Here is a 144179-nt window from a genome sequence, read left to right as displayed (position 1 = left end):
GTTTCTTTTGGGGTCAAAAAAGATTATTTTCGACAGCTTACGACAGTTTTTATTTAAAAAGCAGACGTTTTATGATCATAACATTTTTGTTATGTTTATGTATATTTAACGTACATAGTTTTAATGAACATTTCTTTATTTTCATGTCCTATATTATTTTTGGAATAGGGAACATATATCTTACCATTCGGCAACTGAGAAAGTAGTTTCAAAATGAACTATAATTGCTTTTTACATCTAAACCTGAATAAAGATTTTTTATTCATTTTTCATAGGCATATTTCTTACTTTTAGATAACTTTAGCTTTTTTACCTTCAAATAAAAAAACTGAGCTGATGAAAGATTTCAAGTATACCTGAGTATGTCGTGCAGTGACTGCAACTTTTTTAAATGAACGATGTCGTTCAAATGAACGAGTTGAAAGAACGGATCAAAAGAATGAACGATCCTCTGATGAACGGATCATTAAAAAGTGCGACATTGCCCACCTCTATACTTCTACTAATTAAATTTTGAATGGAACTTTTTCGCTACAGGGCGTTATTTTGTTTACTATCTGATACATTATATGGAACTAAACTTCTAAGTTTGTTTTTCTGCGATGTTTCTTGCTGTTTAGGACTCATTGTTAATTGCACTGTTGTTGCACTGGATATAAATTTCGTAAATTATTTATCTCCTTCCGAAATGTCCCGAACAGCTCTTTACGTGAATCTAGATAATCCTGTTGTAGACTACTAAATACATAGGTGATCAGATTGTTGAGGAAGTTAAAGTTGGTGGGTGCTTGCAACATAGCTCATGTGAGCCAATCTGTTTCCAAAAGCACTTCATCAGAGGAAAAGCAGCGAAGATCGTTTAACCCCTTTTCCGACAATAAATAGGCATGAGTTCCTCAGTAAGTGCTGTACCACTCCAAGTAAAACCATGTAAACAACCTGCTTGCTTTCTTCAACCATTTAAAGACGTTTCGTCTCGAAGTTGATGTCAAATAACCTCCTACCCAATTGTAGCGAAATAATGCGCAAAAATATATATATATATATATATATATATATATATATATATATATATATATATATATATATATATATATATATATATATATATATATATATATAAACTGCTGCTGATTAGAATCATTTGTCTTCAAGGACAAATCTGGGTTTAAATCTTGGCAGCGATGATGACCGCACCTGCCGTATGCAACGCAACATTCCGCACACTTACCGTTACGATTCCACAGTTTTTGCATAAGATACATGCTTATACCTAGCAGAGATTCAAAGATATATTACCAATCAATCGTATATAAGTAATGTTTGTCTCTTTGCAAACAGCTGTCATAAGCATTTTCCCCCCTGAAACTATGTCTTGAATGTTTTGATGATACATCTGCTTATGTGTGCGCTATTAATTACTAAAGGGATACATTTGGAATAGAATCATCTAGGCTGGCAATTTGGCTATCAGAAACGACTGAGGATATAAAAAAAGTTGTTTCAAGACATGCAGGTAGATAAGTTACATTACTACATGCGAAAGATATACAGGGGGTCGAAATTAAACTAACTTTACTCAGTGACTCATAATTCCGGTTCTACTGGACGGACCTGAATCTAACTATATGTCTTGCAGATAATGCAGACGAAATTTTTGAAAAACAATAAGAATTGAAACTTTGCCACCAGGTGGCACTTTACATAAAAAGAAAAAAAAACAAAGAATAAAGAAATATTTTAATAATTTACACACTTATGTACTTTATGTGCACACCTTGGCGGTCAAGACTTAGCTGAAAGCGTACCACCGCATTGTTAACGGCCTTAAACAACATATCAATGGGAATGAAAAAAAAGACATGGCGTCCAAAGAGTAGCTAATGTTATTTCTCTTCCAAAGCAATACCTATAGTTCAAAGAAATCATTCACCAGTCGTGAACATGTTTCTGGAAAAGAAGGTAAGCACATTAATCGTAACATTTTTTTCCACAATAAGTGTAATGCTTCGGCAGCACTTTCTGAGGATAAATTGACTGTTAAGTATTACTGTGACGGAGCAATCGCTCACACTACGATACGAGTAAAGACGGTGATCCAAGCCAACTTTCTGGATGAACGTTTTATCTCGTGTACTTCTCCTTTTGCCTCTCCAGCAAGGTCACCAGCTGTAACCTTTGTGACGTTTTGTTGTTCGGGTTCTCTTAAACGGTGTTTGTCAAGAAGGTGCAACAAGGAAAGGGAATTGAGAGCTATAATCATACGCCATGTTTTTTTTTTTTTTTTTTTGGCTCATCCCTACTAATATGGTTGCGTGAGGCCGTTGGCATTGTGGTGATAAGCATTCAAAATATTGTTGACCGTCAAGGTGTCCCCACGGAGATCATAAAAGTTTAAATAAATAAAGTATTTCATTATTATTTGATTTTTTAACTGTTATATTTTCTTTCCCCGTCATGAAAGTGCCACCTGGTGGCGACATTTTAAATTATGTAATTTTTGCAAAAATCTTTTCTACGTGATCTGTATAACACATATTTGAAGTTTCATTTTGATCCTTTGAGTAAATTTGGAACTATATGCCTCTAATTACAGTAAATTTAACTTTAAAACCCTGTATATAGCACCAAAACTGACTTGTATGATTGAAACTATTGATTCTAATGTTGGCATTAAATATGCTCTCAATGGGTTAATTTATCAGCAATAGCTCATTGTTTTCGCCTCAAATTCAAATACTTTGAGAATATTAGCATATTAAGCAATAGTGCAATAGTTCATAAATGTCGGGTCATCTTTTCTAGTTGTGGTTTTTTCGATGGCAGTTGGGTAAAAAAAAAATATATTTTTTGATTTTTTTTTAATAAACACATTATCTTATTTATTTTTTTTTTTCAAACTTAACATCATAGTCAAATGCATTTTTTATTTTACTTTTCATCAGTAACTGTATTTTATTTTCAATTTTTGAACTGATATAGAATACTATACATATTTTTCTAGTTTGTCATGCTAGTACAACACAAATATACACATGAATCTTGAAACATCGAAACACATTAGGACATGCTAATGGTAGTAAGACAATAAACAATGTGTTTCACTAATTTCAAAGAATAAAGCTGAGGATAAATAAATGATAATTAAAATGTATTTTGTATGATCGTCAATGTTCCTTTCAGACTGAATATTCCTCTCACTTTCATGTCCTATATATAAAATATTCAAATGACCGCGAAGAAAAAAACATACACAACATTATAAAAGTAAATAAATAAAAAAGCGGGATATTTTGCATATTTGTATAGTCACTGCCGAAATTCTCATTTCATAGCAACAGACTTGAAAATGTGTTGAATACTTTAATTAATTTCTAGTAAATCATGTACAGCAAATCAATATAAAATACTTAGCAGTTAGATATTTTTTAACTCTAGACCTGTATTTATGTTAGATTAAACTTAGAAAATAAATTTAAAAAAAAAAAAAAAAACTTGTGAGCAATTGAGTGAAATATTTTCCAACAAAATAATCTGAAGTGAACATTAGTTTTAATCGATATTAATTTAGTTATATGCATTTTAAAAATGGGGTCAACGATTTATTACACGTACAGATTGAAAAAAATATATATATATAGAACTAGGACCACTGAAACTTTTTCGAGTTATTGCTTTCTCTTGAACCTATCAATAACAGGCAATTCATCCATTTAGCATTTTCTTACTTTTAATAATGTAAAAAGCACCAGGATTTTCTCAGCTAGAAGTCAGTTTTAAGACATTTTTAGGTGGAAAAAACACTCGTATTTTCCATTAATCATTGAGTATTTAAATAATTATGTACCCTAGTGTGTAGTATACCCTTATCACTAAAATCATCCAAGGTTACACCTAATTGTCTCAATCTCAGCCATTATTCCTCAAGCTCATACCTCTAAAGAAAAAATATTTATTTAATCAAAAATAATTCATTATAAACCACTTTGATTACTAAAAATCTGATTGAACCAATTAAAGTTTCTTAGGACATCAAATCAATCTGAAAATCTTAACGAGAATTTTTAAATGTTTATCAGTTACGTTTTTTCCCATTCTAAACCCATATTTTCGTTATGATAAACTTAATGAATAAAAATTCTTATGTCTGCAGAATTTGAAGTGAACCACTAGTTTAAATCCATATTAATTTAATTGCATACATTCTCAAAATTTGCCCAATGATTTGTTACCCACAACATTACGCGAGTAGAAAAAATGAAGCACTTAACCACTAAATCTTCGACGAGTTATTTCTTTCTACTTCAAGGCATCAATCGCATACAATTCACCAATTTAGCATTTCTCTGCACTTGATAATTTACCAAACACCAGGATTTTCTAATCTAGAAGTCAGCTTCAAACCACTTTGCAGACAGAAAAAAAAAACTCGCGTTTTCCATTAATTAACGAACATTTAAATATGATGTACTCTCATCACTGAAATCATCCATGGTAACACCTAACTGTCTCGATCTCTGCCATTATTCTTCTAGCTTGTACCTTACAAAAAAACGAAGCAATCGAAAAATCTTAATCAGCAACGGCATCATAAAGGAGTAAACTCAAGGAAGAAAAGCGTCTGGTTAACCAGCGCTGGGCCTCAATTATGATTTCCCATTAATTACATCATTAAATACCCTCTCTCAACAAGAGCCTTCTGAGTTGTTAGGTCCCTCCACTTAAAGCGAGCTGTTTTGGGAGAAAATAAGAGAGACCACACGTTCTAGTAGCATTAATTTTCGAGGGCTAAGGCTATTATTCCATTATGTAGCGTTAATTGATCAAAACGAGCCTTAAACGCTGAGAATGGGGGAAAATGTGATAGCTTATAATTATTCTTTAGGGTACATTCTTTATTATGTGAAACCTATTGCAACTTCCGTCTGAACCGTTTAAAAGACAATACTGTTGTCTTCTGTAAGGGAAGAATTAAAATGAACGCGTTTGATGCTATTCAGTATTTTTGTGGGTTGTCAATTAAGACGCATTTCTTTAGGATTTAATAGAAAATTATCTCAAATATTTTGAATAAATGTCCAATTTTAAAGCACTTGAAGCTTTCTTCTTTCTCGTTTTTATACTATATTTTTGTGTAATTAAAAAAAGAAGAAGACATCTTTAATGGCGATAATCAAAATTGTGCAATGCAAGGTAAGCAAAAATAAATGCGTGTTTTTTTTTGGGGGGGGGGGGATTTACGTTCTTTTGACAATTGAATTAGTATTTGTGATGTAGACAAGAGGTAACTAAATCTTACCGCCTCACATGAATTAATCTGTTTATGTGTGCTATAATTACGTATTTGATAGTTAAAAATTTTGTTTGCTCTTAAGAGCTTATTTTATTTGTGTGTTTAAGATGAATGGAAATTGGCAAATATCATGACGACTGGAAAAAGCAATTATTATTCCACTAATTCTTGAAACTCATTTTGTTTACGCTTAATCTGACTCACAAAATACATTCATAAATAGGGCTAAAAAAAATTTTCTTCAGTTAACTTAGAAAATGAAACTCGGTACACTAAAAGAAGATGTGGGAGTGGATATTGGCTTTTTTTCCCAATATACTTTATATGTTCGCAAATAAAAAATAAACACACGGTATAACGTTGGATATCGAAACACGATGATAAATTTAAATTGTTGCATACATTTAAGAATAATTAACATATATATTCAATTAAGAAATTCAAAATTAGAAAAAAAAACTTATTTTTATTAATTTTTTTATTTTAATCAAATTATATTCCAAGATTTACTTTAGCAGTCATAAATCTCATTTTTGAAAGCAAAAACTAGTTATTTCAAATCGAAATATAAACTTATTAAAATCTTCGTCACAAAATCTCTGATCAGATAATAATTCAGATGTTTGGAAATATTGAGTTTGCCTCAATACAAAAGCATGCAACAAAGTAAAAAAAACATTTTTTACTTCACTGTGATATCTAAACTTCGATTGTCATACATTAGTTTTAGCAATGAACCGCAGATGAATGAGAATAATAAATGCAATTATTTGATTAATATTGTTAAAATACAATGTTCGGGAAATTATCACATTCTCAGAAACCTAAAAGAGCAATAAATAATCCAAAGGCATTTTTTTTTTTTTTGAGTGAGATCGATTTTTATAACATGCAACACAAAATTAATGCTTATTCAAAAAAAAAAAAAAAATCACAAAAGGTATACATCAAGCTTGTGAACAGTTGAACAAAGAAGGGCAATCAAAATAGCTACGCTTGAAAAAAAAAACCCTTAAGAGTAAAGCGAAAAGCACTTTAAAAAAAAATCGATTTTTTACTGTGCTGTCCACCAGTGGCGCGCAATTTCAGCCAAATAAAAAAAAGAGGCAAAAAAAAAGTCTCATTTACTGAGCGGCATTGAAACTTAATTTTATGAAGATGAAGGGAAGAAATGTGGATTACAAAACAGTTTAAGGTCCCTTTTCTCAGATATTTGAGCAGAGGTTTTTTTTGCCTTGTTTTTTATGGAAATCGCTGTAAAGAGCTGTGAATTTGAAATGTAATTTTCTTGCTCTTCAGTCTTGAGAAAAAAAAATGCATTCAATTGCCTCACGTCAACGAAGTATTCGGCAATGAAAAGAAAATATTTCTTTAATGTATTGAAACCTTGTCGATGTTTTCTTTTATTTAGCCTGTGATAAATTAACAGCTGCAAGGGCTTAAGTGGCAATCATTCTCACTATGTTGAGTAAGATAGTATGGAATCTTTGATAAAAATTCGGACATTGCTGTTTCTTTTACGGTTACTAAAGCATTGAAAAAAAAATATTAATATAATTAAAAAATATTTTCAGTTGCTTAAGTTATAAAAAGTTTGTATTTATTTGTATTTAAAAAGTCTTACTGCCTAACTAGTGAAAGTTGCTAAACTTTACTACAATCAGTCAATTTGTTTAAACTAGAGAAAATTGCCTAGTGGCCAATACAAATAGCGAATTAATATTATGTATATATTAAATAAAATATTTAAATTTCAAAAATATGTGTGAATTCCGAAAACGTGTATTTTGTAGATTGTGCATATTGTATTCATCAATAATTTTGATTTTGCAGCATTCAATATCTATTACATTTTCCTTTCTCATTTTTTTTTCATACATTTTCACTCATTTTCGAGGCTTTTTTAAACTTTTTTATATTTCTTAAAAATATTTTTTGACATGCATAGTAATATTTCATAACTCACCAGTTTGACTGTTTTATGCCATGACATTATTCCATTTCACGACAAGTTTCCAAAAGATAAAAATAAATAAATAAACAAAGGTGAGAGAAAGAATTATTTTTGTGATAGCTTGTATCATAAATCGTTTCATTAAATAGAACTGATGGGCGACTGTGCAGAAAAATGTGTTAGACATAAAACCAGTTTTCAGAATTACTGACCCTATCATGACTACAGAGAGAACATCAGTGAGTAAAATCATAGGTGCCCACCTGGGGGGGGGGGGCATAGCGCAGACTCTGCCATTTTGAGATGTTTAGGGGGAGTTGTTTTAATGTGTATTTCTCTCTTTTTTGGGGGGGGAGGCACTCGCTTTGGGGGGGGGGTCGGGATATTTGGGGAGGGCGCTCTTGTTCTTAGTAAAACTTCTCCCCTGGTAAAACTGAAACATTTATGTTATCTGTTGCTGACTTTACTCAAATAAAGAATCTTAAAAATTTGATAAAGATTTAGTTTCTTTATCAGCGTCAAAAATTTTTAGTACTGATGAAATACGAAGGTTAACATTTATTTTCTTACGAAGGAACTACAAGAAGTCATTTGAACTGTAGTCATTAACCTTAGTTGAGCCACTATGGAAGGATCTGGTACGAATGAAACGCAGATTGTCATAAAATCTGAGTTATTATGTTGATAAAGCAAAAACAACGTTTGCGTACACAAGCTAAAATTAAATCATAAAATTGAATAGCTAATTAATGTCTAAGCCATTCTTTTAAGATGATGAGACTATTTTATCCACTCTTTTATTATAAGTAAACAAAATTTAAAGGATAAAGTACTCTTTACGATCAACCTTAAGAGAAAAAGCAAACAGGCTCTGAATGTAGGGTAAACAATTTCTTAATCCCATCATTTAATGAATAATTACAAGTTTATGAGCACAAACGAGATAACGTGCAGTTTTTGAAGAAAGACATTATGTGGAAAATAGTTGTAATGAATTCTGAGAAGGAATTAGTAGCATTTTGGTTTATTGTGCTCCGCAGTTTTCTCAGAACGCATTTCATTCATTGGAACGGGTTTTATTTTTAATTCGTGTGACAATTTGAAGATTTTCAAGTAAGTATCATATGCCAATAGGGGTATTTTGCAAGAATACAGCATTTGATACATTTCGAAATCTATTTGTCTTGTAAATGATCTCACTGATTAAGTTTATTTTTACTCTTAATGACACTGAGACGTGTAGACGTGTATCTTCGGTGTTGCTGTTATAAATTTATACTGTAATATTTTTAGATATTTTAGATAAATATAATGTCAATTTTGTATGGGAATCCCTGTAAAACACTGGCATTTTTACGGTAATGTTAAACTGTTTCTACTATTAGGTATAAAATTGTTTTAAAAATATAAATACGCATTTATATGACTTATACTTTAGAGGTATTTTAATTTTAATGATTCGTTACGCTGTTGCATAGAATCACGGGAATCAGATAAGGATTTGTAATTAATTGTATTGTTCTAGTCAACTTCTGATATACATTGTTAATACTTCCCTACTATGACAAAAGGTTTCCTTTATTTAGTCTGAAAGTTTAGCAGAAATGTGTGTGTAGAACCAGGGATGCCCACCTAGGGAGGGGGGAGGTCATATCGCAGACTGCGCCATTGAAAGTGTTAGGGGGTTGTTTTGAGGGGTATTTTTCTCTTTTTTCAGGGGCTCTTGCTTTTGGGGTGGGCTTCGTGAATTTAGGGGGTGCGCCCTTGCTCTTAGGGGGTGGGCACCCCTGGAAAAACAAATGGGTAATAGCTGTTTTTTTTTTCAGAACCAAAAATCGGAAACATAGTAATATGCTTTTATCTAACAATATTTTGTTGGTATTTAGGAGGCATTATCATCAGAAACATATCTTTTTGCTTTGCTACGTTTTATCGATCATCAGGCAAGAAATGTGTTTAATATGAGACCATAAGTTATTTTTAAAATAAAAAAAATCTTTGGATAATCATGAAACATATACTTTCCAGTTTAGTAGCATATAACGCATAAAAATAAATTGAGAGAAATAAAACCAACTACTAAAAACTTGCTAGTCAACTCGCCAAAATGGGCAAAACACTAAAAACCAGGTTGTGTGCGCAACCGTTTACGTAACCGACACAAATTGGTGGAAAGTGAAATCCTTCCTCGTCACAAATTAAGGAAAAAAAATCTGATAGTTCTTGCTTCGTTTTATTTATTTATTTTTATACGTTATAATTTATTATTATTATTTTCTAATCCTTGTCAGAAATCTTTATCAATTTTTCAAAATGCTGAAATTTGCATAAAATAATATCGATAAAGTCATACTTTTCATAAGATCATATTTTTAATTAGTAGTGGAAAGGGGGGTGACGTGTGAACATTTTTTTTTCATATCTTAGTTTCTCAAAAAATATTATAAATGTTTTGGATAAAGTGCCCCCTGATAGTCTTTTCTTTGTGCACTAATTTTTTTTCAGATTTTTTAAAGTAAATATTTCCTTAGTTTTCGGAATTTTTAAAAAATATCTTCAATTGCTCATATGTGCCCTTACGGGGGGGGGGGGGACAAATATGAACAAGATTGATAAATGTAGGAACAGCATCATATTTCAACGAAAAACTCGTTATATCAACCATATACGTTTATACAAATTTACATCGAAGGATTTGTAACCTATACTGTGTCAGTTTAAATTGTATAGTAGTTGTAAATTGGAAAATATTTTTCGAAACTGTATAGCCCGGTTCACTGTCAAATTTTAAAGTTTCGTAGCACGTTCTAATTACTGGATCGACAAGGCTAAAAAAACTCATAAGACTAAACAATACAAAGAATATCTTATTATGTAAAGTTTATTCTTGTTATATAGTGCGGTTAAGCTTCATATATATATATATATATATATGAAGCTTAACCGCACACACACACACACATATATATATATATATATATATATATATATATATATATATATATATATATATATATATATATATATATATATATATATATATATATATATATATATATGTGTGTGTGTGTGATGATGATGATGAATATTAAAATTATTATTATTTTAAACTTCAGCTAAAGGAAAATATTGTCTTTTTTTCTTGTCGTACAACACTAAAGTCCACTAAGTCCAATACACACACAGTAACACAATAGTAGCACTAAGTCCAATTATTTAGAAACAAAAAAATAAAAAATTAAAAAATAATAAAATAGATAAATAAGTAACAATATAATAATAATTAGTAATAAATTTACAAACTTAATGTAGCAAAACAATAATTATAAATTTTTACACCGATTTTTAACACTTGAAAGAACACTACACTAATATTTATATTAAGAAGAGGATATAGGAACTGTTCAAACGCGCCCCCACATGTTGTGTTTACAAGTGCCCAGTCATCTACCTTAGAACGAATTTTTAAAAATAAAGAATTCTTAATTTAATTAAATTTAAATAGTATCATAAATTTACTTGATCATTCATATAATGGTTTTCAATAATTAAGTTTTGCTTATTAGCTAGTTTAAAATATGTTTTCACTTGAAGAAGACAGTGATAAATTTACATACAAGACCTGCTAAAACGAAAAAGTTGTCACCACAAAAACATAAGCTGGTTCATTGCTCTAAAAGTTTGGTCAAGAAGTGGGATTGGTACTGTCATTACTTAAGAATTGTTCGAGATTTTTTGCTTAACGTTATCCTAGTAAAACATACCATGTTCACATGTGCCCCTTGCTTACATGTTCCCCCCTTTCCCCTACTTTAAGAAAAATAAATTTAAAAAAAAACCCCAAAAGTTAAATAAAGTTATGGGCACCTTTAATTTTCTTCTTCATAAAAACTACTTTCTATACTAAGAAAAATGATTGGATAAACTCACAAGTCAGATGGTAAGATTATTACAATTTTTATTGTTATCGTAATAAACACTTATATGATCAGTTGATCAATTACATGGGATGATTGAATCGTCAAGAATTATAAGAGTTAACTAAATTAAGAGTTCATTTTTTCAAGAAAACTTTAAAAAATAATACTGTAAGAGAGTCGTCAGAGTTGTCAGAGTCAGAGTTGTCGTCAAGAATTATAAGAGTTAACTAAATTAAGAGTTCATTTTTTCAAGAAAACTTTAAAAAATAATACTGTAAAATCACTTTATTATGTAACTTTTAAAATTAAAAATGAAGTTTTAAAAGATTTTAATTACTTTTATCTCTTATTAAATGCGTTAATTTATGTAAATAATAAAAAAAAATAATGCAAACGAGGAAAAATAATATTTAAATGCTTTAAACGAATTCATTTTCCACCAATATTATCAGATTTTAAAACACTGATCAACTTTCGCTTTCTCCTTATCGATGTTCCCACTTAATTTACCACTTTCATAAAAAGTAAAAGCTGTAGTCCAAAATTACTGTTATCCTTATACCGATACAGAAAGTAATTCTTGAAGGAGAAAAGAAACTAAAGAGAAAAACCATGATTATCATACTGAACACCTTAAGGTGTAAATTATACCCATCACAAATATTTAAACTACTCGGGTGTCGAAATTACACACTTCGGGACAGGAAAAACGCCTTTGGAAAAGCAAATTATATTCTTTTGCTTCCTTGAAGGTTAAGTGTTTCGGTCTTTCGTTGGCATGTTTGCTTTAATGACCGGTGACCTCTCAATCAATAAAGTAATTATAAGTGAGGAATAAGTTACTGTTTGCAGCAGTTGTATGTCTTACAAATTAGTTACATATAAGTTGCGATCATAGTAGGAGCTGTGTTAAAGTGATTTGGAGAGAAAGTTTGGAAACAATCATTAAAAACGTTTCGAAATTTTTCCTGGCATTTCCTTTTAGTAACTTGGATTAAGATGGCTTTTATTAGTGATTTGTAGAGAACGATTGAAAAAAAAAACCAATTAAAACGTTTTATAAACTTGTCTTGGTAGCTCATTTTAGTTACTTGGATTAAGGTGGTAAGTCTTAGGGGATGTTCATAAATGATATACTTTTTTCCTACAAATTTGACCTCCTCCCCCTGAGTGACACACGCACACAGTGTCATACATCAAAGTGTCACATGGCATGCTGTTTCACAAAAGCATATTTTTTATTTAGAAAATTTGTCACTTTTCTTGTTACCCTCTTCTTCCTCATTGTCACACAGTGTCACGATTTCCCAACCCCCCCTTCCCCCTTCAAAGCGTGACATCATTTTGTAAACGGCCCCTTGGCGCGGATTCAGTCGACAAATAGTGAAACCTGTCTAAGTTAACCATCAGGTATTCAACTTGGATAGAGATTGGTTTATATGATATGGGACTATAATCCTGTACCTGAAAAGAGCGGTCAGCTTAGACAGGTAGTCATCTTTGCAGATTTCACTATGCATGCTTAGACATGTTATTAATGTGATAAATAAGCAGGTTAAAAGTTATCAGGTTTTATGCTGTTAATAACCTGGTTAAAAAAATATTGGTTTTGCGTGGCTCTGGTTAGTTGACCTGTGACTACAGTGACACAGACCTTGTCTGTGACCTTGACAAGGTTTATCTGCTTTTGGGTGGTAAACACTTTGTAAACATTAGGTGGAAAACATTGTCTAGAAGTTTAATATTTTAGCTTCGCAAAATTATCACAAGAACTAGTTTCAAAGGATGAGCTATTATTCACTACATGGCATTATTTTTAAACTAGTATTTATCAAGTCTTTTAAGAAAAAATATTTTATGCTAAATCCAATACATGTAAATTCACTTGTAAAACTATCTTGTTTTTATAAGCAATGCTTTTATTCCAATAGATTTAAATGAACGTATGTTCTAGTAAAAGAAGGGCCATTACTGTAAACCGTACGTACGTTGAATGCAAGTTAAAGCACAGCCTAAGCACATCTGAAAAGCAGCAAAAATAATCCTTAAACCAACAAAAATAAAATACCTTGACCAATCATGCTGTGGCGTTTAAAGGAAAGAAATGGACTCGAAATATTATATTATATATATTTATATATTTTTGTTATTGCAACTTATTTTTTTTTTTTTTTTTTGTTTTTTGACTTAGTTAGATAGGTTGAGGTTGCTAACATTCATCACATTGCTTATTTTACCTTTTACATGTGAATTTATAAAGAAAAATATTTCTGATATTGTCATTCCTCTTTTTCCTTTATAACAGAGTGAGTTTTTTAGTTGATCCGAAAAAAAAATCATGCTCTCAGTAATGAAAAAAAATTGAAAAGCTTTTTGTCTTAACAAGAGAAATATTAGCTTCAAAATACAAGTTATCAATATTTTAAATATTATCCTTTACGCAATAACTTCATCACCGGCTGAAATCTTTTCTTAAATTCATTGACATTTATTTTCCAAAAATATAAATATGACTAAAATTCAAAAAACGTACAGCTCCGTGTTTAAAAAAGTGACATGTATTTTATTTTATTCTTAAATGTATTTTCACGAAAGCACTTTGAAAACAAAATATCAAAACTAATGTCTCTTTTTTCTTTTAAATTGTGAGGATAATAAAGAAATTGCATCCATTATTTCAATGTATCATTTTCAGTAGATTTGCATGAAAATGTAATGTTAAACATCATAAAAATGCAAATTATGATTCATCATTAAATAAAAGCACAGATGATTTGTTAAATATCACTTGAAATGTGACTATGACAGCTACGATGGAGCGAAAATTGTGGACACGATTTTTTTTTTTTTTTTTTAAAGGAAAAAAAATTCTTAAAACTAACATTTTAATGCAAATTTAGCAATTTCAGCCTCTTTGAAATGATCTTTGTAGCTTTACTTGAAGTAGAGTTAAATTTCTGAATTATTTATTCTGAAAGCGAAAAGAAAAGAATTATTCAGCAACAATTATGCTTTTTTTTCATTTTATGCAGTTTTTATGCAAATGCAGACAGCGAACTATTTTCTTCATTTCTTTTCTTACGTTTTTATTTCTTCTGAAACTGAGAAAGTAATTCTGCTATCTCAAATGCGCAAACCCTTTAAAAACTCGTACTCGGAATTATGCTAATTTAAAAAGTGGGTGATACAAAAAAGACGTATTCTTCTTTCTTTCAAAAAACGCTTTTAAAAAAATTTAACTCATTTTTATGTGTCTCTTTTAGATTTTTTGTTCGAAATAATTTTCTAAATTTTAAAATTCTTAATTCTAAAGAAAAATGCATTATATTTCAAATAGAGAAATTAAAAATGAGTGAAACCAAATTTTCATTAAACATTAAAAATGTTAGCATTTTCCTCCTTCAAAAGTTTTTCTTGTTGCAACCATGCAAGATTTATTGTTTATAAAAATGATAGCGTTATTACTTCACAAACACGTTTTGTGAAAAAGTTTGTGAAAAAGTTGTGTTTGAGGAGCATATTCGCCATCAAGATATGAATGAAACATAAACATTCAAACGTTGAAAACCATTTAGGAAAGTAATACTACCTATTGCATTAGCATATTTAAATTATAATTTTTGCAAGCTATTAGTTACATGAGTGATTTAAGCTTAGAATTATTAACATTATTACTTTCTTCTATTTAAATGTGTTTACGGAGTATGGATATGGAACAGGCAGAGAGAAAAATTTATCCACATATAACCTTTAATAGTATTATTTCGCTACGTTGTATGTATGCGTAAACTGAAATGTTATATAAACTCAGTGGCGCAACAGCCAATTGGGCTAAGGCCTACTATGCCCATCTCCGTTTTCGTGATCGAGGGCTCTGGGTTCAAAAACAGATATTTCTTACGCGAGGGAGTTTGATTTTTGAAAAAAAAAAAAAAAAAAAACAAGAAAGCTAAGGTGATAATGAAATACAATAGTTTTTTTTTAAATATAAAAAACTTCTTACAAGTGATAAAAGGGTTAGAGTTTTATTTCATAGTTTGAATAGTATCATGAATGGTATCACTGTTTTCATTGCATCGAGCCTTGCACCTAAGACTCAAATTTTAAAACACGTTATCGCTTAGAGAACTCCCTTTTTATTTCATTTATTTATTTATTATGTTTGTACGGGTAAAACATACAAAAAGTTACTTTAAAGTTATTTTTTAAAAGACAAACTTCCGTCATGAAAAAAAAATATACATAACCCACCTTTAAAACAGCCTACATTCGTATCTAATATTTTTCTCCTAAACTTTCCATGGCAAGCTTTAGGATTATAAACTGCACTTTCTTTCCTACTAATACATATGATTGAACTGTAAAGCGATAGATTAAAACTTCGTTTCTCGTATTCCAAACAGACTTTTTTTCCTTAAAAAGAGACAGTCTAAGTCTAACAGTCTGATATGTTTAGATTAAAAAAAAAAAATATGTTTATTAACCAAGAATACGATTTAGTTTGGAAACAAGTTCTAAAATTAACTTTCATAACGCGTAAAATTGCATAAACTATTGCTGCCGTTTGCACGTAAACGGCAGTATCTACAGAAATGAGTTTTCGAGGCATCTGAAGAAACTCGTTTTTGGACTCAATAGGGAAATATTGGAATTAGACGTTTTATTCGCACTTTTTTTTTCAATGAAAACCAAATACACAAGCTTTTACAATAAAGCTAACGTAAAATAGAAGATAAAAATGAAAGAAAAAAATGAAAAACGAAAAATATATGCAGTTAGAGCCCTTAACTAGCCCACGGTGAACACACATAGTTTCGGAAAACACTACAATCAAATAAATTAAACCTTTTCAGTTTAATTAAATGGCGCCAGTTTAAGTACTCAAACACATTATTCACAATCTCTTTCACTTCAAAATTCTCTATCATAGCAACAACATGCGTTAAATAGACAGTTATTGATTTAAATTGTTCATTTCTAAATGGAAATTAGGAAAACACTCTTTTAAATACTTTATTTCGGTAATTTCAAAATACGCAATTTCATTTCTTAGAAGAGCAGATGTCTTGTTTATCTTCATAATGCCACTTGACTTCAAGTTTAGAAAATTTTTAGTAATCAGCGTGAATTACTCTCAAAATACGTTTGCGTTTAACGATGAATAAATCGATTTAAAAAAAAAAGATGAATTTTCTCTGCGAGTCGGAAGTAATTGAAATCGTTCCTTTAGAGCTAACGTTGAATAAATAAATGTTTCACAACTTTTCAGTATTGAGACACTCCAAAAATTTGGCAACATCCGCAGGCACTTCTTCAAAGTTGTCGGCATTATTAATTGAAGGTGGGATTAAAAACCGCCGAATTTTTCGCGACACTGAATTATTTTAGGAATGAAAATATTTAAGAGTGTGGTTGTATTTTCACGGAGACAATTAAACCGATGTTTTAAGTAAATAATTGATGAGACATCCTTTGAGTATACCGCAAAATCGGTTATTGTTTTTAATAATTAACAAGTCGGATATTTTTGACGATTACGCAAAGGTTAAAGAAAAATCAAGTGGATTATGCATTCCTAAAACTTTTTGAAGAGGTACTTAAAATCAAATAACAATTAAATAAATGATTGAAGGATTACAAATGCTTAACGCAAGTAAAATGTAAAAATAGTTGCTTGTGTGGTTTATTTCTCTTTATTTATTAAAATTATTTCTATAAATAGCATTTAAATGAAACTCTCAAAATGCATAAAATGGACATAACGTATGGTATTAAATGTGATCAGCTTAATTACAACACATAGGCGATACACGCAAATTATGTATGAAGCAATGAGAAGCAAAGGGGTGTAAGTGGACTACTTAAAGTTTCGAGTAAATCGCGTTTAAAGTCCAGATCCTAGGTTCTAAATCATGCTGTACAACAGCACTTACTAGGGCTACTAGTACTATATTTTGCGCCAAGACAGAGGAGAGGTCCACCTACCATTTGTACTGTTTATCTCCATTTTTTAAATTTTGTCTTCTACATCCTTTTTCTTTTCACTGACTCGTACTTAAGATTAAAAGGTAAATTGAAACGCTTTAAAATAAGCCCAATTATATATATATATATATATATATATATATATATATATATATATATATATATATATATATATATATATATATATATATATATATATATATATATATAATAGATTATCGAAAATCCGAGTCTCAAAAGTCCGAGGTTCCGCTTAATTCGTGGTGTCAAAAAGATTGATTTTTTTTCCTCCGTTTTTTTTCATGAAGCAAAATTACATTTTGGAACCACACATATATTTTCGTATATTCCCTTTCGTCTTAAAAGAGAAAGGCAGCAAAAAAATTTAGTAACTATAAGATTCTCTATACAATAGATATTAGAGACATGATCTGATGTGCAAATTACATCAGGTCTTTCGTTATACACCTTTTAAGTAACAAACATTTTTAATAACTAAAGATGATGCCTGTTATCTACAAATTAAAAGCTTTTACTAATTATAAAACTTCTTTAACTGCTTACAGTACAGTAATGAAGAACGATTGCAACGGCTGTGTCGGCAGCCAGCACTCTTCAAAAGACGTGAAATTTTAACTTGACTAGAGCCGAAATAATTTAACGAAAGTAATCGACATGAACTCGGGAGTTGACAAATTGGACTTTTACTCGATCACACGTTTATTAGACATCTCAGACCACGTTTGAAAATTGATTCATCGGTGATTAAAATAGAAATTTTTTCGTCCCTACAATATTTCCTATATTTTGCCCAAAGAATTTGAATATATGTACGCCTTTTTGTCGTTCAAATATAGTGTAAAATTGTAAGTGCTAAGAATTTTCCGGATAGTCCGAGTTTTCAGTAATCCGAGGTGGCGTCAGCCCCAATTACCTTGGATTTTCGAAACTCAACTGTATATATAATGTGTGGGTGTAAAATGATTTTTAGCATTTAAATATATTAGAAGCAATTATGAGAAACATGAATAGAAGGAAAATAAAAACTCACTGATTATAATTTAAAACATTTGTTCATTTTCTTCTATTGGATGGATTTAAATTATTTTTGTTCCAAAACATATTACATTTCTTTAATTATCTTCATAATTACTTAGTTATTTAAAGCATTTTTTGCGAACTTGTGTTTTTTAATCTAATTTATTTTTTCATTTCTCGTTCTTACATTCTAGTAGAATTATTTACGATAAAAAAGAGACAGAACATTTATATTTTTTTTATTGACGTAATGTTTTTAATAGCAGGAAAAAGCTGTACACATTCTTACAGACGTTAAGCAGAAAAACCAAGAGGACGAAAAATAACTCCATTCGCTTTCCGTATTTTTTTCCCCCAACCGAAATCAAAGCATCCGATGAGGTAGATTTTTTTCATTAAACGGGAGGGTTCATATCTCGAACAGCTGGGTCCAATGACCTGTTGACTGTCTGTTCCATCGGTGGCCTGAAGCCCTGTTTGATTCCAGATCGTTAAAGCCTTTTTCTGTACGTAGAAGATTCCTGTTGCGTTGTGATATTTTGGTATCTCAGAAATTGGACGAAAATAATTTCAACAAAATGAAAAAAAAAAGTTGTTTTTGGTCAACGTTTTGAGTTTAAGAAAGATAATGATTATGATTTGGTGTCATGTCAAAGGTTCAAAAGATTCTATTGCTGAAGCTAACGAGTGATAGAACACTTTCATCTCTTCTAAGTTCATCCCACTATCAGTCGATGCTAGAAGATTTAAGAAAATATACACGTATACAAATATTTTTTCTCTCTCAAAAGTTCATATTTATACTGGTGGATGAGGATTGAAATAAAAGGCATTTCATCTTTTGAAAATTGTTTATTAGTTAATATTGGAGGTTGAAAACGTACGCGGTACGGTTGATATATGTACGCATAACAAAGATCATTTTTTCTTTTAAGATTTATAATGATTCGGTGTTAGAAAGAAAAATATTGTGCACGTTTGAAAAAAAAAAAGGCCTTTGACTATAGTAGTATTTCTTTAATTATATTTTCAAACAGCAGGTGATTCGGAAGTAGGACAGCATTTAAAAATTTAGCATCTGAACTGTCTATATCATTCTTAAAGATGAACTGGAAAGATTAGTAAATTAGTCATGCATTACTTTAGTTCTAAGTTTAAAATCTCAAACTTACTATTCAGAATAACTTCAACTTCTTTTTCGCATTGCCAATCATTATTTAAAATTGTATATTTGTAACTTGAATGTAATTTTATTTTTTTTAATTAAGCAATTTAAGTTCCTTATAACCTAAAAATACACATTTTTAGTAACTATTTTCCGAAATGTTTTCACAAGATTTTAAAAATACATCAACTTTTTTTTTTTTACGAACGTTTACTTGCCACTTGAAAAGTTTAATTTATTAGTTTTATTTATTTATTTATTTATTTATTGCGTTATACTGGAAAGTAAATGCAATTTTCTGCTGTAAGAATTTCATTCCAAAATATTATTTTATTAAAAAAAAACTATTTTTAATGTGTTTTTTTGATCGTACACCATGCGTTCCCTCATATTTCATCAAATTTCAAAAGTAAGACGTTATTTTTAAAATTTTTGCACCACTCTCAGAGGAAAATAAACAAAAAAGTCACATTTTTGCAATTATTTAAAAAAACCTAAGAATAACAGGTTTTTTGAATTTCCTTTTGAATGCTTCGCACAAGTCAGCTAATTTTTATCCACACATATTGGTGTTTTTAAGTATCTGGCTGAATTCAACTGTACCTACAAAGTGGTATTACTGCATTAAACTGAAAATGCTTGATGTAATTATAACTCTTCAAAAAGTTTTTGCAACACTTTGAAAAACTTGCTTTTATTTTATTTTATTTTATTTATTTATTTATTTATTTATTTATTTATTTTTTGCGTTTGACGGGTTTTGACATTCCGTTTGGGAATGTTTTCGAAAACAAAAGGAACAAAACCTGAGTTCTCCTTGATGTTTAAGGAACAGAAAACATTTGAGAAGGAGTGTGACATAAGGAGTAATGAATGAATAGTTTACAGAAATATTTCCAGTTCTTCTTTAAGAATGATATAGATAGTTCATACGTCAATTTTTATAATACTGTCCTACATCCGAATCCCTCGCTGTTTGAAAATATAACTAAAGAAATACTATGATCAGGAGATGCTGTTCATTCTGAAGAAACTTTGCTAAATAAAATGCAAAAGTTTGTTTCTTTCAGAAAACAAACAAACAGCAAAAAAGAACTTAAATATAAGTGCTGGTGAAATATTTTGAGATAAATAATTGGACTATAATTTGTGCTACCTTGGTCCAAAAAATGTTTGGTCTTATCTTTTGATCTTGCACTTAATAAATTTTAAAATAAAGATACGTGAAGGCATCTAATATTTGTTTTACTTGCGTATTTTTTTTACTATTTACTTGCATTTTAGAAACGGAAATGCTTGTTAAATGCATTTGTGTTGTCGATCTACTTTATCTATATATATATATATATATATATATATATATATATATATATATATATATATATATATAGAGAGAGAGAGAGAGAGAGAGAGAGAGAGAGAGAGAGATTTCTTTGAAAATTATCACATCAGTGGACAATTTACATAAATATTTTTTTTTATCGAAAAAATATTTCTTATTTTACTGCCACTAGTTAAAGTTCTCATTATAGTTAAACACATTACTCACAGTTTAAAATACATTAGACCAATTGAAACCGCAGTATGATAGCTAATTATCGATTTCCTAATTGTTTTTCTCTCCCTACGCTAAACTCTTTTACAAATATATAATGATGTATTATGTCAGTTCATACAGATTAGAACAATTGTATTCAATACAATGTGACAAATATAAGCAAATATATGTTTTTTATTTATTATTATTATTATTTAATGGCGGCAAAATAATAAAATACATATCGGTAAAACCTCAATGTATAAAACTGTAAAATCTTAAACCTTCAAAAAGTAAAGGAATTCGAAGAACACTTTCCATTAAAAAGAAAACTCTGAAAGCTACCAAAAACACACAATTCATTTCATTACTTCTCTCGTCCCAATTCTCTTCAGTATAAAGAATAGAGAATCGTTTAATTTTCCTTACTTCCCGCAAACAATTCCCTCCCTTTCCCCCTCCACGTGCTTTCAACTTACAAATGTCAAATACAACTGGCGCAATAGAGACCTTGACCTGATACACTGCTTTTACCGCGCTTCCACTCTGTCTTCTATTTACTAATCACGCCTGAAGAGAAAAGGGGAAAAAAAGAAAAAAGTCGCCAACATACTACTCATAAATATTGATATTTATCTTCCGCGTTGTAGCAGCATTCCTCCGGTGCGGAGAAATCAAACAGCCCGACTGATCCAATTATGTCTGCTGAAGACTCTCTCGTTTGAAAAGGAGGATTGAGGACTGCTATTCAAGTTAAGGCACAGGTGTGTGCAGATTACGAAGAGAAGACCTTCTGCAACGAAGGATTTCATTTCATAGCTACATTTTGCGTGATATCTCAAAGAATTTATACCTGGAATTATAATGTGAAAGCAAACTGAAAAATAGCGGTTCTTCATAAAATGATTTCCATTTTTAGAAGCAGTTTCATTAATTGAATCTGAGTGGAAAAGTTTTTCCATAAGCTAGAAATAATATTAAAAATTCTTTGTATGTATATATATATATATATATATATATATATATATATATATATATATATATATATATATATATATATATATATATATATGATTGTTCAGCTCTTGTAAGTCTTCTCTAAGTCTACCAGATTTTCAAATTCTTATTATCATTTTGAAATAATAAACAAACATGACTACAGTTATGTTTTTTCTCACTATATTATCTATAAAGTACAAGTTTATTTTGCAGCTATTTTGCGTGTCTAGGTCCAACATCGCAATGAAGATGACATAATTATTATGTGGAAGAAATTAATTTTTGTTAGCTTCATAAATTTAAAGATCCGCATTTTTTAATGAAATCTCACAATGTTAGAAGTTTTTAAGAAAATGAAGTACACATATTATTTTGTTCAGCCAAAAGATCTTTAATATGTACTACTTTCTTCAAATATTGTTAACTTTGTGCAGTGAACGCTATTTTTGTTTACCAATTTTCAACTGAAAATACAGTTCGGTAGAAGCTCATCAGCAGTTGGTCAGCTGACCTGAAGAAATGGTGAAATTCATACTAAGGAACTCTTCCCAGCTCGCTTCGCTCACCAATCCACGTTCGCCGCCTATATCTGCTTGATCACCAGCCCGTTTTAGGCAGGTTGGTGTACACCGCCTTCGGTTGTGCACTTCAGGGCTTTGCCCCTTACCTCGTCGCATGCTGCGGGCTAGCTAACAAATCAGGTCTTGATGGTGTACCTCGGGGGCTTTTCCACCAGTAATTTGTCAATTTTTCACAGTATTTGGCAACAGTAGAGGCAATTTATCATCAAATTTAGTGACGAAATAGGATAAATGTCTAGGGGATGAGACTCGTAAAGGTCTAAAGGAATGAGACCAAGCTGAATGGCTTCCCCTGAATGCTCCTTTTACAGCGGTACCCCATTGGTTTTGGGGACATTGACAGTCCGGATGAGATATGATTGCAGACAAACACACGATTCGTGATTTTAATAACATGGAAGATAGAGTGTTCGTTAATAAGAGATCCGTAAATATGAGCATCTAGTGTATTACGTAGATTTATAGAGAGACTGCTAAATCAAACAAACACCTCGTTAATTTGAATTGCGAAACACAGTCAACGAGAATATAACTTCATAGGATACATGATCCACTGGAAACAAGTATCAATCTTTGTATAATTAATTTTCATATCTTGAGCCCGTTTGAATAATCGGACACCTGAATTGTAAAGGTTGTGTTAATGAGTTTCCGTTAATACTCTACACTGAGTATGAGCTTTCATGTCAATTGTCCATTTGAAGAAATACAGTGAACATGACCATCGTGTATTCAAACTACTCTTATCCCAACAATTTCATTCATGGGAAAGAAAAAAAAACTAGTTTTGATTCATGATATAAAGTGATCATTCTTAATCAATTTACATGAATTGATCATTCTTATCAATTACCGTTATTTTAAGAAGAGTAAGGTATTTCATGCACTAAATTTCAAATCAAACATCATAACTAAAGTACAAAAGTTCACAGTATTATGAAAGTCCATTTCTAAGTATTACGTATAAAACAGTACATCATTAACAAAGAATTGCCAAAATGTTCAAGCCTTTTATTTACTTATTTTGAAAATAGTGTACTACTTTTATAAATCTTAGAGCTACGCATACAAATTTCAAAATGTTGGTGAGACTATATAAATGTTAAGTAAAAGAGAAATGTTCTAACGTTTTATGACAGAACATTGAGCTAAGCAAGACGAAACGTTTTTCCTAAAAAGCGTTTTAGGAACTGTGCAACAAAAAATACTTATACGTTAGATTGGCGTCAAGAGAAATTAAAGAAAAGGATAAGTTTTTCAATCATCTTAATCATATTCGAAGCCTAACTATAAACTTCAGCTATGAAGAGTACAGTAAAACAACCAGAAAGTAATAAATTCTAGGTAAAATTATAAATACATTTCATAAAACATTCTTGACCAAGCTCTTTATAATTAAATAGGAAAAATTGATTCAGCTTAAACTTAGCATCCATTGAATAATTGATTAACTTTAGTAGATTAATATTTTTAAAAAAAAATTTAATTTAGTCGATTAATATTTAATGCCTTCAAAAATATTGCAGGGAGTCAATGAATGTTATAAAACCAAAAAAAATATAATTTTAAGCCCTACAGGAAATGACAGGTTTGAGTCGCGTTATATAAAAGTAGGCCAAACACATGTCCTGCTACGTCAACGGCACATTCATGTTCAAAAATAGAGCAAGCAGAACGTAGTTCCTGAACGACTTCTATCTGTACATATAATAAAACAAGGTGTTCGTGTTTAGAATCCTGCTCTCTATGAGTTAAGATTATATATTTGTGGACATTTAGATCAGAATTCATTAGAGAAAAAATTAGTCGATCGAAAACTATATTTTCTGGCCACTGGTAGGATCAATCCCATGACCTTTGTGTTATTAGCGCGGCTCTGTTGAGCTAATGGGCCTTCATCTCATTATTCTATACATTAAAAAATTGCGGAATAAAGCAACAAAATAAATTGAAATAATTGTTACTATTTTTTTACTTAATATTTCTTAAGTTATACTGCGATTTACTACGTTAAAATTAATGTCTTGTTTACTGAAATTAACAACAACATTATGTGTAGCTCAGAATCTTACAATAAGTTTCGATTATACGAAACGTGTAGCTGCAAAAAAAGGTATCTCCAATTTTTCCGCAAATGCGTTTATTTCTTTAGTTATTTATTTTCAGTTTTTTCATTGGAATACTTAAGCAGGCCAACAATCTGAGACAGTGATTTTTAAATCAGTGTTCTCGAGAAGAAAATAAGACATGAAAACAATGTTTTACAGTCCATGCGGATTCGAACTAACATTCTTCGCATTATTAGCACGGCGCGCTAACCAACTGAGATTATGGGTCTCTACTTTGAGATGCTATGCATGGAAGCAAAGCGTAATAAAATTTTTGAAACAAATCTTCTAAGAATTTTTTTTTTATTATTATTCATCTGGTGGAGATGATGTTTCCACAGGTTTTTTTTTTTTTTTTTTTTGTGATAAAAATACTTAAGATAAATAATTTATTTAAAAGAAATTAAGCTGAAATCTCTCTGATCAGATTCAGTCCACATTTCTCTAGAATTTAAGGATTAGAACCACGGGTCTGAGTATACGAATGACATTTTACTGAAAAATGTTATTCTTCAAGAAGAAGAAAAAAACACATTTTTATCAAAGATAAATGTAGGAATTAGAGTAAAAAAGAAGTGTAAAAGTATCCAGAAGAAAGTTTTTATCAATTAAATTAAACAAAATAAAAATATCAGTACGTAAAATAAACGATGCCACTTTTGCAGAATGACTTATATGTTTTTTTTTCTTAATGATTATTTCATAAAATATTTTTTATTGAAACTTATTAGTGTTTATGTGCCAAAATGCTAATAAACTAACTTGATATACCTCAACTGCAGCATAATCTTAGACCATTGTAGTACTCATATATTGTTTTTAATACGTTTAATACCTTAACGTAGCTTTTTCCAAAAGCCGAGTGAGTTTTCGGATTCGTGCCATCCAAGCTCAGAGAAATTCAACTCAATTTACAAATAACTAAAAACTGAAAATTGTACTCTAAGCAGTATCTCTGCTACAAAATATGTTTTCAACTAATGATTTTTTTTTTAAATGTATTAATCGATTTCATAATTCATAAGTGAATATAACCAATACAGTTTTCCATTATTTGTTTCTTACGTTTTTATTTACTAACGGGACCTATCCGTCCTGATAAAAAAGCAAACAAATATTTATGTGAAGTCCTACACGGACGTTTAAAGTCCTTGCAAAGTCCTAAACATTTTTCTGTGTTATCACCGTACTTAGTGATGTCTTACAATTTAAATTACGTTTGCCGTCTAAATGAAGTATTTATTATTTCAGTACAGTGGTGGATTGTCTAGTACTTGAAAAAGATTAAAATGGATTTTTTTTTTTTTTCAGTTAAATCAATGCACGTTAACTTTTACTTTATGATGTCATCATTTATTTTTGAGCATTCTTAGAAATTATGTATATTATAGATAACAATACATTGAGCCAAGTAGAGAATTTGAATTTAGGCTTTAACCTATCTACCTATATGTCTTTCGAAGAAAGAAAATTGCTTTCATATGGAATGCTCTTGATTTCTTATTAATAAAATCATTGAAGATTAAATTTTGGTACCAGGAGTTAATTATGGATATTTAAAATTACTATATATCAATTTCAAGAATACCAGACAAGTACTACAAATACGAATTTGAAGAATTCTAAAGAATTCCGTAAAAACAAGGTCACTAAATAGCAGTAGTACGAATTCTTTGACGAGAAAATAAAAAAAAATGAATTCAATCTGGTTTGTTTGTTTTTGAAGCTTTGAAAATAAGGGTTTGAGGAAATGTCACCGAAAGCGGGATTGGGGGATGGTTTCGAAATAGTTTTTAAAAACTCTTTAGACTGAAGAATAAACAGGAAATGATGAAAAAGTTCACTTTCTGTATGTAAGCAAAACAAGAGCCTTCATTTTACGCTTAAACGGAAATGGTGAGTATCACTTCCTGAAGTGCCATGATTTGATTTTCCAAGTATGGTTTTTTTTTTTTTTAAATATCAACTGCATAAGAAAAATAACTCCATAGAAGTTTTCCTTGCCAATAAAAAGTTCACTAAATGGACAAAAAGAAAACAAATGCGAAATTCCAACAGAGCTAAATGAGCTACATTTGCTTGTACCATTATTGTTTTTGACTTATATATAGAAAAAAAATGAGAGAAACTAATAATAAAGTACAGGCATCTACACTGTGCTACTATCTTCTGCTTCTTATTATTTTCTTTACATTCCTTTACTATCGGAATACATTAGTTGTTTTAGAACAAGACAAAATTGTATTGTTGTAGAAATGAATGATATATATTTTTTAAAATAATAGAGAACATATGATTAATAGATCAAAATTGATAAAAATGCAGTAGAAGTCGTTTATAACGAGCTCTGATTTTACAAGAACTTGAGTTTAACGAGGTAATCTGAAATGCTTGGTTGGTAAAATGATACGTCTATGGGAGGATAAATCGCTTTTTACGAGCAAACCCCGGTTATAGCGAGCAATATTTTTGTAATTCTTAAAATTTCTTTCGACATCCATTCCTCCAGCTCAGTTCGTCCTTACCTGTAAAACTTTTTATAACAATCCGAAGTCAATCGAAAGTTATTGATGAGTCATATATTCTACGAAAAAGTGACGACGACCTTTTTTAAAATTTTGTGGAATTCACACGTGGAAGCACCTCTCAAGGTGGACAAAGGACAGACAGAGTCAGGGACTCGTTATTTGAGTTATATTTATAGAGTATCCTCATCAAATTTTATCCTGCGATGTCTAAACATAAACTCACGTTGACGAAAATGTAAAGATTTTACAAGAGTTAGAGGATGGCCAAAAAAGAGGAGTCGGCAAAAAGCATGATTTATCTTCTTTCATTTTTTCAACACTTAAAAAAACAAAGAAAATTATTAACTGTTTTCGATGAAAAGAGAAATGACTGTAAGCGTTTTAAGAAACGTAATAAAGATTATATGATTTCCTGTTATTCTGGCAAGAAAAAAAAAACATATAAAGTAATATTTGGTTTATTTATTATATTTTAACAACTGTTTTTTTGAGAGCACTCGGTTATATCGAGCAAATATTCGGAGTCCCTTAGCGCTAGTTATAAGCAAGTACGACTGTAATATGAGCAACAATGATAAATAATAAGTATGAAAACATTTTTACAGGTACGAAAATGTGGGGCAAAGTAAAACGGTTAAGATGACTGAGTTTTTTCAAAATGAACAAATCGGAAATTTTTTTTTAAAATTACAGAAAGAAAGAACGTTGTATTTTATCATAAAACTTGCGTTGAAACAGTATTTTTTTATTTTTGGCAGTGAATTTGAGTCTTAAAAAAAAAAAAACAAATTTCACTTTTTTTCATGTGGCAAAATGAAAAATATTTTTTTTTTCTAATAAAATATTTTTAATTCGATTATGAAACATATTTTTGATCAAATTATTCAGTAAATAAGAGATTGAATGAATCCATGAAAAGATAATGAAACAATAAACGATGAATTAAATGAATAAATCAGTTCATGTATGAAGAAAAATAAATGAACGAGTAAATGAATGAATGAATATGAACATAAGTGAATGAATGAATAAATAAGTGAATTACCAAATGAAGGAATGGTAAATGAATTAATTAATAAACGAAAACGTAAGTGGTTTAAATTAAATGATTGAGTAAATTCATGAAACAAACTATTTCACTTTGCCTCAACCACTTTGCCCCATATGTACTTGATTAATTGTACAATTTATTTAAAATACAAATAAGCATAATATTAAATTATGCTTATATTTATGCTGCATTGAATATTAGGAGGTCTTAATTAATATTTAAAATGTTAATAACAAGAACGTTATCAATTTATAGTAACAAAAATAATTTTTGACTTACAACAAAATATTACAGTATGAGTATCATTATTTTTCTAATTGCCTGTATTACAAAATACTTAAATCTTTGGCGGTATTTTTTTCCTGACTGGAATAGACTAGATATGGTACTACATAGTTAAAGTAATACCAGATAGCGGGAGCTAAAAGCAGAGTAAATATTTCACCATTTCACTTTGTCCCATGTTCCCCTACTATTTTAGAATTTACATTAAGTTAATTCAAAATGTAATACACAATTCATAATGCAATTCAAAAACAATTCAAAATGTAATACAAAATGTAAAACACAAAGCGTGCTAGGCAAATATAACTATTAGCCTAGCACGCTTTATTCACTTGCCCCCCCCCCCCCCCCCCCCCCTTAAATGAAAAATAATTTTTACTTTGAGAGCATTTGCATCAGAATTACAACCCTTAAGCATTTTTTCGAATGACATTTTGGTGTAATACTTGCTTTTCAACATGCTTCTTAAAATGAAAATCATTTGATATTCTCGATAGCAAAACGTTCAATATTCCTGAACTGCTCAAAAATGCCCCCAATAAGATTAAGTCTCTTATTGAGACGTTAAAAAAAATAAGTTTAAATATTTCAAGTTGAAGTATGAGATTTAGGTGACCAGTCACAGGTCTTTGTTCTAAAATTGTTACTGCTGATACGAATAATTATTCTACATTTTTCAAGATGCAGACAGACTTACTGACATAAGTTTCCCACCTCAGTAGCATACATTTAAATTTTACGCAATCAATCTTTTATTATTATTATTATTATTATTATTATTATTATTATTATTTGTTGATACTTTTTCAGTAAATTATGCATCCTTCCGTTTTTACATTTATTTTTATTTATTTCTTTCACCGTTTGTTACTTACTTAGTGAACGTGGGTAAATAATATTACATTAAGTGTAGGTACTTAAAATCTATAGAGTAAAAAAGACTTGAAGCGTATTGTTTTGCTACTGTATATTCCATGAACAGCTGGCTTACTTCTTTACTAATAATAATGCTGAAAGCCTCTATGTCTGGATATCTGGATGTCTGTTACGCGCATAGCACCTAGACCGTTCGGCCGATTTTCATGAAATTTGGCACAAAATTAGTTCGTCGCAATTTAGCAATTGGGAGGAGCAACTAGAAGCGATTTTTCAAAAATTCGACCTTGTTCATTTTGGGCAAGAAATTCATCATCCATTATTCGTAAATATACAGCCGAACCAAATGACCTTTTAATTTTCTACTACTGGCAAAGCCGTGAGAGTTTATCATAAATAGAACCAACTAAATTACTCCTAGTATTTTGACATTGTCTTACCGTTTAATGCTATCTTTGAATTTTGATCAACTGTGGATTTGATCCACATTTCGTACTTGAGGGGAAGTAGGTTAATAATACAAGGTAAAAACATTCTCTTATTAGCGGTTGTTGTTTTTTCAAAAATGAAAATGTAGATACAATATTTATTTGTATTATTTTTACAGAAATGTAGTTCGATTATAAACCAATAGGTTATTGCAAGTCGACTGTCTTTATCATTATTTTTTTATATTCTTTTCAAGCTAAGCAACCGCCGCAAGACTTTTAGTGCAGAATTTCTGTAGCAACTTGATCAGCTAAAGTGTTGACATATCTTACCATATTAGACTAAAAAATACTTAGAAAATGTAACAAACTTCTGAAAGTGGTTTACAGAGATACTCAAACAACTTCATATTCACTCACTAAAACGTATTGCAACATTTAAAAAAAAAATCATAATTATTTATTTATTTTTCATTTCATTCAAACTCTTAATGGAATTTTTGTGCAATCGTGAAATATACGTATATGAATACAGTTAAATTTACTATATTTGCTATTTAAGGAATACTATTTCCAAGTTTCAGACAAAAATTTTCGCAAACGGAAAAACATCAAAAAAAAAGAAAGAAAAAAAGAAAAAGAAACCTTAATGGATTACTCAATATTGTGTATTATTGTGTATATTGATTTTAATGCATGCACTGTCGCTTACAAATATATATGTTATTATTAACTTTTCATAAAGGAAGAAATATTTTTCTACTACGCTAGAATCCGTGAAATGTAACATTATAACATAGTTCATTTGAAAAAGGTCAAACAATAACGAATAGTGTTTTATTAACTAATTAACTATTCATTTGTTCTGTCTAGTTGAAAAAAAAAATCAAATATTAAAGTATCAAAATACATTTTCGCTAACTTTAATTTCACTTTAAACAAAGTTATTTATCAAAAGGAATTCCTATTCATTAAGTTGCCAGGGTTTGAACCTAGGTTTTCTTTAGTTTGTCAATTGTTGATCTACAGGGAAGAGGATTCTGATAGTATTGTGGCTTAAGACATTTATTAAAAAAAACCGTGCTATACTGCTGAGGCAGAAATAACGGCTGCTTCTGGAATGGCTAGTACTCAACCCCATGGGGGAGGAACAAATGCACGCTACCTTTCTGTTCGAGGGATTCATATATCTTTCCCCCTTTGCAGAAGAGGGATAGGGCGACGGCCCTCCCAACCATAACGTCAATGGACGTTCGTTCGCGAACCTCATTTCTAGGTTTGCTGGACACTCGGTCTCTCCATTTATAGTTAGTTACGATTACAGATCCCTTTATACCGAAGTCTGTAATAGCGAAAATCTCATGTTAGACTTTGGTTATCACAATATAAGTTACGTACGAGCAATATCAACATCCGTAATATAGGTGTAACGAAATTTCGTAACAGTGAAACGATTTTGCTGGTTCTTTGGACTTCTTGAAAAATTGATTTGAATGTAGTGAGCGATTTAAAACATACTGCTTCCGTGGTTCCGTGGAAACCACTAAAGTAGTAATTTCCGTAGTGTCTTATACATAGTAATATATATATAAGTTTATGACAAATTGTAAGAACAATTTAAGAAATGCTTCAATGTAAAAGGACATTTCCATTAAAGGCTATTCTATTTTATAATTAATTTTGCTACATTATATGTATATCACTAGCAACAGAATACAGTTTGTAATTTTGTGAAGCAATTATTCTTAGATCTCGGGATGTTTTCAATACTATCAAAAACAGTTATGGGAGAAGAGAGATTGCGTTATTATTTACTTAAAAATGTTTCATTTTCAAAAAATAAATTTTGCCTTATGATTCACGAATGAAGTTACGAAAAAATAAAAATACCTCATATGGTCCTCAGAAGGTTGCTAAATTTTAAGAAAAGTTGCTTGCAAAAAGACTTTTAGAACTTTCAAAGGAAAATTTTATTATATAATTTCAATATGCCAGGGTTATGCTTCCGTAACTAGTTCCAATAGATGGAAGTTTAAGCTTTTTCAAGGGTAGGACTTTATTTATTATTTTTTTTTTTTAACGTACATATATTTCCGGAAACAGCCAGTTTGCAAAATAAATTTAGAGTCACTAATGTTCACCAAAATAAATAACTTTAAACATGTTATCGCATAACATGAATCTATAATTCAAACCAGTAGCGCAGCCATCCTTCTGGGTGGGGTTTCGGTTCCCATTTATATGTATATTAACTACCGTATTAGGATTGGTAATACGAGTTAAAACCAAGGGTTCTGGAAATTGGTTTTGACTTCAAAACTTCCACCCTGGTTGCATCACTGAATCAAATGAAATATTGTTACAGTGTACTATGGTGCAAATTGCGTGCTTCATGATAAAATGTCATTTTTGAAATGGAAAATATAAATTCATGACCACCTTTCGTGACCAACTATTCACATTAAAGCCTAAAATTGATTCTTAGCTATAGAAACGATAATTTGTGTAACATACGCTTCGAAAATACAAGTTTACAACTTAAACGTTTTATGTGAGAGCTTTTCGCGATATTTTATACCTTAATTGCTATTTCTCGACTATGCTCGTACGTTCAATTTAAAAAAAAAATAATAAAAAAAATCTGCTATTGCAAATAATTCCTTTCTGGCACCTCAATGCCGAAATAACAATTAAGTATTGCATCAACGTTTTTAAAATTCTTGTAGGCAATCAAGGGTGTTATTTTCTCCCATGTATATATTTTTAAAAAATAAATAAATGCTGCCGAAAAGTGGTTAAATCATTACGATACATCCATGTTTTTGGTCAACTATTGCAAAGTTTTTGGTAATCACGATTCGACTGTTTTTGTCAAACATAAATTGATACTTTTGTCGACCTTATTTTTCTGACGAAATGCTTAGTCACTACAAAGATATTTTTGGAGATATATTTCTTAATATTTTAAATGAAATTTTATCTCGCACACCCTGCATCTTTACGAATAAATCATTCTTACTCCGCTTAATAACTTAACTCGAAAAGGTATCAATTGGATACCCAAAGGATATTATAAATAAATGGGTTCACTGACTTTTGAGCTGTCCACAAAATATTCATTTATGAGAAAATAGCTAGAAGTGGATTGATCAGCATTTCTTAAAAAGAAAAATAGTTGCAAACAATCATATTTATATTTTGACAGCATTTCATTAAATTTAGCTGTGTAGAGACAGTTTGACACCACAAAGGTAAGCAGTAAGTTACCACCCCTTAGCTTCAATCAGATGACATTTGCCTCCATCTATGGTTATTCACTATCTAAAACTGATGAGTCCCCAACAAGGACGATTCTGCGTCCTCTCTAGATGTGATAACCGAGTTGTCAGTATATTGCATGTAGCACAAAGGTACTTCTTCATTTCTTAGTTCAAAAAATTCATTGTGGACGAAAAAGAAACGTAAGTAAAGAAAATATGCACAAGTTTAAACATTTCACCATCTTAATTTAAACAGTATTTGATATTGATCTGATATGCGTTAGTTTATCATGCGTAAGAAATGAGTAGATAAAAAAAAATTAAAACAAGATGATTCGTTTTTGTTCGGTTTTACTGTTCATGTAGTAAACATGAATGTCATTTTAGTTGACCATTATACGGGCAACAATGTCGATCAGGCAAAGAGGAACGTTGTGTCCCCCCTCCCTTCTCCGTTTATATATCATATTACATTGGGAGCTAGAATAATTATGGCATTATTTTAATAGTACTTCAGAGTGATGATGGTTGTTTGAAATGTTTTTTTTTTTTTTTTTTTGCAGTCCACCACGTCAAACCAAACTCATTAATCTAGCCCATATTCCTTGGTAAGAATTATTTTTAATGTAACGTTTAAAAATCTAAAGTTTAGTTGTAGAATTTCAATAATATCTATTTTGAACTCGACAAACTATCTTTAGGATCAGCTGGAGTAAAAGGGTGCAATTTGATTATTTTTGTATTAAAAAAGAGAAAGAGACTTTTTTTTCTCTCTCAAAAACGAAAACAATCAGGTATTAAGCATTGGTTTGACTTAGGTTTTCTTCAAGAAAATTCTCAGAGAGGCAACAATAATTTTACTCGTTGTTACAGCCCTCATGTAATTGATGGATATGGGAGAAAATCAACATTTTCTTAGACCTTTAAGTCTTTGTTTTCAGGTATGTCTTTCTAATTAATTCAGTAACGAAATTTCTCGACAGCCCCCCCCCCCTTTTTTTCAATTGAGAAAAATGTAATTTGAGAAAATTTCTTCATGTTTCATAACATGCTTTTAAGTTTTTAAAATTTGAGTGAAATAATTGTAAGATTTGCCCTATGAATGTGGTATCTGTATTTTTCTTTTTTTTCCTATGACTATTTTATTGAAAATTTTCTTTTCTAAAATATTCATATTAACTAAAACTTAATATCTTTAAATGTAACTAAAGCTTAAAGAAAAATTAAGCATTAGCTCAACATATTTATTTATAGCAATCCACGTAAAATATGATAAAATTATATGCAAAAGCGCTACATGTTTCTGATGTACTTAAGGATATATTTTATTTTTTCAGAATTATGTCTTGAACATGCTTGAAAAGGGGAGACAATAAATATGCAGAAGCTAATTCGAAGATTTCTCTAAGAAAAATGGCGGATGGAACATCAGTATTGTAAAATATTAATGATTATTCAGAGCCGTATGAAATAGTGGCATGGATCACAAAAGAAGTGTTTGTTAATAGCTCCTATAAAATAAACTGTCTATCTATGAATGAGCTATACTATACTTTATTACGTATAGTACAAAAACTAACTTCAGAATGTTAATCTACATTTAGCAATGAAGAAGTATTGGATCTTATTGAAAGTAACCCAAACACACCGAGCTAACAGTCAGCTAACGAGACCAGACGATATAAAGGGACAGCTGCGAGATTTAAAAAGAAAAAAATTAAGTACACGAACGCCAGAAAAACATTCAAAAATTTTGTAAAGTCAGTCTCACATGGTTTATTAAATAGGAGGAGGTTGGAAAAAAAACGGATCATCAAACATTGAAGTCACCAACAATTGTAGGCACTATACTTTGAGTGTGATGGAATTGAAGATTATGTAGATCAGTACATTTTATTATTTCGTTTTTATGTCATTTTGATTTTTACAAAAACTAATACATTTATGCTCTGAAATTTGATTTAAAAATAACTATGTTATTCATTTCTTCCTATACTATTGATATGCAGTGGATATTAAAACTACTTTGAATGTGTGTCAAATAAATATATTCCTCAGTTAATTATTCGTTATTTTTTAAAATTATGACATCTTTTGAAATATTGTTTCGAATCTCATTTTCTTTCTTTTTTTTTTCACATACAATTCTTCCATGTTTTAATGTTAATGCATATTAATGCATTTAATTGAAAAGATACTTATGCATTTATTATATGAAAAAAAAAACTTTGTTTTAATACAGCTAAGTAACTTTTTATTGGTATCTATTTTACACGATACACATTAAAAGCACAGTTTAACTAAACCATGGGAGTTGTTTCCGGAAATATATGCTTCATATCATATCATTGTCTTAATTAACCATAATATTGCTCTTTCTACAGTTTTAAAATTGTGTTCTAGACAAAGTCTATGAATGTTAGTAACATTCATAGTCTTTCTACAGTTTTAAAATTGTGTTCTAGACAAAGTCTATGAATGTTAGTAACATAATTTTAAAAATAATCTGTTACTGTGACTATTAAACTGATATAACTGACGATTTCTAAAATGTAATAAACGCATATTACGAAACAGCTGTTGCTAAAAAGTGTTAGTCAGATCACTAGCTAAGGCTATAGAAGATCATATGCTCACATTACTGTCAATGCCAATATTAAATTATCTTATTAAATGAAAATTACAAACACTGCATTAAAAGTATTACTTGGAAATAGTCTCAGAATATTAATAAAGCAAGGTTACTTGCAAATAATCTCGGAAAACTACTTTTAAAAATACATTGCTGAGGCAATCTGACTCGCCTTAAAATTTAATGAATATCAAATAGCGGGGGAAACTTAGTTAAAGTAGATGTACCTTCATATAGAAGTTTCTTCTTTTAAGAAAAAGAATACAAACTTAGGTCAGGTGGAATAAAATGGTCAAAAACCAAGTTGGGTGGATAGTAGTTTGTTCAATAACTTGATTTTTAAATTGTTATTTTAATTAGCATTATTAAAGAGCACATTGCATTACTTTTCAGAGGGAAAAAATTAATTATGACACTTTCACTTCACACTTTTATGACATTTTATTTTCGACCTATATTTATGATCACCGTACCTCATGAACTGGGGTAAAGTGAGTAGTATGTGGGTTTTGTGGTCATAATTGAGAAAAAGATATAGAGCTACAATGTATAAAATTGTCAACAAAGCTTCAACTTGAAATGAAATAAAACACAAATTTCAAATTTATAACTGTCAAAAGAGAGCCTTGTTCTTTGAAATGAATCTCAGTCTTTTGGGCATCTTCATGGATGGTACTTCTCATCTCCATAGAGTGAATCTTAACTCTAAACTTTATTATTAGTACTTTTGTATTTTTTCTGACACTGAAATTGTTTAAAAAAACGAAGACACTTGGAGGCATTTTAACTTATAATTGATCAGTAACACAGGTGCTAACATGGCATTAAATATCAGTCTATTAGTATTATCAATGTAAAGAAAATAAGTACTTGCAAAGAGTCACCGACAAGTAACTAAAACTAGCTCTTGACTAATGTTGAAATACCTTAAACATTATTTAAAAAGAGTTTTGTTTCTAAAGAGAATTCTAATAATCTTGTTTAAAAGTCAAACTGAAAATAAAAAACATAGTTTCTTAGCAAGCTATAAATATTTAATTATCGTCTTTGAAATACTACTCGTCTTAAATTTCTATTTTTGATAAGTTATTCAAAATCTGTTTGAACATTTAATCATTTAAAACTTCAAATTTGAAGTGCGGAAAACATGCTTTTTGACGAAATTGTCAGTACTAAGCCTCGTAAAAGGGTATCTAATTTCAATCTTTACTTCATTTGGTCTCAGCTGCGTTTAAACTTAAGAAATGGTAAACTATTAGCAACATTTATACACTGATGTACAAAATTACTCAATGTATTTGAAGTTTTTGTTTTAATCATAATTTTACTGATTTAAGTTTTACTTTTTGACTTGTTACCTAATTGAATAAGTAGTCCTCCACTCAAAGCAGCTCTTAAATTACACCAAACAATTAGTTTAATTTTAAGCATGTCTAACTTGATATTATTTTATCATTAAGTGCAAAATCGTAGAAATTAAAAACTCAAGTATTAAAAAATAAAAAAAATAAAAAATCTGGATTAGAGTAAAACCTTTGTTTGAATAAGACCATTTAAAGCCATAACATGAATCAATGTTTCCATTAGTGATTGTTTAGTTGTTTTAGTTTTTAAACTTAACAAACAATAAAAATATTAGTCGAAAACAGTGGCGCACACAAGGGAGGGGTCCAGGGGGTCCAGACCCCTCCCATAGGTGTTGTTTTTTTTTCCCGATCGATTGCGATTCTATGTATTTAGTACGTAGATTAATTTCAATCAAAGGTAACAATGATTTCAGTTCTAATAAGTGAAAAAATAAAATCCTATGTTAAAAGATTTTTAAAATAGTTGTACATTTTTCCTATAAGAAGCAGGATTATAATTGAATACACTGTAATAATCATGTTTTTAGTTTTGTAATTACAGATTGAAATGACATTTTCTGAACTTGAATCCTTTTTTTTTAATTATGAGAAAAGTAAAATCGTAAATTATTTTGCCTTCTGTTTTTTTATTTCAGTATATTTCATTAAATAATGCCAACTTTTTTTTATTCAATAGTTCATTTTTTACTGTTTTTCGTTCTTATGAATCGATAGAATCAAGTCAATATGTTTGAAATTGACGGCGTTTTGGGGTATGAGATGAGAATGAGGCTTTCGACCTTGGACCCTCTCCTTGGAAAATTCCTGTGTGCGCCACTGGTCGAAAAATAAAATACTTCTGCATATGAAATTACAAATATCTAGGTTACTTTCCATAAATGGCTTTTATGTCTGAATAATAATAATAATAATAATAATAATAATAATAATAATAAAGGAGAGTGTTGCACCTTGGGATGTTTGTACCTTGGGACACAGCTAATTTCTAAGAATCTATTTTTAGCAGTCATGTATTGTAATCTCTAATATTAACCTTTACCACTAAATGGTGTCATAGCAAAAATCAGCATCAAGTGAGTAAAATTGATGATTTTGTGAGAGAAAGAAAATTTCATGACTCCAAAGTAAATATTTTCTTCAATTTTATTTCGTTTTCTTTTTTCGTATTTGTAAGAATAATCAACTGAATATTATTTTGTTATAAAAGAGAAGTACTTTAAATATTTGGTTATGAGAAAATAATGATATTTCGTCTAGATTGACCATCATTTTGGTTTTTCTTAAGTCACATGGTAATAGTACAACAGGATGTGTCCCAAGGTATAATAGGATGTTGTACCTTGGGGCAGTTTGGAGCTCTTAATTAAAATGGCTGGTAATATTTTGTTTTCAAACTGTCTGAATTTAAAAAAAATAGATTGCATAGAAGTATGTTGGGGTATTTTAATGTGATTTTTATATTTCAAATTTAATTCAAAATATTGACGTTAAAAATTAAAATATGAAAAGTGTCTCACATGGTATAACACTCTCCTCTAATAATAATTTTATCTCGTCTGCAGATATTGTACTTTTCATTTCTTAATATCATGACAAACTATAAAATAAGACATTATACAAAAAAAAAAGAATCAAATTTGTGTTTTCCAAACATAATTTTCAGACATTGAAAGAAAAGAAAAAAAAAATCATTCGAAACAACCAGAGTTGTCGAACTCGTGTCGCAGTCCTTCATATCACATTCAGCATTAAAAACTTTTAGAAGATGCTCTTGTGTTTGACACTGAACTAAAAATACATCTTTGATCTCACTCTTTAATTTTTGAATACCTGTATCCCCCCCCCCATAGGCAAATGGATTCTTTACCATAAGTATTTACCGCATCTTGAAATACCTAAGTAGCAACACAGCATTGGGAAATGTCTGAAGGCTATACATTTGATCATTTAACTTTGTGTACTAGTTAAGACCCAAAATTTCAATTCAATTATAAAATCAGATGATAAAAAAATTTTTCGTTTAGTAATTAATTTAAAAACAATAAAAAAAGAATAAAGCAATAAACCATGGGAAAATGACGTTTGTACAGAAACTAACACTTAGCTTTTTTTTGTTTTATGTCATATTTTATCGTTTAAAATAATTTTAAAGAAAAGTAAATAACAATATGTAATGACAAGATCGATTGTTTTTTATTATTTTTATACCGATAAACGCATTTATTGGAGAAAATCAGAAATGAAAAATTTAATACATAAGAACTTTTATTTTTGATTCATACTTTTATTGTATGTTATTAATTGTGTGAAATAAAGCAACTAACGACCACTAATGGCTATAAACTTCTCTGACTAACTTTTACTGGAATCTAGAATTTTCCATTACTAATTTTTACTTTAGTCTAGGTTACAGGTAAAGATAAAATATTCAAGTTAGATTTTTTTAAAAATTGAATGAGTTGTTTAGTCAAATTTGTGAGCAGTACAGACTTTAGGTCTTTTTTTTTTTTTTTTGAATCTTTTATTCACCTCTTATTTTGAGGAAATAAAACTAAATTGAGTTAAGTTATGAGATTAAAATAAAATTTCAAAAAAAGTTGAGTGCATAATATTGCTCAACAGTCACATCTGCATTATAGATCAAGCTTATATAATTTTGAAAAGTTGATGCATGGTAACTTAACATATGCGATAAAACTGGCTTAAATGTTGATAAGGGAGTCTTTTTTCTTTGGGGGGGGGGGTATTTGAATTTTTTTTCAATTGGAATCAAATTTTATCAAATGAAATCTCAGAGTGAAAGTAACGGTTGTATTTCAGTTTCAACATGGTGCATAAATACAGACATCAGCTTTCTTCAAAGAAAAAAAGAAGCCACCATAAGCATGTTGGAAGCCAAAGCAAAAAACAAACTAAAACAATATTTTTTTTATGTCAACTTAAATTTAAACATATATCAATTTCGTATACAAAGTGCGAGAGAAACTGAAATTATTTAAATATAAGCATCTAAGCATTTAATTAAAAAAAAATATTTTCTTAGTAAGATTATCTAAAGAAATGATGGTTCAATTTTCAATACATTTTCCCCTGGTTTTTAAGCCCAAATTTTGCCAGATTTTAAGCCATATCAATGTTTATAGGTCTCAAAAATTTTGCTTTTCAAAATGTCATTAAGTTACAGACATTTATGATCTATAAAATTCTTATTTTATTATGATCTGTGAAATTCCTTATTTTTACTTTACAGCATATACGTACGCTATTTTACTTCAATTTTACTATGTTTCAATTCAAAGGGCATACGATATTCAGACATTCAATCAATAAATGTTTCTCTGAGAAATGATTAACTGAAATTGTTGCAAAGTTTGTATAATAGGGGCTTACAAAAAAAAATCAAAAGTTTCTTGGCGGGTGATAATATGGTGCATTTTGTCACGTAACTTAAGTGATAAAAGTTTTGGTTTGAATAAAAATATTTTCCGTGGGGAGCCAAGACTTCAAACTTTCATTTCTTAATGAATGTTTCAGCTTTTCTATCTTTAACATAAATAGGTGTTGAAAATATTTTTAATTCCTAGCCATAATGGTAAAAAGAGGTCTTTCCTCATCCCAGAAGAAGTCAAAATTTTGGCCTAACCAAAAGTTTTTCATAGGATGCCGGCCACCTAATGTTTGAACTATTTGGAACTTTTCAGTTTTTTATTCTGTAATGTAAACATGTGCTCAAAATAAATGAACTCTAGCGACAATGCTAAAAGTGACTTCTCATCCAAGAAAAATGTTTTTAATTTTTACCCCGGTCAAAAATGCAAACAATGCTCAAATAATCAAATCAAAAATTTGCTAAAAACTCCATTGCTCAAAATATCATGTAGAATACCTTTGATCCTTATCCTAGAAGGACTTTTTATAACGTCTATCATAAATTGGCCGCCGTTTCCTGCTGTAATAACAAAGTAGTGTGAGGTGAGTGTTCATGAGTGTGTATCGGAGAGGAGAGGGGGGAGGGACTGGCGCAAGTGTGAACTTATTTTGGTAATGGTACTGTTCATGGCCAACTTCAAAGAAATTTTCATTCGAACTCATACTACCTGAAGAATTCCTCTTTTTCAGGAATTGGCATTTCTTCCTGAACTTTAAGGGAAGAATTTTTCTTTCTTCTTTCAACTCAAAAATTATAAATATTACTAGTTTCAAAACAAATGAAATCGCTGGAACTGTTACTGGTAGTCAAATTGGAATTATTTGAATCTCGGGAACCGCTTTAATGGCTTATTTGTTTATTTCACGGAATCAAAACTTAGCGAGAGAGGCTTTAGAAAATTGTGATAAACAAAGTTAATGACTTTCAACGGCTTGAGGGTAATCTGACAGATAATTTAAAAGCATCCGCAGGCAAGAGCTGTGATCAGAAGCATCTGCCTGAAATATTTCTCTCAATATCAGATGGTTTCCATCTTGAATGAGACAGCTTACAAAAGTCTTGAGCAGCTACTTCAGACGCACAAATATCACTCGACACTACCAGACATATTTTAAGAAGATACTTCTGATCACTCCTAGCGTCTGCGAATGCATTTAAGATGTCTGTCACATTACCTTCAAACCGTTGAAAGTCAGTAACAGTTTTTGGCTCACAATTCCCCAAAGTTTTCCCAACGTCACCCAATTAACTCTCTTGCTCCGGAGTTTTTACATCTAAAATGTATAGAGATGTTGCAAAGGTTTATTTCCGTTAAACAGAGAAATAAGCCATTGTTGTGGTTTCCGAGCTTCCTTTTATGACTATCTAAAAATTGCAATTGTATTACTTTTGTTAGTAACACTCCCATCGTATTTAGTTGTTGAAAAGCAATTGAATTATTGTAATAATTGTTGCATATTTTGGTCTTTGAAAATGCTCTAAGATTTAGAGAGTTGCAGAACGAAGTGCCGATTACTGAAAAAGAGGAATTCGCCACGCATTATGAGTAATTTTATTACCTTCTTTAGCAACAGTACCATCACATCCAATTGTTGTATTTCTTGTAATACTTGAAATTTTTGTGTCGAAAAAAAAAAAAGAAAAATGAGGTTTGGAAAAAGAGAGCATGATCGACTCGCTGTAGGGGTTTACGCGATACTTTATGAGTTTGAGTGACAATTGCTCAGACGATGGCGTGTGATTTCAATGCTCATATAGGCTCGCGATGCCAACAGCAATCCCCTCTTATTCAGTTCACACTACTTTTCCGTTACAAATATTAAAACAAAAGGTCAATTCATGATGGGGATTACATAAAATCCGTGAAAAGTATTCTTTATGATATTTTAAACACATGTTTGCATTTTAGAAAAAAAAAGTTGAAAATATCAATAAAAGTCGGAAATTTGGTGCCCAGTGCCCCATTACGTATTTATTTATTTTTGTTTTTTAGTCAGGGTAAAATTTTGAACACTTAACCTTGGATAAGAAAACTTCCCTTTTTAGCATCATCGCTAAAGAGTTTATATATACTGAACACATGTTTATGTGACAAATTAAGAACTCAAAATTTTAGAAGAACTTCAGAACTAGGTGGACTGACAGCGTAGGAAAATAATTTGATAAAGAGATGAAAATTTAAACGCCTCTTAGCTAAGAGGAAGCTTCTTTTTTCCATTCTCGCTAAGAATTTTATATATTTTAAGCGCATATTTATATTTAAAAAAAAATGAAAAATCTGAAAAATTCGATAAAAATCGAAGGTTTGCGGTCCCAATGCCTTATAAAGAAATATTTTTGTCGCATCAAAATTTTAAGCACTTAAATTAGATGAAAAAATGAACATTTTCATAACTATTGCTAAGCAATTTATGACAGTTATAACTTTGTTTAGGTCCACCTTTATGTTCAATCTTTCTAACCGCGTAATCGTTGTGTTAATATAATATTTCACACAAAATCTGACGTTTTCCACTTATCATGCCGGAGTATAACATAAATTTAATAGAAATTCAGATAAGTACTTCTTCAAACAATTTTTTAGGAAAGTATACTGTTATTGTTTATTTTTTTAACCCAGAAAGCAGAAGATATAAAATTATTGTAATGTATATCTACGTTTAATATTATTTACTCCTAGTATTTTACAAATGCCTTTGCACAAAATATTGCGGTTTTTAATTTTTGTATCTACCATCTGTTCTTAACATAAATACTACTAAAACTAGACATTCGAATGACATTAAACCAAAAGGAACATTAAATCAAACGAAAATAAATGATTAATTGATGATCACTTAGTTTTACACGATACGTACCAATCTAATGAGTAATAGAATCTTATGAACATCGAAGAATAACCGAGATTTTTCAAATAATAATACACTTAATTAATTGATAAATACTTATTTATTCTCAAGGTAGCGCCTTCATTATTTAAAAGAAAGAAGAACAATCGATCTAAGTTGATAATGTATCATATTTTAAATATTGTGTTGGCAAAACAAAAAGAATTTAGATGAATGTTTTGACACAATTTATATTATCCAGACCTATCTACATAAATTGCAAACAGTTGTTAGTAACAACATGTTTTTGCAAAGTTTTAGCATTGAAAAACGGAAATTATTGTTGACATAAAAATTTACAATTTCAATAAACGTAACACACTCGTACAAACATTTTGCCTATTTACTTCTTGCCAACAACACTTAGATGGACAGAAAATTAAAAAAAAAAAAAAAAACACATTGGTTAGACTTTATAATAAATTAAGTGATGAAATACATAATTGCGAATGAATACTTTTTACTTTTTCCTCTCTACTACAATAATGTACTTTTTTTTTTCTTTTTTGTGCAATTATTTTACTGCCAAAAATCAAATCAGTTGATTTTTTTTTTTTTTCCAAATTATTTACTATCAGCTTTCAGTTGGTATATTTAGAACCTATTTTAAAAGATTCGAAACCTAATATCTAAGCGATTATCATCTATTTATTTTCGTATTTGTGTTATTAGACTCGATTTTAGAAATTGTACAACGATAGAACTCATATTTTTGAATACCCTTTTCTGTTCTTTAAAAAAACTGAAAATTATAGGATGTAAAAAAATGAACTTATCAAACAAACTATTGTTAATAATCAGAAAGATAAGATTGGCATCAAGACTTTTTCCTAAGTCGTAGGATAATAACTTTCATAACTAAAATCGTTTCAGTGCTTCTAAGTTTTTTTTTTCGTGCATAAATCGTACATTAGTTGTTTCTTATACACCTTTATCATAAAAACATACATAATCACATGATGCAACATATAATCATCAAACAGTTATGTTGTGAAGTATAGAGCTCTGAACCCTGATGGATATATCTGATTCGTAAAATTGTACAATGCCGTTAATTTAATTTAAATAAATTATAAAGTTAATATTTTAGTAGTAGGATATAATGGAATAATCAGGGACACATATCGAACAAAATAAATTACATCGAACCTAAAAATTTATCCAACTTTGATTGTAAATTTCTGCGTAAATATGCTGGCTTTCTCCTCATTATGTAGTACATTTTCAATATTCTAATTTATTTTGGCGTGAGTATTTTTTCAGAAAATTTACAGGAAAGATCGCTATAAATTTCGAGAAAGTGAAATCCATACATTTCAAAAGCAAGAAAATATTCTTCAGTTCATGTCCCGCCGTTTTCGCAAACTAATTAACAAACATAATACCGTTGCAAACGCGCTTGAGGAGACAAACCAAAAGCGAAACTGAAGTCATCGCATAAAATTTCCCGAAAGACTAAAAAGAGATGCCAGGAGAAGATAAACAAGCAGTGATACCCAAACGCATCACGAATTTTTCCGCACGCCAAGAAAGCGAGCGACGTAATTCCAGCGCGTATTTGGCGATCAATTTTTTTACCCGCTAGAAGAAGCGGCTAGAAGTACGCCGCGGAAGATTTCTTGCTCGCCTACGCTATCCCCGGTAGAAGTACGAAGAGCCAGTTCTTGCCTGCTTTGGCGGGAAGGCTGGGTGGCAGCCCTGCGGTGAGACTGCCAGTTCTTATCCCCCGCCCTTCAGGGGAAGCTACGTCATCATTAGCCGCTCTACCCAGAGAAACACCCAGCACGTGGGGTCAGAGAACCAATCAGGGGTGGGAGCCGCTTCATGACGCACTGTCTCCTTCCCCCATATATGGACAGCTGACGACAACAATCACCCCCCCTCCCATAAACCCTTTGATGCCCCTATCCCGGGGTGAGATGCGTTCTTTAGCGGCATAAGAGCCACGACTTGGGATTGTTTAAGACGTGCTTTCTTAGCTATCCCTGGTAAGTTGGCGGCACACTTGTCTTTTTGCCAATGTGTTACTAGGATTTGTTTTTTCTGTTTGTATTTTTATTAATGTCAGCATTACTTGAATTGTTTTTGAAATAATTTTTGCCATGTAGATATTTTTTAAGGAGTTACATACCCCTATTTTAAAATTGTCTCACAGTGGTAATATATTATATTTTGCACAAAAATTTCCTCATCAATATTTTTTCTCCCATCGCTGTGCCGCCTTGGCGCAGCGAAGTGCTCAAAGGGTTAAACTGCAGTGCCGAAAGGGTTGAAGATATGAATTGTTGCACGCCAAAATAAAGCTTCGCGTCGAAGTGCCGATTCTGCACGATTGAAGCGCGAAATTTAATTTGTTTGTTTGGAAAACTTGAGCTTGGCATCGTTTTTTAAAGCAGCAGCCAAAATAACTAAAGAGAATAATTCAAAGTGTCGAGATCTCGTTTCCGGAGAAACAAATACCTTTTTAAGTGGTCATTTTTTTTAAATTGTGAAAATTGCATTAAATTGCACTTGTGCCGCACGCGACTGCATCACTGCAGTCTTGAGAAGTTTCTTACAAAACCGACGAAAGATGTCGTCACTAGCGTGTGTGCTATGAGGTATCGATTTCGCTTTTTCAGCCAGCTACACACGCGCGCGCGGAGGAATACACGAAACTCGCGTGACAAAAAAAACCCCTCGGTCGAAAATTCGCCAGAAAGCCTTCTGTTTTCTTCGAGATGAGTGAAATGAGGCTGCTGCGCCGGATTTGATGGAACGCGGCCGGCCTTGTCGACATTCAGGTGTGTTTTGCCGCCAAGTTTTGATTATCCCGGCCGGTCTGCACTTCAAGTTGTTTGTTGTTCTTGGGTCATGATGTGTTGATTACACTGTAATAGGGTCACTGTGAATAATAAGTTTGGTGTTATGTAAGAACTTATTTGTTTGATGGTCCACTGGGTGGTAAATTGACCCACGACGAATGTTTGAATTGCGTAATATTAAAGAGATGATTGTTCCTGGGGATGAATTATTTTGCTTTCAAAAGGTTGTTAATTTTTATTCAATTGAAATTTATTACCTTTAAATTCATTTAAATGCACTTTCTTCATTAAATTTTAAATCTGTCCTTATTTGAAAATTATTTTCAATTCCACTGAATTTCTTTTAAATACACTTTGAAAATATTTTTGTGTCTTAATATGATTTCTGTTAGGAATATCGATTTATATTTTCTTACAATCAAAACTTTATTTTTTATTTCCTCTTTATTTTTGTTTAAAAAAGAATATGTTTTTATATTGCTTTAATGTACTTCGTATTTTTCTTTTCTCTGGCAAAAGCGATGAACTTTATTACTGATTCATTATTTTAAGTTTACTAGTCTAATTGGTTTAATTTATCTAGTTTTTCATTCTTAAAAATTATTTTTAATTCCCGTTGTTTTCAGAATTTAAAATTTTTTATTATGTGTTTGTTTTTTTTAGCCCCACTTAATTTTCTTTCACTGCATGATAAGTTACATAAAAAACTTTTGTTTTTCTCAAACCGATCCGTTCTAGTGTAAAAGACTTCATATAAAATTTTGATTTCTAATCCAGTGTGTTCTTTTTTTTTCTCGAAAGATTTGCGCAATTACACTTTCTTATTCTTATCATTTTTTAAATAGTAAGAAATATTTCATTGTAACTTAAGGAATCCTATTAATTATGGCTCTCTGTTCGTTTTCCAGCTTAATTTTGATATAATTTTTGTAATACAAATAAAAATTCTCTTGACAATACACAGCTATTACATATACAACTTATATTCAAAATATAACATTTATCAAAATTTAATAAATATATAATTAGTATGTTGAACACATTTTGAATTATAACATTATTCAAAACTGCAACTAATTTATAATTATTATTTTCAGTTACATGCAAATCAGGATAATGTAGACAGCTACTGCTTTCTAGCGTGCAAAACTGCTACAATGACGGTGCGGTGGATATGTTTTACATATTGACAACCATAGTGTGCTGACATTATCACAGTAAGTTAACATTTTATCCCAAGCATGTGTCGTTGACATTTTTATCGTTGCATGTTTCCCAGCATGTTAAGTAGCTGCTGATTTTGATGTTCTGTGCTTCCGTGACTGAATAATTTCTCCTGTGAAGAATAAACAACTTAATCCTGTGACAGTTCCCTTTAAAAAGGAAACTCGATTAAAATGTGCTAATGTATTACTTAATTTTTGACAAACACGCATTAAAATCAAGAGAATTAATTTTTAAATGCAAGACTTAATTTTTGCGTTTAATAATTTTAAAGAAATATTTAATTGGTAGTGAAAACAACTGTAAGGCCTTCTCAAAAAATATATGAAGGAGTCTTTAAAAAACTTGGCTGAAATTTAGCTCCTCTTTTTAAGGGTCCCCAAAGGTCCCTCTGCATATATATGCCCTGTGTAAATATATATTTATTATGTTTCAAAATACGCAACTTCCATATCCAACATTAAGTATAACAAGATAATGAAAACCCTTAGCTGAGTTGCAAAATATGTTTTCATTTATTTAAATTATGTATGCAAAAGAAATTATTGCTAACACATGCAGTATTGTTCGGGTTACTACGTTGACAAAACTATCGCATTATGTTAATTATAAGATTGATTTCAACAACTATTATCGGTTATAAAGCTTTACTGTAGCGCCTGCAGAAAATAAATTCTAATATTTGAAAGTTATTAAGGATTTTTGTAAACACGAAGTGTTTAGGATTCAACTCCCCAGAATTCTGAGTTTTTACCTATATTGTTTTTCTTTTAATGTTTATATAGTACAATTAAAGACTCGTATGCCTAAGCACCCCTGTAAGAAAAATCATGACTTATTATGCCCGCCCACCACTGAGAGAAAATTTTATAAATGTGATCAATCATTTAGTGCATGAAACTTAAAATGTCTCCTTTCTACTTTAAAATATGGATGTATACGTCTCAGAAGTTATAATAATTTATTTATAATTATGAGTCAACTCGGCAGTTATGAGGAAATATTTTTATCTCACGAATACTGTAAGCAGTTGAATTGAAAAATTTAAAAGAAAATTAAGATTTTTCTCTCAATACATTTCTTGCTTTTTAGTGCATACAATTTTCACTTTGCCAATCAAAGGTACATATCTCTTAAATAGCATTTAAAACGGAATTGCAGTTATTCTTTTTGAAATACAAAACTTATCTGGGAGCTTTTCATGAAAAAGAGGATAACGTTAACACTTTCATGAGCATAGTTAGTTTGTTACAATATATTTTAAAATTGCTATATGCTATATTGCTCTGCGTTATCGTCACCAACCCCTCAAATAGAATTTAAATGTTAAATTTTTATCGGATTTCATTTTTATACTGTTTAAAATTAAATTCATCCCTTTTGAAGTAGATTTACTTGATAAAAATTTGTTTTAAAACATTTCTGAAACAAAAATAGGAGATAAAAAACTTTCAAGGAGATTTACTTAAAAGTTCCGAGCAAATTTTGAACAGATTAAATTATCATCTGAAACGCATTATTAATCATTTTCTGTGATAAGGAAATTTTGAGTACTTGGTATTACCTTAGATTTTAACCTAAAAATAATACATAATGTAATTATTTAGCATGACAAAACACCTATTTCAATAACCTGCAATCAACTTTTAAGACATGTCTCTTTATATTTCAATATGTTACATTTCAGTAAGTTTGTATGGTTCATCAACGTCTGCAAGCAAAAGTTTTAGCATAAGCTCTCAAAAATCGACTTATGATACTGTAACGATAGTTCTAGAGAAAAGTACCCGCAAATCATCACTTTTATTTCAAAGGAAAAGTAGAAAAAGAAAACAGAAGAAAAAACGCTTCAAAAATAAATTTCAGAATTTTAATTATGTTAAACATTTTGAAACTTCCATTTAAAGATATGTGTTGTTTTTGCTGCAGTGAATGTTATCTAAAATTTTTAATTTAATGAAAATATAACTGTAAATTTCGAACAACGCATTTAAAATGGTTAAGTACGAGTGTAAGTGCATCGCTGTAAATTATTTACATTTCTTTCTGATATGTCTTAGATGATAGGTATTTTGTGAATAGGATAATTATTTCTAAAATTTCAACAATACTTTATTCATAGAATTTGTGCGTAAATAAGTTATTTCTCTCTGTTCATCTTAAGAAGCTAATGAACACATTTATGATCATTTTTAAATTTTGTAAACCTACAACTCTTTGAATATTAAAAAATAACCACGCATGCTGTGTGTAAAACACCTTTTCATTGTTGTGAATGCTTTAGAGAAATGCTTAATAATGTGTAATATTTGCAACATTATTATTTTTATAAATTAATGCATTCCGTGTGCATATTCGTGCTTATGTTTCCTCCGAAAGTTTTGTCTGGAATAAGCTATTCGAAACTTGTAATCGCTAAAATGTTATTTGGATTTCAAGTAGGAAAATACTTTTTTTCCCTTTTTGTTTTCTTTTATTGTTCAAAAAACTAGATTTTCAATGTGGCAAACCATGTCGACATTTTTTCATGAAAACATTTCAACAGTGTTACGTTTTTTAATAAATGATTCATTTAAAAATAATATTTATGTTTGTCAAATTAAATAATTCAAATTTACATATAAAAAATCAATTGCACATTTTTTTAAATTTAAAATCAAATTAATATATTTACATAATACATTAATGAATTTTTCTTTATGATTCGTACCGCCATAAAACACAGAAATATTACTTTGCATCGTTAGAGTAAAATAAAAATCATTATTTTAAAAGTAAATTCTGTTTTATATAATGGTCTGACTGTAAAACTGCAACAAATTCAAATCAAAATGACAGAAGTATTTAAAGAAAACACATGTTGTTATTATGTTTTATTCAAATCCTTTCCATCAAGTTAAATATTTAAATTTTGGCAATTTATTTAGATCTTTAGAGTAATTTTAACATTCTAAATGATTTTATAATTTGGTTTCTAAACATCACATGTGGAATATAATGTTCTATCTTAACATACCTGCGATTTTTACAGATGCATACTTCAAATTTTATATATTTACGTTATCATACTTAACATAATGTTTTAAATCATTTTTAATAACAGAAGCTACTCGTACGGTCTATTTTCATATGTGCTGTTCCTTATTTATACTTAAAAAACGAATCTTTTTATCATTTTTTTTTCACTTATTACGTCTTATTCTATTTTTAAATGAATGAATAATTATTATTATTTTTTTTTCATAAGTGTTACACCCTCTTTTAGCACATACCTAACGCTCAACTCTTTTCAAAACCATTTAGTGTACAAGTTATGATCGTTATACTAATTTTGTAATATCTAGAACTTATTTCAGCCTTTTAATTTATATTGGTATAAAAAACCTCATATAAATAGCTATCTTAGACTCTATACAGATGCTAAAAATGTTTTGCTAGAGTCTCTTTCTTAATAAAAAAAATCATCCTACCAAAAGCGAATATTTGTCGAAGATAAAAGCATACAAATTTTTTTAACATATAAAAATCACTGTAAAATTTTTGGTAATGCCCGTGCCAGTATTTTTCCATTCAGATGCATTAATTTCAGTGTTGTTACACTGGTATAAAAGACATACGATATCAAATATATAACATATATAAAACTTAAATTGAAACGAATGATTAAAGAAAAGCTCGTAATAATAATTTATTAACAATTCGTATTCGTACTAAGCAAACGAAATTAATATTAATAAAGTAGCATATCAAAGTAGTTTTTAAACTTTAACTTAATGTTAATGATGCGTCACTTATTTTTTACAGCGATAAATGCAACATGAGTAAAACTGTAAGTGCTAATTGGAACTGAATTCAAATTAGGTTAAATAAAAAAAATAATGACTAGAGTTTCAGAAAGTTACTTACTAAAAATTTATCAAGGTATTATACTTCAAAATAATCCAACTTTTGTATTCCCTATTAAAATATTTTCTTTGAAAATTCTTGTTCACATTATACAGCTCAAGCAGCAAAAAAAAAAAAAAAAAAAAAAAAGATGGAGAGAATTTAACTATTGTTTTCACAAGAGCAACTTTTAGCGCAAAGGTTATACTGAGCTGTTTCGATATTTTGACATTCATTGGTATAACTGATACAATTTTGCAATTAAAAAACGGGTTCATTATCACATATTATTTTTTTTTTTTGTCTCTGTGTGCTTTTATAAAAACAATTAAAAGCAGTAAGATTAAATGTTTAAATTCCCAATTTAAACTAAATCTTTTTTTTTTACTTAACCATTACTTCAGTTTTTAAGGTTCAGCAGATAATCTTTCTTTATTTTTTAAAAAATCGTTGTTTGCATGCTCCTCTAAATCGACAGTTAGTATTCCCATTTTATACCGTTATAAAACAAAAAGTTACTTTAAATGATTTGCACAATAATGCAATGTGTGTGTATAGCACATTTCACAGATTTTTAAACATATTTGTTATGATATATATTGCTATGTTTCTGCTAAGAACAAAACAGTATTAAACTTGAGGAATTGAAGTAGTTATCTTCTCAACATAAAGTAATAAACGTCACTATTACGTTTTTACAAAAATACTACATAAATGTAAAAATAAACTGAATGTTTTGATTTCTTACCAAACTTTAACATAAACTTTAACTAATTACATGAACTAATTAATAAACGTCAATATTACGTTTTTACAAAAGTACTACACAAATGTAAAAAGAAACTGAATGTTTTGATTTCTTACCAAACTTTGTCATGAACTTTAACTAATAACATGAACTAATCAACAAACGTCAATATTAAGTTTTTACAAAAATACTACATAAATGTAAAAATAAACTGAATGTTTTGATTTCGTACCAAACTTTGCCATGAACTTTAAAATAATTAGATGGGTTACTTACATTTGTTTCTTTACACAAATGAGAGACAAACATTATTCAAGAAAGTTTACGCTTTCAGTTAATTTCACAGAAAAGGAAAAATAAAAAGTTCAGCAGTGTATTTTACTATGTCTGTTTTTTTTTTTTTTCATACCATGTTTGGTCATAATGTTATGGCTATCCGTCTCGTTTATGCTTTTTCTACATCAAAGCAAAATTAAGTATAAAAGCATAAACTACTGAAATATTTTACAGTTACTTATAACTTATTTAAAACTTGAGTGTTCTGAAGGTTTTTAAACAATATTGAAGTTTTGTCAATAACTGTATACTAAATTTAACTTAGTTTGATTTGAGCAAAATTTTCGATATTTCTACATCAAATCCAAATTCAATTCCATCGTAGTTCAAGATCATTATTCAGCAACGTATGTAAACTGAAGACGATGAAATTAGCTTTGAGCCAGGTTATGTTTATAAAAAACGGTTAAAAGCTGAACGGTGTTTCTAAAGTTCATTTTAAAATATTGCTCAAATACCAAACCACGGCAGTCATTCATTAACCATTTGTGTATTTGAAAAGTAAAAAAGCACAACTGGTAAATTCTTACCGCAACTTGTAGCTATCAAAACTATTTTTTTTTTAAATATTCCCACCCCCACCTTGAAAAAGGATGAATTTTAAGTGGTTTTTTAAAATTAAAAATAATACTATGATGCTTTCGCCAAATGATAAGTTCTAAATATTTTCTCCTACAAGTAATCCGTTTGAGTTATTTTTTATTTTTTTTAAATTGAATAATGATAAAACTTTAATTCTTTGTCTTGTTTCACTTCATCCTTATCGCGCCAAATAAGTGTCAGCTAAATTTCTGAAACTAAAATTTCAGTTCAAATTCAGAAATTATATATATATATATATATATATATATATATATATATATATATATATATATATATTTCTATAAAAAAAAATCCCTTATTGTAACCTCATTATAGTCATAACTAACATCAATTATTTGTGAAAAGAACGGATGAAACTGCGAAACAAAGTCACTTTCTTCTCATAATTCATAGTTAATTGATGTTTAAATTTCAACTTTATGGCTTTAGCATAAACGCATCAAAGTTTTTCTTCTGGTTATATACGCATTTACTGCTCCTCTTTTAATATGGTTTTTCCCCAAAAAAATTTTGAGTTTTTCAATAGATTTCTAAGTTAGAATTTTTTTTAAATATTTAATGATACTCGTGGACGTTTATTAATCTTATTATTATTATTATTATTATTATTATTATTATTATTATTATTACAACTAGTTTTTAGTTAGTGTTTGAGAAAACGTAACGTTCAATTGTCAAGAAAACAAACTTTTTTTCCGCATGTGTTGACAATGGTACTTGATATTCAAAAATTTGTACTTGCGTATTTCTACTCCTTAAAAGGCATATATTTTTTATGTTAAAACATTTTACTTCAAAAGTCATCATTTTAAGATACAATTTAACAACATCATATATTTAAATATTCTTATAAACTTTGTTTTATAATTAAAGAACTTTTTGAATTGAAGAAAGTTGATGCTGATTTCACACTTTCTCTGGGAAAAGTAATAAATAAATATTCGAAAACACGCTCCTTAAATACATAATACAGTAATACTTCATATTCTTTAAATAACTCACAACTCGAAAAAAAAGGAAACCTTAACTATTTATAATGAAGACAACAATCAAGTCATGTTTTCTTGAGAAATTCCATAAAAAATAATGCACATTCTTTTTATACATTCCAACGTTAATCATCCATAGTTTTTCTTTCTTAAAAAAAATTGATAGGTGTTCCCACTATTCAGTTACATTGATATTTAATACAAATTGAATTGAAAAGTCATAAAAAATGCGAAAAACATTGTTTTATATATGCTCAATGATAAAGAGATTTTTTTTTCAATTCGTGACAGCATATTTAAAATCGACATTGGCAAAAAAACCATTACTTTCATTTAAATTAAATATTTTATCGTGTATTCGAGAATAATAAGAAATGTGAAACATAAAATTGTTTTCGAATGGATGACGTTTTCAAAATTTTAGATCCATTCTATTTTTTTGACCCAAAAACTGACTCTCCTAAAACAAAACTGAAACTTAATGAGGAATAATTTTACACTTTTTTGAATAAGATTGCTATCTGTATTGTGTTTGGGAAGGTATTCTCTTTTTTTTTTTTTTCAAAAGTCATTTTCGTAGTACAACTATTCAGTAGCTTATTTTATTCAAAATTCCTTCTGTCACATGCTCTACAGAGAAAACTACGCCTTCAATATGATGGAATATTTTCCCCTGTAACTAAAGAAAATCGTGAAATTGTTTTTGTCAAGGTTTCTAGTGGGTATAGTAAACATAAATTTTCAGTAAAAGTTTTTAAATTACAAATGCAAAAAAAAATTTTATTTCAAAATGTTATTTAAAACATTTTATTAAAAGGAAGTTTCTGAAGAAACACTCATGTTAATACTATTTTCAACTTTTTCATCACGTAGCAAAGAAATTGTTTGCAATTAAAGTGCATTTATTTAGTAAATGATTTGTAAAACAGAGAAAGTTAGTTAAATTAGTGTGCAACATGTATACAAAAATTAACTAGATTTATTGCCTAACATTAGTTATGCGAACATTACAGGAAAATATTTTAATCAAAATGAGAAAATCTTGTATAAATGTAAACCGATTTGAACATAAAAAGTCATAAAACCATTACAAAAAGAATAATTTGGTTACATTTTTATTGTTCTTAAATAAATATACATTATAATAGATAAGTTTTCAATTAAATTTGGGTATTTTTGAAAAATGGGAAAACAAAAATAAATCTTATTTTTTCATGAATACAAGTAAATGATAAATATTAAGAAGTGTTTCGAAAATTCAGATAATAAAATGTATGATAAGACTCGAAGAAAAAATAAACCGATTTTCGACTAAATCTTGCCAATGAAGAAAATAACTTTACCGATGAGTATTGAATTTCTTTAATATTGTTGATCTAGTATTGCGGGAATGATAAAATAGAGCTCTTAAATTTTGTGTTTAAGATGTTTTTATTCAAAATCAAAACCGCTGATTTTTTTCTTTGATTATTAAACTAACCCGAGTTATCACAAAAGAAAAACTCTCTTTGAACTCGTATCCAAATTTTGCTATTGTGACTTACTGTCTTTTACCTCTCAGGAACACACATACACACATACTAGATTTTATATATATAAATATATATATATATATATATATATATATATATATATATATATATATATATATATATATATATATATATATATATATATATATATATATATATATATATATATATATCACTATAGATATATATGTGTGTATGTTGTGAGTGATAAAGATGGTTGATTTCCTCTCAAGATGGGTAAAAGGGTCTTCAGGGGTAGTAATTTTTTCAAAAAAAAAAAAAAAAAGAATTAATTAAATAAATAAAACAGTTGCCTCCATTTGGGAGTACTAATCTTTTCTTTATATTTTGAAATCTTTGAAAGCTCAAAAGATGAAAGACTTGGACCAGTTATCACGGTTAAATAGAGTTAAATTCTGATCAAAGCGCACTATCAATTTTTTTTTCTATGCTATAATTTTCTAAATTGAGTAGCTCCAAGAAACACTAGCTAAAAGAAACCTTTTCTGTCCATTGTACCAAACTTTTTAAAAATATTTAATTGTCTTAATAATTAACATATTAGAAAAATAAGATAATTTTTAAATGCAAAATTTAACAACAAATATTTAATTTCAAAAGCCTTAAATCAAAACGCCCTAAACTATTAATTTGAATTCGGAAATTACACTACCTAAAATTAGCATAGAATTAAATTACGTTTAATATAATACTTAACCAATATTAATCTATACTAGTTTTCAAAATTGCAATTGAAATTTCAACAAAAAAAATGCAGCATGAAAGATAATAAATTGAATTTGTCTTTGCTTCAAACAATTTACCATTTAAGCTTAGAAGGTAAACTGCAGGATAACATCTAATATAGGGACTTAATTTCTAAAAAAAAGCCTTATACCTCTTCAGAGTTTGGTTTTACAGAAATATAGCCTGAATTATGGCTAGCGTAAACATATTCACTCAAGATTTCATCGAAATACAAGATCTCTACAGCCGTGAGTTCAAATGCAAATAAGGCTGATTTCGATCATTGGAAAAAAAAAATCAATATTTTTGGCTGAAAAACTTGAATAGCTATATAAAATCTTCTAAAGAAAATATTTTCAAAGAAATTTAATGGATCTCCTTTTTTTAAAACTAATTGTTCATTACATAGATCAAGTTACTCTTTCGTTGGACTTATTCATCTGCTATTGACTGAAATTTCGGATAGCCATATAAAAACTCTTAAAGATAACAATTTCACCTACAATTAATACTGTTTTGGATCTCCATTTTTAAAATATTTATTGTTCATTATATAGATGAAGTTACAAAATTTCTAGAATTTAAGATAGATTCTTTTTTTTTTTTTCGTCAGACTTGTTCATCTGATATTGACTGCAATTTTGGATAGTCATATAAAATCTTCAAAAGATAATATTTTCACCGAAAGTTAATATTGATTTTGATTTCCCTTTTTAAAATATTATTATCATTGTTCATTATATAGATCAAGTTACTAATTTCTACAGGATAAGACATAGATTCTTTCTTGTTTTCTTTTTCGTCGGGCTTATTCATAGATTTGTATACGAAAAAAAATTGCTGTAAATAATGATAGTTTAGATATCTTATGCAAAACCTTAAATATTTCAAGATTATAAAAAATAATTTCACCCTCTTAATTGTAAATGTCTTACAAAATTACATAAACATGGGTAAACTTGGTTAAACTTAAATGCTAATTGCATACCTGAGACACAAAAAGCGGTTTGTTATTTGAACTTTTAAAGTTGATGCTGATTTTTATATGAAGACGACCAATAATAAAGCATTTCGACTGCTATTATAACAGTACATTTTCCCTGATAACATTCTACTGACGTCTTTTATTTATGACCAGAATCACATATACTTTTCTTTTTTCATAGGATTTTCCTTTTATTTATAATGATATTTAAGCAACATTTTAGCAAGATTCTAAGTTACTTAAAAAATAAGATACATTATTAAAGTCTTGAAGAAAAATAATCGTGTCTACAAAAGCCATTTCTCTAAGAAGCAATAATAAACCAACATATGTCAATTCTAACTCATACTTAATAAACTAATCCAAGTAAATAACTACGGTTAATACATATATTCCTCACATTGATAATAATTTCAATTTTAGACAGGTTTAAGTATTTTTGCTGTCCAAAGTTTCTACATCCAATTTTAGCAGATACATTAATATCGAATTATATGATTTTCATTTTATGATTTTCGTTATAGATTTTTTTAGCAGTATTTAATAATTTAAAATTGCTTTTTGTGTGTGTTCACATTTTATTTGAAGGATTTATGTAAATAAGAAAGTGTTCATTGCAATGCTTCGTACAATTTAAGAGTTGTACATCATGAGTAATTCCATGATGTTGAGGGATAATATATATTTTATTTTTCTAGTAAGGCCTATTTATGAGGGAAGCGTTCATGTTTAATCGCATTTTTCGAATGAACTTGCAAAACACTTTTGTTAGGTAACAAATTTAAATAGCTCAGAATCTTTTGAAAAAAAAAGGACAGTAAATTTCTTTTTTTAACGAATAAAAAATAAAATTTTATAAATAATAATTTGTGTTGATATGTATGGAGTCGCAAATATATTATTGATAATTCTCCTGATGATTTTATGTGTACAAGTTAAATAAACTTAGTCATTCGTAACTAAGAGTGATAAATATATGTATTCGATAATATTGTTTGATTTTTTTTTCCTTTTATGAATAATACGGATTGCTGCATTTGATTTACAATAACTCCATTAAATGCATTTCATCCTCAAATGATCTTGGCAGCCGATATTTTCTGGGTGCTAGGTACCACAAGGATAGTAGTTCAATACAAAAGAGTTCAATGCATTTGTAGTTTAGCTTCATGATTGGTTCTAAAAAAATATATATATATAAATATTAGAGCTGGTATAGTTTCTTATCTACTTTTGTTTTTGTCGTTTCCTAGAAATCATTTATCCATGCAAAAATGGTATTTAATTCAATAACCGTATTGCAATTCAATAGTATGTCAACAATCATGAAACCAGTGCTATCTTTGTTGAAAATTTTATTAAAATTAGATAAACAAAAATTTTTAATACAACTAAAATAAGTAAATTCATTTTTTAATGACTAGTGTTTTCTCAGGCACAACAAGCAGAACGATTGACTGTAGAGTGGCAGTTGCTTTAAAAAAAATGCATAACAATGAGGTGTTTTCTATATATTATTACTGTTTTGAATTATCTCGTTTTGTTGCCATAAATTAAAAAAGAGAGATGGAATATTTTTCTCCTGTTTTTCTTTTTTTTAAATATTTATTTATTTATATTTATTTTTGAGAAGAATAGAAAATCGACATACGAGTTGTTTGCTTTAGAATTTCCACGATTTAACGCAGGTGTTTTATGTAAGTACCTTGGTATATAACAAGGAAAAGTGTGCCAAAGAAATATTATTACCGCTTCCTCAAGCACATTTAACAATAAGTTGGAAAAATGATCATATTACTTCCAGCATTTTACATTTTGGCTTTATTCGCAGATAGTCAACTCTAATGTAATTTCACGAAAATAATTGCCCCGGGCTGCTATTGAATACTGCAAGTTATATACAAAACTTATGAAACATTTTTAACTTTTAAAAGAAACCTTTATGTCTTCATTGTGTTATGCTTATACAAAAAAAATAGAAAATTGAGAAGCCTTTTTGTAATCTTATACTGCAGTTTTAAGTTATTTAAAATATAAACGTCAAAATAATATTCCCAAGCTTTTTTCATGTAAATTTGTAGAAAACCTCTTATTTGTTATTGGGGAAGGGGGGATTATTTGAAGTATGTGACACAAAACGTCTAGAACCTGGGCCCGGGATTAGGCAAGGATATTATTGATTGGTGTGGCACTTCTTAGAAACGCACCACAGTGGTTCAGATCTCACTGAAAAATGAACACGATGGTCACGAAGATTTCAATTACACTGTCTTTTCGCATAAAAATGCAAGGACTTAAACACAATTAGGAATATCTCATCTTGACATACTCTTTTGTGCATGAAAAATCTTTAATGTTCCATAAGCATGGAAAAATTAAATTTATTTTTAGAAAACCATTTTTATGCCGTTTTAAAGCCACTTCCCATTGGGTCATTTCGCATCTTCCTGCTAATCATATGAAAATTAAGAGCAAAGCAAAAATGTATTAAAATTTCACCACGTATTTAAGTGCATTTCTCAACCCCAGTTTTAAAGAGTACGTAAACTTGTGCATTAAAAGAAAATAGTATGAATCCCACCAAAGTGCAGTTAAGTGTTTTTAAAGTAATATTTCTTACGTTAGAGATTTAATCCGAAATAAATAAAGTACGGTGATATGAATTTACAGAAGAAATCGAGCACCAGGCAGGAAATAGACCAGTTAAAAAAAATAAAATTTTATTTTTCAGCAGGAAGGTAAGTAATAGTGTTATTCTTTTTCCAGAAAAACATTATTTTGTCTATGGACCAGCCAGTTCGGGAGTTCATAAGTGCTTGTCCTGTACCAGTAGCAGTAGCAGCCGATTGTGGATCTGGCCCAGGGCCGGGCCGATCGCCTGGTCATGGGCCAAGCCCTGGACCTAGTGGTCTTCAACCTCCATCTGCTTCTCCTGTTGGAAATTCTACCACGAATAGGATTCTCTCAAGAAATACTAATGGTACAAGTAAGTGTTTGTCATTGCATGATAAAGCAGTTTTAGCTTGGAAGTTGCATGATGGCGGCTGTACTTCTTGCCTGTGCTCGACTTAAAACTGCTTTAAAACCTGTTGCAAATTGCTGCATGATCTGTTGTTGCGTCTTATGATATTAAATTATAACTGGGGATTGAGATTTGCCGTTAGATATTCCAATGTCTTAAAGCACCATAATAACTTAAAAGGTTATGAGACACTGCTGAAATAATAGAAAGGGAATAAACAACATTGGTTGACAGTTATGCCAAAAAATGTTTATTTAATAGCATATCCTTTTATACTTTTTCACAATAAAAAATTAAATTATAAATAGAAATGTTGTTTTAAAACTAAGACCTCTGCAGATGTGGACTGTCTATATTATTTTAAAGGTGCTTTATCACGTTGATTATTTTAGATAACGCATTAAGTCCATACATAACCTTTAACGAGTAACTTTTATAACTATGTCACGTTTTGACACTACATTGATTAATATATCAACAAGTTCGCTGCTTGAAGTTATTTTCAGGGTGGGCTCTTTCATTTCTGTTCTCTTTCACAAACTATCGTCACGAATCCTCAGAAAGTCATTATTTTCATTTTGGTTGCAGGACAAATGAAGACCAATTAAAATTTTAATTATAAAAATTTTGTGTCGAGAAAAAGGGGAAAAAACACAAAAACTAAGTTGAAATATATATATATATATATATATATATATATATATATATATATATATATATATATATATATATATATATATATATATATAAGCGGAATGTTGGAATTTTATCCTTTCTGCGAGCATGGAAGGTATTGGTTGGAACGTACAGGACAGTTTTTATGAATGGAAATATGCTTTCCGTTCATTTTTTTAATAATTTTTTTGACGTTTTTTTATATGAGTACCAATGCAAAAAAACCTGTTATCTTCGCAAAATAGGATTCACAATTGATATCTCTGTTTCAATTAAGATTAAAACATCTTTCAATGACATTTGAATCAGTTATTTTGAAATTGGGAAAATTCCATTTTTGTTATTGCGAGATATTTAAGGTAAGGTGTTTCGATAATTAGATTTTTAAATGAAGAGCCATCGAAAATGAAGAGCCAAAACTGCCACTGTCCAAATATTAGTATTCTGATACATTTTGGCCCTAAATTGTTACAGACAAAACGATCATACAAATTATCATTATTTTAACAATTATCTTATTTTTTTGTTTTCAATGGACCCCTACCTAACTATAAAAACAAACGACTAAAAATAGAGGAATTTTATTTATAAAAACCGCGTTATGCTTTTTTTTTCTCTGCATGCTATTGACGTGTTCTTGTGTATGAGTATTTATTGCTTGCCGTTTGGAAAAATATTGCTTTCGTTTGCGGATTTGTAGATGCATGTGACATCATTTTCTCTGGTTTTTCAAATATTTTCCAAACGCACATTGTGCATACGAGATTGAGATCAGTTTTAGAAACTAAAAAGAGTGAAATGAACAAGTGAAATAATGTTCCTATCAAAACTCATTCTTGATTGCAAAAACTTTTCAGAACCAGAAACATTTTCAGAAACAAACGTTATTTTTAATTCTCTCTCTTTATATTCGGTACATTTTCTAAAAATGTTATCTAGTTAGGTCGAAAACAATGGTTTTTCATTTAAAAAATATTTTTTTAAAGGAAAAATTGAGTGTTTCAACACGTTCTTTAATTTTTTTTTCTGAATCAATAATTATTTTTTTTATTTTTTTCATTTTTCATTCAGCCCATAATTAGCAAAGGTGTTGGTGATGTTCTTGCTGTTTAGGTTTAAACTGCGAATACGTCATACATATTGGTATCTTGTTTAAAAAGATAGTTTCATCTTTTTTTCCAACTATAGGCAATTTAAATATGAAGGAAATTTCAACGTTTAATGAGTCGGCTACAGTTACATACTTTTTGAAAAATTAAATTCAGAAACAATTCGGTATACACAACTAATGCAGCACAAAGAATTCAAAATTATATAAATTATGTAATACGTGTAAATTAGTGAAATTAGTAACGGACTGATCTATCCATATTTTCTTTAAATGACAGAGCTCTTAATATGCACTATTATTGTACTGTTATGCCAAGATGCTTCCATTGTTGTACTCATTTTCTTGTATTTAAAAGAAATTTTTTTATATATTTTGTTACAAAAATCTTTTTGAGCTCTTGTTTAAAAGTGTTTTTAATACTATAAACTACATTTTTAAAAGTAAGGCAGCAGGTAAAAAATACAAGGAAAAATATAACGCTTACAGTTGCTAAATAGCTGTTAATTTTTTCAATATTTCAATACATTTGAGCATTTCATGAATATTTTCATCTTCATTATGAAAATTTGACTTTATTCGTCTATAAACCGTCTGTTCTGTATAAAAGTATATGGGAAATTGCTTGCATTAAAGAGCTATTGTAGTGCAAATATTTATTTTCAAGGCATTTTTTCCAAAGACTTCACATTTGAATCTACTTAACTTGTTTCAAAATGAGCTGAAAAATTACAAAATGTATCTTTAAGTTACCTTGAGATGAAATATGCAAATTGAATATTTTTGATTACATTTTTAATTAATTCATATTCGAAGGGGATGCGCAGCTGCCGCATAAAACTTCGCTATCCGTGCCTTCCCTACAGCTTATAAAGTGGTGATACTTATGCAGGTTAGAAATTGGAGTTACTATTAACGTATTTTGCTGAAAGAATTTTCGTAATGATCATACACATGAAGTAAAAGAAATTTACAATTAAGAACATCTCGTATGTAGAACAAAAAATAACTTTTTTTTCTGTTTAAATGGGATAATGTAGTATTCTTCTAATGTATACGAAATTTGCAGATGAAATATATATACATTGCTATAATCAAGTATACTACGCAACACGGCATCTGTACTCAAATCCTTGATTACTATGTTATTAAGCCTAAACTCGTAACCCTCACTTGGAGTGTGACTGTTGCATATCAAATTCCTGTAATAACATTTTTAAAAACACATAGTTTAAAACTATACTGAAAAATAACTTGCATGTGCTGAAATATAATGTTAGTAGGAATTATGTATTAAAAAATAATCTTAACGTATTGAAAGTGCATCAAGACGTACAGCCTCTCCCCCCCCCCCAAAAAAAGGTCGTACATATTAATCTATGCAAATCGTAAGTTACTAATTAATAGTTACAATTTATGTATACTCTTTCACATTTACATATTTTCGAAAATTATTGATTCTATTATTTTAACTCTGAAAAATAAATTAAAAAAAATTATTTCAAACAGTATATTAGCCAAATGGTTCAGTTATTAATTGAAAACAGTTCTTTTGCTTTATGTCAAAAGTCTCAGATACTTATTTAAGTAAAATATAAGTCATTCAAACTTGCCTTCCTCATGAAAGAATGTATGAATTTATTTCTTGCATGTGTTTAATCTTTGTTTACCCAGCGCTTTCAAATATAAAAAAACCCTGAAATTATCCCTTCCTTATTTGTAACGGTTTAGATATCATGAAATGTTTTAACCCGCATGTACATTTTATTTATAAATTTAATTTTTATCACTTAGGAATTAACAAAAAACAATTAATAATTATGTTTGGCTCTTACCTTTATTGCATTTTCTTTTCCATTTTCGCAATATTGAACACAACGCTTACGTCTGTTTCACTTGTGTGGTAAAATTCAGGGAAACGCTAATAGATTTTTTTTAAAAGTATGTTAAATCCGTTAAAGTAGTAAACAGTTTTTTCTTCTTTTTAATCCGTATTTGCACTCGTTCATCAAAATAAAAAAGTACTGTTGATGTGTGTGCTTAAATGATTCCGTAAACGCTCCTAAACATGTTAATAGCTTTAATGGACAAATTTACGGACTGCTTTTTTGTTTTTACCCATATTCTTCGATCTTTTTAGATTTTTTTTTTTTTTTTTTTTTGATAGAATTGATGAATTTTACAACTATAAGTGATGTTATTTACATAATAAATTAATCATATAGTTTACATTTTTATAAGCTATAAAATTAATATATGCATTGGTCTTCTTTTTTTTTATAAATCTCATAATTTCAAATATATTTGAAACTTGATTTAAATCATACATAAACATACGACGATCACATAGATTTAATTTACCATTTTATGAATAGTTTTTCATGCTTGTGACACATAAATGACCTAGATATGTAATTAAATGCGGGAAAAAGGTTTATCAGAGTAAAGCTACTACGAAGTTCTTCCATTGTTCAGTATTACATCTCCAAAATTCTAATGAATCACTTTCCTTGACAATTTAGAACAAGAAAATTATCTCTCAAAATTTTCATTATGTCCGGAAAGTCCTTGACATACTTTAAAAAATCATAGAAAAGCAACAAACTGTTGTATGAATATGCGGTTTATGCCATAATATTTTATAAGCTCAAAAGTTTTTTTTATGGCATCGTAAAAAAAAGAAAGAGGAAAAAAAGAAAACGAAATAAGTGTAATTATAACCAACCGCAGTATCGTCACAGTAAGAAAAAACAAACGGCATGTGAGGCGTTTAATCATCTTAATAAAAAGAAAGCATTACCAGAGTTCAATGTGTTGCTCGAACTACATCAAGTTCATCCCACGTCCACAAATGGTACACACTTTGAAATTAGGTAGTGAAAGCCATAATAAAATAACTAAACACTAGACATGACGTTTGTTTTTCATACTGTGACGATACAGCGATTACTTAAAAGCACACTTTTCCTTTCTCAGTTTTCTTTCCTTTTCTATCTTTTTTCGGGATGTCATAAAAACTTCTTGATCCTGTGAAGTACTATAGCGCTAACTGCACATACGCACGACATATTGTTGCTTTTCTACGAATTATTAAAGTGTGTCAAGGACTTTTCGCACACCCTGTATTTTATGCTTCGAGATATGTGATAATCAAACCTTCCGAAACCCAATTCAAAAAAAAAGCGCCATTTTCATTGAGCAAAATAGTAAGAATAATAATAATATAAAAAATAAATAAAATGCATAAATAAAGAAATTTATTAAAATCAAATGAAAATAAAATAAGGTTTTAGGAATCATTTGAAAAACGAATCACAATAATATGTTCGTTACGAATTGTGTATGCATTTTTATCGTGATCTAAAAATATATAATTGATTTGAAGTAAAACGTTTTAAAAAATATTGCATGGTAATTATTTCTGAGCATTGCATGGACGAAGCACTCTTATAAATTTGCGTTTTGTGTATTGTTAAACGGTCTTATTGTTAGCATATACACGGATTTTTTAAGCATATTTACAATAGATCTCTATATTTAAATATTTATTGTGCATTGCGTAAATGCTGAGAAATGACTTATTATTTTTTTTAATATTTATTTTTAATTTTTAGCCGTTACTAATCAGTATAAATGGCCAAAATGACTTTTAGTTCATATATGAGAAATATTTCAGCGTGCATAACTATATATAACTGTCCTTTCTAAATTACTACCTTATACCTACATGTTTTTAACAAAAATATTCTTTTTAACAAACAAGTAAATTTCGAGCTCAAAGTTTAAATTTAATTTCTTAACAGTTCAGTACAAATGCCAAATAATTACAAAATGTGCGTTAAAATATAAGTGTTCTCGTATGTTTATTTGACAATTATACACTTCCCAAGATATAAACTATCAGTACATATTTATCTCAAAAGCTTTACTTTTATTTATTTATTTATTTATTTTTTGTAGTGACTGGTAATAATATGTTTTACAATAATGATACATATGTGTTTCATTAACAACAAGTGTTCTGTCGCTGTGCTGTGACCAATTTTCTTGTGGAATACTTATTTCTTGTATTTCTATAAATAAAGATCTGTACATACCATTCAAACAATACAACGTTACAGGGTTTTTTTTTTTTTTTTTTTTTTTTTTTTTTTTTTTTTTTTTTTTTTAGTATTAAAAAATGGGAGAAAGAGAAAATAATGCAAAAAATCATACCAAATATTTATAAAATTTAATAAAAAGTTAATACTTGTCAAATAAAAGTAAATACATAATTATACTTTTAAAATATTTAAATGATTTATTTGTTTGTGCTTTATTTGTAATGAATGAGGTACGGTAGTGAAGAAATTTAAAATGGAAATAGAATAATTAATCCTGTGCCATTAAAATGTAGTGGATGAAACTGAATACATAGTTAAATACCCTAAAACAAATACATAAACTCTTTTAAAAAGTCTACATCACACAGAGCACAGCTAAACTTTATTTTTTGTAAAAGAAAAAAATGAAATTAGTATCAGTGATCCTTATATACGTTCTCTTTTTCAGAACGAATTTATGATTTCCTGCAAAGTCTTTAATATATTCTGATAAGACTTTGGCAGTGATGAAATTACATTCAAACGCATATGGTATCATTAGTAAGGAAAGGGTTAAAATAAGAAAAAGAAAAAAAAAAAGCAATTGACTTCTCCAATGGATAATAGTCACCAATTAAGAAAAATGAGAAAAAAATGGAGTTTCAGAGATATTGTCTTCATTTCAGCAATCTGGCCCCTTTCCAAAATTTTCTAGTTCTCGTTTTTTTCCCCCTTTGTGGTTCAGTAAAAGATTGAGCTCACTGTTTTTTCGCTTCATTCAATTTTTTTACTTTGTGAAGCTCTTTGATTTAAACTTCTGCTATTAAATCTCTTTGAACTATCATTTTCCTCTGATAAAAGAAAGTTTTAAAAATAAACTGATTTTCGTAATATGAGATTATGTCTGTTTTAAGTTCACGTGTGAAGAATTTTAATACATTTCGATTTTTTAGCTTTTTTTTTTTTTTTTTTTTTTGAGTTTTAATGTACATTGTATATTTTGATGCATACTTTTAAAACTCTGTTATTATTCATTAAACGAGTAATTGATAAAATATAAAAAAATTTTTTTATGAGATTGAATCTTCGGCTCAATTGTTTTAAATATTCAACCTGTTTTCCGTATTCTGGTGCAAATTATTGATAAGATTTATAGCATTAAAACAACTCGTATCTTGAAAAGGTTCAAGATTTGAAATTTACTTTACTATTACTATGAATTGCTTCAAAAATGTATTTTTTTACAACCAAAGTTAAAACTATTTTTGAAATCGAAAAGAAATCCTGCTTTAACTAATTGTAAATTGTTTATGGTAAATGTTGTTAGTTTATACGTTATTAGGTCAAATATTAAAAAGTTAATTTTTAGTAATTGTACAGAACATTAAAAAAAAAAAAAAAAACTTTTTTTGACTCTAATGATACTAAAACTATTCATTTAACCCTCTATCTAAAATAAAACGTGTCTTTTAGCTACGATTTGCTTTTGTAAAAAAATATATTTTTTATTTTTATCTTCCTTGTCCTGATCTTAGGTTCTCAACTATAAAAAAAAACCGCATAATTTTTTCCATGATTACTGCCATTATTCTACAAACAGCAATTTCTGCGACTAGGGGTCTTCTACCTCTAACATCTCTCACAGGTGTTAAAAAAAGATGGGGGGACTCATTGAAAAAGTTCGGTGGCATTTTCTTTCGTCTATTTTTTTAACCACTTCAGTACTGCTACACGCTATTATTCCAGGTCGTGCTAGCTTAGGTCACTGAACGGTTACCCCTTTCACGCTGCTTCTCCATGCCAATTTTTTTTACCCTTTCCCCGTTTTTTTTCCTCCGCTCAGAACTTTTTCTGTACCGCTTACGGTACAAGCCTTTAGTTTGTTCCTGCAGATCTGGCAGCTGCCGTACTGAAAGGCTGATGACATGAAACTAACTTCCCGTTCTGTGCGTTGAACTCTTGGGAAAGGAGTGAAAGATTTTTTTCGCTCCTAGGTGTAGTTCAAACGCCGCCTGGGATAGGGTTAAGAAAACGGTTTTATTTCCGGTCAAAAAACGTCGTGAAGTTTCCTTAACTTTTCAGGTATAAGCCAGGTGAGTTAGGATGACTCCATTAGTTCTACTAAAGTGGTTGTAGCAAATTTCATTTGAAATAAACTCTTTTGCCAGAGTTTTTGTTTCTATTAGGTTTTAGCAAGTTAAATCGTTTATAATGACACGATAACTGATCGTCCAATTAGTAAAAACTAAAATTACACCCATAGGATATTAACAAAAGTTTACGGAAAAAGGCGTGGGTCGGAGTGGGGGTGGGGGTGGGGGGGGGGGGTTAGAAATGAAATAATTGGTTGGAGAGCAAAGTTTTTTTTTTTTTTTTTTTTTTGTCGTTTTGATGGAAACAGTTAAGCTAGTTATATTAAACATTTGCTGACGAATAAGTGAGTACTTTGTAAAATAAAAAATGATTCGATTTATTCAACAACAGTTTATACATATAAAAAAACCATAGCATGAAGTAAAGGAATGTAATAGTACATATTCACTTACACATATAAAATTCACACCTTATTACATCGATAGAATTCATGTCCAAGTAAATGCAATTGTTTTTCAATTTTAAGGAAATGTATTCCAAAGACACAGGAAACCTCTTCAGAACTACAATAAAATGTAGTTAAAACTCTTTTTAGTACTACGACTGAAGAAAACGTTACCTGTTATTAATTCGAAAAATACATAGTTTGTTAACAGACAGTCGAAATTCTTGTTAGTAATATTACTAATGCAGAAATTTTTCAATTAAAGGAAACCACATTTAAGAACGCAGCAAAAACTATTGCTATTGCTACAGCCGACTCAACAGTAATTATTTTCAGTTTAAAAAACCCTATTTGAAAGACCCTGCCACTTTTATTTTTAAGCCTTTTTTAAAGCATCATAGATAATATGATAATAGAAAATAGCACAATATTATCGTTTTTCAAAAAAAAATGCATTACGATAGTGTTTGTAAAAACTTATGACGTGTTGAACAACACAGAAATAATTAATAACATTTCTAAAAAAATATTTCAGTCGGGTGGTGATAGCTTGTTTTGTTTAGGCTGTGCAACATTCCATACCCAAAAGATTTGACGCACGATTTCTAATTGCAATCGAGTTCTTTCAATGTCCGAATCTTGCAATAAAAAAACAATATCTTCTATTCAATACTTTGAAAGCTTCGGAGATTTCATTCATGTGAAGCATCTATGTATGGACAATTTAGTATTTTAACCTCCGTTCTCTACATGGGCAAAGTTCTTCATTTTTATCGGTTCGTAATTTCTTCATTATCAACTTTTGTGAAGAAGTTAATTAGCGCCGTCAATTAAAATCCCCATGGCAACCAATCGTGAGAGGTTTCACATCTCCGAGATTCGCAAACAAGTGCTGGTTCTTTCTTTTCGTTCTGTGCGGTTTTTTCGTGTTACAGTTCTTTATAAAAAAAAATATATTGGATTTTTTTTCACAATTTTGGAATCTTTATATGTTGGAGTTAACTAATATAATTTCGTTTCTCATTTTATAAGTTTAATTTTCCAATTCATTAGTATTAATTTGCTTTTCAAACTCGTTTGTGTACAATACTTCATCAACTATTTTTAACACAGCTGGTGTACCTTTTTGATTGTATTTTTTTTTATTTCTTCTCCATGTATTATATTTCAACCACTCTTGAAATTGCAAAGTTGTTCAATCACTATCCGTTAAACATTATTTTTGATTAAAAATAACTAAGCTGATCTACTCCAGTGTGGCAATTTGTTCACTCAATAAAACTTTCATTTCTATTTCCTTATATACATGGTTGCACTTTAATGCCTAAGAATTTATGACATATGAGGCAGTGAGAAGCAAAGGATGTAACATTTTCAATGTGAGTGGAAATTTTCAAGTTTTGAGTAAAACGCGTTAAACGTTGTGGTTCTAAATTGGTTTCCACTAAAAAAGTGGTCTACCACTTACCAGGGCCACTATCACTATCTCTTGCCCCAAGTTAGGGGAGAGGTTCACCTATAATTTGTGTAAGTATCTCCAAATTTTTAATTTTGTCACTTACATCCCGTTAATTCTCACTGCATCATATATAAAACTGGGGTTTCCTAGCACAGGCATAATTGCATTTTAGTTGCTGCTTGTGAATAGGATTAAATTTCAATTTTAAAAAGATTATCGCACACATAAGCTTGTATTTTAGCATTAGATGTTTTATGAAAAAAATATAGTTATATTTATATCTTTATATCTAGATAATTTACAGTACGTGTTTTTTTTTACAGAAGTTTGGGTGTACGTATGGTGATAAGTTCAATTCCAAAGAATTAACGAGTTCTAAAATCAAGAGAATGTATTATTTTTTAATTTTTAAATATTGCATATGTACGGTCTCATTTCAATTTTAGTAACTTTTAGTTTAATAACAGTAAAAAGAACTAAATTGTTGTAAGACGACACACTATTCTCTTAATAAGTATGCAAAATATTTTCTGCGACTATATTTTATCAATGACTGCCAATACTGCCACTTAATGTGTAAACAGGACATATATTTAGAAAAACTGCCTAAAAAGAATAGTCAAAAGTTTTTAGGGTTTTCTACAGTATATAATTCAATAAAATAAAATCAAAGTTGCCTCGCAATGCACTTTTTTAGTTTTATGATCAAAAACTTTTACAACACTCTTTTTTAAAATATTTTTTATGTTCGTGTTCTTTGTGTCATAACTTGATGTACATAAAGAAGCAGTTAACAACATTGACCTTCTACAAATGAACCAAGCTACGCATATTTTATGACTATCTAAAAAGGAAACAATGAGTACTAAAACAACAGTTAATTACATTGATGGCGAGAAAATGTATGAATTATTCGCGATCAAAGATAAAGAAAATCAGAGTAGCTCAACTGAAACATTTCAAAAATAAGCTAAATAAAAAAATAATTATGAGCTGTTTCTCTTAGAACTAGAAGATTTTTATTTGATTTTTAGCAATAGTCATTTACGGATTTTTTTTCTCTTTTTCTCTATGTAAGAAATAAATAAAAAACATTCAAGATTTATGGAACAACCTTAGTTTTTATGATACATTTTTTAAACCTACGGATAGAGTTAAATGAATTGAGAGTAGTTTAGTTGTTGAGGTACTATCAACTCTTACGAAATTTACACTTTTAGGGCGTCTTTATTTATTCTTTCTTATGCTGTTCCATGTATTGACAGCTTTTCCTGAACTATGTTCAATTCTTTTTTCCATTACTGTAGTTTTTTTTTATAATTTCAATATTCTCGACCTTATTGTCCGTCTAATGTAACTCCATTTTATTTTATTTTTGTCTTATTGTTTTTCTAACTTAATGATGCAACTTTAGCAGACTATGCTTTTAATATCGACACTGATTAAATTTTTATCCAAAAAAAAAAATCAAATCGCAAATATGAGCGGCATAGTTGGCAAGTAATCTAAGTAAAATATTAATATTTTAACTGAAAATGATTAGTTAGTGAGAGTTAGTTCAAGTGTAGCAAAAAATAAATATTTTTTTTTTTTACAAATGTGTATCTAAATGAAATATGACTACTCAGTAGAGACTCATGTGCAAAGAAACCCCTCGATTGACAAATTTTACTTAAAAAAATATTTCCCATACATAATAATGTCTTCTCATTAAATATTTAAATTTATCAAGGTTTGAATAAAAGTATTATTTTCCCCAAAATTATAAAGTGTTGTTCCAAGTAATTAAAGCCACCAATCTGGCATTTAATGAAAATTATCGCTAATGAATGCAATTAATGTTTCCCAAAGATAAAACTATTATAATGAGTGCATAATGCATCATGTCCTAATTTTGGGAATCTTAATTTCAAATTAAATACCTCAAACTATATACATGCGTACATATATATAAATATGCGATCAATCTATTTAAAGCCTCATAAAATTAGTGGACAGACTGTTATGACATATGTAAGCTTTCCCGTATCTAATTGCTGAGTGTCTAAAATTCATTAGCATTTTAATACTGCTTTGAATATTTCATTGAAGCGTTGGGGTATGATGGTGCTTTAAATAAATGAATTGCAATTTATCGGACTTTGATTTTGACCCAAGAATCTCTTGTTATATTTCATCTGGTATAGGAACCCATATGATTTGGAGTTAAAGAAACGATTCCGTTAGAGAAAGTATTTAAAAACATATATATATAAATAATTCTTTCATTTAACACAATTCTTTGCTGTAAAAATACTTAAATTTCGTTAAAAACATGACTATACGTTTAACTTATGCTGAATGTTTATTTTTGTCACATATTTTGCACTAAATACATTGTTCATTTTAATGCATGTACAATTTATTTTTATTAAATAGAATCCAACTCCTCTAAACTTTCATTTTAAGGTAAAAAGTAAATTTCGGAATCTAAGAGAATAAAATATGAAGCGTAACCCGAAGCTTTCATATTTCTTCAACAATTCTCTTTTTTCTTCAAGTATAGCAATTAGGGAAGTTACAATAACGATGAGCGTTTAAGTATAAGAGCCATTTTATGTCTCTAAGACACGTACTTGTAAGTTATTCCTAAAGTCATCTATGTAGATTAACTGCTTGAAATAGAGAGCGCATAAATATAGGAGAAGTAGTTATTTTATCTACATTACAAGCAAAAGTATTCTACATTTTTTCGAAGAGAAAAATACCTCAAGTGTGTGTGTCTATGTGAGTGTGATTATTATTATTTTCTTTTTTTTTTAAATCTGGGAGTGGATTTTCAGTTTAAAATAACGAAGCCTTTACTTAATAGTCCTTAAATTATTTTTAACAAAAAAACACCTAATAAAAACATTTTAAAATCATAAATACTTATTATGTAAATCAAAAATGTTTCCTAAATTTAAAAAAAAAATTTTTTTCACTATACTTTTTTTTAATGCAATAACTGCAAAACTAATAACAAACAACCTAAAATGTTTAAACTTAAATACCAAAAAAAAAAAATTCTAATTATTTTCATTTAAAAGCAGTTTTTTAGTAAAACCTAATGATTAATTTAAATATAAGATGTAAGTTACCACCCATGTTAAGCAATTTTAATCCTGCAAAAACACTTTTTTTTTTGAAAAGTATAAATTTGAACTTAACATGCTTCTGATTGTTTTCTATTCCCCTATTTGGGCCAAAATACATGCATGATTATAATATTCTATTTTATGGTATGTCAGTAAAAATACTGATGTTACTAAAATGTATTACATTCAGTTTTTTGCACGTTTATGAATTCTTAAAAACATTTGTACACAAAAAATCATTACTTTGGAAAAATAGTCTGATGGGGTGGATTCAAATAAAAGATGTCGAATGCAGTGATCTCGTAAAATAGTTGTCAGGTAATTTTATACCCAATACGTATTTACTGTAATTGTTTGTTTAAATTTGGTAGAAACTTTTTACGTAATTAGTTTTTAATTTGCTTCAATTTATCGAATTTGTGTAAACGTATTTCTTTTTATAACTGCTTTTTTTTCATTCAGAACATTCATATTACAACGTCCCTTTCTAAATACTACCCTTGAATAACGCTGTTAAATATGGCTTTCAGAAATGAATTATTATTACGACAGTTTGTTATAAAATTGTAATTTGCTTGAATTAAATGGAAATCTCACAACTCAAAATTTGTTATGAATGGGAAACTGGGCTAGTTGTTTGAATGTTTGAAATGTTTTCTGAACTTTATATGGAACTTAAAATCTTTATCAACATTTCTTAAATACAAAATAACAAATGCAATTAATAGCTTGAGGAAACCAGCTTTTCTGCTTTAACACATCTTTAAAAGACAAATTTCAGACACATACATTCTTCAAAAATGTAATTATTGGTTTAATTTACTTATTTGTAAAGCGTAAAAAATGCTTTTTAATAGTAATTAATGTAATCCTTTAATTAAGTACAGTTTAATATTACAAAAATTTAAATTGTGTATCGTTGAAATTTTTCAGTACAAAAAATGCTGCAGACATTTAATACGGTACAAATTTTATGTTATGTTTTCACTCGTACTTTTTTTCTAGTTTTAGCCTTAAAAAAGAAAAAAGAATTTATCATAATTTGTTAATCCCTAACCAGCTGAGTGCATTTTTTCATAATACTTTGCAATTTTTTTACTGCTTATTCCCATCAGAGATGCTACGCTTTGAGGAATCGTTAATTAATTTGAAGTATCTTTTCAGATACATCGAAATAAATAATCCTAACCTAAATAACCATCAGCGTAATGAGCAAAATCTGAAAAGAATTTAAAATTAACTCGCGATAAATAACTTTTGACTTCTCTTAGTTATCTCAAATTGAGAATTCTGATTCAGATATTTTAACAAATTTTACGTATTCAATCATAACATTTTCAAAATGCACTTTAACTTCCGAAGAGGCAGTGTTAAGAAAGTACTTACGAAATGTTCTTGATCTCTAGGATGTGACGTCATTAAACGCCATTTTATAGCGATCATTAATTTCCATTCATTAGTCAGTAGTTTAATAGCATTAAACATAGCCGCACGTTTTGGTGTTAGTTGCTTTAAGATTCAACTTTTATTGATTGCGTCTCGTATTTTCACATTTCGGAATTAAAAATGAATGCGGTATTTAAATGCATGCAACGTTTACGCACTTACGTTTCATTGAAGAATATTGATTTTTCAAGCATATTGACAGCTGTTGAAAGGAGCATATTGATTCAATATGAAGCTTATTCATGACATATTTGAATGCAAAGTTTTTTTTCCCAAGAAAAATGTAATAAAAAGAAGTTTATTTCATTGAAAAAATAATATTTTTCTTTGATTGGTTTAAGATATCTTGGTTATTGAAATTGTTTATGAAGGCAAAACTGCAATCAAAAGTCAAGTACACGCAATTTATGCTAACATCAGCATTTTAATAGGTTTATCAAATATTTTTTTCTGGTTTTTTAAAGATGTTTTAGAGGCATTTGGAAAGTGCGCTAACTCATGTATATAGTTAGTCCAAAAAACGAGTAAATGCCTTTTTTGAAACTAAAAAAAATTTAAACATTAGTGAGAAACATTAATGAACAGTTTTTTTTTTTTTCAAAAATAAAAAATAACACGTGTAAAGGTTCAGGAAATATTGTAGTAAGTTCCCAAAATCAATGTATCTATGTGTGATGCTGCTGATTAGTTGAAATCTACTTACGGTACAGTTTATAAACTTAGGTCAACGGGAACCTTGTTTTTCAAAAATTATCCCACAAAAATTAAATCTTTTAATCTATAATTTGCCTTAATATTATTCTCAATAAATCCATTTCATAAGAAAAAAAAGGACGTTTCTATTGATTAATAAATAATCTTGCTGACCTTAGGTTCGCCTAAAACTTATCTTCGCACGTTTATCATTGAAAATAGGAGTTCTTATGACGTATTATTTGATGAAATACTCGGATTAAAAAAAATAAAGATTGTACTATTATCTTAATAGAAAATTAAATCCATTAAAATAAAATTTTAGCTTTGCTGTTTAGCTTTAGCATTAGCCAACTTTTACCATATAAAGGAAATATTATGACTTTTTAAAAAATATTTATAAAGAAAAAAAAAGTAAAGGTGATTAGAAGAAAATATATGTACGTAGTAAAATCATATGTGCATACTAATTTGTTATTCATAAATTGTCCATTTTATTAATATTTATAAAAAAAGTGTATACATTTAAGAGGAAAATTTTTTGTTTTTTATTTTTATTACTATAACATACATTTGACAAAAGAAAGGGCATTCTGAAACCATAATAAATAAATGTATTTATAATACAGATTAACAAGATATTATGGATAAATTTAGTTTCTAAAACAGTTGATATTGTTTAATAGAACTTTTACTACAAATAATGGTTATCCAAATGAGCAATACTGTATAAGTAGCAATAATGGTAGCTTTGAGGCCAATAGGTTAAGTTAAATGCTTAATTATTTGTGTTTCTTATGTGGAAAGAACTGATGCCTTGATATCAGTTTCACCAGTTCTTACGTCTTTAAAAGAACCTATAAAATATAAACTAAACGTTTATTATGGTGATAAAATTTCGATAAAACCTTGTTTTTTGCAGTTTCGACCATTTCTCTACCAATTGTTAAAAAATAACTTTTACTTTAACTCTTGTTCCATTTTCCTCCTTTCAATGTTAAACTATTCCACGTGATCTTATTGTGTAGCACACTTGTGCCCCATTTAATACTATCGTCAAATGATTTATTATGTACTGTTGTAACCTATTTACTTTCATTTTTATTTTATACTAATTAATTATGTATAATAAAATCAACCATAAAACAATATGAGTGCTGCTAAAACAAACGTAAGATTTTTTTTTTAATAAAATTATTTTTAAAAGATTATCTTATTCCAGTGAACTGAATTTTTGGAAAGCATGCAATACAAGATGTACGAAAAAATATATTTGGTTATATAATTCAAAAAACTTACTCTTAAGTTTGTATTCAATTATTTTATAGTTAATAATTATATAGTTATAATAGTATTTAAAATGAATAATATTTACTTACTTTTTAAAAAAAATTTGAAGCATTTTCAGGGAAATGACAGATTGATTGCTTATTTTTCATCATTTAACGTAACTACTCATTCGCATGCTAAAAGAGTTTTTAATCGTTCTCTAACTTAGATTAAATCTTTCGGAAAAATGACTGAATATTTACTCCAACCGAGTGATCAGGATCAAGCTTTTCTCCGAAAACAATTAAGAATATTGAAACGTTTAGGACGAAAGCTCTGATGATATTAACGGGTAACAAATATTTCCTCCAGCATCGCAAATTGCCCTTATTAAGTGCTATAATATCATCGTCGTAATTACTAATTTCCTGCGTATCACAAACCTTATGATGCTTTATTAGCTAGTTTTAAATCACCGTAACTTCCCCCATGAACATTTAGTGTATTTATTACCTCCCGTCTAGTAGCTCCGGGCGATAGCTTCTTGTTTAAGAAACCAGGAATATGCTTATATTTGAAGACGCAATTATCCATCAAGGACTCGTGGTGGGAAATTTTAGCTTATTTGCGTGCTAGACCCCATTCACGCCTCTGACGCGCAAATATGATGCATAGTACGCTTTATCATCTTTCTGGCGAATATTTTCACTCTGCTCATTCATCATTCAAGAGCTAGGTCTTATTTTCTAGCTTATCTGATAAATTATCTTAAGTTGATGGTTTACGGCTTCTGGCGTCACTTAACCAAACACTAGAAGGAGGATCTATGCTACTTATTAAATGTTTAATTGATGTTTAAGTGCGGAACACTTAACTTCAAATTATCTGTATTTGTTCTTTTGCGTGAAGACAAATACGGGTTTTATTTAAGGCTTCCTGGAAACTCTTTTTGGTTTGAAAGTTATCAGCTTGTTCGCAACTTTTGTTTTTCTTTCATTTGAAATATTTTTAAAGAACTTATATTTAATAAGAGATTAGTTTCACAATTTGTTTTCTTAAAGAAGATAGTTTAATAAAGTTTCAGCAAAATAAATTTCATTTTTAATTATTTCAAAATTTACTTTTTGATCTTTATTTCCTGTATCTAAATTATCTTACAGAAAATATATTGTTCCGTAAATTATATTTTCAATAAAATATCATACAATAATCGAATATGTATTTCCAGTTGAACCAGGCATTTAAATTTGGTGGAACACAAAATATATATTTTTAATCATGCAGGTTTCTTGTTATATTTTAATACAGCTTTTTTATTATAATCAAGTAAGATATGTTCTTATATTCTGCGTTATATATACTCATTGTATATTACAGTATAAAACTTTTTATGTAATGTATTTCGTGTGGTAAAACGGATTGAAAATTATTAAATTTTTAACATAAACCAAACCGCTGTCTTTTAAAACTAATCATTGCAGAGCATGATACGATAAAAAAATAATGTGACATGTATTTAAATTTCCTCCGAATGACGGAACCAGCAAAGTGACGTCAAAGAGGGACACAACTAATCTTTAACAGTTGTTTTGGTTAAAAATGTTTTTTAAGTGCAATTTTTATGAGAAATAAAAACAATGTAATGGTTTTATTTTGTGCATAAAAATTATTTCCTGAAAACAGTTTGATTCACACATGTAAATTATTCTCATGATTACATATTAGTTTTAATGTGTGCTTACGAAACGTAAAATGATCCTTAATGCAAAATGGCAACTGTTAAAGAACTTCCTTTAATTATTAATCAAAACTGAAAAAAATATAAATTTGTGCATGCCACGCTTAGCCTAAATTTGTAGATAGTTTCTTGAGACAAAGTGAATTGATTAATTGAATTTTAAATGGAAAATATAAAGCATTTTTCAAAAGCACTAGATTTTTTAAAAGCAATTAGAGAACTGTAAATTGCTACACTCAATAATAAAATTAACAAATAAATTGTAAAATAAATTTTGAAAGTTTGGAAAGCTATAAGCGCTGCTTATTAGTTTTAAATTGTCTTACCACTCTGTTTAGTTGTATAGTAAAAATAAAAGGGTAGCTCTTTTCGGACCTGTAGCTCTGTAATGCCTTGCCTTCTACTACTATAATACAGGCAAATATTTCCTGAAACCGAATTTAATAAAAGTATTATTAACATTTGTTTTGGGGACTGCTGTATGCTTAGGAAAAACATACAGTCAAGAAATAAATTATCTTTCAACCTCAGGGATTTTCCTTATGATCCCTGTCGAAAATAATTACTTAATGTATATCAAATAACGTGAATTCAGTTTCAAAGTTAAAATCTTCGTGACACTCAACAAAAAATGATTGAAGCAAATTATTCATTTATTGCATGAAATTCAACAAGACTACATTGAAAACAAATAATTCCACAATCGGACCAATAATTTTCATTGTTCTTCTTACCAGTTACTTATTTGTTACATTTATCGATTTCCGTTATGTGTCACTTATCTGTTCAGTTACAGAAAACGAAATTTCATCGATTAAAAAAGAATCTATACTACGTAGAACAAGTCCTTCCTTTTTGCAATTATTATTATTATTATTTATTATTTTTTTACAATAAGAAATTTCGTTTACTTCTCGATTTGTTTGCTGATGGGTATTATTATGTTTTAATTGTTTTTATCTTATCACAGTTCATTTTTAATTTTCTTTACGCTTGAAAAAAAAGATATAAGCAGTTCTATCGATTAGAATCTATAGCACTTTTGCAAGAAATTAGAAATTTGTTTTATGTACCGTATGTAGTTCTAAACAAATAAAGATGAAATCAATACTACCCTCCTCCTGATATAAGACGGTGCGAACTTTAATGTTTGATTTTTTTCCGAATGATGCACTTGGCTCTCATTATCTTGATGAACAATTATGAAGCACTGCTTTAATAAGTATGATTAACATCAATTACCCTGAAAGTTTCTTGAAAATGAAGAATAACATCTATTACTGTATCATCACCCAAAAGTTCAGTGAATCAAAAGCGTAAGTTGTTACTCATTAATGAAATATTTTGTTACTATGTTGTTAACTATGCTCGTATAAAATCACCTGAATTAGTAATAAACATTTGAAAAGAAGGCACATTTTTTACATAAAAAATCCGTTGGTACAATTACATTTTAATCTATATTTCATTTATTTATTTACATATTTGTACTTAGGCACTGCCGGCGCTCAAGCATATGTTCACAAGTTACGTTTGACAACTGCCGTCAATTAGGCTATCCAATTAGCTCTTTCCTGGCATATATGTAAAACAGTGTAAAAGTTACGTTAGTAAATTTACTGTACTACTAGATTATTACAGTTTTAAGGTATAGTGACCTCTTTCAGGTAGCCAATAATATCAACTTTATATGTGCTATGTCTCCTGAAAATAAATGAACAAATGTGAAATATTTACAGTAAAATCCCTCTAATGCGGATACTAACGGGGCAATTTTTTTTTGTCCGCCATAGAGAGGTGTTCGCAAGACAGGGGTTTAATAATGTTATTTGCATTGGAACTGGGGAATTAAAAATTGTCCGCATAAGAGGGGCGTCCGCATTTGAGGAGTTTCCGTTAGGAGGGATTTTACTGTATTTCATAATAGATTAAAAAAGTGAAAAAAAAAATCCTGATGCATATCAAAAAAAAAAGTCTTCGCGATAAACCGACATCAGATTAATCTCACCAACTTATTTCATTGCAATATGTATTTTTTTTCAATACAAGCAATTTAAAAATAAAAACTCGTTAGCCATTTAAAGTGTAAATTGCGATGTGTCCCTTGGGACAAGACCAGTAGTACCTGTAGACGTACTTTAATTCCTCAAGAAAAAAAATCGTATGAAAGAATCTGTTTTGTGACCGCAAAAATGCATTGTTCTTTAAGGAGACTAGATTAGGAAAAAACTTATTTCAGATGTATTTCAAAGAATTAAAGATGCACGTAATTTAAAAATGTAGTTAATATAAAAAAATGGCATGTAGTTTTCCATTGCACGATGTAAATTCAGCATATTTACATCTTTCTCTAGCAAATGTGTTAAAAATATAAAAAATCATACTAAATGTCCCAAGATACAATCACAGTTTTAAGGAAACCAAACTTAGGGGTCACAATTAAAGCCTAATATATAATTATTTTCTCAAAACTAAAATGTTTAATGATACTCTTTGCTGTATTTAAATAAAAGTGTGACTAGCTCATATTCAGAAAATGAAAATAAAATGAGAAACGTATTTTACTTATAAGGAAAGAAGTTTTCTTTATTTCAAAGGCAGTCAGGTTCTAATTCTTACAGTTTAAACCTTTTTAAAAGAAAAACAATTTTAATATTGCCATAAGGCTCTTAGAAATAGTCACACAGTACAACGAACCCTCACCCGTAAATTGACTCAAAAATCTCTGTTGTAATATTTTAACCATATATTAGAAAGTACATGCGTCCCTCGTATAACTCGGTATTTCTACAACACGGTTCCGATATTACACGGTACCAAACTTTAATTCATAACTACACGGTTTTGATGTAACACGAATTTTAAAAGAAAGAATTCAATTTTTGTTCAATACATTGTTAAAAAATGTATGATAACAACTGTAATAAGTTTTTACTTTGTTTTTATGAAACTTTTACGAAAAATTGTCTGCTTGGACTCAGAAAATTGGTTTCCCCGTATAACACTAACTTTTCAACTTTTAAATACTTACTTGATTTTTCTCATCAGTGTTCTAATAGTAAAAAGGTGAATATTATTTTGTTTCCAATGCATTGTAAGAAAATAACATTAGGAATAAACATAGGCTAAAATTTGGCTAACGATCAATGAAAAATGTAGTCGAAACAAAATATCAAATGAAGTAAATAGAATGATTCTATTTATTTTATTTTAAATTTTGTTTTGTTCTTGTTGCTCAGACGAACTTGATTGCTATAGAAAAGCGCAGATATTTTTTCTTATGGAATGCGTTTTGTTCTTAGTACAGAAATAAAATAGGATTAAGTTTCTTTTGTTGTGCATAACAGTTTTAATTTAAGGTATATAAAACTATTAAGTTTTATCGTTTATAACAATTCTTATTTTTAAATCAGTGGGTCTTTGTATGTTCTGGTTGCCAGTTTTCGTTTATATGTTCTATTAAGCCGAAATTTCATCTATTATAAAATTTGCCCCTTATTAATTGGTTTCTATATAACACGGTACACATTGACATGAATTATGATAAACGTGATTAATTAGGTTGAAAACTTGAATTAATTAGGTTAAAAAATGAGTAAAAAAAACATTTATAAAAAAAAGTCTCGTATAACACGGTTTCGATACTACACGGAACGAATTAACCGTGTTATATGAAGGATACCCCTGTAATTTAGAATGTAATTTAATATTAATAATGCATAAAAAGCGTACGCTCAGTTGAGAAAGAAATATCTTTGTTATTGTATTAACCTCATAGTGTATTTTAAAATTGAAGCTATTCTGAAAAAACAAATCATGTCAAGATTTTTTTTTTTTTTTCATTGCTGGGAAAATTTATAAATTGCCTTTTTTTCCTCCTATTAAGAAAACAAAATTGTACGTTCAAGTAAATCTGCATGAGACTTCTTTAAGCAAATACTTTTAAAAATGCTTATTTACAAAATCAGATTTTACGAAAGATTTCAATTTTGTCTTAAATCCTAAATTTTAATTGGATTTTACATTCTTTAGTTTGTGTACTTAGTCTTTATTATTCCCAAATGATTAACATTATTTGGATACTTGTTCCTAAGCTTATCAAATTATTCTATCCCCATTACGTAATCAAATTCTACCCCTTCCCCAATAGATAGCTAAAAAAAATCTGCCAAGTTCAGCAAAAAAATGGTTGCTGATTTTAATGATGAGAGTTGAATGTGTTTACTTAAAAATTACTCAGCCAATTAAACAAGAAAAAATATTTTACAACATAGTTTGTGCCATGACGAAATACAACATTGAACTGTTTGAAATTTCTTACGGCTGTGGCCAACAATAAGATTCCGAGTTTAATTCTTTAGTTCTAACTGTGTTTATTTATGTAATATATTGTTTTTTTTTAAAAATATTTTCGGGTGAATTATTCTGTGTTTAGCATTCATATTATTTCGATTTTTTAAATAAAATAAGCTAATAAACTTTTTTATTATTTAAAGAACTAGTTTAACCGCATTTTACTCAAAAATGGTTAACTATGGAATCTTAGTTACAGTACCGCGAGGTACCACAATAGTGATACTCATTACCAAAATAATGATTCCAATATTTATATTAATAGCACTAATAATGTGAATAAACGTATTTTTAACCTGCGAGAATATTATTATAAAACTCTACTTCGGCGAACTCTAATCAATGCTTTACGTTTTTTTTTTTTTTTTTAATTCATGAATTATATTACTTAGCTGCCTTACTAGCCGCATTTTTCGAATAATTTTGGAAATGCTTAAGTCTTTTAACACTTTTTGTAACATAACTAAAATTTTATTTGTATTTTAAATCATTTGAAACAACAATTGCTGTAATAAACATGGATTCGCATTATAATTCTCAATACCAGTAAAAATATTCTGGCCACAAATATAATCTACATCCGCTGAAAGCTTTGCTATCTTGCTTGATAGTTCAGGATAATGAACTGTTATAAAGAATAAATGAAACGCAACTGCATCGAGGTAGTTTACGTTATTAAAATAATGAGAAAATCAAAAAAAATTATGTGGAATATGCACACAGCACATATATATGACGATTTTTAGCTTTGTTGTACGAGTTGCTTTTGCCATAACATGCATTTTCGTTTCAACTGCTTTGTACAACGACAAATTTTCACGTTTGGATACGACAAAGAAGTAGTAGGGCTGCTATTAAAACAGTGTTTGATGATGGCATTAATATTTGCACGTGACACGAAGTTATTTTTTAAAAAATGAATATTATGTACTTATACAAAAAAGGGGGGGGGGGTAAAACTTAATAGGATTTTAAAAATTAGATAAATTTAATTGACTCTCATACAGACTAAAATCTTTATGCGAGCCATAAATATGCATTTATTTATTTATTATTATTATTTTTTAATTTGTTTATTTAGAAAGAGAACTGAAAAATCTGTCTTGTACCTAAAGTTTGTAGTTTTTTGCATGTACCTAAAGTATGTGGTTGTTTGCATGAATCTAAAGTTTGTGGTTGCTTGCATGAACTTCACATATATAGATATTTTAGAATGAAAGCTTTTTGCATGTTTTGCATTAGTGTTGCTTTAAATGTTATAAAATTCTTGCAAGTTTTTCAAGCATTTTAACTACCATTTCTCTTTGACAGTAGCTATGACGTCACAACCTACAAACGAATCTGAGCTTCAATTGTATAGAGTGCTTCAACGGGCCAATCTTTTATCCTATTACGACACGTTTATTTGTCAAGGTAATATTTCTATCCTAGATATTATAGTTTAATGTGTTAGCTGATATTTTTTCTTTGAAAACAAAACAGCAGTGTAATCTGAACAAACATCAGAATAAATAACTGTAGCTTTCAATATAAGTAGATGGTATAGATCAATAAAAAGAATAAATTTAGTGTGGTACTTAAAACAGATTGCAATTATTTTGCTAAAATTACGTAAGTGCTACTGTCACACCTAAGCATATAAATTCCATGAAAGTATCAACAACGGATTTGATTAAATAAAAAATATCAACTTATGATTGATTAATTACAAGAGGTTTATATTAATATAAAAACTCAATTTGGAGCAGTGATGATCTTGAGCACGACGCAAATTGAAAATATCGCGGGAATAAATATTTTGCTGGCAGACGTATGTTTTCAAATAAGAAAAAAAAAAGAGCCAAAAATTTTTTTTTTGTTTTTGGTTTTTTATCTTAGAACTAAGAGGGCGAAGTCTTCATTCTGCTGTTTACTTTAGAAAACTTTCCGTCTGTATACTACTCACACTGATTTAGCTTTACATTGTTTTATTTCAAATTTAACTGTTATGCAAAAGTTTATTTTTAAACTTTTTTCAATTACATATTTTAAGCTTACATTTGTTCTCTAAGGTTGAAAAAATTTTTAAACGCAAAATTATTTGAATCCTATTGAAGTATTCCAGGAATAAATAAATAGTCAGTTATATTCATTGCATTGTTTTCAAAGCATGGATGATAACGTTTTCTTAATAATAGAAAAGGATACTTCAGTAGAAATACTAAAGTATTGTTATTTTCCATATGATATTTTTTATTTAATTTCTAAAAAATGATTTTTTTTTACATATTTTTTAATTAAAAGTATATTTTTTTGAAAAAATGTGGGTAAATGATGCACATTTTTGTACTGTGCAGTGCTGTAAAGTTCAATTGTTTTCGTTCTCTTTTTTTCCAAAGGTATTTATATATCTATACCTGAACAAAGTTTTGGCGTTTTTTCCCTTCCTTTTCCTCCTCATTTACATTTTTACTTCAATCGGGTTAAAATGTAATGTATTTAAAAATAATATTTTTGTTTTACTCAGATCAGTTAAGGTTAAGAATAGATTTTTAAATTACCATATTGTCGAATTATGATAATAATCAAAGAAAAAGTTTTTCTTTTAATTCCATTACCTGTTAGTTTTTTTTACAATTTCGAGCATTTTTTCAATTATTTAGGACTAAAATTTGTTTAGTTTATCAATACTATGTCTTTTTCAAACTTTTTTATGTCTTTTACTTTCTCGAAATATTATTATTTTTATATATTCCGCTTTCATTGTTAATCAAATATACTCATTTATTGATGAAAACTGTCTCCGAAAATTCAAAACGATTTCGAAAGCATCTTATTAGCTCTCTATAGAATCAATTTATATCAGTAAAAGTTAATAGTGGATCTTTCTCCTTCCCAAGTTTGATAATATATTTTTTTTTTCAAAAAAATTAGAAATAGCTTTAAAATCTCTAGAGGAGCACATACTCCTGTTTTGAGTCATGTGTGTGTGTGTGTGTGAGTAAATAGTTTAAATAATTGTACAAAAATTAGCCTATTTTATATTCTCTGAATTTTTAGAAACTCAAAAGAAATATTTTTTTATACTTCAAATTTGAAAAATTACACATAAATCTATATATATATAATTGGCTATTGCCCACGCTATAATTTTGTGACTTGTTTTTTACGTTATGCGTTTGTTGAATATATTTTCAAACAATTTTGAAGTAACTAGGTAATGTTACATTATTGTATTAGTTCATTTGTTAAAAATACATGTATAGCATTCATTCTAAAGAAATATATTAAATAATATTTTATTCGTTCACGTGCATGCAAATAAAATTTCTTTATTTGTTTATAGATTTTTGGCAACAAATTTAATTTATTACTGGTTGTGTTGAACACTTAAATTTAAGATTTTTCTAAAACTTCGAAATGTATTTTCAAACAATAAATATTATTTAGTGTTATGCAAAAATCATTGTTTAAATAAAGTTTTTTTTTCACCTTATTGATTGTTTTCCTAGCAGCTTTTATTTTGTCCACTCGGTTTTATCAAAAATTCATATATTATTAGACTGTCCAGTATACCGAATTCATTAGAAAAGATTTACAATGAAATTAATATTGAACTATTATCATATACCAGATTTATGTAAATTTACAATGCACAAATATTTGTTTCATGAAGAACAGTGCGGTTTATACTGAATTAAAATTCATTTTTCCCCTGAAAGAATTACTTAAACGTCTTATTAAAAAAAATCAAATCGCCAAAAAATACTTTCGTAAGGATTTAAAGGCAATGAAATTTACTCAGTGATAGGAATCTTTTGTATTGTATTGATTTCTTTATTAGCCTTAGTCAAACGTTTGTATTTTATTTTCTTATTACGCATTCATATATGTGAATTTTATCTCCCAGAGGTATGCTTCTTCGGTTCTTGTTTCTCTCCATTTGTATAAAGACTTTGAATAGCATTATTAACTTCGTCCATCCTATGGTAACCCTGCTTTTAATTCTAATTTCAATTAGCTAATATGTTCTGTTTGATTTTTCAATTTTTGAGAGCTAACTTTTTCATTGTTCTTTTCTTCCCTCTTTATCTGACGCTTCATTTTTATGCTTTCTTAAAAGAAATAGACATTCTCTTCCAGTCTGAATATTAAACATACCTGGAGCAAAATATTTTATAGGAAAAAAAATCTTAATAGGAGTCCAGATAAAATGTCTTTTGAAAACTATTCCAAACAAATTAGTATAATTTTCAAAAGAAAGGTTAACTGTCCTTCGCAATCAACCTCTTCGAGTGAATGAAAATGAATACATTACATTCAGTTTTTACTAACCAAGTCATTTATTCTTCTTTATTCGTGGGAATGGGGTCGTGTCTGAAATTTAAAAAGTATTTTTTTCTGAAAGAGCATGCTTAAAAACATAGGATTGTACTATTTTTTAAATAATTTGACAAAAATTAGTATTTTTAAACAATTATTTTATTCAGTGCGCAAATTCAATTTCATTTTTTACGCTTCTGCACATGATATCACAAGTGATGAAATGCCGTTCACTGATGCCATTATCACAGAGCACATTATTTAATTCGCTCTTTACTCATGTGTAGTGGCAACGATATGGTTGATAGCAAGCATAGGGAGAGACTTATGACGACATAAAGAGCACGCCTTTTTTGAAAGTGGGACATTTTAAAAAGTTAATTAAAAAGGAAGTGTTGGTAAAACCGAAAGTAATTTCTGGTTAAATGTTTTTTTTTTTTTTTTTTTTTGCTCATTCTATCAACTTCAGTGACTAAAAGTGGTACTTTTGACTGAAGGAAACAACCCCCATTAAAAGAAGTTCGATGAATTCTCACTAGAAAATTTTGATTGCCTAATTGCGATAGATAGTTACCTCAATAAGTAGTATTTTTAGCTAAATCTGTGTCAACTTTAGTTTGTTTTCTAATTTTATTTATTTTTCTTTTTGAATTTTTAACAATTGCTTCAGATTGTGCAATTAAAATTTGAAATAAAAGGATATATTAACCTTACGATACCCAAAAAAAAATATCCCCAAAGTTTAGGGTTGAATTTTTAACTTGCCGATTAAAAAACACATTGATTCAATATTAACTAAAAGGTTTCTATCGATAAGCTTTATTCCTATTCGTGATTGACACTTAAGTAGGGTTATCTGTTTCTATATTTCTCATAATTAGCATAATGTATATATTTCCAACTAAAAGAAAGACTTTTTAAATAAATATTAATAAACTAATAAATAATAAATATGACTCAACAATATGAAGCTTGTTGTTTCTTCAGGTAGTCGTCAAAAAGTTTCCTGATCTTTTTAGTTTTGCTTAATACATTGAAACCTGTGTATAACGATACTGTCTATAACGATAACCTACCTATAACAATACTTTTTTTCTTTGGCCCCAGAAATATCAGCATGAATAATCAAACTGTCTATAACGATAACCTGTCTATTACGATATTCTTTTTAGGTCCCAACAGTACCGTTGTAGACAGGTTTTACTGTATTTTACTTATCAAGATGACTAACGATAACTTGCATAAAGAGTATTAATTTCCTAACTAAAATATAATTGTACGTCGTATTTATTGCTGTGTTTGACACTAAGAAACACCGTTTCGATTTTAGTTCAGCTATTTTTTTAAACTTAACTTATGATGACCTACATCCAACAAATTGTTTGTTTTACTTTTAAAAATTTCTTATTGATTGAACTTTTAGTTCCATAATATTTTGCTTGTGCTGCTGAAAATTCAGTTTCTAGCAAGCATCAGCATTTCGGAATCTCATTTTATAATCACAACTCCTTCTGAAAAGCTTCCGAACAGTTTATTTATATCCCCCTTCACTAATTGGGTCATAAACTATCCATTTTTCACAGATGTTTCGAGCCTATTTTAGTTGAAATGTATTACTTCGTTGAAAAAGAAAAACCATTTATTATTTCCCGGTTGCGACGTTTAGTTTATGACAAAAGAGAGAAATGTTTGTTTACATTCGACACACAGCTAGACTATTAAGACTGACCACGTCTAGTTTTCGTTTTGCGTTCGCAAAGTACCTTTTAGGTCAAACTTTTCTGGCTTTGTCTACTTTTGGCTCCTTGTTATTATATCATGGAATACGAATTTCATAGTTTATACTACATATATGTATGTCTGTGTGTGTGTTTGTGTCTTCGGAAGGAAATATTGAGATATTTTTCCTTAGAAAATTGATCGAGCAAGTTCCAAAGATATATTATCTATCTACCTCTTGTAGTACGTTTTTTTTTTTTTTTGACAATGGTTTTAATCATTGTAATACTTATCTTTTTCTGTTCATGTTGTGGTTCTTGAATTTATATAAGGATTCAGAAATATAACAGAAAAGTATTGTAAGTTTTTGTCAGTTTGGTTGCTTCTCATTTTACCCTCCTGGTTTCTCTTAAAATCATCAACATCTTAGGATATCTAAGCGAAGTAATTTAAAGTTAAATAAGAATAGCGAATATTCTGGCAGCGTTTGGAAACATTTTTTTTAAATCAAAATTTATGTTCTAATGTTTTTAATAGCCATTATCTGTAATCAAGACTATTGAAGTTTCATATCAGGAATTTTCTATTATATTGTTTACCTAATTGAGTAATTAGGTCTGACAGTTAATTAAAGTCTTAAGGTAATAAACACATTTTAAACTAAAAAGGTTTTCTTTTGTTTAATTTTTAAAGCCCATTTTCATAAATAAAATGTAGTTTTAATAAGAAATTTATATTCAAGGTGCATTTTCAGTTGGTCGGGTTAAATAAAAGAATTATCTTTTTTTTTTTTTTTAAATCTTTAAAGTGGGGAAGTATCAGTGTGTTTTATCAATATAAATTCAATTTCACACTAAAATGTTCTATATTACTCTAAAATGTTGCCTATGCAAATTTGTATTTCAATTGTTTTATGAATCACAGAGCGTACCATGGTAAATGTATGATAAAACTTTTAATTTTATGTAGTTTTTTAAAGGGATATTAAATAAATATTGATCGAGCAGCTTCAATTGTATTTTATGTTAAAGTAGCATAAATGCATTTCTGGTGGAAAACAGTAATGAGATTGTTTCGAATGTAATTTTTTGAAAAAGATTTTTTTTCAGTAAAAAAAAAATAAATAAATAAATATATGAACTATAGAAAACAATATATCTAAATAACTTCAAATTCAGTCATCAATTGACTGAAGGTCGATTTTACGTTTTTCCATCACTTTTTCCATTTATGCTACGGGCCAGTAACCACATTCGTTGGCATTTTCTTTAAAAAAAAATCATTAATAAGAAAATATGTATTTTGACAACTTTTCCTCATCAGTAGTAAATTGAAGCCTAAATCGAAGGCATCCAAGTGAGTAACATCTAATCCTAATTTATTTCATTCTCTGGTAATGTTTTGATGGAGGGTCTAGCAAATATATATCGTGGAGCTCAGCTGCCATCCCGACCGTAAGCCAAAAATCTTTTAAAAACTGAGCGTGTGCCAACAATTCGTGGTTACGTGGCAAAGGGTCTTGTTGAAGTTCTGCCAGGTAAGCTGGTATCTTTGCTGCTTCAGGTGGAGACGACGTGCAGCAACTTTGTGAAGCGGGTGAGGAAGAATTTTTGGAGATAATGGCTCTGGTGGGGATGGCCAGCAAACCGCTCCACGTTCGGAGGTTGCAGAAAGCTCTTCAAGAGTGGGTCAACAATCCAGGTAAGTTTTAATAACATTTTTATAAAAACATAATTGAGCCGTTCTGTTGCTAAAGCTATTTATAAGACTTTTGGCACTGTGGTGCTTGGATATCGGTGTACATGTGAAAATCCATACAGATTTTTTTTTATTTATTTATTTTTTTTTTTTTTTTTTTTTTGATCCGTACACCATTAGAAAAAAATCATAAGGTGTTTTACAATAGTTTTCATGCGTCTATTTTAAGCAACTGAGTTAATATTGCTCGGGTATTTTGTTGTGAATATCTGTAGCTTTAATTGATTTTTTTTTATTTCCAATTTTATAAGTAGAACAATTTTGTCAATTTTCATTCTTATATGGTTTTGTAGGTTTAATGCTTTAGCAACTGAATGACACAATTGTGAGATCATTTTAAAATAAAATGCAGCGAAAGCTCTTGAAAGGATACTCATAACTCCCTTTTTCACATAAAATAGAGACATCTGTAACTGACGAGATTTAATCCTTTGAGAACCATAAGCTCTTAATTTAAAAATCGAAGTTTGCTTTTTCAAAAAATAATTACAGTATTTTTCTTGAACAGCAACAATTTTCTGCCAGTATTAATAATTTAATGTCTCAATAACAAGAAAAATTATATAAAATTTTCAAGTTAATTTTAATATTTATGAAATGAACTTGAACTTACAGGACAAAAACAATAATGGTCATTAAATTGTTAATGTATACTTTTTATTCCCATTTAGGAACCAGTGTAACGATATTAGTTCGATTTCAGAGCAAGCTCAGAAAGCTAAGAGTTGTCGCTGCATTTGTTTTTATATTTAGTAATAAATATAGTCTTTAAAAAAGTGAGACTTTCACTTAAATTAAATTTCAAATTTTGAATGAGTAAAATAAATCTGAACATACGTCAAGGTAAAATGTAAGCAATTAAATTAAATATTGGAGCAACAAATATTCAAACTACAACACACGCGTTTATATTTGTGTAAAATTTTAGAAAGAAAATAATTAAATAACAAATGTATGAAATCCTCATTTAAAAAAAAAATAAATGAACGTATTTTTATTAATATGCTTCCTCTTTGTTATCATGTTAATTGCTGTCGCTTAACATAGTGATACATTTCAAACCACATGTATAAGAATTCCTTTTTAAAAATTTAATTTAAGAATGGCCCTTTTTTGCTGTATTTTTATGCATTTAGTTTGAATTTCGGTCAGTATTTCAAAACTTTTACATATTTTTGCGAATCGGCTTAATTAAAACATTTTAAATATGTTACATTACATTTTAAATTACAAACAAGCATTAAAACATTTCGGTCAGTGCCATATATTTCTGTATTTAACAGCTGTGTACAGTCTAAGGGTGATGACGAGATGAGGCGAATTATGACGGTATGGCATTCTTAAAAACGAATGAGAATATTATTGCTGAAATCTACAGTGAATATCAATTCTGATATTATCTTTACATATTCCCTTCCAAGAATTATTTGGGATTAATTCAAGACAGATAAATTTCTTATTTTTATAGAATTTTTTTTTTTTTAACCCCAGTTGTAGAAAATTATGAGTTAATAGCTTAAGGACATAATCTTTCAACTTTTGCATTCCTGTTTCCAGTAACGTTCAGCTGTTGCTGACTGCTGTCAAAACTGCAAGAAAAATAGTTTTAGATTTGCCCTCCCTAGTGCAGTTTGACTCCTGGACTAGTTAAAGCTCAATATGCGTCCTGTAAATGACAAGCTTGTTGACGCGCGTCTGTGTAACTAATGATCTTTATCTCCGAAATCGGCTTCATGAGCTGGACAAAGAGTTCATTTGCGTAAACTGTAAACGATTAAGTAATAGTGGCACTGGTCCAAAACTTTGTGCCTTCTGTGGCATTCAATATTAAATGGCCGGTCTGAAATGCATTTATTGAAGGACTAAACAAACTGTGCCATTGCTCTTGATTAGATCTCTCAGTGCGTATAGCTAAGAGGCAATGTAGGTATCTTATGAATTGTCACATCGCGAGTACATGAAATTCTTGTCATCGCTTGCAGTTTCATTGATTTTCCGTGAACAAACGTTCAATACATCAAATAATGATATCATCATATCATGATCAATTTAGGTCAAATACATTATTTAACTTTTATTTATATCATGTTTGACAATGTTTTTTTTTTTTTCGACACAAAGAATTTATTTTGCGCACTGTGCTGCGCAACTAGAATATGGATCACTTTTGTGGATTAAAGAACATATTTTTTTGGTCCATCGACGATGTATTTATCCATCAGGAGAGAATATATAGATAAATTCAGCACCCCTTATTGGTTAAAGCCAGAAAATGGCATTTTAGGAGTCTTCCAAGAAGGCATATAGTCTTCCTCAGAAACTAGGCAACAGAAATGATGTAAAAAGATTTAAACTTTTCAAAACGATTAACAATTCATTGATTAAACCGATCTTTGAAATAAAATGCTCATTTTGGAAAGTACTTGAGAAATACACACTGCTGATACTAAGTATAAACATCAATAATTTCGAAAATATAACTGACGTGCCCTTTTATATATTTAGTACCATTGATCTTAGCGCCCACTGCAAGCTCCAATTCTTCTTTTAACTTCGAACTGTCAGTTTTTGCGTATCTCTCCTTTCCTAATAATTGAGAAAAAAGGGCTGAAGAGCGTCTGTCATCCTGCGAACACTTAATTCCATTAGCCTAACGTGGGGAGTGCTACTCGCTATTTTTCATCATAAACAAAGGCGAGTTTTTCTTCTATTTTCTTTTTTAAAAATCTTTTCGCTTTTATTATTTAATAGAGATATAGAGAGTATAATAAGCGGGGTATAATACAAACTTCTCCACCTTTCTTGGCGATGACGGCTCAAATAGAATAAAACCAGTTTTTTTCCCTCCTTTTATTATCGCCAACATGTTCTGCCAGAAATTTCTGTCTTCTCATTTTTTAGCTTCTATATTGCGTTACTTAACTTGAAAAATGGAAAATTTAAAATAAAGACTGAAAGAAATCAGGAGAGTAACGGAAGTAACGACAAAAAAATAAATAAAATTAATAAATAAAAAATACAATAATAACAAATTAAAAATAAATAAATAATTTTTAAAAAATAAATAAAAGAAAAGAAAGAAAAACACGACAAAAGCAAATGTTGTATATTTAACACAGATAATCAAGTAACAGCTATGGAATAATATAGAAAATCTGTTAAAATGTAAAATTTTCTGTTTTTGCTCAATTTAAACAACATATTATACTGTTTTCTCTATATACATGTATTGCTGTGTTATAACGTGTAAGTTAAAACATTCATTCGGGATCAACTATTAACGACTATATAACCAGTTTTTTAAAGAAACTATATATAATTTATTGCAAGATATGTAGTTGAATATGTTTTAACACATTGCAGATTAACTGATTAGTTGCTTTTATTTTAAGCATTTTTTGCATTGTTTATATTTAAAAATTTCTTTGCTGGCAATAGTCATTAGAATACAGAGTGAGATATGCCATTAGAAAATTCAGTTCCCTGCAAGGTAATATGACTCACAAAAAAATTCATGCATATTCTTTTTCAAAAAAAAAAAAAAAATTAATAAATAAATTAGTAAACAACACATATACTAGTACATCACTCAAGCATAACAGCAAAAAGTAAGTATTGCCTTCATTTTTATCTAATTATTTTTTCGGTTTTTATTTAAATTACAGTCAATATTCTGTTTGTCTTTTAGCTATGTTTCAGACACCACTTTTACCTACTGTTCCTCAAAGTCATTCTCCTTATCCAGTCAGTCCAGGACCACCTGTAGTCAGGCCTGCGCCATTGAATCTCTCTCAACCGTCTCCAGTAACCTCAATGCAGCCCAGTCCACCGATGCCTATTTTGAGCAACAGCAATAGTCAATCCTCGCCTTCTCCTGGTGCTAAAGATGCCTCGTCGCCTCAACCATCATCTGCTCTAACATTTCAACAGGTAGGAAAATGCTTAAATTTCTTGAAATGCTGCTTAATCATTGCTAAGTCGGAAGACAATCTTCAAATTTTGGGTTTTGAGCCAATACCTCTCAGTTTTAACCCTTTTAAATATAAAAGCAATGATTTCCGCATGTGGGGTACGATTAAAAAATTTAGCCATTATCTTTAAAGGCGTTTAAAAATAAGCTTAAATGATACCTGAAAAATAAACTAGTTTAAGTCACACTTAGCAGGAGAGCGTAAACTGTTGCATACAAAAGTAGCGACTCGCGCTCTTACAACACTAGTGAGTAATTATATTTTTTAAGATACTTAATTCCTGGTGAAAATTATTCCTTCATAATAGTACAACAGTAGAGACTTAAAAAAAAAAAAAAAATCAGTTATCTGTACTGCAAGAACAGCGCTTTTGGTCCATCTTCCATCACATTTTTAGCTTCTAGTTTGTCCACTAAATGAACAAGATGCTGAAAGGAACTATCGATGGGATTCAGAAGCCTTCTAATCACAATCTTTCTTTACTTGACTTGACGGTCTTCACTCTTCTTGAGTGGATTTTCTCCACAAAGTACCAAAAAGCTGCTTAAAGTAAGTCTCCTATTCAAATACGCAAACATTAAACATGTATCTCAAACAGCTGCTTGGCCTGTGGTTTCTTGCAGTGGAGGAAAGTTGGAAGAGCCTACACACCAGTTTAATCCTAAGTAAACACAACGTTACCAGCATTTAGACTAAATTTGTCATCAGCGTCCGCGTGTCAGACATGATTCTGTAATGAGATCACGATGGCTGACGGAATTAGGTATTTAATTGGATATCGCTGCTGTTTCTCCAGGGATTCGCTGGCGTTAAGTAGTTAAAATAACTCGATCGAAAGGATTGTTTTTCTTTGGATTTGGATTCTCGACTTAAATGATTCTAAGTAACGCTTTGCGCTCTATCCCTTGTACTAATTAAAATAAAATTCGTTTTGTGGTGTTTGATTATTTTGTTCCTTTTAGACTGAGGGTGTTTATTTATTATGAAAGTGTAGCTTTTGACGGGTAAATGCTGGAATCCCGACATAAAAGACGGGTTAGGTCATACTTTAGAGCGCACGTGTTAATACTCTGACGAAATTCCTGTGAAATCAATGCATTTCAACGAATTTGACGAATTTCCTGTAAAATCAATGCATTTCGACGAATTTTGATATAAGACAGTTGCAGCCAATCGTGAAGGGAGAGAGCGATATATTCAAATTACTGAAGGTTAAATGGAGGGAGGATACAAAAAAAAGTTCGACCGAATTAAAGTAACTTGTAGTAAAAATCGTTTACAGTAGAGACTGTACATATTGGGTTTGATGCAAATGCAGTTGCTATGGATTTGACGTCGACTAAAAAACATAAAAGCGAAAAAAATCGCCAAAAAAAAAAGTGGGTTACTAAGCAATGTATCAAAGACAGTTACTGCAATTTATCTAGAATTACCCATACAATTCAAACATAACGCCTTATATCATTCAATTTTAAGGTTAAGTCAGCAGTTTTACTTCAGAAGGATTTTTTTTTTATTTTTTTTCTTCGTGTTCAAGTAATCTTAGCCAACAACGTTCATCGTATTTATTTTGATTTCTGCTGAAGGAATTTCAGGTAAAAATTAAATAACTGTAAAATATTGGTTTAAAAACATTATTATAATATCAGAGTGGTTACATTTTAGTACATGGAATTAAGAGGTTTTTTTTTATTATATTTTATTACCTTACTTTAATGCATTCTGGATTTTTGCATGACCCATTTGTAACGTCATTAGAGCTCATTCGTTAAATTATACGTACTTGGAGAGCTTAATTTTCTTCTCAAAACCATTAGGTGCTTAAATAGTCGAACATTTTCTACCAAATAGAGTTTTGAGTTTCAGAACATTCCCCAACAGCAGCTTTGCGATCACTGAAACGTGAAATGATGTTTCAGTGATGACGTGAAACGACGTCCACCAGCATACAATGAATCATAAAAGCCGATGCTCAATCACAGCAGACAAAGTCGATTATATGAACAGCTGCTCTTTACTATAGACTGCTTTCAGCCCGTCGGAGTGAAATCATAGACTCCAACAAATTAAACTAATTTGTGAACTCAGGATAATGAGGCGTTTAAGCCGGTTTGGAACGCTGTTAAGTTCAAAGATTTGTAAAATATTCAGCGGTGCTTAAATTCGTGATTATTGCAAATGTATTTTGAGAGGCCTTAAAGGGATTAAAAATTGCCAACACTCAGTTTTATTATATTCTTCAGGATGTTAAACTTATTTGAATGTGTATGGCACCCGAGTAATCTCATTAATTACAAGCAGCCAAGAATAGAGTAAATTAGCTTTAAAACATTTTTAGGGTTTCATCTGCATACAGGTTATGAAATTATATTGGCCTCAGGTCTCATAATTAAATAAGAGTGTTAGAGAGAAGTTTTATATATTTTGAACATTATAAACGTATTGGTTAATGAGTTATTTTCAGGAACAGTTAAGCGTTACGAGTTAAAATGTGAAACCATTTATTTTTAAAGATAGAAAAGTTAATCCAAGCATAACAATAATACATTGATTGTGACTGTTACAAACTTTTATTTCATTTATTTATTTTTTCCAGTTTATTTTAATGATTATTTTTCTTTCTTTTTTTAAAAAAAAAGTATTTTGGAGTTTTTTACAAAAAAAAAAAAAAATCACTGTCATAAAATATTAGCTAAGGATGTTCATCCCCCTAAGAGTGGCTCGCATCCCCCTCTCAAATATTATAAAACACCCCCCAAAAAACGAGAACTCCCAAAAAGTGGGGGGGGGGGAACCCTTAATGTACCTCCCTAAAAAATTCAATGACTCAGTCTGCTCCACGAGCTCCCCCTCCTCTTAGTGGCACCCTTTAGGTATTGTACTTAGTAAAAGATCCACTTATATTCAGGCTATAATATGGAATTTATTAATGAGTGGGCGCGTTTCTTTGGCCCAGAATAGTACCTTTTATTCTGAAGTGCTGAAATGTACACTGTAGTGGGAAAATAAAGCGCAGTATCTGCCAATTTTTCAATTTTGACTTTTTTTTGTATTTTTGTCATCTAGTGTATTAGCTTTATTGTAAAGCTTGCTTATTTGTTTTCTGCTGAAAATAAAGCACGAAAAAAACGTCAAATTTCAACATTTCCCTATTGTCAGTACGCAATCCAAAACGCGTTTCTTTGAATATCTCAAAAACTCAATCCTGCAGATACTGCGCTTCACCTTTCCGCGGCAGTTTATTTTATTACATGCGTAGCATTTTTGGTACTAACTCCCTATGTTGTGTAAACAAAATTTTCATTTTAAATGATGTGTAATAACATGTTTTTATGTTAGTTATTTTTTTTACAGCTTTTTAGCAATACATCATTTTAAAACCACTACTTTATTTCTTTATAGGCATTAGGAGAATACCCTCAAGCACCTGGTTCTCCAACATCACTAACGCCGGTCCTTGTCGACAGCCAAATACAAAGGTTAGCTGAAGCAGCTGATCTCTTGGTTAAAACCTTACCTCCTTTCGACCCGAAGCCACAGAATAACAAGAAAAAAATCTGCAAAGACTTAGAGGTTAGCTTTTTTTCTCACATATTTATTCGATTTTTTGACTCCTGATGTAGCTTCGTGGTAATTTAAATCTATTGTTCTAATGGGAAACCTGACGTCCAAGATTGATCAACGTTAAAAGTTTATCACCAAGTACTTAAAATTCTCAAAGTTTTGATTGCTTGTGGAATTATCGACTTTAAGAATATAACCTTTCAAATAAATGATGCGACGTCGTGAAGACACATCATTTTGGTTGATTAATAGTAGAGATGCAACCGGAGCCAAAGACTTAAATTTCTCAACTTTAAATGAACTAAGCATAATGCAGTGACTTAACTCATTATTCTCCTTAGAACTTCCTACCACAACTGACGTTAACCTCAGAAATGTTCTTGGAAAACTTTCAAAAAGGACGCTTGAAATGACGCAATGTTTTCCGTCCATAATTGGAAATTGTACTTACATTTAATACTTTAGTCATCTGTTTGAGGCATAAATCGGTCTCATTTAAAAATTTCAAAATTGAAAATTCTACTTATAATAAAGTATATTTTAGTATAGAACTATCAGTAAATATAATTACATAGGTAAGTATTAGTAATATTTGTAAATTATTAACGAATGTAAAATAATAGTTTATAAACAAGAAGATTTTATTTAAATATTTTTATTGCTTGTTGTCGAATTGTCTCACGAATTAAAATACTCGACATGGGAAATAGTCTTTTTTTTTCTTTGCTTCATTTTTAAAAAAATTAACTGACTTTTCCTTTTCTTGATAGTTATTTATGCAAAATATTTCATATAATTTCAGCTTAAACCAGCAACATACTTTTGAGACAATATTTTAGAAATACACTCTTGATCCAATTCATTCGTTTTGCCACCCTAAACGGCGTTCATGAATCCCCCTCCCCTCCCCTCATCAGACCAGAACACAATTTTGAGTAGAATACAGTTTCGTCATTTTTGTACTATCCAGATTGCGAGTTCATGTATGCCCATTGAATATCTGAAATAAAAATAGCCTCATAACTCGAAAAGTAAGCATTTAAATGCTTTATACCTGCATTTCAGTTTTATAATAGCAAGATCGGCTCTTCGTAGAATAAGCTGCCCCAGGTGGTGGCACTACTGAACCTTCAGGCACTGGCCATGGTTACTCTTATACCAAATCCAGCAATGCATTTCTAGATCAGATGAGGAAAGACAATTTTGACAACCCCCCTCCCCTCCATTTTTTTTTATTACTGACAGAAAAAATCACTAAAGCAGATAGTCCCTGCTTTGTTAAAACACTCATCCCTTAAACCCCAGGACTTAAGTTTTCTTCCTTCGCAAACAATTCTGGTTCAAAGGCTCTCACTTAACCCTTGAAATACCTTTAAAGTGAAAGTCATGTCTTCAATAATCCATACAAATATTGCCAGACATTTTTTACACCCTTCTGGTTTTTACGGAGGGTTTTGAACCCTTACCCTACGACGACCTTTCTTTCCAACCTGAACCCTTCTTTACCGTAAGGTGACATTAAGATTTCGCAACGGCAACAACCTACAGCTCTTTTATACCACACATCCTACACGTTCCCTCCTTTTCTTTCAACTTCTAATTTTTTCACCCGTTCCCAGGCGGTCTCGTACCCACGTTTTTTTCTCCGGCGTTTTTTTTTTTCTTACCCAACTCATCCTTTTTTTTCTATCCTCCCGTCGCGCTCTTCTTTGTTTAGTTTTTTGCGCTCGTTTTTTCTAATCTTTGCTCTTAGGGAAGATATTCTCCCCCCTTACATTTCCCTCTGCACCTTTCTTGAGATGGCTATGGATTGGCTGATTTACATATCGATTTTAGTGCCTCGCACTTTCTCGCAATGCGTGGGTCGTAAAGCGAATGACGGGGGGCAGGGGGGAATTGCAATCGGGACGTTGTAATCATTACTGTTTCGAGTCGTTTCGTCAGGGTGGGGACTCACAGGTTTGCAATTAAGGACTTGTGTCGGCACGTATACGAGCGTTTTTTTAATTATTATTATTTTTGTGATTTGACCAGAAAATGGAGCATAAGGCGAAATTATATGCATATTTCGTTTTGATGTTACTTTTTTAGCGATACTTAATGTTTTTTTTTCTTTGTTTTTTTTATCGACTAGTGTTGACAATAGTATTCCTGTACTTTCTTGTCAATTTGTGGAAGAGTAATTAAGCTTGTAGGAGACATTTTTGATGCAAAATGTAACATTTTTTTTTAAATTTTTGCAGGGGTGCCCACCAAGGGGGGTCATGGCGCAGACTGCGCCAATAAAATTTTTAGAAGGATTGTTTTGAACGGTATTTTTCCCTTTTTTTGGGGGGCTCTTGCTTGGGGGGCGGTCTTCCCGACATTTAGGGGGTGCGCCCTTGCTCTTAGGGGAGCACCCTTAATTTCTGTTAACTTTTCCTGTGTCTTGAAGTAACTAACTCATTTCAGGGTATTTCAATATATTTTTATTTTGAGTTCTAAAAATGATAGACACAGAGCAAAATGTTACTTTTTCAACGATTTACATGATCATGGGTTTTACTCAACAGAACAAAAAAGTTTTTTTGTCTCAAGACACTTTCAAGTAATGCTAACATATCAAATGGCTTCTCTTTTATGTTTTATTTATTTATTTTTTATTTTCTAATTTCACGTTTTTTTTTCTTCAATTTTATTTATACATTTATTTTTTCTTCATCCATACAAAAATTTGCTTTTTGATAATGTAAGCGGGAGTATTTAGTGGATATAAAAACACTGCAGTAGTATAAAAATTGAAGAAAAAAAAACACCTTACACTATTGTCTGTTAATCTTATCTTCTGTTTTCGGCAGTGTAATTGAATATTATTTTTTAAAAAAAAGCTATTTTAACAGCAATATACACTGCTCAAAACAATTAGGGGAGCAACCAAAAAGTAAAGAAAACCAAGCGAGACAGCCACATATTGGCATAGAATGGATAGTACACGCCTATCAATACGCAATACAGAAAAAAGACGTCAAAAAATTTGGAATTAAGCTACACCTGTTTGCATATGGATGCGATGAGGTTATCGATCTGCTTTGGGGAATACTGTTCCTCAAGAAGTTCAATCTCCAAGTCTCGAACAGTAACAGGCGTCCTTGGTCGCGCAGCAATGCGTCGTCCGAGCATGTCCCAAACATGCTCGATTGGATTAAAGTCAGGAGAGCACGCTGGACATTCCATACGTTGTATTGTTTCTGCTTCAAGCATGTTCTCCACCAGATGAGCTCTATGCTGTCAGGCAATTCATCCTGGAAAGCAAAGGCATCTCCAATGGGTCAAGCGTAAGGGATGACATAAGGTTGCAGCATCTCATCTACATGCCTTCGGCCCGTCAAAGTGCCATTCCGAATGATATGCAGGTTCGTACTTCCGCCTATGCTGGTTACCCCCTCCCGTACCATCCAACCAACTCATCTGTATTGTGACCTTTTACGAATGAATGCGGGGTTATTTCGAGTGCCACTGTCCCTTCATACCAGAACACGTCACACTCCAGACTGATTTGGGACTCGTCGGTAAACATCACTTGGCTACAATCATGTTGCTCCCAATCTCGATGTTCAGCAGCCCATCTTCTTCGGGCCGCACGGTGGCGTGGGGTCAACGGAAGGTAGACCATTGGCCTATGTGCATAGAGCCCTCCCTTATGAAGCCGATTACGTACTGTTTGGCTGGACACCCTTCGTCCTGTTGCCAAGAGCAACTATCTTTGCAGCTGCGTAGTATTCTCTGTTCTGTTTCGACGGTCTGTTAACAGTATATACCGGTCATCAGTTGCTGTAGTGGTGTGTGGCCGACCTTACCCTGGTCGACGTCTAACATTTCCTGCTGTTGGAATTGATTCCAAAACCTTGCAACGACACTTCCGGTGACACCCATAGTGTCCGTGACAATACATTATGTTTGCCCAGATTTCAGTCTGCCTATAACACGCCATGTCATGGATTCTGATAAATCACGTTGATAAGGTATTTTCAAGTAACTTTGTCTCAAAAAAAAAAAAATAAATAAAAACCGTGCAATCGAATTTTACAGTTACGGCAATAAAACAGATGTTTCTGAAACATCTCGATTTCTGCCCTTATCTCCTGCTCCCCCAATTGTTTTGAGCAGTGTATTTTCAGCGAGTTCGATGCCTGTTAAAAATAATTTTTGATAAGGTAGTTAAACAGGAAAGTAACTGACAGTCATTTGCTATTTAAATGGAATAAAAATTTTATCTTAAGAAGTGGAATTATATTTTTTAAAAAATTATAAAAGTTATGAGTGTTTCCCTGTTTATCGTATGTGGTGCAATGAAGTCAAAAGATGAAACATATTTTATGTATTAGTGATATATTATGAGCCTGAAGACCAAAAGAAGAAGTATTACCAAAACATATTACTAGTAACACGTCTAAACTTGAAGCATAAATTAAGAATTTCATAATGATGCATTAAAATAAAACAAGTAATTTAAAAAACTTCCAAATATTTTAAATCTAGTTCTTGAGAACTAGCGGTTTGATTTGAATGTCACCAGTTATGACAATTAAGCACTCCAAGCAGTGACTCTGTTACATTTTCATATTTTACAAACTTGTTATTTTAAACTCATCTTCACTATAAAACATTTCTAAATTAAAGCTTAACTTTTTGTAAATTTTCTATTACTTCTTTTTCTTAATTACGAAAAACTATATTGTTTCTACTATAAATGGCTTAAACTTCGGCTTAACTACACAGACTTTTTTATATAACTAGGGGTCTCCGTCCTAGCTCTCTTCAATCTCCCCCTCCCCCCCCCCCCCCCCCTCTTCGCCAGCAGCGGTAGCTCAATGCCGACTGAGACGAGTGACAAGATTTTAATGCCTTTACCCCTTGATGTCCGGCTCCGTAAAGTTCAGAAGGGTGAGGCAAGGTGGAATGGCTTCCCTTGGATATCCTGTATCCAACGGTATCAGCAATGACCTGGTAGACATTGACAGTCCGGAGGAGTTAGGTTTACAGACACACAGACAGATGCACACATTTTTCAAAAGTATAAATTTGACTGCTGTGACTGCATTTGTGTATTTCAGCATATAGCAACTTAATTTCGTTCGCTAAATGAGAAAAAGAAAGAAAAAAAGAACGTTAGTGCTTTCAAAAATAGTTGGCCAACTAACCAATAAGTATTTGGATGTTCGCTATAATTATTGTCGTTGTGTTTTTTTATTCCCTTGTCTTTTTGATACAATCAAAAGCACCGTTAGAGGTAGATCTTTAACATGAATTCATCATTTTTTTTTTCAAATGCCATTTCAAAGTAATGTAAGGAATGTTAAAACAAACTTCGTGTGTAAAAAGTTTGTGTGGAGGTTTTGATTATTTATAATCGAAATGATGGTGTTGTGATAGATAAAAATGTCTTTATTTTTTCATGGTCGGTATTTGTTGAAACTGAGAGGATGATCGTTTAGAGAGATAAGGAAAAAAAATGGTGCTGCAGCTTGAGAAAAAGTTTTTTTTTTTTTTTTTGAAATAATTAATTATTCCCTTTAGAAAAACGTATACTAGTAGACCAGCCTTTATTCTCATACTAGGCTAAAATTTTAAAATATTCCTAAAACTCTAAATTTTCCTCCATCTCTTAATGCAGTAATCGTTAGCTCACTGTCAAATTAGCTTCACCGTACAATAAGATTTCTAAAACAAAGAGAATATTCTATTTTTTTTTTTAATTCCTTTTAACTTCCGCGACTCTATAAAGCGCATTGGAGGGGGGTGGGGAGAGCAAGTTGCTTCGTTTATTATGGATTCCTTCCCTCCGTCTTCTGTTTTTACCCTTTAGAGAGAAAGAGAGAGAGAGAGAGAGGAGGATGGAGAGAATGTGCGGCCATAAAAAATGAAAACAATGACGGAGGCCCGTTTTTTATGCGATGAAAAAAGGGAGGACGGGAGGAAAGATAGTGAAAAAAGGTTTAAAAAAATGGGTAAAACAGGCGGAGGAAAATTTTTACCTTTGGAAGATTAACCATGATGGACTATGATGCTGGCAATTCCGGAGCAGTTAAGGGAGGGGGGAAGAAATAGCTGCGCCGCTGAAAAAAATAATGAACCAACCTGACTATGCTCCATGCTTGAAAAAAAAAAAATACTTGTAATGAAAAAGACAAGCGAGGAGTAGCGCTGTTAAGAAAAAAATATATATGTATAAATATATAACTTTTTTTTTAGCTGCGCCGCGCATATTTTGTAAGAGATGAAGCGAATGAACGCATCTTTTGGGGAGAGAGAGGAGGAGGAGTTGCAAATAAAACCGGAAGCGCTAGGAATGCAAATGGAAAAGGAAAGAGAAAATGAAATACGGAAAGAAAAAAGCTCATTAAATGAATAAATAATAACGAGTATTTCCGAACAGTATGCGGCTGTATATTTCTCTCTTTTATTCTCTGAGTTTGCATTTTTTATCCCTCAGTCTCTTTTTTATATAGAAATATTGTGCTTTTTTATTCGGCTCGAGAGTCTTGGGAATTGTGTGGTCCACCGCGGTTCTTCGTTCAGGAAATTTAGGGGAACCTCAAGTGCGTGTGAAATTTTCGAATCGTCAGATTACTGTGAATTTCAATTTCAGCAAAATCGAGTGTTGTGAAAAGAAAAGGAAAAAAAAAAAAAACGTAGTGTATATCTGATAAGAAATTTTGCTTCACAGATTCTATTTTCAATTAGATCTCCCACGTTGTCATTTTTGCATAGCCCAAATAAATAAATAAACATAAATGTATACATATATAAATAGCTTACGCCTTTTGTTACGTGCATATTTGCTCATTGCGTGACCTTATAACAACGATGCATGTAGATATATTTCTTGTAGATTTTTATTAAGTCTTTTAAATTTGCTTCTTAGTTGTTGTTGTTTTTTTTGTTATTATTTTTTTTTTCTTTTCTTTTCTTTTTTTTATTTTTTTCTTATTTTTTTCTTTTTTTTTTTTGCGTAGTTTTCGAGCTCTACTCTCGCGGAGATTTTTTCATTGCTTATCAACCCACTAAAGTTCTTCGTATGGGGCATTTGCTGGTAACCTCTAAAGGAATGCAAGAGTTTTGAATTTTGCTCTGTATGCATAAATTCGATTCCTGTGCGATTGAATGCTGAGAAAAAAAAAAGAGTACCATTGATTTAAACCAGTAACTCTTATTTTTTGAAAGTATTTTCAATCACAATATTTCCTATCCAATACAGTTCTTCATGCGGGAACATTAAATGGCAACATTAATTGGCAACATTAAATGCAAGCAATTGTTCCACATTTTGTACGACTCAATCTCATTTATTTATTTTTTAATTAATCCCCAGTCAAAATATTTATCAATACCTTATTCGATTATATACGCTGTATTTCTTCAAAAATGTGTCAACATTTAGTTATTAAATAATAATAATAAAATAGAAAATTCAATACGTAAATAAGAAATCGATGTATGAATGAAAAAATTGCCAGTATGTCCCAATTGTATATGATTCTACATTTATTGTATGAGTTTAGATTTTTTATTTATTAATCTGACATTAGAAAAAAAAATTTTGAATTCAAGGGTAGTATTGAAAGTAATATGATACAAAATAGTTCCTCGTGGATGAAATCACAGAGAAAAATCTGAAGCGTTGCGTTTAGTGCGTTTAAAAAATTTGAAGCGTTGGATGTGTGTGAATTCTACCTGGATGTTTTTTTTTCTTTTTGAAAATGGAACAATAATTTTATACTTAAATCATAGATTCTTTAATGTTTTAGATTTATAATAGCATATTACTACTTATAATACGTTTTTTATTTATTTATTTTTTTTTTTTTTTTTGAGTTTAAGTGCATTCGTTTTTTTACATACATATATACATTTAACTAACTATTTTTTCCTGAAAACAAGGAGAAGATGAATAATTCTCAAATAATAATAAATAAATTAATAACTGCAAATAAAACACTACATGCATAAAAAAATTAAAAATGGAGAAATTATATTCTTAAAACACTAATAGCACCATGGTCCTTTGATAGCACAGTCATGTTTACTTTATTTTATTTTACTTGTTTATTTTTTAATTTTTCGATTGAAAAATGCAGCAAAAGGGCTACGAAAACAGCATTTCAGATAGAAATTTTTAATTTTAGCATTTATATCGAAAAAATTATAAACTAAGGAGAAATGATTTAGAAAGCGATGGAAAGGCATGCATCGTAAAATTCGTTAGATTTTAATGCTTAGTAACTAAATAAAATATTACAGGGTTTAATTTTAAAAAATCTTTAAAATTTTCAGATATATTTTCATTTTTTAATCTTATACTTAAATGTTAAAAACACTTCTTGTCTAGTTCTCTATTAATTATACTATTTGCTACTAAAAACTGCGCTGTCTAAAATTAAATACAAAAACTTTCAAATGTCAAAATAATTAATAGAATGGCATTAGTCAAACATTGCAAATCAAAATTTGACAGTTTTCATCGAAAATTTTTATTTTATTTCATTTTTAATTATCTATATAAAAAGTTCAATTAGTTAACCAGTCGAGTAATATACACTTAATATAGTATTAATTTTAGGGTTTTACTCATAATTACGAAATAAGAACAACGTGTTATTGTATCACTTTATATTGAAATAGTTTATTGAGTATAACTAAATACATTTTTTTTTTCATTTTGTGGTCCGAGGGCAGCTATAGAGTAGAGAATGTTTTATGATCAGACATATTTCCCAAAGTACCGACAATGAAAAATTTTAATGAGCCAAAATTTTACTTTAAACGTTTTCAAAATTAAGAATGAAGCTTAAAAAAATTATATCTGATTTTAATGTATGTGCATTCCAATGGAAGGTACATTCTTGTTTCTTAAAACGCATTATAAAATTTTATTTTTAAAGAAAATATGTGTTCGAAAGAAAGAAAAATAAAACTATTCTCTTATTAATATCAGTAATTTATTTATAAACACTTTTGAAGTGTATTTCAAATCACGCTAGTTTAATACTGTATTTTTTTTAATGCTTTGAAAGAAAAAAATATTTAAAACAAAAAAGAACAATTGTATGCTCATTTTTAGGCGAAATACATGAAACTCAGAATTGTATATATATCGCATAATATACTTTTTTTCTTTACAATTGCCACAGCGAAAAACTTTTTTTTCAGCATTTCTCAAAATGTTAAAACTTCCAGAAAAAAAAATCATTTAAAAAATACTTTGACATTTAATGAATCATGTTATAAATACTTAAAAAGTTTGATATTTTCAAGCAAACGAAAAATATATTTATTTGAAAGGAATGATGTTTTGCAGAAAAAATAAGACTGTTTTTCATATTATTTTTGTCAGTATTCAAAACGGCAAAAAAATATTCGTGATACATCAGCAACCTAGCTACCTTTTATTGTTCAGCGGAGAGTTAAAAATTGCATTGCAACTAAAAGTAAAACCCAAAGCTCATCAACTACCCGGCATGGTGAAACTTCTACTAATAAACGACTCACGAGTTGCAATTACTTTTAATGATTTACAACCAGTTTTAAAAAGTTTTCAGCCACCTCCGCCCAATTCCCTCTGCCGTTTCGATTGGGAGGGAAATTAAATAAATAACCGCCAAGCATGAAGCATGCGCTGCGCATTGCAATGCTTTCGACTTTTTTTTTTTTTTTTTTTTTTTGAGTATCTGGCGGCAAACAATATCTTGCCACTGTTTATCTCAGCAGTGTCCTTTTCTATCTCTTTGGCAGTATGTGATGAACATGCCCGAAGACGATCCACGAAGGATGGACGAGATCCGCAAGTACGCAGCTATCTATGGAAGATTCGACTGCAAGAGGAAGCCAGAAAAGCCTCTAACATTGCATGAGGTAAGGCTTCCATTTCTATTTTGCAATCCGTTACGATCCTGGTTGAATAACAACTCTCCGTTCGTGCTTTTCATAAATATTCTACACTGTGTTCAACGCTTTGACAACCTCAGAGTTGTTCGGGAAGCTTGAATCGGGCCTATTGAGTGATTCATTTGCGCATTTTAGGCTTCGTATCCCAACTCCTGGCTTTTCCCATCACTTCGACTGTAGGTACAATTTATCAATTCATCAAAGATTAAATTCGAGTTCGTTCAAGCCAGATTTCTCATTGTTTGTTCGGTGAATTTGACGCTGTATTGGAGAATACATTCGGTCGTTCGCATTAATTTAAATAAATACTTGGTACCTGCTCTTCTGTCCAGATTTCAGAAGGATTGTTGCAGCTAAAAGCTTTGGCAAATGAAAGCATTTGAAATAGTTTAAGTGAGGTAACATGTTTATTAATTGATTGAACGGTTTTATATGAATAGTAAACTTTTGTATTTAACATCAAAAAAGGGATTATGCTTTATAATGGCAAATAATTCAATTATCAGCATTATATACCGTAAGCAGGCAGCTTTAAGTCAATACTGACAGTATACCAGCAATAATTTTCAATTCATTTTGCGTAGAATTTCTAAATAAAATGTATACTTTCATGTAAACAAAGCTGATTTATTATAGACAATTATACTGATTTAATCAATGACTATTTTACCATAAAGTTGAAGATTGGTTAATTTAATAATTCTTAGTATGCACAAAGAATATTATTTAAAAAAAAAGACATGTTGTTAAAATCATACCTAAATTATTCTGGCACTTTTAGAGTAACAAAATACTACTCTGTCAACTGAAATAAAATATATTGTGTACTTGAATTCATGATTCTAAATCACATATTCTAAAACCTAATAACAACATGTAATACGACATGATCACTTGGTGACTAATGGATAGGTGACTAAAAAAATCATTTTTGCTATTAATTCTTTCAGCACAAGAATCTTTTAAAAACAATTTTACATTCACTTTTCCTATAAACTCTGAGAAATAATTTGTATGTCGTCTAACATATTTCTATGGCTTCCAAGATTTTAGATCCAATTTTTTCGGACTCTGGTTATAATACTAGTATTAACATTCAGTTGGGTCAATTGAACTGTCTTACACCTGGATCCGGAATTTCCAAATTCCGAGAGCCGGAATTGGGGACAAACCTTCCATCCAGAATCTTTTGTTTTATGCCGCATTGTCAATACTAGATCGGTGCAAGATGTGTCAAGACCCTCCCCCAATAGGTATCCCCCCCCCTGTAGAAGAATATTCCGACTAGCTAGGACCGATCCCTCCAAGGAGAAAGTTCCAAATCGTTATGAACCCCTCTCTTCCGCCCCCCAGAAGAAAATTTTAGCTACTCTAGTGGTTTGTATGTGGTATACTTGCAATAATTTATATTTGTTCTCAGCATATATTTATATTACATCACATACCCAGTTGTTTTTTTTTTTTTTTGTTTTTTTTTCAGACATAGTGTGCAGGCTAAACCAATACTTTATTAGTCATTATACTTATTGACATAGACCCGCTTGTGTTTTACTTCCTGTTTCATTCTAAACTGTATTTTTTTTTTTTTTTTGCTTTACATTTGACATATTCGTGCAGAGAGCGATTTTTTTTTATTTTTCATTTTTTTAAGTCTTTCAATTCGAAAATAGTCGGCAGATCTCATGAACAACCTACGACGGGTGTCACGCTGTTTCGGGCACCGGGATCACATACAATTATCCATATACTAGATCCGCAGTATATACTACATAGAATCTCTTTTATTTTTTGAAATATGTTCTTTATTTTTGAATATTTATTTTCGTCATACAGGTATCCGTGAATGAAGCAGCCGCTCAAATCTGCAAGCACATTCCTGCTTTATTGACCAGGCGAGATGAACTGTTTCCTCTAGCTAGGCAGGTAGTACGTGATAGTGGCTACCAGTATTCTAAAGGACATTCAAGGTGAGATATTGCATTCTGATGCCCACTCCCCCGCATCATATGATAAACACGTTTTCTAAAACTGAAATGAAAGAACATTTATTGTAAAAGAACTTTGCCACTATTTTAGTTTTTACGAACGATAGCTAACTAAATCAAGTTACGAAATATACTTTCAAAACGATACTCAATACAAAGCAGTTTTCGATGTCTGAAAGTAAGAGCAGGGTCTTTCTATTCCGTATTAAGATTGAATTTTAATTTTATTTCATTCATTCATGGTTGACTTATTACATAATTTATTTAACGCGTGCCTCGTGGACAACGGAATGAAAACAACAGAAGAAATGATTAGTTTCAATATTTTATCGATTTTAAAGAAAATGATAACAAAAACTGTATGCCTACAATCAATTGGCAGTTTTAATCTAAGGTCATGTTTCATACTTAAATGTTTTGCCAATTATTTAAAAAAAAAAAAATTTAGAATTTACAATAAATAAATAAATAAATAAATAATAAATACAATTAAGTTAAAAGTAGCGATTTTCTCCAATAGTTTAATTCAGACTGTTTTTAACCTCTCGTGTTTTTTTTTTTTTTTTTTTCTTTTTTTCTTCGAGTTGATTTCAATTTATGAAAAAGAGAGAGACGCATTATACCACTTCGATAAACACAAAACGCTCAAAATATTTATTCAAAATATTAATTTCAAAAGCAATATCCGCACATTTCAGAATATAGTTATTCCTTCCCCAAAAACATGGGCAAGCGTTTTGTAGAGAAAGAGTAATTATGAATAACTCTTGTTTTAAATTAATAGGATGATCCTTTTCAGACGCAATAATAATTATAATAATAAATAAATAAACATGTATGTAAAAAATATTTTATATGAAATAAATAAAATAAAAAATATAAAAAGTATTATAAAAATTAATAAAAAAGTAACATAAAAAATTAAATAAATTTTGAATATAAAATAAAAATAAAATAAACTTTAAGTATAGAAAATAGAATAAGAGTAAGATAAATTTTAAAAACAAAATAAAAATTAAAATAAAATAAATTTTAAATGTAAAATAAAAAATAAATAAATAAAATAAAGTAAGCCAAAAAAGAAAAATAAGGATATAAAAATAAGAAATGTATTATGCAATTTCATGCACTAATTATTTCGTGCTAATATTTTCATTTTTCATTTATTCACTTGAATTTTTCTTTCTGCAATCAATATTCCCTCATTTTTTCCCCTCCATTCTTTTACTGTTTTCTAAAAACATTACTAACAGTTTTTTTTTCTTTTCTCTATTCATATTTTCAGGTCGCAATGTTATACTAAGAACTTTGACGAAGAATCTTGTAAGAGGCTGAGATTCGACGGAAGTCCAGGAACCATGCCAGATCCCAATCACATGGAGGAAGAAAGAAAAAGGCGGCAGGTATGAATTAGCATTTCTTTACACGAATTGTTCTAATACACAATTTATGCAAAAGCTAAAATATGCGAGGTTTTTTCCTCTTTATATGTATTACATTAAATTCAAAATATTTAAAAACAAATTTTTCCATAATAAAATTTAAAAAAAATATAGCAATCTTAAAAAATATTCCCATTAGACATAAATTCGTTACAATCAATTGACAAGCTTAGTGACGGTTGCTATCTAAAATAATTAGGCAGTTGATTATTTTGCTTGCATTGCAATATACTTTTCCCATTACCGCGTGTTATTAAAATATTTAATGTATTGGATAATATCTCAATTTTCAAATCGTGAATAGACAGCCAATGTAATAAATTTAAGTTCAATGTTTGCGTTAAATTAGAATCTTAATAATAATCTAGATGCATTTGAATATATCTTTTAGTTTTTGCTGACTAAATTGTCAATTTTTTAAAAATAGTAATACCTTTAAATTCGAAAAGTTAGTTTTCAACTGAACCCAAAAGAAATTTTTGGCAAATAAAAATATCTCGAAGAATGTGATTTATTTGCTTTTTAACCAGAATTAATGGTCTTTTCTAAAGTATATTTTAGGGGTTATACACATCCAAATTATTTGTCAATTAAACGATTAAAAATAGTTTTACCAATTAATTGAGATGTCGCAATTTTTTTCCATCAATTTCAATTCAATCTGTTATTAATTTCTCGGGCTTTTTTCTTCTTTTTCTGTCATTACAGGACAGGCTTGAAGTAGTTACGGAACAGATCAAAATGTTGGCTGGCCAACAGCACGATTTGAAAACGGGCCTACAACAGTCGCGCGACACTCACAATGCTGTAGTGGTTAACCAAATTCAAACACAACTAGACCACTTAGCGACGCAGCATTACCAGCTTGTCAACGAACAAAGTGAATTGAGTAGGCAGTTGCGAAGGTTCGACAGGTATGAGTTTGTTTTAGATCTTTGTCTCTGTCCGTTCTCTTTCAGCTAATGCCTGCTCTAATCACAAAACAGCAGTACTCGTAAAAAACAAACAGGTAGGTCACGACATTTTTATTCCATCTGGTGTATGTCAGTCGGGTATCGAACAGACGATCTTTTGGAAGTGCAAGTAAGTCGGATTTTGAAAAGGAAATGCTTCATGTTTATTTTTACTGTGTGTTTTAAAAGTATGCGTTTTCTTGCACGTTTTATTTTCACTGTATTTGTTTTATAGTTTGTTTTTCTGCATTTGCATGAAAATTTAATTGCTTATTTTAGGGCAAAATGTGGTTAAATATGCAACTATTATTTTTATTGCAAGAAACTTAAAGTTTTAGAAGAAATCCACTGTGTTTATTCTTTATCTGGAAGGAGTGGCACCAACTGACTAATGTCTATAAGAATCATTTTCTCAATCTAAAGTACTTATTATCTTAGATTCAATGTTCTGTTATGAATGATTTATTGATGTTTGATCAAAAATATTATCTGGTTATCTTTATTTATTCTCAGGATAATCTTCGGAAAGATATAGAATACGAATGTTCTTAACTTTTTTAAATATAAATTTTTTTTTGCTAAATTTAAATTATATTTTATTACATGGAAAGGGAAAAAAAGCATTTATCATTTTGAAGGTTTTTTTCATGGTGATGCATCTAATGTTTAAAATTTAATGCTGATTTTTTTTTCCTAATTTGATATGTTTTTATATGATTTGCCTAAATGCTATTTCTTAGCATCAAGGAGCTTTGAATAATTTAATAACGTTAAGTTAATGCTCAAAGCTGAAACAATCGCATTGATTGTTAATTGTGTATTCCCATTTTAGCAAGTTCCATTTATAACTCTTATTGTCGCAGTTTCAATATTTCCTCTGAAACGCTTCTTATTTTTGGTTGAAAATATGCTATCGATGTAATAAATAAAAGAGTACTTTACAAGAAAAAAATATCAATAATGCAGCATTTTTTTAATAATATTATTCAGGAGTAACAAATCTTTCTATACCGTATTTATCAATCTCCGTTCTTGAACTAAAGCGCGAAACGAAAAAGGGAAAAAAAAAAAAAAAACGGAACGAATGAAAGCAGCTCATTGAAAACCTTCGTAAGTATCCATTTCGGGTTATTTGCGCAGTCCTGTGCGCTACGCACTACGATCCGTGAAATGAGAGCAATTTTGTTTTACTAAAGAAACTCAGGATGCATTTTTAAGATTCACTATATGTACCTTAAGTTTTCTCTGAAAGTCCTGAATAATATACTGTCGAAAAATTTTAAACAAATGAAAAGAACATTTTATTTGCTTTCAATGATTTGTTGCCATCGTGAAGTTGAAAGCAAGTTTTATTGCTTTTGTATGCAAAGCAACTTCTTGAGCAATCATTTGGCCAAGAGCTATGTTCGCTTCTTTTTGCAAAAGTTCTATAACACTTATTGTAAAAACAAAACAAAAATAGGGGGGGAATAAAGGAAAGAAAAAAAAAACAAAGAAAAAGTTCCAAACCATAAAATAGAAAAAATACAAATTTTTGCAGATGTATGCTCGTGTTTCAAGAAATTATTATCGTATCAGCGTTAAATGTATTATTGTTTCAATCTGCAGGGGGAGAAAACCCAAATCTAAAGTCGAAAATATAGATTTAAAGCCTCCTATTTTTTAGATTGAAAAGAATAAGACGAGACAAAATTCAAATATTGGATAAAAAATCTAAATACAAATACATTGAACACATAACAGTACTCATATCCGCAGGGTCTGATTACCCAAAAGGCTCAGGAAGCATAAGCTTCCCCTCAGAATTAACAGGGGGGCCCAAAAATGACTTAAAAATTTCAGTTTCTGCTTTTGAATGTATTTTTTAAAGTATTCACACATTATAACTCGCTAAATAAAAATTTTTGGAAGCATTTTAATAAGTAAGGACACAGTTCATAAAACTTTGCAGCAAGCTATTTTTATCTGTGGAATTTGCCCCAATGTGCATCAATAGACTTTTATCACACTTGATACATTTTATGAAGTGATAAATCTGAAACAACAACTACGTTTTTTTTTTTTTTTGGTGGGGGAGGGGGGGGGGGGAATAAACTTTAATTGGAAGTCTATTTAGCCATTAGTGAGTTTGATATATATGCAGGAAAAGAAATTTGTGGGTCCCTCAAATGAGACTTAGCTTCCCCTAACTTCAGAGGTTAATCGGGTCCTGCATATCCGACAAATCTCACATGTATTGTTACATCATGTAATGGCCTAATATCGTTATATAGACTTGTTGTACCAAAAGTTTGCTGGTTACATCATTTTATTAAAAACGGTTTTGGATGTTTAATTAAACAACCATACATGAATAATTTTATGCAAAACAAAAACATATCGTATAAAATCGATACATTCGTGTCCGCTGTACTGCGTGTCTCCGACTTGACACCAGTCACAAAGGAATGACCCACCGGCAATTGCTATTGTAACCCTCTTAGCACATCTTTTCATAAGAATCCGTTGCACTTTGTACCAAAGCAACAGGTAAAGGGGGAATCATCGAACTCCTTGTCCTTTTCTGCCCTCCAACCCCCTTTGAGCCCCTATAGGGCCTCTACCTGTTCCGGGTCTTAGAACTGTTGCCCTTGGTAACTTTCAGAGGCCACTGACATCGCAGGTTACTTTAACCCTTTTCCCTCATCTTCGAAGAGGAGGGAAGATCCCACGAAGGCAGTTGAACTCAAAGTTTATCCCTCGTTGGGGCATTGTCGTCTTCATTTTTTCTACAGGGGATTTTGGAAATTTATTCGTCCTGTTCTAACCTAACTCAACCCTTCTTTACACAGTGTCTGTGAATTTAAGAAGGGTTAAATAGAGGCTATTGATTTCGGAAGAAGTTAAAAAAAATGCCGATTTTTTAAAGGATGTTGTAAAAAAAGGAGTGTTTGAACTTTTAACTGTGAGAAACAAGTTGGGAGAGTTCATGAGGATGGAGCAATGAATTTTTTAGAGCATAGATTGAAACTGGTTCCTTCAAAGTATTTAATTATTATTATTAGGAGAAAATTAATATCTGGTGGTTTTAAAAAATCACATATTTAAATAAATTCCTATCTTTCAAAAGTTACATAAGGATAAAAACCAGTTACGTATTGTGTCTTTTGTTATAACTTACTACACGTTTTTTTATTACTTTATTATTGGCATACATTTAAAAGTTTTTTAATTTTTACTGAAAAAAAAAGAAAACAGAAAAGTCACCACTCAAAATGCAGAGAAAATTTATAAGGAAAAAAAATAACTACAATTTTTTAGCAAGTAGAACAAAATATAGCTCTTCGCCTTCTTTTAAGAGCTCTTTTTAATTGCTATTTTATCTGATAAATACTTTATGCTCCAATAATTTTGAAATAACTAGTAAAATAGTAACTTTACATCCTACTTTGACTACAATGTTTAATAATTCAATTATCTTGAAATAAATAACTAAATGTCTTTTTTACGCGAACATATATATATATTTTATGTTTTACAGTAAGTTGGTTAGTGTTCACTAGATTTGTTAATGCAAAGATAATGGGCATTAGCATTTTTTGAGCATTCTTTCAATGGCCAGAAATGGTGAAGTCCATCATATATCAATTTAAAATAATATGTTAATTTAAAATAAGTACTAACTTTTTTCAATAAATCTCTTTTGCATGAGAGCAAGTATGTTTATATCAAATTTAGTTACTGAAGAAGTATTTCGAGTAAAATAAAAATCTTGCTTTTTTTCCGCCAAAAATTAAAGCTTTTAACACAGAGAAAAAAATATTTAATAGCGATCACATATGAAACTGTCATAAATTTATCTTCTTCTACCTCATGCTTTGGATAGAAGATCACATATATTTTGTTTAAATTTAAACAGTCGAAGTAGTCCATGAGTAGTAACCAATACAAAATCTTGAACCCTTGATTCGTTGATTACAACATATGTGACAACCTTTTCCTCATTTTTCTACACATCATTTGCCTTCAAGAAAATAATTCTACTTTTCACCAATTTTCGAACACAGTTATCGGTGCAAAATGTATTAAAATAAACAGCAAATCAAGAATTTGTTAGGGGGAGTTAACTGTTTGCATTGTAAAATGAAAATTGTTCAATTATGTGTTAAAAAGAAATTAAAAATAAGCTTGCATTTATGCATTAGTAAAAACATGTAAGTTGTTTTAGGTTTGTTTCACAATACGTCAATCATAAATAAATCATAAGGTATATTAGTGCATAACTACACCCTTTTGCAAATTGCTGTGAATAAAGAAAAAAAAATCTATGAAAAACTCATTTATTTAATAAAATATTACAAGTATCAGCATAGAAATGACTTTTAATCCTAGATTGACCTCTTTTTGCTTTTATAAACAACTCAAGTCTATTAGACTAATGTTCAATTGCTTTAAAAAATATTTTTGTTATCATCCTGGTGTAAAATCCGAAAAAAAAAAAAGCTTTTCTTTCGTTATGCTGTCACATTCCCTCAGTTTATCCTTGACAGCTGACCAAAGGTTTTCTATACAGGGTGAGGTGTCAAAATCTTGTTGAGGAAAAGCTATACCGTCTGCAGCAAGTTGGACTAGCTGAAGAATAACGCGCTTTAAATAAGATTTCTTTTGCAATTTTTAATAAGAAATGCATCTTCTCTGGCACTTGTTGCACGCTTTCGTCCCCAATGGCCTTTCTGAGGAGGTGGAAATGAGCCACTGTCCTTTTTTTCAAATCACTAATTTTATTGACTCTGAGCCTATGTTTTGAGGGAATGTCACATTGCGTAAATTTGGCGTTTTAACGAAGACTAAGCTTAGCTGATCGTTTTCATTGGTGTTCAATCAAAGTTTAACATTGCTCAAAAGCAAGTAGGGAAATGTGGGACAAAGTTAAATAGCGGGGTAAAGTGAAATGGCGAAATATTTACTCTGCTATTATCCCCTCCTATCTGGTAATATTTTAACTATGTAGTAGCACATGCAGTTAATTCCAGTAAGGGGGAGAAATCCGCCAAAAATTAAAGCATATTACAATGTAGGCACTTTTCAAACATTGATACTTATATTGTAATATTTTGTTGCAAGTCAAAAATAATTATTGTTATTATAAAATGATAAAATTCTTGTTATTAACATTTTAAATATTAATTAAAAAATACTAATATTCGATGCAGTATTCATTTAATTAATATTAATCTTATTTGTACTTTAAATATTTGTACAATTAGTCACTTACATGCGGGGCAAAGAGAAATGGTTTATTTTGATTACTCACTCAATCATTTACTAAATCACTTACGTATTCATTTCATAATTCATTCATTTAGTAATTCGATTATTTATTCATTTATTCACTTATTTTCTTATTAATTCACTCGTTTACTCACCGATTTACTTTTCTTTACATATTAATTAATTAGTTAGTTAAATTCGTCGTTTATTACATCATTATCTTTTTATTTATTTCTTCAACCTTTTATTTACTAATGCGTTTGATCAAAAATAATTTTTACAACCGAACAGAAAGTATTTCAATGGAAAAATATTTATTTTTCACTTTGCCCCATTAAAAAAAAAAGTGAAAACTTTTAAAACTTTTTTTTTTTTTTTTTTGAAGGCGCGAATTTCCTACCAAAATATAAAAAATAATGGTTTAATGCAAGTTTTACATAAAATGCAATGTTTTTTACGCACTGTCCAATATAAATGTCCAATTTGTTCATTTTGAAAAAGCTCAGTCATTATAACTATCACTTTGCCCCACATTCCCCTACATACGAATAATACACTCGACAAAAAGAATAAAAAACATTCGCAACATGAAAAACTTTGTAATAGAGGAGAATATCATAACGACTAACTTATAACCATCAAAATGACGCGTATAAAATAGAGAAAATAAAACAAAAATTCCTGTCTTGTCCACATTAAGTTTTACAAGAGATTTACACAATAAAAGACACTATTTCATAGTAAGGATTGAAATAAAATCAAAAAATTAAACATAATCAAATTTAATTTTTTTGCTGAAAACCAGATATAATCGACTTAACTTAGTTTTCGGATTTAAGCTTTTAAATTTTGGAGATATATTGCTTTTATAATTATATTGGAAAGCAAATATATGTTGTCTTGAAAAGAAGTAAAACACTGATAATTTCTCAGCGATCAAGCTCATTAGGAAGCAATTAAAGTGTCTGTCTATCAACATCAAACTCTTCTTTTGATTTATTGCAGTTAAACACATTTCCGGGCCTGGATTAATGCAATTTTCCAAAACTCTGCTTGGATCTGGATTCAGACTGTTCAAATTAGTCTACTTAGCAAATTTATTGCATTCTGACTACTTCAAGAAAAGATAAAATGATCTCAAAAATATTTTAAAGCGGAAATCATATCCGTTACAGTGAAGAATAACTAACTTCTTAGTTACTAATAGAGTTTCGTTAAGAATTTTTAACCAAAAGCTCCAGCAATAAAAACGGCTCCTAAAAGGGCAGCAAAAGATATTTTTAAGCATAACAAAAAACTAATGAATATTTGCAACTGAACTGGTTTTTTCTTTATCACAAACCTTTTTGTCCAAACCAAAAATCAAATTGATAACTTCAAAAAAAAAATTTTTTTTTTGTTCAATGATGGTTTTATATTTAAAAAAAAACTATCGCAATTATGGTAGTTTACGTATAAATATCATCAAGAAACATTAATGTAATAAAGTTAGATTTTCTAAATTTAACTAAATCATCGGCAAAACCAAATTACGTACACCAAAATTCGTACAAAAGGTCAAATTTTAACGCTGGATACAAATCTGTCATAAAGAAAAGGAGATAGTCATTAAAAAAATTTTAGAGTTGATGCCCATTTCAAACATAAAAATTGAAATAAAATAATGATTATTGACGAAACTATGTAATTATCACTTTTACTATACATTATTCCTGATAAATTTACATATTTCATGTGTCTCTGTTGCATTCATATTAAAGGAATTGGTTCGTCCCGCTCCCCTCCCCCCCAAGATTATACACTTTCAGATGCCTATACTATTTTTCCATTTAATAAGTTCTAAAATATTCCAGTATTGGTGGAGTTTGGGTGGCTATTTCTATTGTAAGCTTGCTAAAAGGGAAATAGGGAGTGATTGTTTAAAGCACGTATTCCGACTTGGTGCTATTGTTCCCAGTTCTCCAATATTTAATAAATTCATTAGCATTTGAGTCTCTGCATATTTTTATATTGCAGAATATGATTTGTTGTCTATTGCCAGTTTGTCTATTCACTTTGAATAGGAGAGGATTCATCGCTGCTTCTAGAAATGTTGATAACTAAGTTAAGGGTAACTTTGAGCAAATATAAAACTGTATACGAGTGCTTTTCGTGAGCAATTTCATTTTCTCTTGTTTTCAGCATTTTGTCCAGAGTGGAAAATATATGCTAATGAAAAGGATTTATATTTAGGTTGACTAAGAGCAGAAATTCTTTGCATCGGAAAATTTCTGTCATTATTGGTTTAAAATCTAGATACGACTAAGTACAATTAAAAAGCACAAATCCTCAAGGCCCACATGATACTCATATGCATTTTGTTTCATTTATACTGAACTATATAATTAGGAAAATAATTTAAAAATATTATTATTTTCTAATAATTTTGCAATTGTAATGGTTACCCTTTTACATTTTTTTTTTCTACGGGAACAAAAAAAAATGTTTTGGAAGTGATTTGATACTTTTAAATGTACTGCTAGGTAATACAACCAATGGGTTTAAGGTGAACATATTTTATTATTTGAAAAAATAGCTTAAAGTATTTGACTCTCTAAAAATGCCTAAAGATAGTAGCGATTTTTAATAGAGTTTTATCTTCAAGCGAATTATATTCACGCGTGTGTATTTGTGTGTGTGTGAGTGCGTACAAAAGGAAGCAGCACATTTTCATTTTGGATGAAATACTGAACAACAAAATTGGTCATTGTGTGTCAATCTTTTAATATCAAAGTCCAAAAAAACACAGAAAAAATATAGGATGTGTAATGTTTAGGCTATACAAGGAATATAAGAGATTCTAATGTGTCAAAAAGTTGAGCCATTTATATTAAAAAGCGTATTTTTGAGGTATGTTTCATTAAAAACTGTATAAATGAAAAGAAAGCCAAGAGCTGATAACATGCTCAAATTTAATGAATTAGTGCTTGATTGAGAGTTTATTTGCATAATCATAGTATTTAGGATTTTTTTCTCTTTTCCCTTGAAAAAAATCCACTTATGGGCGGTGAAAAATCTGCATTTAAAATTGCTCCAAAGAGTTTCGCTATACTACCAATGATTCATAGTATAATTTAAAAAAAAGTATAAAATTAAATAAAAGTAACAATACCAAATACAGCATGTAATTAAAAATTTAGAAAACCAAAAAGTCGAACAATCCTCACTTTTGAAGCGTCATATAAAAATTAAAATGTCTGAGAGATAAAATTTTTAAAAGCTTTGAAACGCAATCCCTCCTCCACTTTTTCCCTTTAAATCAAAGAACTTGTTTTCACTCCTGCACCGTGTGTTGAATCATCATTCACCGATACTTTCTCAGCGAAGAAATGCCAAATGAAAAAGCTACATGCTTGTGAAATCGAGCAAGCATCATAATGATCCGTGCCGCCAATAACGAAAAGAAAACTTTTCTTCCCTACTTTTCCTAAGTTTGGCGAAAACAAAAAGCGAAAAAATGTCGTTAAATTTTAAAGCAAGAGGGCGGCTAGCTTTCATTAAAAAGGAACTTGCCAAGGGGCGGCGGCCGTAAAGGGCGCAGGGAGGGAGAAAAGAAGTATTCTTCAGGGGGGGATGAACCTCCCCATTGGAGAGCTAGTCATTAGAACCCGGTGTTTTGCATGGAGCATGGTAAAAAAAATCTATAGTAAGCTCTTTTAATGTGTTCGCTGGGCGGGGCCTCATTAAAACTGGAGATATTTTCAGCCATCGCATAATTAATGCAAAGTATTTCACCAAAAGCAGCCAACCAGGAGCCGGGATAAAAAATCGGTTCTCTGGGAAGAGGGGGAGGAAAAAATGCAGAACTCGAACGCGATGGCGTCAGTGGTTGTCAGGAAATCCCCCCCCCCTTTGCGCGGGTGCTCCCACCTTTATCATTGGAAAGAATCGATTATTTAAATAAGCCCTTGTTCCTGAGCTTTGGGATAAAAAATGCTGAGTGCATATTTAAAGGGATGTGAAGAAAAAATGGAAAGGCATTTACTCAAGTTCTGAAACTCGTCCGCTCGTCGATATATTTGCCTAATGCTGGGGATAATTATTTGCTTTGTAGATATGGAATGTCACGATATCTCTAGTTGAAGGATATTGATTGAGTCTTATAAAAGTTGGGGATTTTTTTTCCCCCAACTTTCTTTCTCTCATATCCGCTCCGCTTTTTTTAATATTTTTTAGCTGTTAGGGAATGCATAGGTGTTGAATTTTATGTGCAAATTAAAAAAGGGGTCGATATTTGCGCACGGAATTATTTCTTTTAGAATAAAAATGTTGACTTTTTGAGGTGAACCTCAGGTGTTGGAAGACAGTTTTACATTTCGCTGGAGATTTTCGAGTCAATTTACTATTCTTTGAAGTGCCAGAAAAAGACTTAATGCTTCTTATTATGTTCTCTCTTTTCCACCGTCATTATAATCTTCTTTAAATTAAGTATTATAACTAAGTGACAAATACGAATAATGTACTCAAAACAAATCCTTTTTTTTTATCTGTAAGGTAATTAGTTATCTGTTTGAAAAATTGAGACTATGGCTTAAATAATTAATAGTAATTCTCACAGATGAGAACGGTTGTCTAATACGAGACACGTTTTTCTAGAAGTAGAGAACTCTGTCTATGTCTAATGTGTGGGTGTGTGACATTCTCTCTTAAAAAGGGACATGAAATTCAACGACATCACATATTATATGTTTTACTAAAAAATGATATCAGCTCAATTTTTGTGTTTTTATACAACATCATCACCCTCTAGCTAGAAAAATTACAATGTTTTTGAGATATTGCTCCTTTATAAGGGGGTCCCTTATATTCGACACGCGGTCTTTTAAAATTGGACATTATCCTAAAATAAAATCCTCTTATGCGACGTCGGCCATGATATGGACTCGTAGTAAGAGATATACCCTTCTGGTACGAGTCATTGCTTTGTAAGATAGTTTCCCTGCCCTTGTGAGAAATGACTTTCCGATGTGCCATGTTACCATTCATAAAAAGACCTACCATTTTATATGAAAATTCAGTAAAGAGAAACATTACCATCTTTCAGTATAACCAGCAAAAATCGTCCTTTTGTTTTTTACCTCTTGCGATCACCTGGTAAACTGCCGTGAGAAGCGTAAGGGCAGTAATTGCAAATTTTTAATTTTTCTTTTTTTTTTTTGCATTTTTTCTCCTATTGTACTTTAGCTTTATTGTACAAACTTGCTTATTTGGTTTCCGTTGAAAAAAAACGGCGAAAAAAATGTATAATTCCAACATCTCCCTATTGTTAGTTTTGAATCCAAAACGCGTTTCTTCAAATATTTCGAAAAATTATTTCTGCAGATACTGCTGTTTACCTGCCTACGGCCGTAGACTTTAAGATTGTCAAATCAAGCAATAATTAATTGAATGCGGTCAAGAAAGGATTGGCTTCAAAATGCATTCTAATTCCCAATACACCAGTTGCTGGAAATTCAATGTAGGAAAAAATGTGTAATGATATTTTATTTTTAGGAACCAAAGGAGAGTTCCTAAAGTAGGTTTTAAATTTTTGTTGCTAGAACTATAGGATAAATTCATTTTATTAGGAAGCAATAATAAAGTTTAATTACTAAAAGTGGACAATTGAAGACTTTTATTTTAAAGCGAACGAAACAAATTTTAATTATCAGATAAATCTAATGTATGGATAGATTCAATGGAAAGGAATTAAATAAACTAAATTTCTAGAGTTTCAGCAGTTTGTTCCGAAAACTTTTCAATGCAAGAAAATCTAATTTGGGACAAGATTTTTTTCGAAAAAAAAAAAAAAATACTGATATAGCTGTCATGTATGCGAGTAATTTGTAAAATTTTTCATCTGGTACATTTTTTAACATTTTTTAAAATTGTTAGTTTATATTTTATCTGTACCGTCTCTAAGGATTGTCTTTTTCTTGTACGTTGTGATGCACCTATACACAGTTGTCTTTTTTTCTTCTTTTTAATTAGAAATATGCTGTTTAGTTATCATTACTAAAAATAATACTGAAAATAAATGTTATGTACGTGAAATGTCAAATATGATCATGTTAGGAAAACGCATACAACAGAAATAATCATTATAGACATTCTTAAATAAGAATAAATTTTTATTAGAGATGCAAATTTTTTGGTAACAATCTTTTGGAGATTATTTTTGAAAATGGTTTCAACAATATTCGTATAAAGGGACATTCTCTCAAAAAATTATTTACAATAATGAAAAGCTCCAAAATATTTTTTAAAAAAACCATTTAAATAATATTACGTTTTGAAGAATAAGCAATAACTTTCATATAATATAATTAAAAAATGTTTTTAAGATGCATAACTGCAAGCGTAAGAAGTTATTCAATTCATTAAACTTAAACATGTCCGTTTTTTATACATTCTGAATTTTCTTTATAAAGTTCTAATTTCTAACACTGCTCTCAAAACTAGCATAATTGTTCTAGTATAAGTATCACTTAAAAAAAAAAAAGATAGTTCGAAATTTTATGGAAACAGTCATTAAACAGTAAAATCAACAGTTTCTATAAAAGATAAACCGGTCTATTCCTTTATTGGAAACCCCTTTTAGTAGTATTACTAACACCGAAACCATCTTTAACCTCCCTGTACACTATACTTGTTTATAGAATGTGGAACGAATCACAGTTAAGGTGGGGATTTCTCCAGTAACAGGTAGTGCATTATGTCAATAATTTCAAAATATGTTGCCTGTTAAAGGAACCTGCGCAATAATAACAAATCTTTTCTAAGCCGTAAATAGAAATTTTCTACAAATAAACAAATACTCCATTTTGGTACATTTTTCCAGCAAATTAATCAACTAATTCTCGACATGATATAAAAAGTTCAATATGAAAGAATTATGAATGAAACTGCGTATGTTAATAGCAATTACTCAATACAAATGAAGAAAAAAATGTTTTTATTTAACTTAACTAAACTTTTTTTTTCTTTTCAACATTTAAGAAAATGTTACGTTTAATTTGAACACATTTATTCGGTAAAAACATTTATTTGCAAGTTCAAAAGAGTTGCAACAGAAATTTAATATGCCAAGTCTGCAAAAGTTGTATCCACAGGAAAGTTATTTAAATTTCTACCGAATAAATACAAAAATGAAGATCCCGAAACTCACACTATTACTACCTAATAGAAAAAAACGCTTCGGGATATAAAAAGCTGAAATATTCACTTTTCCGTATTTATGGCAAAATTTTTAAGGCATTGCATCAGATTTGCAGCAGAATATTTTTTGCTCAGCTGTTTGTTGAACATGCAGGTGTTCAGTTGCGAAATAAACCACACTTTATACTCATACCTTTTTTCTCTTCCGGGAAAACTGCAATCTTTACACATCAAGCTATTATTATATTTATCTGACGTGATAGGATGAATTAATTTACTTAGTCAACTCTATTTTGAAGCAATGTACTGCATATCCCTTAATATCCGCTGCACGGTCTTCAGAAATGCATTTTTTTGAAGAACATTCTCATCATGTCTGCTCAAACAAAATACGTATAAAACACAAATTATTTTCTTTGGGTCTAAAAGTTGAGTTTTTGATCATCACGTTCAATTTACACTTGCTTTAAAAATAGCAAATTAGCAGTTTTGGATAAATGAGGCCTTTCTTTTCCTATTGTTTACCATTTAATCGAAAAATACCTTCCGATTTCTAAAAAGAATGTGCCACAGATGTCGCCATTGTCTTGAAATTTAGTGTACTATGAAAATAATATAAATGCGTCCGCAATAGGTAATGTCACATCTATCAGCAGTGCACTCAAACTTTTTTTTTTTTTTTTTTTGCGGTGGATTTGGACCGCATAAAAAATTCCACTAAAAATTACTCAAAACTTCACAAGTAGCTATAAAAAAAATTTTGCAACACAGTATTAAAAAAAAAAATGTGGCGGATAGGGACCGCGTAAAAAAAGTCTCACGTAGAAAGTAACCAAAAACTTACGAAATAACCAGGAATAGGAATTGCTTCTTTAAACGAATTCAAGACACCGCAGCTACTTGGGCTCTTGACATACCTTTTACAATCTGATTTATAAAGCACACATGTGAACATTTAAAAAATATATATGCTTTCGTATACGTTCTTCTTTTACACATACAACACTTTTCTAAACGTATAACCGTTATCCTTCGTAGTCTGACAACACGCGAACTTTTTTGCATTAAAGTGGTTCAAAATCACTTTCGTCGCTTGAAAATACTACCTTTCACTCGTATTTTAAATAAAGATAAGAACTATTTCTCCATTTTATAACCATACCAGTTTAAGCATAGAACTTAAACATCTAGTCATTTAATCAAGGGCGTCCACCTAGGGCGGTTGTTTTAAGGGGTATTTTCCTGTTTTGGGGGTTACTGATTTGGGGGGATTCAGATATTAGGGGGTTACTTTTTGGGTCCTTACCTGAGCTTCACCATGGCTTAGTTTTGAAACCAAATTTCTCATCCCCAAGAAAAATTCATCGTTGCTATCTCTTGCTTTTCGGGATGTAATTATGCATTCAACCTATTTTGTAGTTTTATAGACAGTCTCCATTATTTTTTAAGGTTAAGAAGAAAACACCGTATTACTTTTACACCGTTCATGAAAAACCCTATCGACGCTCCTCTAAGTAAAGTATGTTATTACTCTTTAAGCCTTTTTAAGGAACATGTAACCCTTAAGTTCAAAATTTATTTTAAATACTACCGGCAATAACTAAGTTACAAATCATATTTTTTGCATGTTTTTCAGACACCACAATCTAAATATTAATATAATAAGTTGTAGCTGAAAAATTCCATGCATTTTTTTAAACATTGCAATTTTGCACAGCTTCATTCACACTGCCATGCTCCTACTTTTATTCAAAATTAAATATGGATAACGTCACTAACTATCTAAATATTTTTCAGTTGATTTATGATTTAATCTTGTTTTAGAAAAGAACTATATCCATATCAACATATATATGCCATGCAGTTATGCAAAATTCACAGAACCAGTTTCGGAAAAACTTGACATACTTGTTTTTTATTTATTTGTTTTTTATTTTTGTCATTTAATAGTTATCTGGGGGGAAAATCATAACAAACCCTAAAGTTTACCGTTTTAAAAGGGTTGACTTTCTTATCCGTCGCGGAAAAAAATAAAACGCTATTAAATTCAAATTTTGATATTCAATAGTATTTTTTCTAAGTTTTCAACATTTAGAAAGCACGGTAACAAACTGTAATTTGACGCAATTAATTCTCTAATTGTCTTTTACAGGGTAAGGCATTTAAAATGTTAAAATGTCTCATCACTTTCTCATCTGGAGAAAAAAGGTTTTATTCCTTTTCATATCTGCAATAGTAATACTTATATAGCTTATGTTACGCGCAAGTTACATCATGCATTAAAACACAGCTCCGCTTTTATATTTATCTTCAAAAGCTAGCTCTGTGTTGTTTCCAAAAATTGTATTTTTTTTCCTTGAAAAAAAAAGAAAAAAAAGAAAGAAAGAAACAGAACGCTAAAATGTTTAAAATAAAACGCAGAGTTTAGACGTTAAAAGTTTGAAGCGAAAAAAAAAGAGAAACAATTAAAGATTCAACTTTTTATTCGGCTCCTAGGTCCTTACAATTCTATTTAGAAAAATTATCTTTATTGATAATAATTCTAAGGCTAAGAATTTGACATTATTACGACCAATATTCACCGATATAGGAAATGCAGCGTTTTGAGACTTATCCCACTGTACACTCGTGCACATTTACATCATTTGAGGGAAAATAGAGCAGCTAACAAGGGTGCAAAATTATATGCGTATTTTTTGTGTTTATTATTATTATTTTAACTGCAAGAGATTTTGTGAGGTGCTTTCACGTATCATTACATAACATATGCATTCAGTTTTCTATAGCAATGAAAAAAAAATAAATATTTTGTATTTTTGCGGTCATTCATTTGAAAGGGTGGTATGTTCCAATCTCATATTCTACACGATCCCTCCTCTGTGAACTAGAAATTTTGAACTTTTATTTCTCCATGAGTTTTGTCGCAAATATCTCTAATTTTTTGTGTTAGTACTATTTTTCAGAAGAGATTATCTCCCTAAATATAATTGTATGGACCTAGAGGCCAAGTAAATCTTTAATTTCCTTTCCTCTTCAAACTATTAATATCTTAACTCTGCTTCTTATTTTGACCATTTTTTGCAATAAGAAGCAAGCATTTAGAATAAACGATTACGAAAATAAAGTTCTTGCAGGTTAACGGGAACAGGTTGTACGTATGTAGATGAACATGTATCTGTTTATTTATATCGCTTGTGATTTTTTTTATTTCATCTGTAAATTGAATTTCTATTTAATAAAAATAATGTGTCATATTTATCATATCTATCTATCACCCCTTTCTTTGCGGTAGTAACGTTATACCTTAATCTAGTAACTGGATTCAATATTAACTATCATACGCCTCATATCATTTCCATTTTCCTCTTTGATTTTTGTACTCCTAAAAAAAGGCTATGGCAAATTTCTTACAAATAAATTTCTTATAAAAATCTGATTATTTGTAAGATAATTTTTTGAATAATTTTTTTTCAAAAGAATAATTCGCGTTCTAGCCATATGTCAAACATACAAAAAAAAAAATAAAATGAAATAAAATAGATAAATAAATAAATAAATAATGTTAGCTGAAAATAAAATAAAAAGCTAGACAGTAAATACTTGCAACTAATTTTAGAGAAGACATGTTTCAAATGATGAAAGAAGTTTTGTCTTGTGTATGAAATATCTAGAGAGTAGACACCGAAAATTTAAAAAACGAAACTGAAACTAGAAACGAATGAAAAAGTAAATGAATGTCGATCAACCTCAAACTCATTAGTCGCCTAGACGATCGCAGAGTTCCTAGGATTACATAGTACAGTTAGTCGAACTGGCTAAAATTGCACGCTAATCCGGGTGTGTCTGTTTTTTCTTTTTTTTTTTCTTTTTTTTTCCCCTAAGAGATGGTAGAGTGGGATATGAAGTTATTTCTTGTCTCCCAATGCAATAAAAGAAGCAGCGTCAACTTTCCAAATTCTAAGCTAAGCTCAAATGACATTTTACTCCATCACTGATTTGCACAATATATAATGTATTTTCCCAATGTTTTTTTTTTTTTTTTTTTTTTTGTTAACATTTAACGCAATCGAAACACGACTGTATCGTTTCATTCAAGTTGGGGAAAAAAACATTCTTCAAAATTTTTTCCGTAAAGTATATAATGAAAAAAAAACCTCCCAAGTACATTTTTCTATTAAATATCAATACCCCTGTGAAATTTCTAAAAAAGATGTATTTAACCCCCCAGCAGTGGCGGCTCGTGCCTTGAAAAAGTGAGGGGGTCAGATCATGGGTACGCTTGCCCCTCCCCCCCCCTTGGTTTTTGAAAAAAAAAGTATTAAAAAAATATTTTTTTAATAATTAAACTTTCTTGATTATTTTTTGTTAAATTAATAAATTAAATTCATTTAAGCAACTAAATTAAAATCGTGAAGAAGTAATAACTTTTAAGGTATATTCAAAACAAATATAAAAATAATCTAAAAAATAATGATTGCTTCTCTAAATTGTCGCTATAGTACGCTAATTCCTTGAAGACAAATAGTCAAGAAAGAAGCAAACGGTATAATCTTGTGCAAATGCAGGCTTCTTCCTTTACTGTATGTTGTTTATTTTACATATCCTGAATCACGTAAGAACATTCAAGCTAAGTAAAATTGAAATCATACAGGTAGGGTAAAGGTCTCTGCGAATCTTGCTGTAAATATTGAGGTTCAATACGTTGGTATTGAGGGGGGGGGGGTTGAACAGAAACACACACGCAGATAATCCGCACTTCATTAATTTTATACTTTTTAACAGATAATCTGTCGATTATATGCAGGAAAATACGGTACAATCCTTTTTTTTAATTTCAATTACGTACGCACAAAAAAAGGGGGGGGGATAATTAAAAGTTTCAAATTATTGTCTTCTGAAAAAAGTGAGGGGGCCCGGGCCCCCTCTGGCCCCTCCCACGAGCCGCCACTGCCCCCCAGTCGTCGATGTCTGCTATAGAACTTCCAAACGATTACCGAATTGGATGTAATAAAGCGAGTTCAGAAACTTCTTCTGCGCAACCCAATTAAGTCACAACAGATGACCTCTAAATTGCAGAAGTAATAAAATAAATGCAATATAAAAAATTCTGTCGATGATAAAAGAAAAAAAATGTGAAGGGTCAATTTACAGTTGCTATAGAGAACCATCTCTTAAGGCAGGCTAGTGTATGCTTGAAATTATATACATATCCCCTTAAATATTATATTTGCTAATTTAGTAATCCAAAAACAAAAATTTCCGTTTGTTTCCAAGATTATTCATAGTCCAGAAATCGACTTCAATGTGATACTCGCTAAGATATGCTTCTCTAATTGAGGGTTTATTTTTTACTGCCCTTCCCCTCTTGGAAAGAAAAAAAGTTTGAAAGAAAAGGGGAAGAAAAGCTAGAAAAAGGTAAGCCACTTCTGGCGCGCTGGCGCTGTAGCTGCAAAATTTAATCATGACGCTGTGTCTAGATGATGGATGAAGATCCCTTTTTGATTAAGGCTGCGTTTTAAGTGCAAAAAATGAAGAATAAATTAATTTTTTCTCCTTATTTAAGATGTCTTAGAGAACGAAATTCTCTCGTTTGTCTATCACAGAAGACTCGAGTACTTTGATACCAAAGTTTTGTTAATTTTAAAATCAAATTACACACATGAAAAAAAAGTTTTTAACATATTTTGTTCCTCTTTTTATATTCAACATACTGCTTATTTAAAGCAGGTAACCTCATTTTTTTTGTTATACATGTCAGCATTTTATCCTTGGGAAGCATTTTCAGAAAATAACTTTTCCCTCTTTTTTATATTAGGTAAACTATGCTACTATATTATAAGCATATTGCGATATGAATAACAGTAAAAAAAATTTTGTTTAAATAACCATCATTTTCATGTACCTAAATCGATTCTTTCATAACTTAACTGCGCCTATGATCTAATAATATTCGAAATGTTGGGATGTTTCTATAGCTTTAGCAAGCTTTTTGTAGTTAAACGACATTATATATATATATATATATATATATATATATATATATATATATATATATATATATATATATATATATCAATGACTCGCCCTTTCTTTCAGTACCTTTCCTTCCCCACAATTTGAACTCCGATTTTTTTTTCTTACATTCAACTATTTTCTTTTTTTAATTTTAATTAGAGATCTTTTCTTGTGCGTGAATCATCAGAGAATTTTGAGGACATTTATTCCTATTATTTTTAGGAGTATTTTGCAATCATTTTATAAAAGGTTTCACTTGACTAGACTTAGCTCAACTGTGACTTAAATAGACAGGGAAAATTGTAACACTCCTTCAATTTTCAGCTGCCTGTATTTGAATCCCCTTCCTCCTTTCCATTAGCAACATTTAGATTGTTTCATTTTTTATTTTAACGGCCAAGAATTATATACTCTTTGAAGCTTTTTAGAGATTACTTTTTCTGCATGGGAACAGTTTAAATATTGCAATTTTTATTGCAATTATATTCAGAATTTTAATCAAGAATTATCTATAGTAAAACATAAAAACACTATAAGTATTTTTTTTTATTTCAACATTTAAAACAACTCTTTAAAATCAATCCAATTTGGTTGATGTAAGTAAGTAATAAATAAAAGATAAAAAAGAAAAACACAAGTATAAAAAACTGAATTAGAAAGCCCGTTTCATGATCTAGATATTATTGTTTATGATTCTTTTAATGCAAAAAATAAATAGTTAAAGTAGTTTATTTAGAGTAACTTCAATCCATGTCAGTTAACTTTGCGCCTCTTAATACTTTTAGCACATTTGACTTTTAAAAAAATTAGAAGGTTCAGTGCTGGTTATGAAATAAGCTATCTACTCTTGATTTTACAAAAGAAAAAAAAACTGGTTTAGTGTCCGCTGCTGATTTCATCATTCAATAATTCTGAAGTTACTGTTTGGAATCTACTTTTGAAGTTGCTGAATTTGCTCTTCCAAAATTGTAATATTTTATGCAATATTATTAATGATAGGAACCTTGTAATGTTTTAAAGTAAAAAGAAGAAGTTTCTAAACATCTAGAGACTTTTTTTTCTTTAATGATTCACTACTTTTATTAAAATAATTTATCTTGCATCCATTTCTGACATGGTTCAAAGTGACTCTAAATAGCAAGATAAAAACATGTAATTTAAAATGTATTTTGAAAGATAATAACAAAAACCAAAAGATGTATTGGGTACAACGTATTGTCCAAAGGAGCATAGACGCTATACAAATTTTCTTTTTCGAACTTTGTACATAAGTATTTATGCCGATTAAAGCAAACTGGTATAAGAGCAAATATATGCGCGCCGTTTTCCATTAAAAATTGTACTTCGATTTATTGAAACTTTTATTTCCAATTTGACACTGCATATTTAAAAATTTTACTATTTTCAAAGAAATTTTAAAGCAACAATTTTCATCAGCATTAGCAGCCGGATTGGTTTTAGCTTCAAAATACCACTGTATGTATAAAATATACTGGTATTTCGAGGTGTACTCGTTCTTTCACGCCAAGTACTAGTGAACATATATTTGCATTGAGTAAAATAAAGCAGTACAAACGCGTGTACGCATAAACTTTTCTGATGTAGACACGATTCTTATGTTGTAAGCACGATTTATGATGAATAGCTTATGTGTAAAATTTCAACTTTGCCGAACAAATAGCTGTATAACTTAAAGTATTATAAAAGGAATATAAAAAACGTGTCACTAATAAATTTATTAAATTATTATTTTAAATATTATAGTTTACTTGAATTTGAATTTTTACTCTTTATTTGACTGTGTAAGATGCTTAATACACACATGAAAGATTTTATTACAAAATTTTGCAATATTATCAACAAGCAAGCTTTAAAAAAAAAAAATCCCGCCATCGAGCTTACTTTTAAATAAATTTACCAGCATAGTTTTTGCACAACTTTTTCAGTCATAAAAAACCGTCCCTCACTGATAGACATTTACCTCTTCATTACGCTCTTGTGAATTTTCATGCGGATGATATTGAGAACAGGATTTTTATAACAGCATTTGTTCCACTTCTATGCCTTACAAAGGATTTCAGTGTCAAGTTTATACGTAAAAAACTGCTACATGTCAGTTCATTATTATTTTTTAAAACTTCTACTGGTTAATTTTTTTACCCTTTTTTTCTTTCACATCATGCATTTTTTAATCTTGTTTCAGAGTTAAGTATTTGAAAAAATCAAGGATTGGAGAAAAAAAAAAGTCCCTCTATTTACGAAAATATACTTTCTCTTCCATGTTTTTTCTTAAATTACGACTCTAGAGGACCCTAGCATGAGTAATTACACTAATTTTCTAAATTTCAAATCCATAAATTAAAATTTCTAAATTTGTAGTCTTTAAATTCCACAATCTAAATGTAGTTTTCTTAAAAACTTTAAATGGAAACTTCATCTTGAATTATAATCACTCTTAAATACAAGTGACCTTTGCACCCTTTTAGCACTAAGAAGAAGCAATATTTGAGAATATCAGAAGCATTCCTTAGTGTAATTTGTCTTTTTTTAGAAGACAGACTAAGTGTTAATGTCAAAGGACGTGGGTTTTATAGTTAGTGTTTTGTATTTTTTTTTCACTGACTTCTTCTTTTTCAGTTTTTCTTTATAAGAGCATTTTTTAAATTCAGTTCTTTATTCAAACACTGTTACAATAATAAATGTATTAATAATCTTCATCCAATATTAGAACGCTTTAAGTAATCAGGTAGGATTTGTTTTTATATTAGTCAGATTTTTTTTAAAATTTCAGAACTTCATTTTCTCGTGTATTTAAAATTATTCTGAATTGTAAGCTTAATATCAACTGATGATTTTTTAAAAAGCTTTCTCGCAATATTTCTTTCTTCTATTTCACCTTAAAGCTGCATCTCAGTTGAAAAAAAGGAATTGTGGGAATACAAAAGCGTCCATCTTAATTCTAAATGTCGTGTTACATGGCTTAGCTGTCATAGGTAGTGATAAAGAGCATATCGCCAAGAATGAAGGAACTTGAAGTGCGGATTGTACAAACCAAAATGCTTGAGCAAAAACAAAGAATTTTTTCACTGCTTCACTAGCCTTTATTTCAATGCTGAGATAGTTAGAAACTTAAAAGAGCAAATTGAAATAAATATAAGATGGCGATTTAATACTTTATGGCCATTCCACGGTAAATCGGATTAGCTGTCACGTAGGAGGTGAAATAGAAGATTTTTCGGAGGAATGACAGTATATTTCACACTAATGTTTACCTTTTTTTCAGTTCAGTATTGACGAAGAGACATACTAAGGCTTATAAACAGCTGTTTGCTTTTCTGGAAACTTTCTGTTATTATTATAATACTTGGATATTAACTGCATTTGTTTTTGATTCAGTAAAAGTTTTATAATGTTTTTAAAATTTGTCAATTTCAATTTAACTTCTTAACAGACATATGTATTACAAATGACCAGAAATATGACGTATAATAGCTTGCACTGAATTTTACCCCTTAAATAGAAAAAAAAAACACCGTGTAAAAAACTTGATAAGTAATGAGGCATCACTATTTTTACATTTAAAGCATTGCCTTTCTTTAATGTATAAACAGATAAAATCAGTTTACTAAAATTATAAATTCATTATCAACAAACTAAAAATTTAAATTATTTTTAAGAATTAGAAAACGTAATTCTTTTTATCGAAGCAGCCTTGCATCAGTTTCTTCTTATTTAAGTAACAAGAAAGCTAATGTTGTTTTAAAAACAATTAAACTTCAACATTCTTATCCTTTTAAACGCAATCTATATATATATAAATGAATGTTTGTCTGTATGTCATCCATGAACTCAAAAACTACCCGGCAGATTTGGCTGAAACATTCACCGTTTGTTATTTTTGGTACTGGGAAAGTTTATAGACCAGTTCGAAAAAAATCCGATCGATAGTTCCTTTTTTATTCCAATTTAAGTCACAATCCATTGGATAAATACGAATAAAATTATCGGCTGCAGAAATTAATTCGCGTGAAAGATCTCATTGATAAGAAGTTAGCTGTTGCCATTTTTCTTGAGTTTGAACAAATAAATTCTTTCTTTATTGTTTTATGGCTTTTCATGCAACGGGGGGATTTAAAACTTTTTCTATTTGATATTTTTAGCGATTGGTTGATCTTGCAAACTGCGTGAGTACAAAATTTGAGTATAGTCACGGCTTCACTTGATACATGGACCGATTATTATGAAAATTGCTATATATATGTATTTTTCCACGGAGAAGGTGCATAATATGCTCATTGAAGCCACTCGCCACCAAGTGGCACTGCAGAGTAGCAACTTCTGCCCCGTTCAACCGATTGTCATGAAAATCAGTATAATGATGTATTTTTTTGTTGACGTAGTAACGCACGTCGGGTACAGCTAGTCATAAATAAATTTTTAAGTATTTTTTTTTTCCATTTCAATAAATAAACAATTGAATAGGAATAATGATAATAAATGTAAGTAAAGATTTTAGGGTTGTCATTTGTATAAAAAAAGAACAATTAGAACATCAGGAGAAAATAAAAGTTTTTCTGCATTTACTTCCTTTCACGTGTGATTGTTTGTATATATATTTTTTTTCAACCAATGAACTTATAAGATCTTGATACTCTTGCAAGCATGTTTTGCTATTAAAATATAATCCAGTTACATTTAATGAACACTGAAATCAAGTTAACCAATAACAAAGGCTTTAATAAAAATACTATTAAAAATAAAATATCTGAAAATTCAACCCTTTTGGCCCTACTATTTTCTTGTAACAGAAACAAATGAAACAAAAAAAAAAAAAAAAAAAAACAAGCAGGAATAATAGCCCCGAGTTTAAAACCTTTCTGGAAAAACAATAAATAAATCATAATAATTAAAGCAATATTATTATATAATAGGTATATATTTAAAAAAAAAACATTCGTAAAGATGAAAAGGTCAGACTACAATAATAAAATACCATTATTACAATGCAATATTTTTCACCTGGATACCTTCATACCTGCATTTGTCTTAACAGAAAACTCATTGATTTATACGTTTTTATGAATTTCATGCACCTCGTTAGTATGTATGTATAGTTTCTAAAAAAGTTAGTTTTTATCTCTTAAAAGAAAGATCATGGATGACGCAAAAAACACCCACCATGATAGGTCCAGGCTCATTATTGTGGGGGATGAGAGAAAAAAAAACCCATAACTTCCAATATTCCTTGACGAACAGCTGTACCACTCACTATCGATTGTTGGAAGACGTACACCACTTTTCCACTACAACGTTCTTTTTGCCGTTCCTAAAGGGTTAACACCGCCAGAAGAGGGCATAGCTGAGGGCTATCGGTGAGTTAACGAGCAAAAAAATTCCTCCTCACGCATAGGGAGGAACTATCGTATGTTGGGTGGTTTCGCTATTTTTTGCCACTTTTTTCGCTTTTGTCTTTCGTTTTATAATGAAATATCTTTCGGCTAATCAGTTCTGGAAGAAGCTGCAACATAAAAAGAGTTTTTGCCCCGCTTTTTTTGTCTGCTTTTTACCATGCAGGGTTGTCGTGAAAGATATATGTTAGTGGGGTGTGTCTCTTTTTTTTTTTTTTTTTTTTACGGGATCGAAATTCATGCTTAAGATGATTATCGAAGTGGAGAGAAAATATTGTTGAGTATTTTTTTCACGCGTTGTGATGTTTGTTAAATTCAGATATCATCTGTTCTGTTCATCGTTGTTAACAGCCTATAAGAATATTCATAGAAAAGAAACTTCATAACCTGTTACAAGTAGATTTTACGCAGTTTCATTATGTTTTTAATCCCTGTTCTGCGCTCAGCAAAGTGTATATAGTTGGATAATAACGATTTTTTTTTTTTGAATACAGCATAGGAATGTAAAATTATCCCCCCCTCCCTATTTTCCCATTACATAGGGTGTCCGAAAAGTCCTTGACTCATTTTAAAATTCATATAAAAGTACAAATTGTCGTATGAATATACCGGTTTGCGCCACAATACTTCCCAGGTTCAAGAGACTTTTTATAACATCGCAAAAAAATTAAAAAGGAGAAAGAGATAAAATTTAATTATATGTGATTCCTATATCGTCACAGTAATAAAAACAAACATCATGCGGGACATTTAATCATTATATTGAACAGAAAGCAATACCTTACGGTACTCAAGTTCGGTACCTTAACGGTACTCAAGTTCATACCATGTCCATAAACGGTACACGCATTGAACTCTGGTAATGAAAGGTATTGCTTTCTGTTCAATGTAATGATTAAATACATCACATGATGCTTGCTTTTCTCATTGTGACGATACAACGATTGCTTATAATTACACATTTTCCCTTTTTTATTCTTTTACAATGCCATAAAAAATTCTTGAATATGCGAAGCATTATGGTGTAAACCGCATATTCTTACAACAGTTTGATTTTTTATGACTTTCTAAAATGTGTCAAGGACTTTCCGGACACCCTGTATAATTAACAAAAAGACTACTACGAAATTATGAAAACATCGTAATCAATACAGTTATTATTTTTACCTCGTTGATTCAACTTTAACTTTTAAACATATGGTTAGTTAAATAGTTTTAATTTTCAGGATTATTCTTTTGAGCTCTACACTGATAATTTTCATTTTATTATTTTAATGTAAAACGTGACATGAAAAAAAAAACCACTTATGGTTTTAGATCAAATACATCAATTGAGGACGTAAAGGGTTAAAATAATTATGGTTTGCACTTAGAGTTTGTACGATCGGACAACGTATTCATCTTCAAACGTCTACTACATTGAATAATGCTTTCATATACTTATTCTGAGGTTCTTCTCATACTAAACTTAACATGAAAAAAAAAAAAAAAAAACATTAACTATTATCAAATACATCAATTGGGGACCTAAAGGGTTAAAATGATTCTGTTGTGCTCTTGCGTTTGCTCGATCGAGCAACTTATTGATCTCGAGGTGTCTACGATGTCGTGACTTCATAATCCAATCCTTCAACTTCTATCATCGCGTCCCATTCATCTTTTACCCTAGGGGTTGTATCAAAAAACGAAAAAAGTGAGAGAGAAGGCGAGTCCAACGGAAGTAACATTTGTAGCCCTTAGGCCACACACCGGCCACCTGTTTAGAAAATGATCCTCACCCCTTTGTGTCCAAGCACGATTACACTCCGTTAGCGCAGCGTCCGGTATTCTTTTTTGCAATTTCTTTTTTATTCCATTATGCTTTTTTTTTTTCGATTAATTTATAGAAGCTACGAGATAGGGCGTGGCAGTTGTACAACAGGAAATGTCAGCAATGACCCTTTGTTTTACAGCTAGCTTGTTACACGTTTGGGGTCTTTTTAAATGTTTTTTCTTTGCAAGATGTAAGAGTTAATATCGACATTTAGCAGGGGCAAAAAAGTATGACTTCCTGTCCATTCTCGGTGAGGAAACGGCAGCTGAACTTTCAATAACAAAGTTATCTTTCTTTTTTTTCAAATTACCTTGTCAGTTTAGTCATCCTAAATACTACTAGAGTCAAAATTTGAAACATGATAACAATTATCAGCAAAGGAGTGTTTTCTCAAAAAAATAACATTAAATACACGTAATACATAGCTCCTACGCAAACTTATTGTACATATAGCTTTGCTTAGTTTTTGTGAACAACTGAGAAAAGAAACATTATAAAGCTAACGGGACAGAATGGAGTATACTTCTGAATAAGTTTACATAAATTGTCAAATTAAAGATATAATGAAAGCTTATAAATAATGATGTCACTCTTTTTAGTACACGTAGGGTAAACTGTTTTTTCACATTAAAACTAAGGTTATATGATGTAGTATTTACAAGCTTCTCAAAATATATTAAAGTTTAAAACACCAATGTACATATTTTTCTTCTCGGTTTTTTTCATGAATAAAAATTAAATTTACATATAATCTTGAGATACGTGTTATTTTTTCTTGATTCAAGGTTGCAATATAATATTTCAAGTATTGATTGTATTACCTTATAAACTTTTTAAATAGTGCACAGAAAGGCGAAAAATCTCTTTCTAATTTGATTTTAAGTAAGCTTCATCTTCGCTCTCATCTATAGCAACTAGGACACAATAAAATGTAAATACAATAATAATAATAATAATAATAATAATAATAACAACAAAGATTTACATCCTCAAAGTAGGAGTACCGTAATAGTTTAGTTCTTTTTTAGTTCTATTTCCCTTTTAAGGAATTTTAAATCGTCTAAAGAAAGTCGCTACGGTCGTTTCAAATAAAATTGCACATAATAAACACTAAATAAAAAAATGTTTTGACAATTTTATTAATTAAATGAAATATTTTCATTTCATCAAAAATACATGTCGTCATGGTAGATAGGCACACATTTTGCCCAAAACTTTTGGGAGGTATTGGATTATATTTCTTTAAAATGTGTCGGATATCTCATATGATCATTCTTGAATATAATTTTTAGTAGGATTTCATTAATTGAAACAACATAAATAATTATTTCGATTTGAACAATTTCAATCAAGAAAGTGAACATTAAATTAATTAAAAACTTCATGTTATATCCAGGTAAATTTTGTAACCGAAACTTTTACTGGGCTTTGGATTACGTTTGACGTTTCTAAAAACACTATTTACTTTTTTTCTTACGCAATTTTTCTTCGAGTAGCTCATTAGCTAGCGCCATCTATCGAACAGAACTTTCAGCTACTGCGTCTTATGCTGTATTTTGTTTCAAACTAGAATTTGTTTTTGTAATTACTCATCTTCTGTGTATTTTAATCTTTTAAAAGCGTTGTTTCTGAAATATGACTAAGCTATAAATGTTAAAATTGCAGAACAATTAGCAAATGAAAATTAAAACAATCGAAAAAGCAAACGTATATATTTTATTATTATTGTTATTATATTATAATTAAGAAACAATTGTCTATTCGAGGGTGCGTAAAGAGTCGGTGTCCCCTGATTTATTAATCTTATTATTATTCTTAATATTTCTGCGTTAGCTGCTCTCTCTCTCTCTTTTTTTTAAAAAAATTTGAATCTAGCTTCCCCCCTCTTTTTGATTTCATTTACCTCATGCTTGAATCTTCAAACTACATTTTATTCGATGACTACACCCCTTCACAGAAGCAATTTTTTACATTATTGTCCCCCGATATTTGTCCCAGAACATACCCCACTGTATATCCCAGAATATTTGTTTCTTATGCAGTGAGCAAAAGGACTAAAATTGCATGGGATGTCACAAAACTTGGGGTCATGCTTTTATTTTTTGATGCGAATAAATACATAATCTACACAACTCAGACTAATTATCAGTTTATTCACGAACCAATATGAATTCTTCGGAATATGCGGCTCTTGCTCTTTCTTCTTTGTTAGGAATTAAAACTTGGTTTGCAAGCACTTAACAAAAAAATGGCACTTTTCATCTTCTCTTAGATTGAAGAAGGAAAAATGCATTTAGTTTTTATTTAAGACTCACCGTTTTATTTTCCTCTCAATATTTACTTCAACGATAAGTTAAAATTTTGTAATTGTGTGTTTGCATTTTTTTCGAACTATAAATGTTTGCTCTTATCATCAATAATTGAGAAAATTTATTCATACATTTCTATACGTCTTACGGTATATTGTTATATGTTTCAAAAGTATCAACTTTGAAAGGTATTTGACGGTATTTTTTCTATTTCAGGTACTTTTCGGAATGCAGGTATGGGCTACGCTCCTCTTGTTCTGAAAACGACAAAATTGACACAGATGACACTGGTAAGAGTATCTACTTTTTAATCTTTATTTTTAGTTATATTCTTTTTTAGCATTTTTAAAAAAATACTTTGAATTTTATGTTTTTATGTTTTATTTTTTTATTTTTCTATTTATTTATTCATTTATTGTTTAAATTTTTATTTATTTATCTATTTATTTTTGTCAAGTGACAGAAAATGTTGGAAACTCTTTAAAAAATTACGACCGTTTTAAAATAGAGTTGCATGTTTAAGATTAATGTGCTGTCAAGAAACATCGTAGTCGTTTTCTTTATTAAAATCTTATGAGCCTTTATGGTACGTTAAAAACGGTTGCATTTACTGCATTTGACGTAGTTTAGCACTGAATGAGCTTAGAGTGACGATCTTTGTCTATTGCATTTATGCTGTATTCTGTTTCCTAAATAATTTATTGGGAGATTGTTTTCAGACTTCCTTTAACATGACTTTATTACAATACCATTTATTCGAATATTATGATCATTATCTATTTTTTTTTTCTAAATTAGAACACATTCTAATTTTAATTTCATTCTAGTTTTTCAAATGAATAACGTTAAGTTTATTTTACTGTAATAAATTGTATGCGTTTCGAAAGAAACAATCAGTTGTAAATTGTTGAAATAATTCATTTTTCTTGTATTTTCCAGATTCTCAGTTCTCTGTGTACAGCTATGAATCTTCTGCCAGTACTGGACATGATGCTAACGAATCACCGTCGCACGATTCCAATATGTCCGTTCAGACCAATGACGGATATGGTGGTGTAAAAAATGCGCAAGGCAAAAAATCGAACTCTCACATTACAAAACAATTAGTTCAAGAAACCCTTATGGATGAAGGACTCAGAGTTGTGAAAGAATTAGCAAATCAAATTAAAGACGAAGCGGACATGAACAATCACGTGTCTGTTCCGAAGCCAGAAGGTAGACCTAGGGGCCGTCCACCAAGACTGGAAAGGGACTATATGTTAACCACAGCAGGCTCAACCACGCCTAAACATTATACGGACATGAACACGGGTAATTCACGAAACGCAACTACGCCGGTGACGCCCCTTCAAAATGGACACAGTCCGACATCAGTCGGTGTGCCTTCTGACAATGAGAGTGCTTACTGCCACAACGGACTAATAATGAACCTAAGATCAGGTCACATACCAGATAGGAACAATATTACAATGAACAATACAGAAAATAATCATACGATAGTAGAAATGCAGGATGATGTTGTTAGTAATGAATCCGAAAGCAGTCTCAAAGCCCTACTTGCCTTCTCTCAAAAAGGAATTAAACAAGAACCATCATCACCAAACAGTTTGAAAATGGACTGATTGATATTTTTGTTAGATAAGCTGAAGTATGTGATATTTTCTGTATTATCATTGCACCTGCCATTTTCATTTGAGGCACAGAACTCGAGTTGTCGTCGTTTGTCAGAGAGCTAAGCGTTAGCGTCACTTTTAAGAACACATGTATTATGAACCTCGACTGTACTTTAGCGTTGAAACAATGGCAAATGGTATAGTGTCGGATGATCGGAGAACCCTTTCAATGATGAATACAGTGAGCAGTTTACTGCTGGTGTGCAATATGTAAGTTATGTACAGGCAATAGTGGTAAAACCACATTTATTGGTATGTCCCCTGCCCATCAGTCTGTTGTATAACTGCAACAAGATTGAAAATGTCTGTGATTTTTTTTGTTATCCATTAGCTGTGATGAACAACTGCAGTGTGAGGCCAGTATGTCACAGCTATTAAAAGAAATAATCTCTTATGATTCATTTGAAGTATGATGACTTCCATATAACTTACAAACCAATTCATCCTTACATTATTGCAAGGTAGAATTAAGTATAGATGTTCATTTCATCAAATGCTAATAGATCTCACATTTGGAAATCAGTTACAAATGTTTTTATAACGTTTTAAAAAGACAACAGTCTCCTTTTTAATCGATTTAAACTAGAAGTTGAAAAGCAGTCGGAAAACGAAGAAAATTTTTGCTATTGTTTTTTTTTTTTTTTCATATATAGTTAGATTTACATGCAGTGTATTAAATACTTTGAACAACAAAAGTTTAACGCGGAAACTCCTAAATATAAACCATAAAAGTATAATAAACTATATTTTAGTAATAATTTTATCCTACACTTGTAGTTATTATTACTTATTTATTATTAAAACTTAAGTATTTTGAATTTTAAAAAATTGTGCAAGAAACACCTTTATAAAAGGAATTTGTTCAAATTCAGGTAGGAAAAATTTACCTTTTCTTTTCGACTTAAAAATTTGTGAACATGTTAAGTGCCACGTCATTGATCGGTGACTGACAGTTAAATTTCTATACAGGCTGTGTCAGTCATCGGTGACTGAACTTTCCGTTCAAACTGCATTTTTACTCGGTGACTGACAGCATGCAATTTGATATGAAACTAAAAAAATTCACTCTTAGTAACTCAAAATGGTATCATTAATGCACTTAAATATTATTTATCAAAATTTGAATGGAATTTGTTGAGCTTTTGTAAACACAAAAATGGTAATCTTTCAATACCTAAGAACTATGCGCGTGGCCTGATAGAGAATTCCTCATTGTACTTGGCATTTAACGTGTTCAAGTTAAAAGGGCGATAAGTTGTAGTCGATTACCAAGGAGTCGATTGTAAATGAAAAAAAAAATCTTACTGGGCTGTTTTGTGGTGCTGTCACTGGAATATTTCCCACTATATTCACATCAGCTAATGTCACAGATGTTATTAATTGTAAATTGATATTTTTAAAGATTTTAAATTGAGTGGTTTTTGTTACTTTGTCTTTGTGTCATTTTAAATAAAAAAATGTTTTTTTTTTAAATTGAGCTGCGCCATGTGGACACATGTAAATTAAGTAGCATTTTTTACTAGTCAAAAGAGATACGCATAATAAATAACGAGTGCTACTTAATTGATGTATTATACATATTTGAGCGATTGTGTCAATCAGATTTTAGTTTTGATATTGTTTCTGGCAAGACTGATTATTATTTATACATATAATATATATATATAAGCTTATAAGCATGTATATAAATATATAAAGTTAAAATAAAAATTTTACAGAATTCATTATATTTTACGTTGAATATTAGTTGAGAAAATTATTTAATTATTTGTGTTTAAATATTGTCTTTTTGTTGATTTTTTTTAAAGCAAGAAATATAAACTTTCAGAAAATAAATAATTATCTCTGCGACTGGTGAATTTTGATTAGTTTGAAGAGTTATAAATAGAAAAAAAAATCATCACAGTAGATAATGTGCTTTGTCATAAAAGCTTGACAATACTGCTCTTTATTATCACAAAAGTATTTTTTTACAATGCTGGTAAATTAGTAGCATTAACTTTTAAAAGTAGTAAGCTAAATATTTATAGTTTTCTCTTTTTACCTGAAAGTTTTCGGACATTTTTCCCCCCTCAACATTTTTATTCACAGCGAAACATTTAAAAAAATTAACCTTTATTCAGTGCATAATATTATAAAGTATTCATTGTTTTTTCTTATTGTTTTTTTTTTTTTTCGTTAAAATATTTTCATACAATCATTTTTACTTAAAGAATACTGCAAAATAAGTCTACATAAA

General features: G+C 29.8%; 1 protein-coding gene across 1 annotated transcript; it reads left to right on the top strand.

Annotated features, from left to right (window-relative positions):
- The first annotated feature begins 59962 nt into the window (after positions 1–59962).
- Positions 59963–143481, top strand: LOC129231295 (uncharacterized). The gene is made up of 11 exons (XM_054865583.1): positions 59963–60164; positions 83990–84091; positions 90263–90400; positions 94146–94387; positions 97831–98001; positions 107764–107883; positions 109750–109883; positions 111187–111304; positions 112052–112257; positions 140484–140557; positions 141207–143481. The coding sequence occupies exons 1-11, from the start codon at positions 59963–59965 to the stop codon at positions 141887–141889; spliced, it is 2190 nt and encodes a 729-aa protein (XP_054721558.1). The 3' UTR covers positions 141890–143481.
- The last annotated feature ends 698 nt before the right edge of the window (positions 143482–144179 follow it).

This window comes from Uloborus diversus, chromosome 10, assembly GCF_026930045.1.
Source record: "Uloborus diversus isolate 005 chromosome 10, Udiv.v.3.1, whole genome shotgun sequence".
In the NCBI taxonomy this organism is placed as follows: Eukaryota; Metazoa; Arthropoda; class Arachnida; order Araneae; family Uloboridae; genus Uloborus; species Uloborus diversus.
Note: the sequence above shows the minus strand (reverse complement) of the source record. Positions and strands in the feature narration are given on the sequence as shown.

Bases quoted from the DNA above. Each gene is read 5' to 3' on its own strand.
- LOC129231295 (XM_054865583.1), top strand. From the start codon at position 59,963: ATGGACCAGCCAGTTCGGGAGTTCATAAGTGCTTGTCCTGTACCAGTA. The intron at 98,002-107,763 runs GTTAGCTTTTTT...TCTCTTTGGCAG, and splicing joins AAATCTGCAAAGACTTAGAG to TATGTGATGAACATGCCCGA. The intron at 109,884-111,186 runs GTGAGATATTGC...TCATATTTTCAG, and splicing joins TATTCTAAAGGACATTCAAG to GTCGCAATGTTATACTAAGA.